General features: G+C 36.8%; 2 protein-coding genes and 1 long non-coding RNA gene across 5 annotated transcripts in view; 2 read left to right on the top strand and 1 right to left on the bottom strand.

The window, feature by feature from the left end:
• Positions 1-8,132: 8,132 nt before the first annotated feature.
• Positions 8,133-113,106, bottom strand: camk1b (calcium/calmodulin-dependent protein kinase Ib). Of its 2 annotated transcripts, XM_087273125.1 has the most exons (13): positions 113,048-113,106; positions 96,650-96,662; positions 82,733-82,843; positions 50,739-50,870; positions 35,238-35,312; positions 27,881-28,019; positions 24,944-25,070; positions 22,356-22,431; positions 22,139-22,251; positions 19,338-19,416; positions 15,718-15,805; positions 14,437-14,578; positions 8,133-12,183 (listed from the first exon to the last, which is right to left on the bottom strand). In XM_087273125.1, the coding sequence occupies exons 2-13, from the start codon at positions 96,658-96,660 to the stop codon at positions 12,092-12,094; spliced, it is 1,185 nt and encodes a 394-aa protein (XP_087129251.1). In that variant the 5' UTR covers positions 96,661-96,662; positions 113,048-113,106; the 3' UTR covers positions 8,133-12,091. The 2 variants fall into 2 exon arrangements, with proteins under 2 accessions (XP_087129251.1, XP_087129252.1); XM_087273126.1 differs by lacking the exon at positions 96,650-96,662.
• Positions 35,841-39,809, top strand: LOC147841634 (uncharacterized). Its single transcript, XR_015502283.1, has 3 exons — positions 35,841-37,082; positions 37,255-38,349; positions 38,527-39,809. It is a non-coding gene; the product is annotated as an uncharacterized LOC147841634 (long non-coding RNA).
• A 2,226-nt stretch (positions 113,107-115,332) lies between the features above and the next one.
• nek4 (NIMA-related kinase 4) overlaps positions 115,333-118,239 on the top strand; it is a 29,258-nt gene continuing 26,351 nt past the window's right edge. The window contains exons 1-2 of one of the 2 annotated variants that reach the window (XM_087271953.1): positions 115,333-115,594; positions 117,979-118,239. The exon at positions 117,979-118,239 is cut by the window's right edge and continues 6 nt beyond it. In XM_087271953.1, coding sequence (XP_087128079.1) covers positions 115,508-115,594; positions 117,979-118,239 — 348 coding nt within the window. In that variant the 5' untranslated portion in view covers positions 115,333-115,507. 2 annotated transcript variants of the gene reach the window in all.

The raw sequence follows: 118,239 nt of genomic DNA, 5'->3' as shown, positions 1-118,239 counted from the left end.
CCAACTGTGTTGTCTGCTTGCATTGGTTCCCGTCTAACCCTAGATAGCCAAACTGGTGCTGACCAACAACCCAGAGATGCCCAATGACTGACAGTGGGCTTGGTGTGTCCCAGCCCTAACATACTGTATAGACAGCCACCCAAGCCATAGACTTTTCTCTCTGCAGACGGTTCCGCAGCATCTAGTCACGCACCAGCCAACCAAAGGAAAGCTTCTTCCCTCTGATTATCAGGCTCATGAACACTTAACACACCCCTCACTGCACTCTATCAATATGTAGCATGCACTGCACTTTAACCAATCCATACTTGAAACAATACCGCCTACTGTACAACTATGTTGACACCTATCCCTGTCAATTTTACATTATCGTTGTATTTGCACTGTCGGTATTTTGCACTGTCTGTTTTTGTACTGTCTGGAGCCAGCACCTAAGCTTTTCACTCATTATAGCACACGTGCTGCTGCTGATGTGACAGTAAAACTGATTTGATTTGATTTGACACTTACACCTAAAAAACTTTGATTTCACAAGGACTTTAAAGAGACAACAAAATCACGTATTCTTGATTTTATTGCATTTTATAAAAACATCCCAGCTTCCAGCTATGAGTTTCTGCGTGTCTTAGCATTGAAAGAAGTTTTGTATCTAAGTAAGGCTGAACAGCTATGCAGAGCAAGACATTTAAATTCATCAGGGTAATTAAAGCTATCTGGAGGATTGGTGGGACGAGGCAGGAAAAAAAGTGGGCTATGAATAAACATAGCCGTGCAACCTTTGGACGCTTTTTCCTCGATCCAACAGACAACAAAACAACAAGACTGCCAAGAAAAGCAGTGGAATAGGACGCGTTTTAAACACCAAGCCACAGGCATAACAAAGGCTAACAAAGCACTCATATAATTAAAGAGTAAATGAAAGGGTGGACCAGTGCCAGGACATTCTACTGAGCTGCGAATGAGAGAAGAGATGGATTAGCCTGTTGCGCATGTGATTAGCTGATGTTTTGTGGGTGTCTCTGTGTGTGTGTGTGCGTGCAAAAGCTTGTGCCTTCCAAGCATGTTTTATGGCCCACAGCATCTCAGACAGACATGAATGCTGGCAATAATACAGTATCTGAGAGCTGATGTGTTTAGCAGGTTTACTGCATGCGATTCTGTAGGATTCACACCCAGAGTTTCACATCTTCTGATTCAGTTGGTGTAGGTTTCTCACCACACAATTTCTGCTAATCACTAATAATTCCAACACCGGAGAAGATAGTACTTTGAAGGCATATAGTTAAAGGAATAGTTCACCCAGAAAATGAAATTTGGTCATCATTTACTCATATATAGCAATATATGGGTTGCTCATATATATATATATATATATATATATATATATATATATATATATATATATATATATATATATATATATATATATATATTAAGGGTGTCACGATCCTCCAAATCCTCGATTAGATTACATTTTCGATTCTGAAGGCACGATTCGATTTTCGATTATGAATAATTAATTAATTAATGACCAATTAATTATTTGTAGCCTACCGTTTAAACTACCTGACCTGGATGGTCTTTGTTTTACCCATAAACAAATCATACAGTAAATGAATAAAGGCAAGATACACACATAATTACCACCTGTCAATCACTTTTTTCTGCGAGACTCGTGAATAGGCAGTGATCTGTGTCCATATAATGGCGTCAGTAAAAAAGACGCACAACCAACAGGAACCAGAAAACAGTATCTGAGGTGTTCGCTAAAATGCCTAAATACAAGTGAGTGAAAGATTGAAGCAGTCCTCTGACTGCCTGGACCTGCTGTCTCGAGCGCATGGCTGTGTGTGCGTCTGTGTCTGTGTGGTCACGTGATGTGCATTTTCAGAGGTAGAGAGGAAGGAGGGCTGCTCAGAAATGCTACACGCCACTGTGGATGTCAAATCGTTGTTGTTCTAAAATGCCATTTAAAAACAAAGACAGTGTAAACAGGGCCTGAGTGTGTACTTTTCGCGAGCGGATTTGCAACGGGGGCGGGCGGAGGATCAAGATGCCGGTGTTGTCTATCGGACGAACCGTATGTAATACGTACATAGCAGAGCTTGCAAAACTGTGTTTTTTTTTTGTCGACAACACAAACATTGTCAATATAACTAACTGGAAATCCAAAATGCTTAAACACCGGCGACTTCATTGAAAGAGGAGAGGGTTTAAGTTCTGTCGACGGGTCTCCTGCTTTTGCAGTTTAACAAGCACTTCAACAAGCCTGTTTTTTCCCCGCTTGGCAAGCCAAGCTGACGTGACATGGGGGCGTGGCAGCATCGACGATTCTATTTTTTGATTCGATAATCGAAATTGAGCATAAATTTCGATCGATTTCGATTAAAAATCGAAATCGTGACACCCCTAATATATATATATATATATATATATATATATATATATATATATATATATATATATATATATATATATATATATATATATATAGCAATATATGGTGACCAACTAAACTGCCAACTAAACTCTGACCACATTTCTAGAACTGCTCGATCTTGCAGATTTGCACTCTATAACATCAGAAACGTCCGACCCTTCCTATCTGAACATGCAGCTCAACTCCTTGTTCAAGCTCTTGTTCTCTCCAGACTGGACTATTGCAACTCTCTACTAGCCGGGCTTCCAGCTAACTCTATCAAACCTCTTCAGCTGCTTCAGAACGCAGCAGCACGATTGGTCTTTAATGAACCTAAAAGAGCCCATGTCACTCCGCTACTCATCCGTTTGCACTGGCTGCCTGTTTCTGCTCGCATCAAATTCAAAGCTCTGATGTTTGTTACAAGTTGTTTCTTGCTTAAGTGAAGCAAAAATCCACAGACGATAATCATTGGAGAGGAGACTTTCCACACAGGTCATCATTTGGTTGGAGTGTTGAACTAGTGTTTCCAGTCTTCACAGTTTGGCTGCTTGAATATGGAAATAAATTAGTGGTCAAGTCTGACAGGAAACTGAGAAACATGAAAAACAAATGTGAGAAAACAAAAACAAATCATTTTGAAAAATGTATCGGCTTACTAATGATGAGAAAAATGAAATGGAATAGGGGAAGATCTCATAATTTAACACAGCATATAAAGAGAAGACTGATACCAAAAAGCATGAGATGAGATAAAGATGATGGCAGTCTGTATCAGCATTTTGGAGAACGCTTGTAACATAATACGCACATTACAAGGTGGTCTGCATTCAGACAATATGGGTCTCTGTTGTCTTTGTAGGAACGGAGATAAGCCTTTATGCAGAGGTCTGACAACACTGGTTCCTGTCTCCTGGGGTCGACACCAAACAGGAAAAGTATAGACTGGAAGAAATGAGGCGGAAAAGTTTTCAACACCCTCCAGCAGAAGGTGTTGACTGATGCAAAGATGAACACAATCACTGCTGAGACCCTCAGTTCACTGCGTCTGCACTACTATTTCGCCAGTATATGTTTGTTTGTAGCTGACTTGAACTTTATATGAATCAAGGACCACAGCTAAGTGAAGTTTATTTATAAACAAATTTGGAGAGGATCACGTGCTTATGATTGTTCACAGCTGTTCCAACTTTAGCTAACGACTGATTATCCTATCAGACGATCCTTAACTCACTATAAATAACCAGACTTTTCTCATCTCAATATCTTCTTCTTAAAGAAACCCCCCCACCCAACCCTACTTTCCCTCCTTTCAATCGGGCGTCACGGTGGCCAGTGATTAGCGCTGTTGCCTCACAGCAAGAATGCTCCTGGTTTAATTCCTTTCCAAACCAGACGGCATTTCTGTGCGGAGTTTGCCCGTTCTCCCCGTGGTCGCGTGGGTTTTCCCCGGGTCCTCCGGTTTCCTCCCACAGTTCAAAAACAAGCACTCTAAACAATTAATCCAAATACATTAGCTAAACTCTGAGTACACCTTTCAGCATCCACATCTGACACTTAGCTACAACAAGCAAGAGGGGGAGTCATCGAGATCTACCTGAGCTCAAACTCCCCTCTCGCCTTGCAATGGGAGGGAGCCCAGGGCTCGAGGATCTTATAAGCTCAGGGCTCTCTCCCAGAACAGCACGCCAAACTAGCTTTATTTTCAATCATCAGCTAAGTGTGAACTCTTGAAAAAGATTTTTAAAAATATATCTAATATTCATTCATTCATTTTCTTGTCGGCTTAGACCTTTTATTAATCCGGGGTCTCCACAGCTGAATGAACCGCCAACTTATCCAGCAAATTTTTACGCAGCGGATGCCCTTCCAGCCACAACCCATCTCTGGGAAACATACACACACTCATTCACACACACACTCATACACTAAGGACAATTTAGCCTACCCAATTCACCTGTACCACATGTCTTTGGACTGTGGGGGAAACCGGAGCACCCGGAGGAAATCCACGTGAATGCAGGGAGAACTTGCAAACTCCACACAGAAACGCCAACTGAGCCGAGCCAAGCCATGGTTTGACCCAGCGACCCTCTTGCTGTGAGGCGACAGCTCTACGTACTGCGCCACTGCGTCTTCCCAATATCTAACCTTACTGACGAAATAAGTCGATTTCATCTTGGATGGCCAGAAGGTATAATTAAATTAACTGCAATGTTTGATTTTGGGTGAACTATCCCTTTACATAATACAAGTCTTACATTCTGCACTTGCCAAGAATACCAAAGAATTTCCACTGGGGCACAAAAAAATCCCTTTTACAGAACATGTTTGAGTGGGCCATTACTATAACCCGCCATTATTCACTGCTACCACATCCTTCCACTCATCTCTCATATACTTTTTCAACACTGGCACACAAAAACAGTGCATAGACAAGGAACGTTTAATCCACTTTACAGTTACAAAGGTTTTAAAAGTCATTGGCGTCAATATCAAGCAATTACGAATATTACAGTAAATCCATACAAGTAATGGCTCAAAACAGCTTTAAATTAAATTTAATAATGTTCAACTTAATTAGTTTGTTTAAATTCAGCCCAAATAAATTGTTTACAACCACTTAACGTAAAACAAAATGGAGTAAATCCAAGGAATCATCTTTGAATGAACCGCCAACTTATCTAGCAAGTTTTTACGCAGCGGATGCCCTTCCAACCGCAACCCATCTCTGGGAAACATCCACACACACTCATACACTATGGCTAACGACTAATTTCCTCTTAGATGAGCACAAACAGTTAAAGTATGCTTTCGTTATATATCAGTGCGTTCTTGAAGTGACACCTCTGTTATCAAACAAAACAAAACGAGAGAGTCATTTGCTGCTTTTCACTTGCTTGATAACAGAGGAGTTAGATAACAAAACCCAATTTTGGTGTTCATCCCGATAAAATCCCTAGGAGGAGTTCGTTAAAATACAACGGCAAAAATTTGAACAAACTGGCAAAAGTTACACTTTTTCAGAGCAGGAGGTTAAAAATATCTGACTTCCTGTTTGGTTTGAGATTTCGCTTCAAGAGACTCTTTTTGTAGGTCTTGGCATGTTTGCATACCTGTCAACATTGGTATGTGAAAATAAGGGACATGCCCACCATAATAAGGAATCCCCCGACCCCCTTTAAAAAATCCCCAAATTACTAAATATGCTCATTCGGAGCTGTTCCATTGTAAATAAACAGTTAAATGGTCAGTAATATGTTTTATTATTATCATTATTTACAAAAACAAAATAGTATACATCAGCAGCAAATAAATTAGCAAACAGTTCAGCTTAAAATGAATAGCTATTATAGTGAAATAGAATCAAATCGCATTAGCCGTTTCTTCACTATAACTTACACATTCTGATTAACGAGCAACGAATGAATGAATGATTCAATTTTTTCGTTTGATTTCATTAAATAACAAATGTCACTTTAAAAATGCACACATCTAACATTGAAATGAAAACATTCGACTGCTTTTCTGTTTATGCTCATTTAGGACGAAATTAGTTGTGTTCAAAAAAAAAAAAAAACTCACTAAGATCAACATCTTTAGATATTATTATTAATAATTGGGTGTGTATGTCTGTTTAAACATGCACTCAAAACCCACTTTTGCTCCGCTTCAAATCACAAGTACAGAATCCGTTTGGGAAACAGCGTGTGTTTATTAATATGGAGGGCGTCAGCTGACAGTCATGCACCATTATATGACTGTTTAAAGGATTGCATAAGAACAGGAGACTACACTTGTAAAGAAAAGGAAGAGAAACGCGCCGTTTTTATGTTTATTTCAACGTGTTTTCATGCCTAAACAAAGCGAAAGCACAGAACAGACTCACATTTAAGAGGTGGTCCCTTGCGGTTTGTCGGTATGGGTTGTGTTTAGGGAGGCTCGACTCTTTAATGTTTATTGCTACCCTTCAGAGAAAGACTGAAAATACAGGAGAAATACGAGAGAAATACCCTTACGGGATCATAGCAGGATAGAACTGTAAAATACGGGAGTATCCCGGGAAAAACAGGAGGGTTGACAGGTATGATGTTTGATGTGTGTGCCAATTTTCGTTTGTGTACATGATTCGTAGCTCGGGTGCTAGATAAGTCATTTTGCCACGCGTACTTCCGAAATCGTTACCAGAGATGGGTTGCGGCTGGAAGGGCATCCGCTGCGTAAAAAGGTGCTGGATAAGTTGGTGGTTCATTCCGCTGTGGCGACCACGGATTTATAAAAGGACTAAGCCGACAAGAAAATCAATGAATGACTTCCGAAATCTATAACAAGTGTAAATTTTCGCCACTTCTGGGGCGTGTGCGAAGTTTTGTGAGTTTTCAGACATGTTTAGACCCTCAAAATTGCAATTCATTCCGGAAAAGAAGAAGTTTATTCGGTGCTTGGTCCCTAAATACTGGAGTAAATTAAATGCTCATTTTAAATACATGTCATGAGAATTAATTAATTAATATATTTAATTAACTGATTAATTAATTAATTTAATGCAGTGCTACTTGTACAATCTGAGACCCACTTTATATTGAATATCAATCAGACAGTGGAGATTGTTCATTTAAAAGAAAACAGAGCTTAAACATGCTGATTTTGTAACTGCATACAGTTCGCCAGAAGCGCTTGACCCAGGTTACTGCAAAATTAAAAGTCCTTCAGCATACTTCCGCATACACCCTATTGGAGCACCCAGAGGAATCCCACGTGAACATTAGGAAATCCAAATATATCGTTTTTGTTTCATTTTTGTTTTGTTTTGAGAATTTAACTCGATGCAATGTTCATTTAAAGCAGGGTTTTTCAAAGTCTAAGACAGTGGGCCTCCCTTTTGACACAACTTATCCATTGGCGCCTCCCTCCTCCCAAACACGAACGCACACACGCATGCACACGCACACACACAAAATTCTGGAGGTTTTCCTGCTACCTCATCATGCTTGGTTTCAAGGTGTCGCCGAAGTTTAACAGGTCTCATGCTGTCATTAGCCAAAATATCTTGACAAACCACACATAAAGGTCGTGGTTCATCAGCTGGTCCTGTCCACGTAAATCCTAAACTCAAATACTGATCATCATATTGTCGTCTTTTGGGTTTAAGCCCTGAACTTGAAGGCTTTGAATTGGGGGGTCTCAGAAACTGATCCATTGTATTAGCAGCATAGACTGTAAATTAGCAGGCATATACTTGTAATGGCGGGCTTGCCAAACAGAAGCGAATTCACAGCTATGGCCTTCTGGGTAAAAAAGTTTTTCTTATATTTGATGTATTTTTTTTTTTTTAGCTTTGTTTAATTAAAATGTTTAAAAATAATAAAAAAGTACATATAATAATTAAACTTAATAATTATATTTTTATTATATAATATTTTTTCCCGCGCCTCCCCTAACATGCTCTGGCGCCCCCCAGGAGAGGCGCGCCTCACACTTTGAAAACCCCTGATTTAAAGCAATTACCAGCAGATTTGTGATTGTTTACTCAAAGCAAAACAAAAGTCTTCCAGCGCATTCCAGAAAGCCTTTCCAACAGGCCTTTCTCCGCAAACATCTGGAGGTTTTTATTATGCTTAACTTTTGTCTTTCCATCAAACATTTTCCCTTTTTTTTTTGTAACTTCTGGACGGCGGTGTATGGAAACAAACAAAACCATAAACAACTGGAGTCAAGTCACACATTCATGTCATTTAATGGAGGTTACTTTCATACAGGTTCCAACATTGAAAAGAAGAAACAAAATAAAAGTTATAGAGTTTGGAGCACAGCCTCATAGTGACATGTATTAAAGGGGACCTATTATGCCCCTTTTTTACAAGAAAGAAAAATACATCTCTGATGTCCCTATGTAAAGTTTCAGCTCAAAATACCACACAAATAATGCTTTACAATTGCCCCTTTTAGGCCATGATATAAATTGTGCCGTTTGGTGACTGTCCCTTTAAATTCAAATCAGATTGTGCTCTTTTTAAAAGAGGGCGGAGCTATGAGTGCCTATATGTCAGCATAGTGGCAGATTCAAAACTCTAATGCCCTGCGACTGCTTCTCACTCAGGGCTGTTTATGCTAATGAGGGAGAAATCGTCAGTAATGGGCGTGGCTTTCCTCCTTTGATGACATGCATAAAGGAGAATTTTATCAAGTGTGATTATAAAAAATACAATTAATAAATGTTGACCATTAGAGTCTGGCTTTATTCACACACTGCTGTGTTTAAACCCCTTATAAAAGTGTATTTTGCATAATAGGTCCCCTTTAAGCATACTTTATATATATATTTACTTGTAAAACGATCATTAAATATATCAAAATCTGATTTCTATTCCTCCCCTGAGTGTTTTTATGCTATAATAGAAAGGGGTTTACCAAAAAATAAAATAAATAAATAAAAGTTTAGCAGTATTTACAGAATGGCAGCATTAAACATTAGACATTTCCAAAAGCGTCCACCGACATTGCATAGCTGTTCATGCCATGTACTGTAGGTGAATGTGCCGGTAAACAGCAATGTGTTAACGAGAAATACAGCGTCCGACATTCCCAAACCTAAATATATCTGAACACAAAATGAAGTAAAACGTTGATACTGAATGCATGAAGGCACCACAGAAGACATCTGAAGCGAGAAAGACGCTCTTGGACATACTGACAATGAACTCGTGACCTGTCGAGCAGACTTAGTGCACAAAAAAAACAACAACATTAAATGTTTAAAAGCATTTTAAATGTTTTAAAATGTAATGTACACTCCATCAGTGCGTCTTATGAGGATCTGGCAACATGACTAATATGTAGAATCTGATGGATGTGAAGTCTGCTAGTTGAAAAAGAAGGAATAGTTGATGTTTGAGATGTGCATTCTAGCATAACCTAATGTCAGAAATCATCTCATTAAATGTTAACATTACAATTTAGTTTTAAAAGAAGGCTATTCTGCTCACCAAGGCTGCATTTATTTGTTAAAACACACCGTGAAAGCTGTTAAACGGTGAAATATTATACAAGTTTGTTGAAAACAGTGAGTGTTTTCTTATCCAGTGTAGTTTCAAATGTAATTTACTTAAGCAATTCAAAGCTGAATTTTCTTCAGCTTTCTTTACTTCAGTCTCAGAAATCATTACAGTATGATGATTTGCTCATGTTATAATCAGTTGTTATTCATGCAAAATCACTACACTAAGCTTGTCTTGTTTCTAGTCCAAATAACTAAAATGGATTAAATCAATTAGCTTTTGCTAGACAAGCAAACAATGTTGACTTGTTTTTAGATATAATGTGTTGAAAATAAGTGAGTTTTTGAGTAAAACAAGCAAAATAATCTGCCATTGGGAATATTGTTTATGCGCTTTGAAGTTAAATTATTTTACTTACCCTATTGGCAGATTATTTAGTCTGTTTTGAGGTAAACTTTAGATTTTTTTCTTTGCTAAAAAAGGACAATATTTTTTTAGTTACTATTACTTTTAAAAAATTACATTTTATGTTTTAAACAAGAAAATGCTTCTTGATTTAAGAATTGTTTGATACTTGAACTAGAAAAAAGCTTCTGCTTTTATACTTCATTTCAAAATGAAGCGAGTTTTTCCTTAAAACAAGCTGAATAAACTTAAGTGAAAGCAAAAAACAAGATTATTTTGACTTATTTATTATTATTTGACTTATTATTGAGTTGATTTAAGAACTTTTAGATGTTTGAACTTGATACGAGACAAACTTTAAGAAAGTAAAGCATTTTTTGTGCAGTATAATAATGATTCCACAAGTATCAGCACTGATTTTATTTTAATTTTTTGTCTTGTTTTATATAAGATGGAAACTGTGAAACATTTTATGTTTAGGCTTTTTTGATTAAAAAAAGAAAGAAAGTTCAAAATAACAGCTTTTATTTGTTATCGTTTTTTAAACAAAAAGATCTATTTTTGCTCTTGAACAATTTATTGTGAGGCATATGGTAAACAAATGTTTATTTAATTTTTATTATGGTAATTTTGAATGATATTATTTTCCAAACCAACAACAACAACAAATAATAATCATCATAATAATAATAATCATAATAATAATGTTTGTTTTTGAGCAGAACATGACACTAGAATATTTGAAGGATTACGTAAAAGCTTGAAATTCAGCTTTCAACCACAAGAATTAAAAATAATTAAATGTAATTAAAAACATTTTAAACTTCACCTCAAAAAATGCTTTTCTTATTAAAAAAAAAATGTTGTCTTGTTTTTAGACCAAATGCCAAAAAAAAACAAGCAAACATAATTTGCACATGGGGTAATAATCTTGTCAAAGCAAAAACAAGATCATTTTGCTTATTTTAAGGGAAAACTCACTTAATTTTGACGTATTATTTCTGAAATCAACACAATATATTTTACTTGTCTATAAAATACTTCTTGATTTAAGAATTTTTAGATATTTAGACTAGAAACAAGACAAAAACTTTTTAAAATAATAATACTTAAAATGATCGGAAAATTATCAAAATAATGCAGACTTTTTTTTTGTCAAGATGGAAACTGTGATACGTTTGAAAAAAGAAAGTAAAAAACAACAGCTTTTATTCGCTATCTTTTTTTTTTTACATTATAAAGATCTATTTTTGCTCTTGAACAATTTATTGTAATGAATAAAGGTATATAAATGTTTATTTAATTTTTATTTTGGCATTTTTTAAAACGTTTTTTTAAAACAAACGTTTTAGTTTGCTTTCCAAACCGACAACAATTACATTAACAACAATCTTCGAGAGCAGAATATTCATGAAACTAGAATATTTGAAGCATTATGTAACTAACCAAGCTTAAAATTCTGCATTAAATCACCTAAAATTAATAATAATTACATTTTATTGATTACATTTTAATATTAATATATTATTATTTATTATTTTAAATATTATTAATTATTAATAATTATATAGTCTTGCTTTAAAAATAATGCATCAAAATAAAGTGTTTTTTTCCCCTAAAAAAGCTAAATAATCTGTCAATGGGGTAAGCAAATGATTTCTGGATCTTTTGCAGTGTACATTCAATAAAATATCAGTTATTTACAGTAACACTGCAATAACATTTCACAAACTATTTAATTTAATCAAATAAATGCAGCATTTGTGAGCAAAATAAGCTGATTATAAAACATTGAGACAAATTATACTGATTCCAAACTTGTATCTCTAATAAACTAAGCCACATCTCAACAACAACAACTGTGGCAACAACTTTAAGAATTAAAACAGAAGCAGGCCCGTGCACATCTTTTAGTTCTGAAAAAGAAAAAGAAAACCAGACAGAGTAGTTGTTCTTAAAATAAAGAGTTAAAACACTGTCCAATCTTTATCCGGCTCCCACAATAGCATATATATACCCCCACGAAGCTCCAATAGCAATCTTCCGGTCTCTTTTCGTTCCCGACCTCTCACTAAACAGACTCTCTCTCCATTGGAATAGTAGTGACCCCGTTTCCCCCACCTGGTTTCTTAACACTGCAGCGCCTCCAAGTGGCAGGATGCTGGAGCAACGCAGTGTTTCCTGGCCAGACCTGAGGGGTGTGGCAGGACTCCGGTGGGAAAAATAAAACAGGACAGTCAGTCATTGGTTGTTTCAGGATGATTGACACTCAGACCCGGCTAGTAGGGTGGAGGTGGTAGCTGCAGTTCTGGATGTCGTTCCCGTCACTGACACCCTCAGAACAGCCGCTGTTTTCCCTCACTAGGGAACACAAATAAACAGTGTTGGGTATGTTGCTGTAAAAAGTAATTAGTTACTACTTTATTTATATAAAGTTAGGATGCCCTAAATGATTTACATTCGGTAAATGCCACAATAATGAGATTATTTTTCAATAATAAAGATTTTTTTATTAATTTCTAGACAGTCAAAAGTTTACACACATTTCCTTGGTATTTTTTTTAGCTTTGCTTTTAAACTGTATATCTTTGGTCAAATGTTTTGGGTATCCTTCCACAAGCTTCTCACAATAGTTTGCAGGAATTTTGGCCCATTCCTCCTGACAGAATTGGAGTAACTGAGTCAGATTTGTTGGCTGTCTTGCTCACACAAGCTTTTTCAACTCTGCCAACAAATTTTCTATAGACCTTATTCTAAAATGCGGAAGTGCGCCTGTTTTCGCGATTGTCTTAGAACTTCCGATTCAGTCGCCTATGGGAGAAATGACTAGGAATAATAAACGGCAGAAAATGGTCAAACTACTTGCTCTACAAACAAATGTTTGCATGACTACACAGACCAAGTAGAATAATATAATAAGAAAATATCAAATTGCAACATCAAGCAGCGTAAAGCGCAGTTTTTAACATCAAAAAATGAATGGAAGTGAATGTGACCGGAGGTCGTGAGACAAAAAGATTCAAATGGCAGCGCCCACTCGTCGGCGGAGAATAAGGCGAATAGGCTTGAGATCAGGGCTTTGTGATGGCCACTCCAAAACATTCACTCTGTGGTCCTTAAAGCACATTTTTCCTAATTTGGCAGAATGCTTAGGGGCTTGGTCTGTTTGGAAGACCCATTTGTGGCCAAGTTGTAATTTCCTGGCTGACGTCTTGAGATGTTGCTTCAGTATTTCTCCATAATGTTCTTTCTTTATGATGCCCTCTATGCTGAAGTAGACCAGTCCCTCCTGCAGCAAAACAGCCCCACAACATGATGCTGCCACCCCCATACTTCACAGTTGGTGTTCCTAGGCTTGTAAGCTTTCCCCTTTGCAGTGCTTCTTGTACAATCTGAGACCCACTTTATATCGCATATCACCCAGTTAGTGGAGATCGCTGATTTTTTATAGAAAACAGACCTTAAACGCGCCAATATTTGCATTGGCATACAGTTCGCCGGAAGCGCTTAACCCAGGTTACTGGCAAATTAAAAGTCCCATTAGCATGCAATTGTAAATGTATTTTCAAAAATTATATTTCTATGTTTTGGTCTAAACCAGTGGTTCTCAAACTGTGGTACGTGTACCACTAGTGGTACGCGGGCTTACTTCTAGTGGTACGCGGAGGAATCACTGAGTAACAAAAAAATAAATAAATACAATTTTGATCATTTGATGCAAACGATAACACCAATGTGATCAGTATTGGTTGTTTTCTAAAGCCTATGATCAAAGCATTGTGCTTAGAATGTTTAATTTAGTGCATGGCGTCATCAGCTGCTTAAAGTCAATTTAATTGGCACAGATCTAGAGAAAGAGGTGTGTGGTGCTTGCAGAACTGATACTGTACGAGCAGTGGTCCCCAACCCTTGGGCCACAGACCGGCACCGGTTTATAGATCAGCTGATAACGACCGCACAAAAAAATCATTAATTATTTCAGTTTTATTTATAATCTGAGTCTGAATAATCATTTATTTTTAAAAAATCTTTTATTTTGAAAAATGACCATATTCTGTTGTTACATCTTGGTCACCTGACTGCCAAGATTTGACCCATAGGCTAGCAAAATTAGTGAGAACTGCAGCACAAAGCGCTTGCGTATTCCAGGCGTCCCCAAATGAAAACATCTTAACTTTTCAGAATGCCACACCGCGAGTCATGCGATAAGAACCGACAGATCAGCTTCATATTATTTATGGAATATAACTTCATTGAATGAAAATGACTTAATTCATTCATGCTTCGTTTTCGAACTGTGCTGTGCTGTAGCTGCTTACTTTGACTAACTACGCTACTTTATTTCAATACTGGTCATTATGGTGGTACTTGGAGAGACAACTTTTTCTGAAGTGGTACTTGGTGAAAAAAGTTCTGGTCTAAACTATTGTTCTTAACTATAATATACAGTATGTGCAGACAGCTATATGATAGCCATCGAGGATTCAATTTCATGCAGTATAAATATCTGGGTTTACTTCAGAATGCCTGTCAGTTAACGGCAGTGTATGTTTGCGGTGAAACCTTTGCAAAAACCCAATGGTGTCTGTAAAAATGCCAGGTTTCTCCACTGACCGCTGTCGTCCTCGTCCCCCTCGGGCAGCAGCAGGTGACCATGGCATGGGCTGGGCAGTGTGTTCTGCGGCGGACCCTCCTGACTGGTGCCCAACTGCAGCCTGCGCATGTGCCGGACCACTGCTGTGGCATTAAACGCTTGCTGTGGGGCGAGAACAACAACACAAAGACAACATGACAAACCTTTTTTTTTTTCAGCTGTGTAACACCAACATTTAATTTAATTGAATGATGTGCTGTGTAATAACATCAGGCTTCTTTCAGGTTTAGAGTGTCTTATCTTTCTTTTCTCTGCAGATGATCTCAAACAGCCTGAATAATATTCAGGTCTGGACACTGTGGATGCCATTTCATGACTGTCTCTGTTTCATCAGCTCTTTTTTAATCTCCAAATAGGATTTCACCACACTTAACGGATCATTATCAAGCTGAAAATGAAAACTAGTACCACTGAATTTCTTTCCAGACGAAATGGACTAATGTATAAAACCTGTCTGTACATTTCAACATTCACAATTCCATTAATGCCGACAATATTGTAATCAACACTGGTAGAAATGCAGCTCAAACAGCCTCAATCCATCATTGTCTTTCACATGTTTTAAACAGCTAGACCAAAATAATCAAAGCTCCAACCGAATCTAACTCAAATCTTAACAAACCATACATCAACTGAAAGATTATTTATTGATACTGCCTTTATGAATATACATTTTAAAACAATGACAAAAATCGCTACTTATGTATCTTATGTATGTACACTCACCGGCCACTTTATTAGGTACACCTGTACAACTGTTCATTAACGCTAATTTCTAATCAGCCAATCACCTGGCAGCAACTGAATGCATCTAGGCATGTTTACTAGGTCAAGGCGATCTGCTGCAGTTCAAACCAAGCATCGGAACATTCTTGAACATGACAATGAGTTCACTGTACATAAATGGCCTCCACAGTCACCAGATCTCAATCCAATAGAGCACCTTTGGGATGTGCAGCCGACAAATCTGCAGCAACTGTGTGATGCTAATATGTCAATATGGAGCAAAATCTCTGAGGAATGTTTCCAGTATCTTTTTGAATCTGTGCCACAAAGGATTAAGGCAGTTTTGAAGGCAAAAGGGGGTCCAACCTGGTACTAGTAAGGTGTACCTAATAAAGTGGCCGGTGAGTGTATTTTATTTTACCATAAAGTAAAACAACATAACTGGGGCCTAAAAATCTCAGTAACTTCTATAGTCCGCGCTAACTTTAAAACCTCCACTTGCTCCTAGGATTTACCTTCCACTTGCTTTTGGCAAAGTTCTTCTTAATTTGGGCACTGACAGATTCATGGATGTTCTTATCCAGGGCCGTGTCTCCAGCAATCCTGAAATACAAAACGCATTCATGTTTGCTTTGTTGAGTTTCCAACATGTCATCTGGTCATGTATGCGCCAATAAAAGCAAAATTCCTTGAATAGGCAATCTGCTTTTTATAAGGAAAAGTTCATTCATATCAAACACAACGCTCTGTCATCATCTATTCTCATATGTTGTTTTAAGTCAGTAATATGACTGACTTTATCTAGACAACTTAAATGTTGTTACTAATATCATTGCGTCAAGAATTAGCCAAGATTCGGGTGTAATTCACCGAAAATGGTTCATTTAGCTACAGCATACAGTATATATGAAAAATGCATGACTGGTTAGCAGGGTTGGATATTATTATATTTTACAATCATATATTATAATCTTAAAGTGACCCGAATTGTACATTTACTCAAGTGGTTCCAAACTTCTTATGACTTTCTTTCTTCTTTTAAACACAAAAGAAGATATTTTATAGAAAGCAAATAACCTGTAACCAATAACTTCCATAGGGGATGAAACAAATACTATGGAAGTCAATGGTTACAGGTTTTCAGCTTTCTTAAAAATATTTTCTTTTGTATTTAGCCGAAGCTCATGACAAAATTTTCACTTTTGGGTAAACTAATCCCTTTAAAATTAGTTAACTAAAAAAAAAAAAAAAAAAAAAAAAAATATATATATATATATATATATATATATATATATATATATATATATATATATATATATATATATATATATATATATATATATATTGTATTTATTATTATTTTTTTTAATAATAAAATACAAAATAAAGTAACACATTTATTTACATAAAAAAGTCAAGATTGCAATAATCTACTTTTAAAAGTAACTTTACCCAACACTGCTGGTTACAACACACGTGAAAAATAGTAGTTTAGATTATAGTAGCTTTATTTTATTACTAAAAATCTTAGTTCATTTAAATTATTTCTAGTTTTCATTTAGTTCAGTGTGATGTGTTTTAATAAAAAAATGCAAATATTGACAAACCACACAACAAATATACTGAAAACAATAAATACTTAGCACAAAATATTATCATAAACATTTGCATACAGTACTAAAGATGGTGAATCCAATTTTAGAGTAAATACATGTTAAAGTCTATTTTTTTTAAAAAATTGTATATGTAATTTTGGAATTTTGTTACTATAAATTATTTAGTAAACAAAAATAAATGATTAATAAAATGTTCCAGGGTTTATTATACATGATTTATGCATATTCGTAATGTATATGCATATACATAATATATCTATAAAAGTATACCCTCTTCGTCTTAATAATAAATCTCGCTTTAATAACATCTCACTTATTTTGTATAGTAACTTTTAGTCATTTCTAAAAAAAAAAAAACATCAATTTTACTACCTACTTCACTTAAAGGTGCAGTGTGCAAGTTTGACACCCAGTGGATGAACTAAGTATTGCATTCCTGGTTCAAAACACATGCGAATGCAGGTTCCAGATTGACGACACCAACAGGAGCGAGCCTGACTATTGAGCCTAAAGGCTGATTTAACCTTGTCTGAATAAAAGCAACAGCATGTGATAGAAGAAACATTCTCCATATTAAAAAGAGTTTTTGTCCAAACCAACACCTGAAATGTATACTTTAGAATTGGCTTCTATTTCTTGCAGCTCATCAACAGAAAACAAACAATGATCACCTCAGGGGCACCTCATGTGCTTTATTCAGTGTTAATTGCTAATAATGTGAGTTTGAATGCCATTTTACATGACGTTTATTGCCGTACTACTGAAAGCAGCAGCAGATAGTTCATCTCAGATATTTGAAAATTGAACTTTAGACCTGTGACAGTGCAAACCAACACATATCAGTGATTCAGCATCTACATTTAAATAACGTTAAAGAGGTTTAATATGTATTAATTAGATTATAAACATGACCATTTTCGTTGGAGTGCAGTGAGTGCAGTATTCTGTGCTTCTGAATGGCTGTATTTAAATCTCTGCCCTTTTTCGTTTAGTGCAGGGGTTTTCAAAGTGTGAGGCGCGCCTCCCCTGGGGGGCGCCAGAGCATGTCAGGGGAGGCGCGGGAAAAATATTATATAATAAAAATATAATTATTAAGTTTAATTATTATATGTATTTTTTATTATATTTAAACGTTTTAATTAAACAAAGCTAAAAAAAATAATACATCAAATATAAGAAAACCTTTTTTTTACCCAGAAGGCCATAGCTGTGAATTCGCTTCTGTTTGGCAAGCCCGCCAATACAGGTATATGCCTGCTAATACAATGGATCGGTTTCTGAGACCCCCCGATTCAAAGCCTTCAAGTTCAGGGCTTAAACCCAAAAGACGACGATATGATGATCAGTATTTGAGTTTAGGATTTACGTGGACAGGACCAGCTGATGAACCACGACCTTTATGTGTGGTTTGTCAAGATATTTTGACTAATGACAGCATGAGACCCGCTAAACTTCGACTGTTTTGACTGGGATGAACAGTTCTTGGATCTGTTCTATTCATATTGAACCATCATCCTAGTTTTAAAAACGTTATATTAAAATACTTGTTATTACTCTGTAAATAATTGCACTTTCATGCAAATGATGATAAAAGTGAGTTAACAGTCTGACATCTGTCTGTGTCTTTATATATATATATAATTATATATATATATTGCTTTTCACTGCAAATCTCATCATGTAGCGTGTTGCTAGAACACGGAGTTACCATGTAAACGGCTCAAGTTCGTTTACATTCGTAACGTTTATATTATTTCTAATTAATAATCACTTTATGTGGATCACTGAATCTGCTTCTCATTTCGGGGTCTGATACTGTCCACCGGAGGTCACATTTCAGTCCCGGACTCATACTTTAAGAGCCTTCATGACTGAATCAAATATGCTGTTTTCCACAAAGGCAACCCGGGGTGCTGAAATATAATTGGCTAAACTGGCAGTGGGCGGGTTAAATGAAGCAAAACAAAGGCTGCTGTTTCAGCACATACTGTAACACACATTTTCAAAGCATTATAACTGATTTCAGCATTGTTTTTAAGATAAACAAGAATGTTCAGCATGTTTCTTAAATATCTGCAAACATATGATGGTGTTTTATGCAGAGTTAAACAGAGTTAAAAACTCAAACAGCACCTTTGAAAATAGAAAGAATCTTCAAAATGTCCCTTTTTCTCTTTCATAAAAGAAAGTTTTATGGCTTTGGAGCCGCATGAGGGGGAATAAATGATGTTGTTGGAAGGAATTCCACAAGCTCTAGATCATCCGCATCTGGCAAAAGCTCCTCATTGTGTTCTTGGATTTTACCGAAAGGTTGAAAGTTGATGGTTCATGACACAACGCCTGATTGCTTTTGCAAGCATCAAATCCACAACATCTGGTAACTGCAGTGCTTTACGGCAACAAATATCTGTATGTGAGCCGTCATTTATGTGTTTTTTTATTGATGAATATGTAAAATGCAATCAATGAAAGTACCACACTGGAGATTTAGACTATAATTATTCGGTCTGAAGTCTTACCATGGGTGCTGAAGGGCTTGTTCACACGTGTAACGCTGATTGGGATCTTTTTCCATTAAATGGACAATAAAATCTTTGGCTGAGGACAAAAAGAGCACATTGTTAAAAGTTCAGATCATGACGTGACGCTTTCCATAATCTCATTCAGAAACTGTCAGAGGAAGAGAGATCGAAAGAAAGAAAACAACTCGGCTCCTGTGACATAAATGCAGTGTTTTCATGGACTTACTAAATACAGTGCCTAACATATACCAGTACAACCATCACAAATCTCTCATTTAAAGGTGCAGTAGGTGATCTGTCTAAATTCTAACCGGTTAGCATAAAATCTTTGAAATACAATCCCTACCCTGCCATCCAAAACCATGCCTCCTGATTTCACGAACGTGCATATTTAAGATGACTGAGACCCACTAGATCTTGTCATTTGCCAGTTAGAAAACTTTATAGTACTTTATAATATTCTAAACGAAAAACTGTATTATATCTAGCACGTTTTCTGTTGTGTAGCAAGCAAAACTTGTCATATTGTACAATATTTCCTGCATCAGGGTACTTACACCTTTTCCAACTACAAATTCCAGCACTTTTCCAGCACTTTCAAGGTGCATTTGGATGCTTTTCCAGCACCTAATAACCACGGTTAATTCTGTTTATATATGCTGTATGTACTTTGCCACATTTAAATCCATTGTGCTATTTTAAAGGTTCAGGACACCCCGGAGAACTTTTTTTTTTATATTAACAGATGTGTGTGTGTTGAGCATCAGTTAAGACAATGTTAGCACCTGTCAGCTTTAATTGTGGGGAAAACTGGATCATTTTGAGCTTTTGTCTGCTAATTTCAGCTTACGGGTTTGAAATGATTTTTGGGGCGGGATCAAAATCGGCGACGTAGCGCAGAACTGCAAGTGCAATGATGATGCGTCGGTTTCTCATTATTATTCATAGCAGAGTTTTCTTATCCTATGAGAAGAGCCGGCTGCTTAATTATTCATGAGACCTGCCAGACCTGCCAGAGTCAAGCCCGAGCTGAGAGACACGGAAACCACGGCACAGTATTTAGCCGTTCATGAAGGCTCATATGCGTTTGTTTCCATGATCCACGGGGTTTGTTGCATGTTTTCCCCCGCAATCTTGTCAGGGCCGATCATACAGCAAAGCTGTGTGTGTGCTGCTAGCTTTTTTGTCGGGAGAGCAGCACGACGGAGAATGGCGGATGCTGTCTTTTATCAGGAGTTCGTTCACATTCAGACACATCGCCGTGCTGCTGTGTTTGCCTAAATCCTCCAGATTACCAGCAGGGTTAATGGTTAAAATAGACAGGTCAGGAGACCTGCTGCACTGAGTCTGCTGGATACGGGGATTGAGGGAGAAGTCCTCATTTATAGGGTTTACATGAACACACTTATCTTTATAATAATATAAATTGTGGTTATCTGTATATGAAGTTACAAATAACAAATGTAGCTGGGCATTAAATCACTGTTCATTTCTTTGCATTTTAACTTTGTAAACTATAAACTCATGCGTCTCCTCACGGTTTGTCTCATTTTGTGAGCTAACTGTCAACAACAGTTGTTCGCTCACGTTCTGCCCTGCTGGCTACGCCCACTCCTGCCTGATGCTCGCGGAGCTCCGCCCATTAATCATGCATCTTTTGAAAAAATTCTGCAGTAGACTTTAACCAAAAGTGGGGGGTGTCATGGCCCTTTAAAAAACACAATATGACATTTCAACTTAAATCGTTGAGTACTTCAGAGCATAGATTTATTGGGATAGTTCACCCAAAAATGATTAAAAACTAAAATAAAAAAAAAAAGTTCAGTTAGTGGTAGGGATGTAACAATATTGTAAATACTGTCATACCGCAATAGTATTTTTTTCAATATTACCGTAGGCGCATGACTCAATAAAACTATATTTCTGAGAAAAGTTTGCTTAGGCGAATGAAGCGAACGGGAGGTAACAGGAACTACAATTCCCATCATCCTTTGCGGTCTGTTGTCACTACAGATCCAGTAATGCGGAAATGGAGTGTGCTGCTAGTAGCGGGGAAGAAAAAGCTGGAGATGATCGAACCTAAAGCGGGTTTTAAATTGGATGTGTGGAAGCATTTCGGTTTCTTTCTAAAAAGATATGAAAAAGGAGAAAAGGTGACAGACAAAGAAAAAAACAGTATGCAGGCACTGCCAGACTGTGGTGAAATATAAGTCGGGGAATACGACTAAAAACAGTCATGTGGACTGCAGAACACAGCACACTTGTTAGATTAATGCAGACATCGTACCGCAAAGAGACCGCTATCTCACTCATGGCTTGTCCTCTCAAGTGGTGGAAAGACAATGCAAAACGTTACCCACTGCTGTCAACCTTGGCTAAATCATATCTCTCTGTCCCAGAAACTTCAGTCCCAAATGAGAGGGTTTTTTTTTCTGTTGCAGGGTCATGCCCAGAGATCCCAGCTTTTACCAGATTATAGTTATATGATAATTTTCCTTAAAAAACCCATCTCTATCTAAGTGAGTAAGTGATTAATCTTGCACCTAACAAATATCCTCATTTAGAAAAAAAACCTAATAATAAAACTAATAAAAACTAAACTAAAACTAAATAATTTCAAAATATAGAAACTAATAAAAACTAATAAATCTGCCTCTAAAACTAATTAAAAAAAAAAAACAGAATTTGAAAACAAAAAGTCAAAACGAAATAAAAAGTAAAACTAATTAAAAATTCAAAACCATTATAACCTTGCAATAAACCTTATGAAATCAACTTAAGGAATCTTTATATCATACCCGAATCAGATATATCATCCCAATAAGGTGAATCAAACTCGTATTCGGCCCTCAGGATCTGCTCAAAGAGCTTGGCATCATTCTCATCGTAAAAGGGGGGATAGCCACATAATCTGAGAAAAGACAGACAGACGGTGTGATGGACACAATTCAGCTCAGCTATGGTGTAATTATCCATAGAGAAATGAGAGAATGAAAATGTAAAAGCAGCACTTACAGGATGTAAGCGATGACCCCGATTGACCAGCAGTCCACCGCTTTACTGTACGGCTTCTGCGCCAAGACCTCAGGAGCTGAAGAACAGAACAAACTTGATCAATCATCAATTTACACATTTATAACTTCAGCCTTTTCTAGAAAGTATTTGCCTTAGTCTTTAATGTGGAAGAGCGTTTTTTTTTTTTTTTGTGATTGATTTAGAACTTCCGATTGAATTGCCTATGGGAGAAATGACTAGAAATGACAAATGGGGGGAAAACAATCAACTATATTTACGATAATACATAAAAAGAAGAATAAGAAAATAATAAAACAAGCTACTTTTAACTTCTAGAAACCAATGGACGTGAATGAGAGCAGAAGTGTCGAGCCAAAAAGATTCCAATGCGACAGCTTTTATGTGAAGAATAAGGTATAGTTAATAGTACAGTTGGATTACTGCTCCAGTATGTTAGTTGTGCTCATATTTATGATTATGTTTATATATCTATGAGACAGGACATTGCATTTCACTGTATATCCAAAACATGTAGCGGAATAAAAATAAAGCTGAACTTGACTTGAAAATCATCAAAACAGGTCTCATAATGGGACAAGTCAATATAAGAAAACTGGTTGTAGATGCGCTTCTAAAAATCTTACTGCATGCTCTTCTGCAACCAGTCATCTCTGTATAGCAAGCGAAAATACTTCAACCTAAGTTTCACTTTCCTTTTCTGTATAAATAGCCTACACCTCTTTAACACACATACAAGATATTCTGTAGAACTGAGTGCCCACAGAACCAGCTGAAACCAGCCATTACTAAAGATAAAGATGCACACATGAACACATTTAAGAGATAAGGAGAGGGCAAGGGTGCATGGGTAAACAGCTTCTTAAAACAGAGTTCATCTGAAATAGACATGTCAAGATATTCAACAGTATTATTGTAGTATAGTATAATAGTATATTCAATATCCAACAGTAACATATGCTGCGACAGAGAACATGCGTGAAATTGTTATCATAGATATTTCTAAATATATTCAATAATTATTTAATATTTGAAGATTTAGGGCTCTATTTTGAAGATCCATGAGGAAAGTCCAAAGCGCAGGGCGCAAAAGCATTAAGAGACATGTCAGAATCTACTTTTGCTATTTTAAGGACGGAAAATCCGCTTTGAGCCATGGCGCATGGTGTAACAGGGTTGAGCTTATTCTTTTAATGAGTTATAGGTGTGTTTTGAGAATGAACCAATCAGAGTCTCATCTCCCATTCCCTTTAAGAGTCAGTTGAGTCGCACCATAGCGCATCTGCTATTTACATAGCGGACTTTGTAAGTATAAAAACTGAGCGTTTCACTAATAAGAAAACAATTAACCAGAGCATCTGCAGGCGAGAATGAGAGAATGAGCCTCCTCATACTTTACTTTCACTTTCACTCTCGTGGACAGCCTATACATAATTAATTTTGTTTGTTAAGCACAAAGATTTGTGTCAAAACTATTTCTAAATTCAGTTCTAATTTCCAGGATACGAATAAATGAACAATAATAACGAAATGTGGTCAAAAAACTGAGTTATATCCACATGCTGTGCCCCATATGGTCTTAAACCTGACAGGTGGACAAATCTAAGCTTGTTTTTAATAAAACAAATATAAATATGCATATAATAAATCATACTACTACTAACATTATACAAAAGCAAATTGTCATGAATAAACTGAAGAAAGCCCCCTGAGATGAAGAAGGCATCTAGATATAATCCATATTTATTATTTTATGTTAATTACATATTTATAAACCATTTATTTTCTAACATAAACATTTTCACAAGGTTTTAATTGTTATTAATAAAACTAAACTGACCTTTTATTTTGCATAAATAATGGTGTGAAAAAGTGTTTCCCCCTTACTGATTTCCTATTTTTTTGCATCAAACTAATTTAAATATTAGCCAAATATTACAAGCACATCATGCCGTTTTTAAATGAATGTTTTATTATTAGGAAGGAGAAAAACACAAAACTACATAGCCCTGTGTGAAAAAGGTCAACGGGAAAAAGAAGCACAGCAAGACTTTGGAGTGGCCTAGTCAAAGCCCTGACCTGAATCCAATTGAGATGATGTGGAGTGACCATAAAAAAAAAAAAACAATGTGGCTGAAGCACAATAATTCTGCAAAGATGAGAGGGTCAAAATCCTCCACAGCACTGTAACACACTGATGGCAAGTTTTTAGGGGGCAAACACTTTTTTCTCACAGGGCTATGCAGTTTTGTATTTTGTTTTCCCTTAATAATAAAAGCCATCTTTTGAAAACTGCATGATGATACTTGTGTTATCTTTGACTAATATTTACATTTGTTTGATGATCTGATGCATTAAAGTATGACAAACATGCAGACAAAAATATTAAGGGGGGAGGAATACTTTTTCACACCACTGTATCGTATAACATTAATAAAAAAAACTATTTTTTTAATTATATTACATTGCAGATGCTGTGAAAAGAACTTGAAAAACAGTCACATCAACCTTGTAGTCACAGAACATTGTATATATTCAGAAGAAAATCAGGTCGGATCCTCATGCCTTACCTACATATCCTGGAGTGCCACACGCCGTGCTCATCACACTGCCCGAACCCTCAATCTTTGACAGGCCAAAATCACTGATCATGATCTTGGATTCTTCATCCATACTGTAATACAGCAGGTTCTCCGGCTGCATCAGAAACAACACATGACTGCAACTACTTGAACATTTACAAACTTGTTAACAAAGAGGTTGCTGTCAATTTGGAAGGAGATTTGCCATCAAAACCAAAGTACTTCAGACGACCAGCACAATCGCATGAGGCAGTATTCAGAAGATGATAATGTGTAACACGCAAGTTACTGAGTCTTACAGTAGTTATGTCAATTTGACGCCAGAATGGATGAATGTTGTGAATTAATCTTTAACCACTATAGAGACATACAGCAGAGTAGATTCCAGAAGAAATGTCAGAGGTAATGCCATTAAAGAAGTTTTTGTTGTGATCTCATTGCTTTCAAGAGCGCATTAGCTCGGGCAATCCAAAAAATGAAGATTTGGGGCGATTCAACTGTTTAGAAACTAAACTAAAGAGATAGTTGTTGTTGAATTTGATTAGTGACTCCAAAAATGAAAACATTTTTGAACATGAATTTGATGTTTCCCGCATTCAAACAGAATGCATAACACCAAAGCCTATTGAAGGCAAGACTCAAATGATTAGCCTAAAAAGCTTAATGGCTACTGCTAATGTGGCCTTTATGGCAGTACGCAATGATGGAGACTAAAAGCCGACATTTGATTGGCTAAGACATGCTTCACATGGGCGACGCAGTAGCGCAGTAGGTAGTGCTGTCGCCTCACAGGAAGAAGGTCGCTGGTTCGATCCTCGGCTCAGTTGGCGTTTCTGGGTGGAGTTTGCATGTTCTCCCTGCGTTCGCGTGGGTTTCCTCCGGGTGCTCCGGTTTCCCCCACAGTCCAAAGACATGCGGTACAGGTGAATTGGGTAGGCTAAATTGTCCGTAGTGTATGAGTGTGTGTGTGAATGTGTGTGTGGCTGGAAGGGCATCCACTGCGTAAAAATGTGCTGGATATGTTGGCGGTTCATTCCGCTGTGGCGACCCCGGATTATTGAAGGGACTAAGCTGACAAGAAAATGAATGAATGAATGAATGCTTCACATGACCAAGCTAGCATTACGGGTTTTTCAACCGTAAGAAATACAGGCAATTCCATCTCCACCATACCAAGAAAACCTCTGATAATTCTGCCCGAGAGCTGTTTCAAAGATGGCCGCCGAGTGAAATGACTTGCGTTAAAGGGACTTTGATGGTAATTAGGGATAGTTATCTACTCTCATGTTCTATTTGAGGACCAGGATCCAATGTGAATGAGCGAATCACTAGGCCACAACACTGACCCAGATATGAACTGCAGTAAAACTCTTCACCTTGACTTTGAATGTTTAAAAGTGGAACTGGAGCCATCGATTGATCCATTTACCTAGAACTACTTTCCTGGTCTTCAGGGACTACAAACCCAACTATTAATATCAAAAGCACAAAATCAAGGACTTCTAAATGAAATGATTCAAGCTCTGTGGATATGAAGAGAAGATTCTTGACTTTCAGAGCTGTTTCTTTGGTTGCAAATAACTTCTTTAACCCTTTGAGTGTCCTTATTGAAATCTTTTTTACAGTGATCATTTTGGCTGTACATTTGAACTCTTTTCAGCTCCAGCTGTCTGACTGATGTTTTTTCAACACAAGTTATATCATGTTAGTTTTAATAACTAATTTATACTAAAGAGTTACATTGTGTTTGCTCTGACGGCAGTACATAATATTGTATTACTTATTTTTCAAGAGACTAGTATTCAGCCTGAAGTGCCATTTAAATTTTTATCTGCCCATGGGGTCAGGGTGACCCGATGGATGTTTCCTATTTTTTATACAAGTGACCTTGATTTCTTTTCGGTTGTATCGAGTGGTTATTTAAGTTACTGTTGCTTTTCTATCAGCTGAAACCAGTCTGGCCATTCTCCTCTGACCTCTGCCATCAACAAGGCATTTGCGCCCAGAGAACTGCCGCTCACTGGATGTTTCCACCTCTTCAGACTTTTCTCTGTAAACCCTAGAGATGGTTGTGCGTGAAAATCCCAGCAGATCAGCAATTTCTGAAATACTCAGACCAGCCTGTCTGGCATCCCTGCTGAAAAATCCAGCCTAAACAAGCCTAGGCTGCTTGGCTGGTTTTAGCTGGTTGACCTGGATGGTTTTAGAGGGGTTTTGGCCACTTCCAGGCTGGTTTCCAGCCATTTCCAGCCTGGTCTTAGCTGGTCAGGCTGGGAGATGACCAGCTAAAACCAGCTTGACCAGCCTAGCCAAGCTGGGAGTCCAGCCAAAACCAGCTATATCCAGCTTAAACCAAGCTGGTCAAGCTGGTTTTAGCTGGATTTGGCTGGTCATTTTCCAGCCTGACCAGCTAAGACCAGGCTGGAAATAGCTGGAAACTAGCCTGGAATTGGCCAAAACCCCTCCAAAACCAGGCTGGTCAACCAGCTAAAACCAGCCAACCACCCTAGAGCTGGATTTTTCAGCAGGGATCAACAACCATGCCACGTTCAAAGTCACTTAAATCCCTTCTTCCCCATTCTGATGCTCGGTTTGACCTGCAGCAGATCATCTTGACCATGTCTACATGCCTAAATGCATTGAGTTGCTGCCATGTGATTGGCTGATTAGAAATTTGTGTTAACGAGCAGTTGGACAGCTGTACCTAATAAAGTGGCCGGTGAGTGTATATATAAAATTAAACACTGCTTCTTCTTTTTTTCCAGCCAAGCTAAAATAATTACGAGTAAATCCAGAAGAAAAAACATATATAATAAGAAAATACTGTGAAAATGTCCTTCATATCACAATATCTGAAAAAGAATGAGCTCGTCATTTTGCGTTCAACTGTACGTGTACGTTTTTTTAGAATAACCCGGGTCTCACCTTCAGGTCTCTGTGCACAATGCCCATGTCATGCAGGTATTTGACGGCGTCCAGGATCTGCTGGATGAGCTTACTGGCATCTTTCTCAGTGTAAAATCCTTTTTCCACAATCCTGTCGAAGAGTTCGCCGCCAGACACTCTGCCAATGGAAAAACAAAAACAGAGAGAGATGCTGGAAAAAGCTGTTCATGCTTTATGTGTCTTTCACACACACCAACGCACAGGCTTCAATCTCTCTTGTTTTCTTACTGTCGACAGACCGGCACACAGCAGGATCACAGCACAAGCACATGGTGATGCAGTACCACATCACCACCACCAAGCAGAGCTCTAACACGAGTTATTACTGGAAAGACTCGCTCTCTCACAATTTATGATCTGGTTGTGGTTTGGTACGCCTCAAAATAACTGGCTTCAGTTCTGTAGTAGGGAGATGATTTCATTCCACGGAAGCTTAAATGTTTATGATTGCTGTCACACATTAAAAAAGAAAATACCATGGTGGTGATATCAGATCCTGGCAAGATCCTGTTATCGTGTTTGAAGTACTGTGGAATTCCATGTACATTTTTATAGTCGGCCTATATGATTGTCATAATTAGAGTCATACAGGTATGAAGCAATGCTATGAGATACAATCACCATGAAGTTTTATAGAGGGGACTTTTGTATTGTATTTGATTTTATTTTTTTAAGAGCGATGTGAGCCCGAGTGCGAGGTCCCTATCATCGCTTCTTGCAGCTTTAATTGTATTTGTTTTGGTTTGTTCTTGTTTTTACTTTCGTGAATGGAGATTTGGGTTTTTAAAAATGTTATTAGAAATAATTAATCAAACACACTAAATTAAAGGAACAGCTCTTCTAACAACTCTTCCTAAAACAACTCATTTTTATCTGTACTGCATTTTTTCTTGTTTTTATTTTCTTGAAGGGAGATTTTTTTTTTTAGAAAGGTTTTAGAAATAATTAATGAAATAAAATAAATGAATTGAAATTAAAAACAAATATTTGAAGGAACAGCTCTTCTAACATTCCTAAAACAGCTCTTTTTTTTGTACTCTATTTGGGTTTGTTTGTTTGTTTGTTTGTTTGTTTGTTTGTTTGTTTGTTTGTTTTTGGTTTTTTTTTTTTTTTTTGGTTTGTTTGTTTGTTTGTTTGTTTGGTTTTTTGTTGTTTTTTTGTTACTTTTTTGTAAAGGGTTATTTGGGTTTTTAGAAATGTTATTAGGAATAATTTATAGAATAAAATCAATTAATTGAATTAAAGGAAATTTCAAACAAATATTAAAATGAATAACTCTTCTACCATTCACCTCTAAAACACCACTTTTTCTGTCTTTTTGGTATTGTATTTGTTTTTATTTTTGTGTAGGGAGATTAGTTTTTTTTTAGAAATGTTATTAAAATGATTGATAAAATAAAATTAATTCATTGAATAGAATTGCGAAGCAGTAGCGCAGTAGGTTGTGCTGTTGCCTCACAGCAAGAAGGTGGCTGTGTCGCTGGTTCAAGTCTCGGCTCAGTTGGCGTTTTATGTGTGGAGTTTGCATGTTCTCCCTGCGTTCGCGTGGGTTTCCTCCGGGTGCTCCGGTTTCCCCCACAGTCCAAAGACATGCGGTACAGGTGAATTGGGTAGGCTAAATTGTCCGTAGTGTGTGTGTGTGTGTGTGTGGTGGATGTTTCCCAGAAATGGGTTGCGGCTGGAAGGGCATCCGCTGCATACAAACTTGCTGGATAAGTTGGCGGTTCATTCCGCTGTGGCGACCCCGGATTAATAAAGGGACTAAGCCGACAAGAAAATGAATTATAAGAATTATATGAATTTTAAGAATTTAAAACAAAAATTAAAAGAGCTCTTAGGAAAAGATTTTCATTTTGTGAAGGGTGATTTGTTGTGTTTTTTTTTAGAAATGTTTGGAAATAATTAATGATATAAAATAAATGTATTGAGTAAAATTTTAAACAAATATTTAAAGGAAGAACTATTCTACACTGGATTATGTTAAACCAGCTCAAAATATTTGAGCTCATTCAATATGAATTATACATGAAGTTCAACAAGAACATTAATTCAAGTTAAACAGAAATAATTAGATCATGTTCCATCAACATCACCCGTTCATCATGTACACAAATACTTTACGCTTTTCCAACACCATCCAGTGTTGTTAAGATAATGTGGTGTAATCACAGGGAATCACACTTGATTAAGCAGTCAGCAGAAACCCTCTGATTGACATTCTCCTTTGTACGTGCCATCAAAGGGGGAAAGCTCCGCCCATTAGTGACAATCTCTCCCTCATTAGCATAAAAAGCCCTGAGTGAGAAGCAGCCATCGGCTATTAGAGTTTTAAATCTGTCACTATGCTGACACATAGGCATTGATAGCTCCGCCCTCTTTTGAAAAGAGCACAATCTCATTTGAATTTAAAGCAACAGTCACCAAAACGGTACATTTTGGATCAAAACTTAAAAACAGCAGTTGTAGAAAGTTATAAAACACTATTTGTGTGGTATTTTGAGCTGAAACTTCACGCACACACTCTAGGGGCATCAGAGACTTATTTAACATCTTGTAAAAAGGAGCGTAATAGGACCCCTTTAAACTTCATACTGTGCTTACAGTCAAGCAGCGACTCTGTTTTGTCTGTTCATGTCTGTGTAGGATGAAGGGAACGCTGAGGGTGGGGTTTCATAGTCTGTGGTATTTCAAGCATCAAGACTGTGGGTGCTAAAACACGCACACACATACACGCACGCACACACCGATTTAATCTCTGGCTGAGTTGAAAGCCTTGGCAAGCCTGGTGTCCTGCTGTCTACATGCAGAGCTGCCATCACCAGGAAAATACCACAATGAACATCTCTGTCGCTTCCTCTTCTGTCATTCTGTCGCTCTTGATCTCTCTGTTAACACAGCTGCTGTGGAAAAGAGCCTGCGCTGGCTTTCTCTGCCCATCGTGTGTCGTGTGTGATTAGGGCTGAATGACTTTAGAAAATGATCTAACTGCAATATTTCTGACCAATATTGCAATGGTGATTTAAAGAGACAATCAAAATCTGGATATAAAGTTGAAGTCAGAAATATTAGACTCCTGAGTTATTCGTAGGCCCACACAGAATCTGAGCAGATTCCTGCAGATTTTTAGCCCATTATTGAGTCTATGTATTTACTTGTGTAAGTGTGTGTACATTTATATTTATTCAGTTTTTTAATTTCACTCATTTTATTGTCATATATTAATCATAATAATAAAAAGGGTGACGCGGTGGCGCAGTAGATAGTGCTGTCATCTCACTGTATCAACTCCAGATTAATAAAGTGACTAAGCTGAAAAGAAAATGAATGAATTTTAATAATATATATTTTTACCAAAATTCTCAGCAGAAATAGCAAAAAAATGTCTACAGATTCAGTCTGACCCTATTTATTAGCCCATTAGAATTTAAAATAACACAATTTGACACGCGAATTAAGCTAACTTGATGCACAAATGAAGCGAGTAAACTCCAAATGTTCATCTCAAATTAATAATAATAATAATATTAAAATGTGGCGACGCCGTGGCGCAGTAGGTAGTGCTGTCGCCTTACAACAAAAAGGTTGCTGGTTCGAGCCTCGGCTCAGTTGGCGTTTCTGTGTGGAGTTTGCATATACTCCCTGCGTTCGCGTGGGTTTCCTCCGGGTGCTTTTTTTTCTTCTTTTTAAAATATTTTCAGAGCAACAGAGCAAGGAAATTTTCACAGTATGTCTGATAATATTTTTTCTTCTGAAGAAAGTCTTATTTGTTTTATTTCGGCTAGAATAAAAGCAGTTTTTAATTTTTTAAACTTTAATTTTAGGACAAAATTATTAATTATTAATTAATAATTATTATTAATTATTAAAATTATTAGCCCCTTGAAGCTATATTTGTTCTCGATAATCTACAGAACAAACCATTGTTATACAATAACTTGCCTAATTACCCTAACCTGCCTAGGTAGCCTAATTAACCTAGTTAAGCCTTTAAATGTGACTTTAAGCTGTATAGAAGTGTCTTGAAAAATATCTAGTCAAATATTATTTACTGTCATCATGGCAAAGATAAAATAAATCAGTTATTAGAAATGAGTTATTAAAATTATTATGTTTAGAAATGTGTTGAAAAAATCTGCTCTCCATTAAACAGAAATTGGGTAAAAAATATACAAGCGGTCTAAAAATTCCGGGGGGCTAATAATTCTGACTTCAACTGTATACACACACACACACACACACACACACACACACACACACACACACACACACACACACACACACACACACACACACACACACACACACACACACACACACACACACATACAGTAATACATAAAAACTTTCTGTGTGCCGTTACTCACCTAGTCTATAAAGAGCTAAATCTCTCTCTGCTGACATTTCAGATGGCAGGTGTAAAAACGCAGGTGTGAGCACATTTTCCCAGATCTGCTCGGTGGGCTAATGTGCATGTGTGTGTGTGCGTTTGTTTAGCCTCTCCCTTGATTTCTCAGTGGAAAAGAGCACGGCGAGGCTCTCCGGCACATGAGTAATTAAAGAGGTTGACACTATGAGGGGGCGACCCACCAAGCCAAGCCATGCACTGTAGCTCTGTGGGACTTGTTAGATGGAAAGACACATGATAGCTCCTAGCATTGTGTGCTGCGTGCCTCCCGTGGCTTCGTTTGGTCTGAAGATATATGCCGTTTTTTATTTATTTTTAATGTACCAACCAGGAAGTTACTTATAAGGGTAATATTATATTGTAATCTTGTTTTAATTTCTTAATCTTAAAAAAAGTGTCACTTTTAAAAATAATTGTGCTATTTAGTGACTTTTTAGGCATTCATTAGGTTACTTTTAGATTACTTTATATCTAGGCTGGACTTGCTTGTTTGTAACAATATAAAAATATTATTATAAAATATTATTATTTCCCTCTTCAGATGTAATAACCAGTGTTGCAGGAATTTACTTCTTTTAAAAAGTAACTAATTGTGCGACTTTGTTACTTTTTAAGTAAAGTAATTCATCGGGTTACTTTTGGATTACTTTTTATCTAGGCTGGACTTGCTTGTTTGTAATATAAAAACACTTCTATGTTTAGATTTACCAACCACAGGAAGTCACTTTTAAAAGTAATATATCGCAATCTTGCGATACTTCTTAAGAAGTAACTCAGTAATTGTGCTACTTAATTAATTTTTAAGTAAAGTAATTCATTATATTACTTTTGGATTACTTTTTTATTTGGGCTGAGCTTGCTTGTTTTAATATTATAAAATCACTTCCATGTTCAGATGTACCAGCCAGTGTTATGGAAATTACTTTTAAAATGAACATATTGTAATCTTGCGTTAATTCTTTCTTTTTTAAGTAACTAATTGTTCTACTAAGTTACTTTTTAAGTAAAGTAATTCATTAGGTTACTTTTAGATTATTTTATATCTAGGCTGGACTTGCTTGTTTGTAACAATATAAAAATATTATTATAAAAATATTATTATTTCCCTCTTCAGATGTAATAACCAGTGTTGCAGGAAGTTACTTTTTAGGGTGCTTTCACATCTACACTTTTGTTTCGGAACCTGTCTCGTTCGCCCAGTTAGCGCGGTTCGTTTGGCATATGTGAACCCACTAATCGCTCTCGGATTCGCACCAAATCAATCGCTCCGAGATCGCCTGAACGAGGTGGTCTCGGCTCGATTGAAACGAACTCTGGAGCGGATCGATTGCGGTGAGAAAGCAAAAAGTGACTTGTTTTAGCTCTTTTGGTCCGATTAGAATCTTTGCAGTGTGAAAGCGAACCGCTTCAAGAGCAAAGAGCAGCAATGTAACAATTATAATCTCTGTTTCGGAACAACTGAATCGATTCCCAGGTGTGTAAGCACCCTAAGACTAATATACTGCACTCTTGCATTACTTCTTTAAAAAACTAATTGTGCTACTTTGTAAGTTTTTGAGTAATTAGTAATTCATTAGTTTACATTTAGATGACTTTTTTATCTGGGTTGGACATTCATTCATTCATTCATTCATCCATTTTCTTGTCGGCTTAGTCCCTTTATTAATCCGGGTTCGCCACAGGGCAATGAACCGCCAACTTATCCAACACGTTTTACGCGCCCTTCCAGCCCTTCCGCCCTTCCATCTCTGGGAAACATCCACACACACATTCATACACTACGGACAATTTAGCCTACCCAATTCACCTGTACCGCATGTCTTTGGACTGTGGGGGAAACCGGAGCAGCCGGAGGAAACCCACGCGAAGGCAGGGAGAACATGCAAACTCCACACAGAAACGCCAACTGAGCCGAGGTTCGAACCAGCAACCTTCTTGCTGTGAGGCGACAGCACTACCTACTGCGCCACTGCCTTGCCTGGGTTGGACATGTTTGTTTGTAATATAAAAACACTTATATGTTCAGATTTACCAACCATGGGAAAGTTACTTTTAAAAGTAATACATCACAATCTTGCGTTACTTCCTAAAAAGTAACTTATTGTGTTATTTAGTTACTTTTTAAGTAATATATGAACTTACTTTATCAACCGACCCACTGTTCGTTATTATTGTTCAGTTATTCGTTTGCTGGAAACTAGAATTGAATTTAGAAATAGTTTTGAAACAAATCTTTGCGCTTAACAAACAAAATTATTTATAGGCTAATTGATGTCTGCGCATACAAGGTGTCCCTATCCACGAGAGCTAAAGTGAAAGTAGATAATGAGAGGCCTTATCTGTCATTCTCGCGCTGTGGATGCTCTGTTTAACTGTTTTCTAACTAGCGAAACGCTCAGTTTTTCCACTTACAAAGTCGTCATGTAAATAGCAAATGCGCTATGGCGCAACGCAACTGGCTCTTAAAGGAAATACGAGATAAGACTCTGATTGGTTTATTCTCAAAACACACCTATAAATCAATAAGAAAATAAGCTCAACCCTTTTAGACCATTTCACAGCGCAAAGCAAATTTTTCCGTCCCTAAATTAGCTATTGTGGATTCTGACACACCTTGAATGCGTTTGCGCCCTGCGCTTTGTACTTTGCGCATGGACCGTCAAAATAGAGCCCAAAGCCTCTAAAATAGCTCTTTTACCCTGCACTGGTCTGCACTGAGGCTCATTCACCATAAACGCTGCACAATATCTAAAACTCTGCGAGCCTTTAAGTCACGGAAATGAATGAGTTTGAGATAAGGAGCTAAAAATGGCAAGCGGCGCATGGCAGCTGCGCTAGATAATGGCTGAATTGTTTGGAGGTCGCTCGCGGGTGAAAGCAGGAAAATATGGGACGATGGTGAAGTTATAGAAGGAGATCAGTCAAACTCACAGTTGCATGACAAGGTAGAGGTGTGATTTACTCTCAAAGATGTCCTCCAGGGATACTATGTTGGCATGTTTAATCCTGAGAAAGAGAGAGAGAGAGAAAAAGAGCACATTTCAATCAAGGAATAAGGCAAAATATCTACGCATTAAACTAAAGATTATGGGCAACGCTTTACACAACACGTCCCATTTATTAACTTCATTAGTCTATATAATTAACAATGTAAAATTTTCAATAGCAGTCATATTACTGATGTGCTGTTAAAATAAAAGCATGCTCTGATTTCTGAAATGCAGAAAATCTATGTGGAATGACAGAATCCAGCAAAAAAATAATACCAACTATATAATACAACTGTAAAAAAAAATGTAGATAATAAATCAAAATCAGTGCAGTACTGGTAATGTACTTCTAATAACATTAATACTAATAATAAATAGTATTATCATTATTAATAGTATTATTATAAACAATAAAACTGGGCTAGTTTTGATTGAACATTAGGCTAGTTTTAAAAGGCATCGGGCTGGTTTTGGACTAGATTTGCTTGGCCGTTGGGTTAGTTTTGGGCTAGTTTTGATTGAGCATTGGGTTAGTTTTAATTAGCCATTAGACTAGTTTCAAAAGGGCATTGGACTAGTTTTGGGCTAAATTTGATTGGACATTGAGTTTTTGGCTAGTTTTGCTTGAACTTTGGGCTAGTTTTAATTAGCCATTGGGCAAGTTTTGATTGAACATTGAGCTAGTTTTAAATGGGCATTGTGCTAGTTTTGGGCTAGATTTGATTGGCTATTAATGTCACGGTTGCAGGTTTGTGCGCTCTTCCAGAGTGTCTGTTTGATCATGTGGGTTTGTTTTGTTTTTGTGGCCCACGTGTATTTGTTTTGGTCACATGTCATGACGGCACTCAGTTGGACTGATTGTTCGCCAGCTGATACTCATTATCGTGCCTATGTATGTGCTACGTGTTCATTGTTCATTGTCAGTTCGTTACGTCTGCTTATGGTGCTATCTTGTCTGTGCTCAGGACCTGAGGAGCTTTTTACTGGACCCTGTTTCCTGCCTGATTCCTGCCCTGTTTCTCCTAGTTCTAGCACCGCACTCATTCCTTGCTTTTGTTTTTACTGTGTCAATAAATATTATTTGGTTCACTCGTACTTGGATTCACCTGAACATTATTTACTTGTGACAAGTGGGTTCGTTTTGGTCTAGTTTTGATTGAGCATTGGGCTAGTTTTGATTAGCCATTGGGCTAATTTTTAACAAACATTTGGCTAGTTTTAAATGCTATGGGCTAGATTTGATTGGCCATTGAGTTTTTAGCTAGCTTGGATTGAACTTTGTGCTAGTTTTGATTAGCCATTGGGCTAGTTTTGTTTAAACATTGGGCTAGTTTTAAATGGGAATTGAGCTAGTTTTAGATGGGAATTTTGGGCTAGTTTCGGGCTAGTTTTAAATAGGAGTTGGGCTAGTTTTAGGCTAGTTTTGATTGGCCATTGGGTAAGTTTTGGGCTAGTTTTGATTGAACTTTGGGCTAGTTTTGATTAGCCTTTGGGCTAGCTTTGATTAGCCATTGGGCTAGTTTTTATTGAACATTCGGCTAGTTTTAAATGGGCATTGAGCTTTAAATGGGTATTTTGGGCTAGTTTTGGGCTAGTTTTGATTGGCCATTGGGTTAGTTTTGGGCTAATTTTGATTAAACGTTGTGCTAGTTTTAAAAGGGAGTCGGGCTAGTTTAAGGCTAGTTTTGAATGGCCATTGAGTTAGTTTTGGGCTAGTTCTGATTGAACATTGTGCTAGTTTTGATTAGCCATTGGGCTAGTTTTGATTAAACATTGGGCTAGTTTTGTGCCAGTTTGGATTGAACATTGGGCTAGTTTTGATTAGCCATTGGGCTAGTTTTGATTAAACATTGGGCTAGTTTTGATTAAACATTGGGCTAGTTTTGTGCCAGTTTGGATTGAACATTGGGCTAGTTTTGATTAGCCATTGGGCTAGTTTTGATTAAACATTGGGCTAGTTTTGTGCCAGTTTGGATTGAACATTGGGCTAATTTTGATTGAACATTGGGCTAGTTTTATGCCAGTTTGGATTGAACATTGGGCTAGTTTTGGACTAGTTTTATATGGCCATTGGGGTAGTTATGGGCTAGTTTTGATTGAACTTTGGGCTAGTTTTGTTTGAACATTGGGCTAGATTTGGGTTAGTTTTAAACGGTCATTAGGCTGGTTTGAGCTAGATTTTATTGACCATTTGCTTAGTTTTGGGCTAGTTTTGATTGAAAATTTGACCAGTTTGTGGGTAGTTTTGGTTGAGCTAGTATTGGGCTAGATTTGATTGGCCATTGGGTTAGTTTTGTGGTGAAACTCTGGCAACTCTGCCTGTTTCTGAACAGCATGCATTTCTGTGGAAATTACCATAAAGTTTCAAGCAAGGTTGACTATATTTGTGTTACACCTGAAATACTCCTCAAAGGCACAGAACCAAGAGTGTTATATGCAAATTGGTTTGCGATGAGCCAAAAGTGTGAACGAGTGTTATAATTAGTGTTTGCGTGACTGCAGCTTCACAGCTGAAACTAACAGCTTTAATCAGTCTGTCTCTGAGAGCTGATCTGAAACCAGATCTCTCCTCGTTCAGACCAATCTCTACGACCGCTAAACTGACCCACAAATGCTTCATCAATATTAACCACTGCATCTGGAATCAGGTTTCCTATTGACCATTTACTTTTTCTTACATGTCTAAATGCATTTAAAATTATGGTTTGCTACAAATAAGGCTGCTCTACCAATAATTTATATACACAGTAAAAACTGAGTGAGATGTGCACATTGTTTTATTTGTCATGAAAATTAGAGATGCACCAAAATGAAAATTCTGGGCCGAAACTCAAAATCCTGGCCAAAAAGCAAACCTGAAAACTTTGAGCTAATTTTGATTGCCCATTGGGCTAGATGTATTTATCCAATTGGCTGATTTTGGGCTAGATTTGATTGTCCATTGGGCTAGTTTTGGGCTAAATTTGATTGGCCATTGAGTTAGGCTAGATTTGATTGAACATTGAGCTAGATTTGACTGGCCATTTGGCTAGTTTTGATTGAACATTGGGCTAGTTTTGGGCTAAATGTGATTGTCCATTGAGTTAGTTTTAGGCTAGATTTGATTGAACACTGAGCTAGATTTGACTGGCCATTTGGCTAGTTTTGATTGAACATTGGGCTAGTTTTGAGTTAAATTTGATTGGCCATTGGGTTACTTTTAGGCTAGATTTGATTGAACATTGGGCTAGTTTTGAGTTAAATTTGATTGGCCATTGGGTTACTTTTAGGCTAGATTTGATTGAACATTGGGCTAGTTTTAATTGAACATTGGGCTAGTTTTGGGCTAAATTTTATTGGCCATTGGGTTAGTTTTGGGCTAGAGTTACCTAATAAAGGTTAAAAAATAACCCAACAAAGCACCAAATATGTTTAACTCAACCATTGGGTTAATTAAAGAACTCACCGTTTTTTATACTGTGTTCACACCAGATGCGGTATGCGCTGATAAATCGCGATATTCACGCATAAATTGCCACGTGAACATTTGAGTTTACTCGCTTCATTCACGCGCCGAACCCCGCTTCATTCGCACATCAAATCCGATTCATTCGCGCATCAAATTCACTTCAGAACAGACGCGGATTCGCAGGATGGGCAGGGCTTCTGTCTGCCCGGTGACCAGCTTCGTTACTAAATGGCTAACATGGATTTTATGAAGAAAATAACAGTATTTATGTGTGTTATAAAAGCTAAAAACAGCGTAGATACGTTTAAGACCGTGTCTGAGTCCACTAGACCCTTTCAGAGGTGCATCCAGCTCTGTGAATTCATAAACTCTTCCAGAAACTGAACTTGGATGATGGAGGCTTTCAGCGGTGCTTCTGACTGAGCAGAGCCCAGTTTGATGAACCTTTTGTCGGTGTCGGCTGGAGGATTTCACCCGGGACACTGACAACAGGTGATACGACACAATCACGCCCCCACAAGAGCAAGCTCCTGATTGGTTAACTTGGCGTGAATGTCCGCTGAAGTTCAGACTTTCGAACTCGAGACTTTTCAAAACTTTCGAAACGTGCATTAGCATGTAAAACGCGCATTTACGCATATCGCGCCATTCGCGTTGCGCCATTTGAGCGTATCGCTTCGCAAGATGTCTTTTCGCGCGTTTGCATTGACTTAACATGTGACACTCACGCTTGACGCGCGTTCCGTGTCTGGTGTGAAAGAAGCATTAGTGTATAATCTGCTGTTTTACTCCATAGAACTGCATATAAAAGCTATAAACTTTTTTTCTTTTTTGCACAGGCTTATCCAAAGGGTTAATGCTGCCAACTGATGATCAGCCTTAAAATATACACATCTGACCTCTTCCCAACAGGGAAAACCACCAACAATCAAGAACGCATAATTATATACTGCCAAGACTTCAAAAATGTGGTCATAATGGAAGTCAATGGGGCAAAAACAGACCCAAACATAATGAAAGGGTAGTCCACTTGAACAAAACACAGGGGTTAAACACTTCACTGATTGTTTACAGTGTAACAGAAGTTACTCCCATAATTCACAGCTAACATCACATCTACGTGCAATAATGAGAGTGGGAGGAAAATCAGACTCGTTTGGTGTCATCAAGTGTCTCACTCCTTTAACAAATACACAGTAAGACATGTTACCCACAACAACAACATAATGTGGCATTAGCAGAGCAGCTGGCACAGAGACACACTCGTAGCAACGGGTAGAAACACCTCGCAAAACTGTGGAGTAAAGCGGTACAGCTTTAATTTATTCAGCGGCCTTCAGCTCTTCCAGAAGTGTGTTGTTTTTACTCATTTTCTGCTCCTTGGAGATAAAATATCCTTTAATTGAGAGAGGTGAAAGACTTTATCATTATATTACATGTTTGTGCATCACGTATTTAAATACAATTAAAAATGAAAATGCAGTCTCATGAAATGTACAGCTAAATAAGTAAATAATTTTACATTTAAATATATATAGCTTAAATTTATTAATTAACAGTTTTAATGATCAATTATTTATTGATAACAGTTCTGGAGGTAGATTGAGACTGAAATGAGTATTTTTGAGTTTTTATTTCTTTATAAATTCAAATATAATCAACAGTTAATTTAAAGGTGCAGTAGGTGATCTTCCATAATGCTAACAGCTTAGCATCAATCCCTAGATCACAGTCCCTCCCCTGCCGTCTAGAGCCACGCCTCCTTAAACACAAGCACAGCAAAAGAACCCTCTCTCATGTGTTAAAAGCAACTAGTGCTTGTCCGGCGGCGTGCAAGCCAAACTTGCATGCTATTTCAGAGTGAATATTTAGAGTTGCATGGTAAACAATATAGGGAGAGACTAGGTGGAACGTTTGTTTACGTTTTCTTTTACTTTACGTTTTGTTGTTAAACTAATTAAAATCTACATTATCGATGCTGTAAAGGGTCCCTTATGAAACTGAAACTAGTCTTATCAATATGTCATCGGAAGATTTTAGTGGCTGAACAACACTTCTGTGAAGATATAACCCATTTGTAACAACATCATCTAACGTTACATCAGCTTTGCGTGGAGCTAAAACAGTTTTAAAGCAGAACATTACCCGTCTAAGAGAAATCCTTTAGCCATTGTGTCATTCTTTCTCCTGCTTGCAAAGGTAACTCCAATATTGATTCAGGTTTTTAGAAATTGATTCAGCAAGTTTTTACCGATCGCGCACTCTCGCCCCCTCTCTCGTAAACGCGGCGGTCGCAGAGCTGCGTACAAATGGCTGTGCAGTTGTTCAAATCTGCATTTGGTGACAGACAGTTTGGCCTACTTATCGGAATTACAAGAGATGTCGGCCCGACTCTATTTAATTGGATAAACATTTTTTAGTTTTATGCCTTACCCAAAATATAAAAATACATAAACACATTTAGATCATTTACTTTAGTCATTACTATTAGACTGAGAAGAGACCAGCACAACAACACATGCTTCAGAACACAATCACCTACTGCACCTTTAACCATCAATGAATCCAACTAAACACATTTATTGCAATTAACTGGTAAACATCAGCACCTTTAAACATTACACCTTTAAATATAAAGCTCTTGAAAGGAAAGATAAGTCAGTTGAAGGTTTCGTGTCATTGCTGATATTTCGAAACAAATTTATTTAATTGCAGGACATGATAATATACCGTAAAATGAAATAAAATGAAATTAAATAATGGATAATATACATTTACCTACATGTACCTAACATTTTATTGGATTTGATTTTAGCATTTCATTTCTTTTTAGCATTTCATATTATTTCACTTGGTTATATCTTATTTAACTTTATTTCATTTGATTATTTCATTTTAGCTTGTTATTTCATTTTTATAATTTCATTTTATTTTATTTTATTATTTCATTTCATTTCATTTCATTTCATTATTTCATTTCATTTCATTATTTTATTTCATTTCATTTCATTTTTAATTTAATTTAATTTAATTTATCATTTGATTACATTTTATTTTATGTTATTTTAAATTTAAATTTCATTTTAACGTCATTACATTTTTCATATTATGTTATTTAATTTTTTCATATTTTTACTTTATTTCAATTCAATTCACTTCATCGTTTTATTTTATCATTTAATTTCATTTTATAATTTAATTTCATTTTATCATTTAATTTAATTTTATTTCATTTCAGAATTTAATTTAATTTTATTTCATTTCATTTTATCGATTCATTACAATTAAACATTTTATTTTATCATTTAAATTAATTATTGATTTGATTTAATTTAATTAATTTTTTTTTCATTTAATCATTTAATTTCACAGTATTTTATCATTTCATTACATTTCATTTCATTTTAATCATTTAATTTAATTTTATCATTTAATTTCATTACATTTTATTATTTTATTTCATTTTTTTGCCTTTTTTTATTTTATCATTTAGTTCTTTATATTATATTTTATTTCATTTAATTATTTCATTTTGTTTATTTCATTTAATTTCATTTATACAGTTCCATAGGAACAACTTTCCTTTCTATCCAATGACGTCAGAGCGAACTCCGTACGAACCGTACGATGTCATGTGAAGTATAAACTTTTACAAATGGCCTGATCAGTGCAGTGAACGCTGCGTAGGAGAATGAGGACGCAGCTCGTGACACACTGAACACACTGTACTCCCCTCCCACACGGCCTCCAGTTCATTCAGATTAAACTGCAGGATTTTCTATTAATTGGTGCTTAATAAAGAAGACCACATACAATATATACTGTCACACCTATTCCTCATGACCCCTTGGCCTCCATGCACTGCCCCCTCCTGCTGAAATTCATTGGCTTACAGTGAATGTGTATGGGGGGGAGGGTGGATTTAATTGAGCCAAACGGTGGAATCCCACACACGCACCTCCCTGTTTTCAACGCGACACGACACCTGAATGAGTCACCGTCTTTCTTTCTCTCAGTCAGCATCATAAACGCTCACCCACTACCCTACACCTCCTCTCTTTCAGGCTCACCGCTGGCCTTGGCTTACAAACTACACACAAACACACCACAGCTCCACCCGCACACAGCTGTGGGCAGTCAGAGATGGCAGAACTCCAAAACAAGGTTACCAGCGTTCATTACAGGTACACAACATGTATGATTTCTGTTCATTCAAACCTCCAAAAAGCACTAGATATACAGTTGAATTCAGAATTATTAGCCGCCCTGTTTATTTTTGTCCCCAATTTCTGTTTAACGAAGAGCAGATTTTTTCAACACATTTCTAAAGATAATGGGCTCTATTTTGACGGTCCATGCGCAAAGCGCAAAACGCAGGGCGCAAACACTTTCAGGGTGAGTCAGGACGCGTTTTTGCTAATTTAAGGACCGGAAATCTGCCTTGCGCCGTGGCGCATGGTCTAAAAGGGTTGAGTTTATTTTCTTAATGAATTTTAGGTGTGTTTTGAGAATAAACCAATTAGAGTCTCATCTCCCATTCCCTTTAAGAGCCAGCTGCATCGCGCCAAGAGCGCATTCGCTATTTACAGGACGCAAAGTAAGTCTAAGTGGAAAAAATGAGCATTTCACAAGCAAACAGTTAAGAGTTTTTTTTAACAGAAAACAGTTAAACAGAGCATCTACCACGTGAGAATGAGAGATAATGGATCACTTTCACTTTCGCTTTTGGATAGGGAAACCTTTACGCACAGACATCAATTAGTCTATAAATAAATAATTTTGTTTGTTAAGCGCAAATATTCATTTCAAAAATATTTCTAAATTCAGTTCTAATTTCCAGCAAACGAATAAATGAACAAAAATAACGAAGTGTGTTCAAAAACCTGAGTTATATCCTAAAACACATGCTGTGCCCCATATGGTCTAAAACCTGACAGATGGACAAATCTGAGCTTGTTTTTAATAAAACAAATATAAATATGGATATAATAAATAATACTGCTAATAATAATAACATTATACAAAAGCTAATTGTTATGAATGAACTGAAAAAGCCTCCCGAGATGAAGAAGACATAAAAGCAGTGATTTTTCATATTTTTGTAGGCTAGAAAATAATATGTTTTGTAATATTTTAATCCTTTATATTTATATCCTATATCTATTCTCATTATATCCTATATATATATCCTTAATATTAAATTTTTTCATATGTAAAGATGTTTGCCTATTGCTCTCTTGTGCGTATTAAGCAGTGTGTAAGCGAGGCGCAACTCTGCGCCGGAGTTTAGACCGTGTTTGTTTTGGTCTAATGAAAAATCTGTTATAGTTTCTCAAAATAGCAACACGCCAGCGGTCCGCCTCAGAACGCCTTCCTTTTTAGATCAGAACGCCTATGGGCGCACAAATGAGCGCTAATGCATTTGCTATTTAAACAGCGTAGCGCAACGCCTCAAAACCACTCTAGCGCCAAGCTGAAACTACCAAAAGGTTATTGCGCCGCGCCGCGCCTTGCGCCACACTGCGCCGGGTGTATGATAGGGCCCAATAGTTTTAATAACTGATTTATTTTATCTTTGCCATGATGACAGTAAATAATATTTGACTAGATATTTTTCAAGACACTTCTATACAGTTTGTTTTTTTTAATAAAAACTGCTTTTATTCTAGCTGAAATAAAACAAATAAGACCTTCCTTAGAAGAAATAACATTATAGGAAAGACTTTGAAAAATTCCTTGCTCTCATTTGGGAAATATTTGAAAAACAAGAAAAAAATTCAAAGAAAGACTAACAATTTTAGCATCAATTAAATTTAAACTAAAGTGCTACCGTATTAATAAATAAGACATACTGTCTATCGAGTTCAGCTTCGATTTGTAAAACCAAACAGACACCAGACGAAGAGGAAACACAATTTACTGAATTGTTTTAAACTAAATCATAAATGCAGAATCAACACTTTAAATTATTATTACATTAACACTTTAAATTATTTCAATAGTATTACTTTCAATTTGGTGATACATAAAACCAGAACTACATTAGTCCTGCTTCAAAGAGCTTTTGCTGACGGCAGATATGAACTTGACCCTGAGGTCGTCCCAGAATGCCTTGCGCTCTGGTGTGTGCAGTAAGGTCATGTCTTTCCTTGAGGAGGCCTGTCAGAATTATAGCAACATAATCTGGCCGCCTTACACAACGCTGACATCAGAATCCTGCTGTACTGTATCAGCTCTGCGGGTGGCAGAGACCAGGGGACCGTCCTGCACGACGAGACTGGAAAACTGCTTTGAATGCAGGGAAAAAGCCTATATTTTGAGCTAGGCCAGCACAATATATTATATAAAGTCATGCTGAGATTATAATTCACCAGAAATCACAGTTCAGTACACATAATTTGTGGAGTCATTGTGAATTTGAGCCATAATCTATAATAGTGTTCTTGATTTTTTACTTGTGTTTTTTAAAGCCTGCGGCTAAGATTAAAGCAAATTTAAACAAAAATTGGGCACAATAAATTATAATGTTTGCTACTTTTACAAAAGATTAATTGTGTTTATAAAATGAGGACTATATCGTCCTCAATATAGATATTTGTACCTCAATATTGTTAGAGTCCACCAAAAACCCATGACAGGGAAACACTCATACACTCTCGTTCACACTCATACACTACGGACAATTTAGCCTACCCAATTCACCTGTACCGCATGTCTTTGGACTGTGGGGGAAACCCGAGCACCCGGAGGAAACCCACGCAAACGCATGGAGAACATGCAAACTCCACACAGAAACGCCAACTGAGCCGAGTTTCGAACCAGCGACCTTCTTGCTGTGAGGCGACAGCACTACCTACTGCGCCACTGCTTCGCCCCCATATCAGAAATGCAAAATATTGCTATGTCAGCCCTATTTAGGGCTATATGCTTGTGCCACAAGAACATCTGAGAAAGAGTAGAGATTGTAGGTCTGTTCCAAAACTAATTACTGGCATACTAAGTACACTCCCTGACAAAAGTCTTTTCGCCTATCCAAGTTTTAGGAACAGCAAATAATAACCTGACTTGTAGTTGATCAATTGGTATCAGAAGGGGCTTATATGAAAGGCAAAGGCCTCTAGATTACACTTATTTGACCAAAATAAAATATGATCATGCCTTGATTTATTATTATTGTTTAATTAGGACAATAAAGTCTGACTTTCCTTAGACGAAAGTCTTGACACTTAACAGAAAAAATGTTTATAAACTCAAATTTGAAAGTGCACCTTTTAGGTTCTGTGTGGTTTAGGGTGCTGTAATAAATTTTGGTGGTTCCTGCACATGTCTGTAATCATAGGAAATAAGAAAAATGTCTCCACCATAATCTATGCAAACGTTATTGTATTCCAACTGATGAGAGGTGCTGTAGAAGCCACAGGGATCGATCATTGTTTTCAGATTTCACTATTCTTTTGTTTGATCAAACATAATTCACTGTGTTTGGACCACGTCAGACATATAAAAGGATTACTTATGCACATCACCTCAAAAACAGAGGAGAAATGGCCCTGAAGCACACAGCATAAGGTAAGAGATGACGGCTGTCTGTGCTATCTGGGGCTGCTTATTGATCATAAATGTATTGTTTTCACTTCTGCGCCATGGAAACACCCCGATTCATTCAGCAACTGTTTGATATGTGAATATAATTCAGTAAAAAGAATGATAGAGCCGTATGAACACCGGCATGAGCTTTCATTTGAGCTATAACTTGTACATGTGTCATATAAAAAATATGAAAATGAACCAAAGTAAAATACCCAGCTCGGGTATCCAAAATACTGTGTATTTAAGTGTAAATAACTGTTGTATAGTAGAATAAAAACCAAAGTGATGCATATGAGCATAAAATATAGATTCTACACTTTCAAAATAAACCACTTAAGCGGGTCTGGTGCAATGCTAGCCCTTTAAATCTTAAAGCAAAAGTTGATGATGTCATGGACCCGGTACCGGGTCTGCGGAGTTTAACTGGTTAATAAAGTCATCTGGAATGGCAAAGAAAGCTTTATAGAAGTGTCTTGAAAAATATCTAGTCAAATATTATTAACTGTCATCATGGCAAAGATAAAATAAATCAGTTATTAGAAACTGTTATTAAAACTATTTTATTTAGAAATGTGTTGAAAAAAATCTGCTCTCCGTTAAACAGAAATTGGGAGAAAAATAAACAAGAGGGCTTATAATTCTGACATCAACTGTATATGGTTCTCCATAAAGAATAGATGTGATTTTCCACCTTAGAAGGCAACATCATGTTACTGCATACCCTAGAACACTGAAACCTGTGTAAGTAGGGCAGATCATTAGGAGCTGATTTAAATGCATAAATGAGGGTGCGGTAAATGTTTTAAAACCCCTAGTTGAAGTCAAAGGCAGTTTCCCTGGCTCCAGCAGCATTTGTTGAGTTTGCAGCAGTTCTCCCTCATTCACACGTCGCCTCAAAATCTCTCTGTGAACGAACGCTGTGCCTCTTTGCCTGTGGTAACCCGGGCAACCCAGACACTAAAAATAGAGTCGGCCGCTCCGGCTTCAGTCATTCCCACAGAGCTTCATGATTCCAGCGGTTTAAGGCAAACACGCTACGCCGGTTGTGTTTGGTTTGGTTTTTACACCTGTCAATTTGTACATTTTGGGTTTTTTTTCAAAGTGAACTGATAGGAAAACAACCAAAACATACTTGTTTAACGGCACTTTTTGTTCTTTAGATTTTGATTACTATACAATTTAAAAGTATTTCTCTCTTTTTTTTTATATATAGTCATAAATTTAGTCACAAATTTTCTATGATGCAGTCTATACAGATTAAACAGTTTAGGTAAACAGTTTGTGGTAATACTGAAAAATCTGACACTACTTGGCAACCCTTTCTCTCACATTTTAAAAATGAAAAAAAAAAATCTATAAATAATAATAATAATAATAATAAAATCTACACTTACTGACAAAAGTCTTGTCACCTATCCAAGTTTTAGATTTCTAGATGATCATTTGCTATCAGAAGTGATATATATTTAATGCAAAGGCCCCTAGATTACACTTATTTGACCAAAATAAAATATGATCATGCCTTGACTTTTAATTATTTCATTAGGACAGTAAAGTCTGAGTTTGCTCAGACTAAAGTCTCATCACTGAACAGAAATAATGTCCAGTATAGAATATAAAGTCCTGCTGCAGTGGAGACAGAATGAATATTGTGTCTGACTCCATCCTGAGCTTGGAGGACTGCATCCATACATCTCTGCACTGACTCAAATCACTGATTAATAAAGTCATCTGCTCGACGGCAGTGAAAATCGATTGGGTTTGAATACAAAAAAAGTCTCGTAAAACGCTGACGATAAACGCAAACGAAAGTGTCCCGGTGTGTACGAGCCTTTATAGTGTAAAATATCTGTAAAATTTAAGGAAACATACCAGAAGCTGTGGTTGCCAGAATTTTTTGATAAAAAATACAGAAGAACTGTTTTATAGAACTGTTTAAATAAACGGAATATAACCGTATTTCATGAACTGATACAATGTTCAGTTCACAAAATCGTAGCTTAGTGCACAAAAATGTCAAGTCATTAGATGCATTAATGTGCTCATGTTGTCACGTTCAGGTGAGGGGAAAAGGAGCGAGGACTCAAATGCAAAGAAATAATGGGTATTTATTAATAATAAAATAAAAAATAAAAGGCAAAACAAAACTACCCCGAGGGGGAAAACATTAACAAAACACACAAACTTGGCTGGGCTGGCAAGACAAGGCAAGACTGGAGCAGGAACACAGGGGGAGTGTAGACAACGAACTGGCACAGGACTGAAAACATGAGGGGATTTTAAAGCAAAAGTAAATTGACAAACAGGTGAACATGACAAACTAATAATGAGTTAACAAGGAGGGTGGGACTAGACAATAGACGGGAGAGCGCATGACAGAGACAACACAAGCCATGCGCTCACATAAAACAGGACAAGAACACGCAGCCAATGAGAGAACTCATTAACCGGATGTTCAAGACAAGACAAGCACAAGACTGAAGCACACGACAAAAGCACGTGACCACAATGTAAACATGTAGCCACGTGCTTTGACAACAGACGCAAGACACGTGCACAGGATGACTGAAAACTCACCGTGCGCTCACACACGCAGCGTGCATGCTTCATCCCAGCGCCAGCCAAAACCAAAACCAACTAGATTCAGGCCCCGTTTACACTAGTGCGTTTTAGTTTGAAAACGCATAAGTTTTGCTACGGTTACGCCATCCGTCCACACTACGCCGGAGTTCTCGAGCGCCGAAAACGGAGCTTTTTGAAAACGCTGGAGAGGCCGTTTTCATTCTGAAACGCTGCTGCTCCGTCTCAGTGTGGATGGGGAAAGACGGAGACATCTGAAAACGGAGGCGGGGCTGCCGACGTTCGCCTCTCTGATTGGAGCTTTTCCTCAATATTAAGTAGCCCACACACAGTTCAGTCTCGCATCCTCTTCTTGTAAGTTAAGACTTCTCAAGTTTGATCAAGGCTGCAGTCTCCCCCTTCTCAGTTTGATATGGAAAACATACCGAGGACACGGGTAAATCTTCAAAGGGAACAGTGTACTTTATAACTTCATTCACATCACTCTGGCTACGTTGTTTCACTTTCTCAACAATAAAATGTAAACATGATTTAAGGAACTGCCTATTTTCATTTTAATATTAGCAACTTAGACAGCAGAAATGTTGAAGCGTCGTGCTGCATATATGAGCGTCATCTTCACTGTGTGGATATTTATAACAAAACGGAGCCGATAACAACACTGCCTCCTTTCAATTTCAGTGAAAATACGAAACGCACCCTCTCTTTTGCTGAATATCAGTTTTTAATAATCGATAATTTTAAAAGTATAACATACAATAAGTTTTAAACATTGTAGGAAATAAAGGCAAGCGATCAGTCAATGTACCTGGATTAATCATTAACTTATCTTTGCGCTTAACCAAAACATTTTACCCGTGAACAAGTAACTTAATAGATTCCAATGACCAAAGTCAGGGAATTGGCCTATGTCGTTAGATAAAGACCACAACATGAATGAAATATCACGTTCAGCAAATATAGTGAGATTAGATCCAGCGGGAGATGCTTGATGAGCAGTCCGACAAGCAGAGCTCTCATCTGGGTAGAAATGCTGGAGCGCTTGCCCGAGAGAGTGTGTGTGTGGTCACGTGATGTGCGTTTTCAGCGTTTCGGTGTGGACGGAGAGCTGTTCAGAAACACTGGGTAAAACGCGAGTGTGGACGCGGATCGTTTTCATTCTACAACGCCGTTTTAAAACTAAAACGCACTAGTGTAAACGGGGCCTCAGATGCTGGGAATGAAACACCATGATGCAGACAGACAAAAACACAAACACGAGTACAAGAGCGCGCGCGTCTGAGCCCACGCGGCCGCATCAAGCAGGAGCGCGCACACTCTGCATACTCACGACGGCGCGCGCACACAAAGACAGAAAAAGGACCAGACACAGCTAGTGTCAGAGCTCTGCCACCAAAACAAGAATTTCCAAGACCAGAGTGGCAGAATCCTGACACATGTGTGATTGCAATTAGCAAACAGATTTTTACTGCGTTAGTAACTACACAGTTAACTTAAAGCAAAAGAAGATGCAGCATAACATTAAATACTCTTAGTCCATCCTGGACTTGAACACAGATGCTAATATCCACCACAATGGTGACACACAAAAAACGCTTTGCTGTTTTTTTTCCTTTCTTGATTTTACTGAAAAATACCGGCAGCTGTGGTTGCCAGTAATCTACTGTTTTTAACATTTTTCAAATCAAAAATTTTATCTACAGAATATTTCTGTTAAAAATACATTCCACAGTCTGTATTTTACATCGAACAGTGTGTGTGTGTGTGTGTGTTTGTCATCTGTATATCCGTAAGTGAAGTGGAACAGCTGTATGAATGACTCACTTGTGGAGGACGGCGATCTCATTTTCAATGCTGTTCTCCTTTCCCTCCAGAGCTTTTTTGGCTATGCACTTTACGGCCACCAGTTTCCTCGTCCTCTTCTCCTCAGCGAGCATCACCTCAGAAAAAGCCCCTCTGAAACAAATGATAAAGCACAATCAGACATAAACCAGCAAAAGGCAATAATTTCAGAACATATTGAAGTATTTAACCTTCCTGTCGTGTTCGGGTCAAATCTGACCGATTTACAGCTTAAATCACTCATAAATATTGTGTTTTACATCTGGTTGCGTCATATTCTTCACACTGTGCGCTTAAACATATAAAAGTAATGATCACCTCCTTCATTGAATTTTGAGTATTTTAATCAACCTTGTTACACCTGTGGTGTTTCCGGTCAAAAGTCATCACTATAGGAAATGAAAGGCTATCCAGACTATTTTCAACCATTAGACAGAAAACATCCCCATACACACCACCCCAACTCACTCACTCACTTACTCATTTCAGATAGAACAATGTCTTTTACAGGTATACATCTCATATCCATGCTTATGTGGGAAGCGTAACTATTTTACGTTATACATATATATATATATATATATATATATATATATATATATATATATATATATATATATATATATATACATACATACATACATACATACATACATACATATACAGTATGTATACATATATATATATATATATATATATATATATATATATATATATAGGGTTGGGATGGTTTACAAAATTGCCGATTCAGTTAGTTTGTATCTTGTTTTATTAGTAGCAGTTTTTAGTTTGATTGGTTGTATATATGTAATCCAGGCTCATTCTGAAAACGTAGTCCTGTGGATGTTTCTGGAAACCGCGAAATACGTCACAGAAGGTAGGTATTTTTGCAGTTTTTGCAGTTTTCTGTGTGCATTTTTCGCATCTTAAATGTCTCTTGCGAGTGCCGTTCGTGCCCATGCTGGTCTCGCGTAAACCCACCAGAGACCGCTGTCAAACAACTGTCTGTCTGACTGGCTGAATGATTGACTGGGCGACCGGCCAATCGCATGACCCACCCTTTTCCTTCCCTAAACCCGACCAATTTTACCGATTGACCCGCCCACCTGCTTACTTCCCTAAACCCAACCAACAATTTGCAAAAGCCGTCCAGAAAAATAAAAGCGCTCGTCTGGTTTTTACCATGTTTTCGGTTTTTACCACATTCTCACCCTGTTATGAACTTGTTCACTTTATTTTTTGGATTCTGTTTTTGTCTTACCTGATTTCTGGAGCTGCTCTTCCCCGGACTCTAACCCGGTCATCGTGGTCGTCGACGAGCTAACTGGACAAACTGGTTGCGGCGGGAAAGCCTTCCACACAGAGGTAAGTGGTCAGCCGGTAAGAGCAAAAAGGAACAGCGTCATACTGCCTCCGTAGCGTTTGCTTAAAAAAAATGAAATGCAGCCATACGTACCTCCGGCTACATAATTTTAATTAATGTAATTAATTAAATTAAAATAATAATTAATGTCTCCAGAAACGTCCGCGGGACAACATTTTCAGAACGAGCCTGGGTTGCAAATATTTGTGTGCAAACTGCGTATATAAATTACCCCTGAAGTACTTTAACCCATGTAGTTACATAATATAACTGAAAAAGTATAAGTAAACAAGTGTGTTTGGTTGTGTGTGTGTGTGTGTGTGTGTGTGTGTGTGTGTGTGTGTGTGTGTGTGTGTGTGTGTGTGTGTGTGTGTGTGTGTGTGTGTTTGTGTGTGTGTGTGTGTGTGTGTGTGTGGGTGTTTGTGTGTGTGTGTGTGTGTGTGTGTGTGTGTGTGTGTGTGTGTGGGTGTGTGTGGGTGTTTGTGTGTGTGTGTAACAAAAAAAGTGTAAAAAACATAAAATTACCAAATCTTAACTTCCAAATATGCAAATTTTAAATATCCATAAATACTACAGTACAACAGTATAGAAATTGTACAAAAAAAGTAGTTCGCCACTCTGTTATGGTCTAGCGGCTGCAGATCGCTGGTAGACACACAGTTCACTAAAGAACTACAAATTCGCCAGTATTTGGACAACAAGTCCCAGTCATGCACCGCTCACACGCACCTGTTCCTCATTCCGTTGACTTCACACACTCGCGGCTGGGAGGTGCTCTGATTACATGGACTAGAACACACGCACACCTCTTGGCTAAGTCTTGCTAGCCTGTTATTGAACTTTACGACGTTGCGAATGTCTTGCCAGTTTTGACCCTTGTCTTGTTTTGTTTGTTCTATGTTGTCTACTGCCTGCCTGTTCTGACCATTCGTCTGTTATTTGACTATGACTCTGGATTTTCTGTATACATCTGTTCGCCCCTGTGTCGACTGTTGCTTGCCTGACCATTCTCTGCATAATGAACCCTGCATTTGGATCCGCACTTCCTTGTTAGTGTCCCACTTCACATTACACACTAGGAGTTGGCAACCATTATATACTTAACATCAAATACCTTTCACACAATGACTAAAACTGTTGGCATGCATAACCTTCTGCTTGGAAAGCTCTGCTTTTATATTACCACTGATTTAAGTGACAAATCCTTCCAGTGAAAGTCACAGACGGGTTTAATGTTGACATGTTCACACGCAAGCCTGTCTCAACAAGACCTAAGCGGACAACATCATACAACAACAATAACAGCTCTTGCATGAAGTGTTGAGTTCTAAGCAACGAAGAGAATCCATTCATTCAGTCGTTCGTTCATTCATTCATTTTCCTTTGGCTTAGTCTCTATTTCAGAGGTTGGCACAGCTGAATGAACCGCCAACTATTCCAGCATATGTTTTACACAGCAGATACCCTTCCAGCTGCAATCCAGTACTGGGAAACACCCAAACACTCTCACATTTACACACACACACACACACACTGTTTTTTGCTCTGTTTTTAGAAACCAAAGATAACTTTTGAGTAAAGTTCCTCAGGGTTTACAAGGAATTTGCTGTTAGCTAGTGTAGTCATTAGAGGTCTGTTTGTGTTTAGCATTAGCGTCTGCAGGCTAAGCTCTGGGCTGGACCGTTGGTCAGGTGTGAGGTCGCAGCTCCTGATTTGGAAACAGAAATAACCCGAGGGATCAATCAGTGCTGCTGTTTGTTTGTGACCCTGATCGACCACACTCTTAGTGCTCATCCACTGTGGGCCTTCTCTGAATCGCACGTCTAATGGACCCTTTCACATCGTCTGTGTGCCACAAACATACAGCAACACTAGCGCAATGACCTTAGGGAAGAGGATAGATGTATATGGGTAGTTGATAAACTAGCAGTATGTTTTTTTTATAATTTTTTTTAGAAAAAGGTCAATGTTTGAGAAAATGTAAGTAGTCACTAACTTTATAAATTCTTTTACTGTTTTTTTTAAACATTTTACTGAACTGTACCTTAAACATCCTATAGAGTGACTAGGATTGTCAAAAGTATCAAGTTCGCAACCAATCGGTACTGGAATGTTTGAGCATGCGTGTTCAACAGAAATGCGGTAATTGGCTGTGAATGTCATCAGTTCACCATTCTTCATCGAGCGCAAGCACAGATACACAGGCACTGGAGAAACTAAACTAAACTAAACTAAACTAAACTAAACTAAACATAACATAACATAACATAACATAACATAACATAACATAACATAACATAACATAACATAACATAACATAACATAACATAACCTACGCTAACGAAACCTAGCATAGCCTAAACTAACTTTATTAACTTAACTTAAATTAACGTAAATTAAAAATAAAAATATATTTTTAAAAAATTTAATAAAATTAAATTACATTTTTAAAAAAAGGTAAAACGTGAAATGTAAAACGTAAAATTAAAATAAAATTATAAAAATTATTAAATTAAATCAAAATAAATTAAATTAAATAAAAAAAAATTAAATTAAAACTAATCTAAATTATTAAATTAAATTAAATTAAATTAAATTAAATTAAATTAAATTAAATTAAATTAAATTAAATTAAATTAAATTAAATTAAATTAAATTAAATTATAGATAACTGCCCACTGTTTTTATGTGCTCAACAGAAATAGCTGTGATTCTGTGATTCTGTGAATTTTTATATGATATGATTCTTCATCGAGCGCAAACACAGATACACAGGCACTGGGTAAACTAAACTAAACTTAACCTAACTTAACCTAACTAAACTAAACTTAACTTAAATAAAAAATAAAATATGATAACAGTACATAATATTTTACTAGTTGTTTTGCAAGATACTAGTATTCTTAAATTCTTGAAATGATATTTAAAGGCTTAACTAGACTACTATGTTAACTACTAGGCAAGTTAAAATAATTAGGCAAGTTATTGGATAACAGTGTTTATTGTTGTAGTCAATTTAAAAAGAAAAATTGTAAAGGCAGCTATTAATATTGGCCTTAAAACATTTTTTAAAAAATAAAAATATATATCTCTTGCAGCCAAACTAAAAAAAAATAAGACTTTACCCAGAAGAACAAAATATTATAGAAACTACTGTGAAAATGTCACTTGCTCTGTTAAACATAATTTTTAAAATATTTTAAAAGAATCAAAATTTCATGGGAGTCAATTTTGCCTCTGACTATATATATATATTTGGAATAAATATAATTTGAGTGCTATAACTGGCTGTTCATTTGTTGATTATATTGACCGCTTTCTCTTTAGGTATTGAATCAGGCATTTAAATATATCTATTGATCTCAGGTTCATGAGTAAACGTAGTTAGGAATCAATCTGTGTCACAGGCAAACCACTGCCGAGTGTCTGTTTATGCAGGAAATCCCTACTTGAAGCATACTGTAAATAATTTATTCACCCGAAAACACAGCACGGAACCATTTCACCACTATGAAATGTCCTGGATCAGTCTTCCTCCTTCCAATTGCATAACGTTCCACTGTCAAATACACAATTCTGTTCTCAGATCAGCTGATTTAAGGACTCGGGAGATTAATAATGCAGCTACACTGAGATTTATGGCATCCGTGCAGAGATGCTGGGCCGTTTGACTTGATTCACACCGTTGGGTCTGAGTTTGGCCTCCAGCACATAAGCTGCACCTGCTTTTTGTTTATTTTAGGGAACGTTACATAAGGCAATCAGCAGAAACGGCGCTTCTGTGTCGAGCGTGTGGGACAGAATTTAGGCTGAGCGCTGCCTCGGGAAGCAAGATGTCACGCGGTGTCGCTCTCTTGAGAGATGAATTATTAAATTGTTTGCGGTATCTAATTAGATTGGATTAATAGTTTTATAAAGAATGTCACACCCCTGTGTAGTTTGTTTGCCTCTGTGCTCTTGTTTGAAATGGCTTTGGTGCACCTAAAAATGAACTCGGATGAAGAATTCTTTTAACAATGTGCTGCAAATCAAATAAAAAAGACTCCAGTGTGCTTTAGGCCAAAATGAAGAACCGCCAGATGTTATTTTAAACAAAGGCTATGAGATACTTGCATGCATATGCTTGTAAACTGCATTACTACACTAGCTTTTTCAAAAACATTGTCATCCACGCTAAGTATCCTATCATACGCCCTGCGCAATAAGCCCTGCGCAATAGGCGTGTTTGGCGCGATTTGTTGCTATTTTCAGACCAGCGCAGCCCTAATTTTCACGTTTTGCACCACGTTGTTTAAATAGCAAATCCATTTGCACAACTCTGTGGACTCATGGGTGTGCTGGTCTAAAAAGGAGGTGTGTTAAGGCGCATTGTTGCTATTTTAAAAAAACTGATATGGACCGCGACATTGACCAACTACAGAGAGCGTTAGTTATGCGCCTATGTTGGTCCAAACGCTTACGCATTGCTTAATACACACAGGATGTACAGCAATACACAAATATCGTAACATATAAAAAACATTAAAGATTATAATGTTACAAAATGATTATTTTCTACAAAAATATAAAAACCACTGCCTACATGCTTTCTTCATGACAGGGGCTTTTTTAGTTTATTCATGACCATCTGCATTTGTATAATGTAATTATTATTAGCATTATTATATGCATTTTTATATTTGTTTTATTAAAAACTAGTTTGGATTTGTACACTTGTCGGGTTTTGGAGATGTCTACATCACCATATGAGGCATAAGAGTAGAACGCATATTTGGATATAACTCAGTTTTTTGACCACACTTCATTATTATTGTTCATTTATTCGTTTGCTGGAAATTAGAACTGAATTTAGAAATAGTTTTGAAACAAATCTTTGCGCTTAACAAACTAAATTAAATATGTAGGCTAATGGATGTTCAGTGGAGTGCATACAACACCGTTTCCTTGCTCCACAAAAGTAAAGGAGTAAAGTAAAGAGTAGAGAAAAGAGAGAGAAGCTGAATGGAGGAGGCTCGTTCTTTATCCTCGCGCTGCAGATGCTCTGTTTAACTGTTTTCTCGCTGGTGAAGTGTTCAGTTTTTCCACTTACGCCATGTAAATCGCAAATGCGACACAGCGGACGTAAATATTCCTTTAAAGTCTGCATGAACTGGAAGCTATGACCATTTTTTTTCGTATTATTACGCAGTTCCTAGAGAAAAATAACATTAAATGAGAAAACAGTGGGTGTGGCTTGTTTTTTTTTCTACTGTTAGCTGATTGGATGTAATAAAGTAGGCATTTCATTCTGAAAATTGGGGGAAAGGGTTAAGAGAGAGTTATTACAACCTAACAGACTCCTCCAGCTCACCATTTCTGCTTGTTGTCAAAACTGACAGCTGAAGGGGAGTGGTTAAGTGTGTTAGCCCCGCCCAATACCTCAGACAGACGCAATCTGAGAATTGAACCGAAAACAAACAGACAGTGCATTTTCAGATTTCAATTAAAGATTACAAGGGCAAACATATTTTTTTTGACACGCACCGATGAATTGTTCACCACAAAACTATCAACGTGAGCTAACAAAATCAACATGGTTAGTTTTGATTTACTTGTACTTCAACGGTTTTTCAAACTCTTTCCGAGAAGACGTTTCTGGAAGTGAGATCTGAGAGTCATGACTGGAAGTTTCTCTCCCCCTGTGGTGCTCCTGACCTCTGTCCTCTCAGGGAAACCACAGTTTCTCCAGCAGAAGCCACAACAAAAAGCCAACAAGAGTTTTGAAGGGAGCATGAGAAATAGACATACAGCGAAATAGAAAATGTTAATGGGAAAGGTTTTAATGGAGGGAGAGTAAACATAAATGATAGAGAATATGACCGCTTTAAACATCCTCCTGATGATTTTGATGACTGTTGCTAATAGCAAATGGAAACATTATTCAATTCAAACATGCATTGTGACAGGACTGGATATTAATGAAATAAGATTAACAATAAACATGCACATTTTTCTAATACTGAAAAAAAAGTTCATTTGAGTTAAAGGTTAAAAGCATATATGACATTTCCGCCTGATGATTAGTGCTAGTCAGGCATTACAATGAGCCTCACACAGGTGAGTGGGCTGAACAAACCACCTGTAGAAAACACACTCTTTCATCTCTCTGTGCACCAGACACTTTCTTACAATCACTCTATATCCCTAGGAAAAAACATTTTGCCTTTCTGACTGTGCCTCACACAGGTGAGTGGGCTTGACAAACCACCTGTAGAAAACACACTCATTCATCTCTGTGCACCAGACACTTTCTTACAATCACTCCATATCTCTAGGAAAAAACATTGTGCATTTCTGACTGTGCCTCACACAGGTGAGTGGGCTTGACAAACCACCTGTAGAAAACACACTCTTTCATCTCTCTGTGCACCAGACACTTTCTTACAATCACTCCATATCCCTAGGAAAAAACATTTTGCCTTTCTGACTGTGCCTCACACAGGTGAGTGGGCTTGACAAACCACCTGTAGAAAACACACTCTTTCATCTCTCTGTGAACCAGACACTTTCTTACAATCACTCCATATCTCTAGGAAAAAACATTGTGCCTTTCTGACTGTGCCTCACACAGGTGAGTGGGCTTGACAAACCACCTGTAGAAAACACACTCTTTCATCTCTCTGTGCACCAGACACTTTCTTACAATCACTCCATATCCCTAGGAAAAAACATTTTGCCTTTCTGACTGTGCCTCACACAGGTGAGTGGGCTTGACAAACCACCTGTAGAAAACACACTCTTTCATCTCTCTGTGAACCAGACACTTTCTTACAATCACTCCATATCTCTAGGAAAAAACATTGTGCCTTTCTGACTGTGCCTCACACAGGTGAGTGGGCTTGACAAACCACCTGTAGAAAACACACTCTTTCATCTCTCTGTGCACCAGACACTTTCTTACAATCACTCCATATCTCTAGGAAAAAACATTGTGCCTTTCTGACTGTGCCTCACACAGGTGAGTGGGCTTGACAAACCACCTGTAGAAAACACACTCTTTCATCTCTCTGTGCACCAGACACTTTCTTACAATCACTCCATATCTCTCGAAAAAAAACATTGTGCCTTTCTGACAGTGCCTCACACAGGTGAGTGGGCTTGACAAACCACCTGTAGAAAACACACTCTTTCATCTCTCTGTGCACCAGACACTTTCTTACAATCACTCCATATCTCTAGGAAAAAAACATTGTGCCTTTCTGACTGTGCCTCACACAGGTGAGTGGGCTTGACAAACCACCTGTAGAAAACACACTCTTTCATCTCTCGGTGCACCAGACACTTTCTTACAATCACTCCATATCTCTAGGAAAAAACATTGTGCATTTCTGACTGTGCCTCACACAGGTGAGTGGGCTTGACAAACCACCTGTAGAAACAACTTCCTCTCATTTTGCACCGGACACTTTACTTGAACTCCATCTTAATAGATTTCAATGAGGTAAACAATGTTTACTTGTGAATGAACCACACAATCATGTTGCCCTGCTTATTTTTTTCAATCTAAAATACTTCTTGTGTACAATATTGTTTCTATTTTATGTACAGTGGTTGTATAGTTTGGCTTAGGTTACGTGTATAGTTCAACTATTTACACTACATGACCAAAGTCTTGTCGCCTATTCAAATTTTAAGTACAACAAATAATAACTTGACTTGTAGTTGATCATTTGGTATCAGAAGTTGCTATGAAAGGCAAAGCCTTATTTTAAAAAATAAAATAGGATCATGCCTTGATTTTTAATGATTTAATTTGGACAGTAAGGTCTGACTTTGCCTAGAAAAAGAATGAATATTGTGTCTGACTCCATCATGAGCTTGGAGGACTGCATCCATACATCTCTACAATGACTCAAATCACTGATTAATAAAGTCATCTGGAATGGCAAAGAAAGCGTTCTTGCAGGACTCCCAGAGTTCATCAAGATTCTTTGGATTCATCTTCAATGCCTCCTTCATCTTACCCCAGACATGCTCAACAATGTTCATGTCTGGTGACGGGGCTGGCCAACCCTGGAGCACCTTGACCTTCTTTGCTTTCAGGAGCTTTGATGTGGAGGCTGAAGTATGAGAAGGAGCGCTATCCTGCTGGAGAATTTGCCGTCTCCTGTCGTTTGTAATGTAATGGGCAGCACAAATGTCTTGATAACTCAGGCTGTTGATGTTGCCATCCACTCTACAAGACTTTTTTAAGGTAGTTTACAGTATATGCATAGTCAGAAAACTGTTCCAGTATATTAGTTATGTATGCAAGTGCTCTTACATCCAGCATTGTGTTTATATTTATGATTACATCTATTAATTTAGCACCGTGGTTTTTCAAGACATGAGAAAAGACACATTTCGTTCCACTTCATGTCCACACATGTAGCGGAATGACAGTTAAGCTCAACTTGAGAGTTGCACAACAGTGTTTTGGAGTCCATGTCTTCCCCTATTGACCCCCAGTCTGTCTGCTGTGTCATTAGGGAATGAGGAAGTCAGGCTTGCGTTTCTGTAATCTCGTCCACCAGATGGCCATCCTCCTGTGCCTCTGACCGGACAGGAATGTGCTGCTTTGCTATCTAGCATCCCACAATCCCCAGCACTGAACTTTTGCTCGTATAATCATATTTCTTAGGCTCATTAACCAATACAACCACCCAACAACACCCCAGCAACTGCATAGCAACACATTATTAGTGTAAAGAAAAGGGGTGTGTTCATATTGTGGACTTGAAGACACAACCTGACTATGTCCATCCCATTATGACCACAGTGTATGCATCTTTTGATGGCTACTTCCAGCAGGATAACGCGTTACTTCACAAAGCGTGAATCATGTCAGAATGGCTTCTTGAACATGACAATGGGTTCTCTGTACTCAAATGGCCTCCACAGTCACCAGGAGACCGTTTCAGAGAGGAGGTTAAGTGAAAACTCAGAGTGTGTTAACCCTGAAATGAGAGAAACTCTGTGTTTTCTGTTTCAAAATGGCAGGTTTGTCAAACTCGAGGAAGCAGGGTAAGTCAAGTCTGTTTCTGAAAGAGAGCTAACTTTAAGGCCCAATCCCAATTCAACCCCCTTAGCCCTTCCCCTTAGCCCTAACCATAAGGTTAAGTGGAAAGGGTAAAAAGCCCTTCGAATGAAGATTTTTCAGTAACACACCCGAAACCAAGGGGTAAGAAAATTTCCCAGAATACACCAGCCATAGCTACACCTAGAAGTCAGGAGATTCACAAATTAGCATTTTTTGTTATTGTTACGAATTTTTACAACAAACAAGCACTAGCACTACCTACTGCGCCACTGCGTCGCCTCTACTCAAAGCTGATTGACCCAACTCAGATCAGCTATTCTGAAATCGAAAACTCTAGAGTTTTTAATCTCTCAGTAAGTTCAAGTTTGGGTGACGCGGTGGCGCAGTTGGTAGTGCTGTCGCCTCACAGCAAGAAGGATGCTAGTTCGTGCCTTGGCTGGGTCATTTGGTGTTTCTGTGTGAAGTTTGCATGTAGTCCCCGTGTTCGCTAGGTTTCCTCTGGGTGCTCCAGTTTCCCCCTTAGTCCAAAGACATGCAGTACAGATGAATTGGGTAGACTAAATTGTCTGTAGTGTATGAGTGTGAATGAGTGTGTATGGATGTTTCCCAGAGATGGGTTGCAGCTGGAAGGGCATCCGCTGCTTAAAACATATGCTGGATAAGTTGGCGGTTCATTTCGAGTAATAAAGGGACAAAGCCGAAAAGAAAATGAATGAATGAATGAAGTTTCAAGAGTTCACACTGAGCTGATGATTGATAGTAAAGCTAGTTTGGCGTGCTGTCCCGGGAGAGAGCCCTGAGCTTATAAGATCCTCGAGCCCTGGGCTCCCTCCCATTGCAAGGCGAGAGGGGAGTTTGAGCTCAGGTAGATCTCGATGTCTCCCCCTCTTGCTTGTTGTAGCTAAGTGTCAGATATGGATGCTGAAAGGTGTACTCAGAGTTTAGCTAAAGTATTTGGATTAATTGTTTAGAGTGCTTGTTTTTGAACTGTGGGAGGAAACCGGAGGACCCGGGGAAAACCCACGCGACCACGGGGAGAACGGGCAAACTCTGCACAGAAATGCGCCTGGTTTGTAAAGGAATTAAACCAGCGGCATTCTTGCTGTGAGGCAACAGCGCTAATCACTGACCACCGTGACGCCCGTTTGAAAGGAGGGAAAGTAGGGTTGGGTGGGAGGGTTTCTTCAAGACGAAGATATTGAGATGAGAGAGGTCTGGTTATTTATAGTGAGTTAAGGATCGTCTGATAGGATAATCAGTCGTTAGCTAAAGTTGGAGCAGCTGTGAACAATCATAAGCACGTGATCCTCTCCAAATTTGTTCATAAATAAACTTCACTTAAACTCAGAGTTGGTTGAACCTCCTTAGTGAAACAGGTCCCAGATCTCAATCCAATAGAGCACCTTAGGATGTGGTGGAACGGGAGATTGGCATCATGGATGTGCAGCTTACAAATCTGCATCTCTGAGGAACATTTCCAGTACCTTGTTGAATCTAAGAATTCAGGCAGATTTGAAGGCAAAAGGGGGTCCAACCTGATACTAGTAAGGTGTACCTAATAAAGTGGCCGCCAAGTGTACATCTACTGTGTCTACACTAAAAGAAAACATACCACAGGTTCCACTTAGACAATTTCACCCATGCCATCTTCAGCACTTTAAATATTTAATATTATCGTTGGGTTATCTATAGTGCATATTATTTGCATTTCATCAGTCAGATGTTCCAATCCTTTAATTTAAATTCTACTCCTTATCATATGGAAACACTGAAGCTGCATTTGAGGCAATTATAAACGTTAATACTACTGAAGTAAGTGCGTTTATGCAAATATACTGTAGGCAGTTAACACATTTTTGTGTTCTCACTTCACTGCTGCTTCCTGTTGCAGTTTTGCATGTGCAAGATCAGTCTGAGCGTGTGATTAGCAACTGGTTGTCCAGCTGTATTAAATCTGAAGTCATCTCCAACGTTTGCGTATTACTCTGCTGTTTTATGCTTGTCATATCAATATTTGTACACTGTCGTGTTCAGCTGTGTGTGCTGTACTGTACATGAGCTAGAGCTTTGGCTGAAGGGATACATTACGTCCTGCATGCAGATAGTTTAGCACACAGTTTCTCGTCCTCTGGTCATGTGTTGAGGCTTAACTGTGTAGCGTGTCTGTGTTTGTCCTCCATGACTGTGCTGAGCGCTCTGGGATGAGTGTGCCTGGCCGGATCTGTGCCGCCGAGGAGCCATAATCACATCCTGTTTAATAATGAGTTTACTCTTAATCTTCATTCCATTCTCAAATATTGAACCGGCCGGGCGGGTGGCAGATCATATCGAAGCTTTTAGGCCTCATCACGGATCTTCTGTTCACATTATGTCGTGTGATTGGATTTCTGTGTGTGATGGTAGAAAGCCAAACAAACGAAGCGGCTAAAGTTGAGTTAATGCTCTGTGAATAATAATTCGGGGATAATCAGATAAAGTTATTGAAAATCGTTAATACTAATACCAGATTATTAAAAACCAGAGTGTGGGAATTAGTTGACTTCACATATAAAAAAAAAAATAAAAATAAACATAAAAACTAATCTTTAATTCTGTCACCTTAAAGCAGTGGTCACCAAACTTGTTCCTGGAGGGCCGGTGTCCTGCAGATTTTAGCTCCAACCCTGATCAAACACACCTGAACAAGCTAATCAAGGTCTTACGAGGTATACTTGAAACAACCAGGCAGGTGTGTTGAGGCAAGTTGGAGTTAAACCCTGCAGGGACAGCGGCCCTCCAGGACCGAGATTGGTGACCCCTGCCTTAAAGGGTCACAAAACATCAAAACACATGTTTTGAGCTGTTGACAGTCGTATATGTGTCCCACGCTGCTAAAAACACTATTAGGACACCTATATTTCACTAAAAAGAGTAAATTGGTTGTTTTTGCGTTATTTCGAGCAAATTCGTACTTCCGGTTTGAAACGAATTTTTGAAGCTGCGTCACGGCCTCGTGATCTTAGTGTGTATTCCAGCGTGCAGACTGGACGTCTGTACCTGGGAGTACCTTTTGTTGTCTCTGAGTGTGTTGCCTTAATTCCTGAGTAAGACTTAGTTCAAACCAATCAGCGCGCTCTATTGTGTATGCGGTGCAACTTCATTAATATGCATTAGGCTTGGGCGGTATCCAAATTTTGATACCGTCAAACCTCCTCCCTATTTTCCCTATATTTAACCTCGGTATCCGGTATTACCGTGCATAATTAAAAAAATTATGACGTAAGGCTCAGACAGCGTCACCAAACTGTTGGCTTGTGCCTAAACCATTCAGAAACTGAATACCGTATATATGCGACCTTAGGTTTGCGGTCACTTGTTTGTCTTGTTCGTATTAGAGATCTGCGCAGAACACTCTCTCTCTCTCTCATTCTCACACACACACACACACACACACACACACACACACTTTTGAATGTAGTTCAAAAATGGATTCCAAATCTTTTTAAATACTTCATCCTTTCCTCTCAAGGAATATGTGATCTTCTCCAATGGTATACAGTAGCAAACTTCTGAGATCCACAGTCCAATTGGTACATCAATGTCTGTTTTCCATTTTAAACAATGCATTTTTTAGCTATTGTCAGCAACATTTCGGTAAGTTTAATAGCATAGTTATGCTGGAGGTTAGAATTTGTGTAATTACCCAATAAACATATCTCTGGATCCAATGGAAAATCAATTCCATGAATCTGTGATATAATATTACATACTTGTACCCAAAACACTTTCACTTTAGGGCACAGCCACGTAGAATGCAAAAATGTACCTTCTTCTATACCACATCTGAAGCAGAGGGGAGAAATACTGCTTTTAAATGTGTGTAATCTGGATGGAGTATAATAAAGCTGGTGTAAGAAATTCAACTGGATTAGTCTAAATCTGGAATTCAAAGTTGAGGTTACCCCATCTCTACATAGCTGACCCCACAGGTCATTTTCTAGTGTTATCCCCAAATCCTGTTCCCATCTAGTTTTAGACTTATCTGGGTCAGTCAAAGGTTGTCTAAGCATCAAAGCATCATATATTCTAGAAATTGTTTTATGTAATGGTTTATCAGAGAAAACAAGTTCCTCCATAGCAGTTAAATTAGTTAATTTGACCCTTAAGCAATCCCTTAATTGCAAATAACTAAAGAATTCTTTATTGGATATGTTATATTTGTTTTTTAATTGCTCAAATGACGTTAAAACACCATCATCAAAGCAATGCTCTAAATGTGTAATTCCTTTATCTGCCCAAATTTTAAAACATTTTGTTTTTATAGCACATTGGAAGCAATCTGTTCCCACATAAAGGTGTTTTGGGAGAGACAAATGCCTCTTATCCCAACATCAACTGAAGTTTGTTCCAGATCTGTACTGAGTGGATAATCATAGGCTTATTGGTTCTAGTTTTTATCAATTTTTCATCCCATGCATATATTATATTAGTGGGACAGTCCTCTTTCATATATCGAACATTTTCAATCTTCCTTAGTGTCCAACAGAACTCAAAAAGTTTTTTAATAAGTGAAATGTGAGTAAATTATCTTATTTTTGGGTGAACTGTCCCTTTAAAACAGGACAAAATGAAGAACAATTACTATTTAATGCAAGCCATCACTAGCGGTTAGGAAAACAAGACACGAAACATCCTCCCTGTGAAAGTCTGACTTCATCAACAGCTTCTCACCTTCAGGAATTGAGGTGATGTGCGAGACGGGCACACCTGACGGAGAAACAGAGCGAGAGTCACTGTTGCTGAGACGAGTGACAGCATTCAGCAGATTAACCTTTCACTCCTGACATAATCTCTGCACAGAGCACTCCTCTGTTCCACTTGTGAACGCGTGGAAAACTGTGGCAATGCCAGCGAGAGTGTGTTTGTGCGCTTGTGGGTACACATGCGTGCAAATGTGTGTGTGCACAAGAGCTGGTGATTGAATAATAAATGCACAGGGACCTCATGGTGTTTACCAGCCTGGTAGAAACACCTGCTCTCCCACAAACACACACACACTCCTTTAGTTACCATTCACACCTACACTAGTGCATAACAAACAATTAAAACCAAGACAGTGCAACCTGTTTCTGAAAAAAAAAGTTAAGAAGAAAGATGAATATATTTATACCAAAAATAATATGTAAGACTATCATTTTTTTAAAGGTATAGTTCATCACTCAATTTGCACATTTGCACACACTAAAGTGGTTCTGAACTTTTATGAGTTATAAACGTTCTGATGTTGAACACAAAAGAAGATATTTTGAAGAATGTTGGGGGAAAAGCTACCATTTACATTTACAGAAGAAACAAAATGCAATGGAAGTCAATGGCTTTTTTTCTCCCAAGTATTCTTCAGAGTATGTTCCTTTGTGCTCAGAGGAATAAATGAACTCAAACACAAGTTTGGCGCAAGTGGTGGGTGAGAAAAAGATGACAGAATTTGTATTTTTCATCCCTTTAAGACGGGTCTACACTGTACTATTTTTGTTTTTTTGTTTTTAACAACTGTTGCTTGTCACAAATCTGCCTTGCCTCATCTTGGTTAAGATTTAATGTCACAAATAAGCTCTGGTCCTTTGGTTCATTAGGTCACAAGTAGACGAAAAAGACTTTAGACCACTTTTTTGGTGGTCTATGGATGGGTGTATGTTTAGGTGCTGTTTACATTTTCATTTTAAAATGGATATGGATGATTTTAAAAGTGATAAAGACCTTTTATATTGGAATTGATGGTTTCAATGTTTGGTTTCAATATAGACCAAGTGGCAACCTCTCGCTTTCCCTCATGAAACTAATATGGAAGTGACTGAAACTGCAATTCAGTGACTGACCACTGGGGGCTGGCTTCGAAACCGAACAAATTTCTATTGACTCCAATGTTAAAATGTCCAACTTCACAGCAGAAAAAAATGGTGTTTAGAGCTTGGTATGAGAATTCTTTTGTTGTATCTAGCTAATATTACCCTTACTGGCAAATGTGAGAAGGTTTAATTGTTTTTATAACTCATGCTTTTAATTTCTATTAAGCGTTAAAATTGTCCTTGTTAACCAAAAATAAGTACACACGCATAAATGAATGTCAGCATTTAGTCTACTTTATTAAAAATGTAGAATTAGTGTTTTTACAAATAATTAATTACATTTAAGGAGTCATTTTTACCAATACCAACACTCATTTTTGTAACTGAAATCACGTCCTTGTAATGTATGTTATTTTGCAAATAATCAAAATATTCACTGAACATATCATATAAACATTATTCAATAAACATTCACAGATCTGCGAGAGAATATATAAATAAATATACTAATATATATTTACAAAGTCCTGGCTGCGGAGGAAGAGGATACGGGTACTTAACTGGCCTGTCTGCAGTCCCGACCTGTCTCCAATAGAGAATGTGTGGTGCATTTTGAAGTGCAAAATGCGACAATGAAGACCCCGTACTGTTGCCCACCTTAGGACTTGTTTGCATTGGGACAAAATTACACCTGAAGCACTTCATCGATTGATGTCTTCGGTCCCTAAATGTCTTTTAAGTGTTGTGAAAAAGAACGGCAACATTACAAAGTGGTAAATGCTTTACTGCTTGAGCTTAACCACTCTCACTGACAGAGCTGTGATAAAACGAAACACTATTGGCTGGTAAAATGGGAGGTGCTACTATATACCCCACCCTCTCATCATGTTTCAGTTGAGATTATGTCAAACATCGAATAAAAAATTGCACTTCACGAGACATTTATATCATAAATCCCATTGCTTTCACTTAAAATACTTGCAATGTCACCCAAAGCTGCTCCAACAACACACGAATGACACACAGTGCTCATCTCGCCGTGGGTTAAACAACGGGCCGTGACTGCATCCGCTAACAAGCAGAAAATGGAAATTCAACACAGCCCAGTGTGTGCTTCACATCAGTGACAGAGAAAGCATTAAATCGCCATGGCACGGTTCAGCTCAGCGCCTGTTCTGAAGGATTACAGCTTCTTCTTCATAATCAAATCAACTACCTGGAGGAAATCTGGATATATCTCATAACCCAAACATTCTGCTGGGAAACAGGATGGCGTTACATAAACAAATGGAAAACTAGCAGTGTTAGCATATTAACAGTGCAAAATCATGAGTTATTTTAAGATTTAAATACGTTTATTTTGATACTGTTTTATATTTGCTGAACATTTCAGTTTGGACTTGATAAGCTTAACTTAATATTTTTATTCAGTCTGATTGTTGTAAGTTGAGATGACTAGAAGAGTTCATTTGATTCAACTCAAAAATTGACAATTTTGTTTACAAAGTAGTTTTTTTAGTTGAAGAAACTCTTCTACACTGTAAACAAAATTCTTGCCCTTTTAAATTTTTGAGTTGAATCAAAAGAACTTTTCTGTAACACTTTATAATAACTACACACTATAAATCATTTATTAAGCATTAGCCAATAGTGAATTCATTATCTGTTAAGCATTAACTCTACATTAATAAGCGTTAGTAAGCAGTTTATAACTGCAGCTACAAATGCTCTATTCTTGACTTATAAGCACTTTCATAATGTGTTTAATAATTGTATTTTCATACTTAGTTAATGATTTATTTTTCATGAATAAATTAAGTACTGCATTATTTACAAAACATTTGTGTTTAAGAGTAGTTGAGGGTTTTTAGGATCATTCAGAATGAGTTAGTAAATGATTAATAAACTATTGAAATCAACCTTTTTATAGCTTATTATTCAGGCATATATTAATGGTTACTATATATGTTAATAAATGCTTTATTAACTCAACTTCATCTAGTTTTGTGACCTAATCTAAAGTGAGGACTATTTATGCTTTATAAATCCTTTATATGATAAATAAAGGCTCAGTTAATGACATTATTCATTCCTATTTATTTAAAGATACGCAACCTTATCTAAAATAAAATTACTGTAGATTAAAAATTGCATCTTATTAAATTATAATATTGTTGTTGTTGTTTTATCCAGCTTTATGTCATATTTTGACTCCTGTTATTCAGCAATGTTTAAACTTTACAGTAATTTGACTTTTTAGAAAAGATTGCAAAGATTTGATTCTGAGCCTTTATTTGTCATTTATAAGGCATTTATAAAGCATGAATAGTTCTCACTTTAGATTAGGTCACAAAACTGCATCAAGTTGAGTTATTAAAGCATTTATTAACATATTAGTTAACTATTACTATATGCCTGAATAATAAACTATATAAATGTTGATTTCAATAGTTAAATAATCATTTACTAACTCATTCTGAATTATCCTAAAAACCCTCAACTACTCTTAAACACAACTGTTTTGTAAATAATGCAATACTTAATTTAGTTATGAAATATAAATCATTAACTAAGTATTTAAAATACAATTATTAAACATTATATAGGTGCTTATAAGTCAAGAATAGAGAATTTGTAGCTGCAGTTATAAACTGCTTACTAACGCTTATTAATGTAGAATTAATGCTTAACAGAAAATGAATTCACTATTAGCTAATGCTTAGTAAATTATTTATAGTGTTTAGTTATTATAAAGAGTTACCAACTTTTCTTGTCATCTCAAATTACACCAATCACAACAAACTTTTCATGACTTAAAGAAATGAGTTGTAAACTGATTCACTTATTAAAACAAGTTAAAGCAACATATAAACATTTGCTGTCATGTGTTTCTGACTTATCATTTTTTACAGTTGTGTCGGCTCCGCTCAGCTTTATGCTGTTCTGGGTGAGCACACTATAAAATAGACAAGACAAGTATTTTTAGGTTGCTTTTATCAAGTTTATCAAGCTTTAACTATATTTTTAAAAAGTTATTTGGTAAACATGAATTTTTACGTCAAGTTTTTAGTCAGTTTGGTTGATGTAAGTTGAGATATACTTCATATAGTGTGCTCATTCAGGAGCATAAAGCTGGGCGAGACCCATCAAACTGTGCTCTCTCTGTCCATCAATCGCTGCACTGAAAGTCTGCGAGAGCACAGGGTCAGCAGAGATCCATACAGCGCATTGATTTTAGATTATTCCAGCCCTCCCAAACCACCCACACAACAACAACAGCCCTGCAAAGCATGCTGGGAAATGTCATAGCTCTCGCGGTGGCACCGAATGAGGTTGGGAGCGTGAGCTGTCGTGGAACACAATTACAGGCTATAACTAACCAAGTCAAACACATTAGGAGAACCAATTAAATGCCGAGCATTTGGATAGAAAAATCAGTTGGCATTTCTGTGTGGAGTTTGCATGCTCTCCTCGTGTTGGCGTGGGTTTCCATACACAGTTCTGTTCAACATAAATTTAAAAAACCTCCTTAAAAACAAAACGTTTGCACACGAGACTACAGTTATAATATTAGTTATGAGTAGTTTTGCGAAAAGTTTTATTGAGACGTGTTGTTGATGACTGGATGTGTTTTGAATCGATTTTGTAGCTTTATATAAACAAAGGAAAATTAAGACCTGTTTAAAATGATTTAAGACCTACAACACAACAATATTTCAGTGAATTTAAAAGTTTTTAAATAGTTTTTTAAATTTAAGACATTTTAAGACTTTTTAAGACCCCGCAGATCTTGAAAAGTACAACGAATAATTTTGGCTCATATAGCTAATATATCCAACCCAAGCTCATTCTAAAAACGTAGCCCCGCAGACGTTTCTGGAGACTGCGATTTACGTGGCGGAGGTATGTATGGCTGCATTTCGTTTTTTTAAGCCAACGCTACGAAGCAGTGTGATGCCACTCCTCTTCGCGCTCGCCGACTGGGCTGATGGCTTACCTCCGTGTGGAGGACTTTCTCGCCGCAACCAGTTTATCCGGTTAGCTTGTCATGTTACGTCAGCGTAGCGGAGGCCCGAAGGAGGAGGAGGAGCCAGCCGGGTTCGACGACCGGGTTTGAGTCCGGGAAAGAGCGGTTAAAGAAATCAGGTAAGATGAAAGAAAGAAACCAAAAAATAAAGTGAATGAGTTCGTAACAGGGCGAGAATGCGGTGAAATCCGAAAACGAGGTCAAAATCGGACGAGGGCTTTTCTTTTTCTGCACGGCTTTCGCAAATCGTCGCTTGGATTTAGGGAAGAAGGAGGAGGGTGGCCGGGTCCAGTCAATCGTTCAGTCATTCAGCCAGTCGGTTAGTCGGACAGGTGGTCGCTCGACAGCGGCCTCCGGCGGCTTTTTACGCAGGAACAGTGGGAATCCGCGAGAGGCCGATGTGCGCGCTTTTTAGTGTCTCGAACGCCTCTCACGGATTCGCGAAAACAAAAACTGCACAAATACAGGACGTATTTCGCGGTCTCCCGAAACTTCAACGGGGCTACCTTTCCAGAATGAGCCTGGGTTGAATAGAACCCTTCATGACAACAGTGAGAGGGGTGAATTTTTTTAGAACTCATTGGATTTGTTTATATTAGGCTTTATTAAGTCTGAATAATTAAGGCCATGCTTATTTGAGTCACCCCGCGGATACCCTGGTAGCGTATGAGCATGATGTGAATGATTGTGTATGGGTGTTTCCCAGTACTGGGTTGCAGCTGGAAGGGAATCCACAGTGTAAACCATATGCTGGAATAGTTGGCGGTTCATTCCGCAGTGGTGACCTCTGTAATAGAGATTAAGCCGAAGGAAAATGAATGAATGAATTGTAATTTGCTCCCTCCACCAACCCTATTTTAGACTGTATTATAAATATGACACAGTTTTACACACGAATGCTGTACATCTAAATATTTTGATAGTCCAGACAAAACCTGCCAACAGCACTCTACCCTATTAACCAAGAATAGCTCTGGCTACAGGCCAGCGGCTCTCTCCTAGTTAACAGAAAGCTGCTTCAATCACAGTTTCCCCCATTTTCAATTCTATTTTGGGACATTGGTGTTTTTTTTTTTCGGTTTTTCAGGTTATTGGAAGGCTTTCAGGCCAACTGTGACACAAAAACATGCTGTAAACACCAGGCAAAAATCAATCTGTGCTGCTACGCTTGTCCATAAACGTTTGTCACAGTCGAAATTAAAGAGAGAGATGCTAGTTCATTAGTTAAAACTTTGCTTTTTCTCATTAAAATCTAAAACTAATTTTGTGTAATGACTTACTTTCTATTGGCCAAAATTCATTCATTCATTCATTTTCATTTCGGCCTTTATTATCCAGGGGTCGCCATAGCTGGATGAACCGCCAACTTATCCAGCATATGTTTTACGCAGCGGATGACCTTCCAGCCGCAACCCAGTAATGGGAAACACCCATGCACATACACACTCATACACTACAGCCAATTTATTCAATTCACCTATAGCGCATGTGTTTGAACTGTGGGAGAAACCAGAGCACCCGGAGGAAACCTACGGCAACACGAGGAGAACATGCAAACTCTATACAGAAATACCAGTTGACCCAGCGCTATTTCACTAACATCTGCACTTAAATTATGGGTATATGGGCCATTATTTAAAGGTGCTGTATGTATGTTTTTGACTCTTTTAACCCTCCTGTTACCCCAAAATCTGCTAACACCCTTTTCCCGTTGGGGTCAATTTGACCCCAGCAATTAAAAACCTCCAGAATATTATTTTTTATGGCCAAAGGTTAATTGTTAGGTAACTGATGTCTTTGTTGACTACTTAACAACACTCTGAAATATACACCCCCCCCCCCACTTCCTGCCTCTTATAAACTGTAAAAAAAAAGTTGAGCCAATTATTTTTTTTTAAGTTGACTGAAAAGCAACCCAGGCTCATTCTGAAAACGTGGACGTTTCTGGAGACCGCAAAATACGTGGCCAGAGGTGCGTATGGCCGCATTTCATTTTTTGAAGCGCACGCTGTGGCGATCGCCAGCCGGCCACTCGTCTCCATGTGGAGGGCTTTTTACCACCGCAACCAGTTTGTCCGGACTGGAGGTGCAGAGAGAGAGAAGCTGAGCGACGACTACGACCGGGTTTGAGTCCGGGGAAGAGCAGATCCAGGAATTAGGAAAGAAAACAAAAGCAAAATTAAAAAAATAAAGCGAATGAGTTCATAACAGGGTGAGAATGTGGTCTAAATCCGAAAACGTGGTCAAAATCTGACGAGGGCTTTTATTTTTCTGGACGGCTTTTTGTGAATCGTCGTTAGTCGGGTTCAGGGAAGGAGGAGGAAGGGTGGGTCGGCCGATTGGCTGGTCGCACGGTCAATTATTCTGTCATTCAGACAGACAGACAGACGGGAGGTCGTTCGACAGCGGCCTCTGGCGGGTTCGGCGAACGGCACTCAAAACAGACGTTTGAGGCAAAAAAGCGTGCACAGCGGCCTCTCGCAGATTCGCAAAAACAAAAACTGCACGAATACGTACCTCCCGGGACGTATTTTGCGGTCTCCAGAAACATCCATGGGACTACGTTTTTAGAATGAGCCTGGGTTGGTTTTAAGTCATACTTTTTGAAATAATTGGCACAACTTTAACCACTGAAGCTTAATAAACTCAAAATTTCTTTCAGCCGGTTGCTATAAAATTTTAAGTTAACCAGCTTTTTATTTTTTACAGTGGTAAACTCTCAAATGAAGAAATCAAAATTCAAAGTCTCCTCAACTGATTTTTTTACTTTCATTGAATAAACAGTTCCAAACATACAGTTAAATCGTTTTTATGAGCAAATTTCATTCTGAGCTCAAAAATATTTCCATCTAACTTACAATTTTAAACTGAGTAAACAATCTGTAAGTTTTTACAGGGTACATACAGATTACCTATTGCATTACTATAATTTACAAATCAGCATGAAAACTCCCCGTTTCAACTAAAATTGGACGAGTATTTATATTTTTGTTGTTTTATTAGTTTTGCACTTGTTATTAGTATATATTTTTGTTATTTATAACAAATGAAAAGAAAAACAATTTATTTTAGCAAAGGAACACAGTTTTGTATGGGGTCAATTTGACACCAAGAAAAACAAACATGGTTTGCTGGGCAAGTGTTGTCTAAAGCAGTGGTTCTCAAACTGTGGTACGTGGGCTTCCTTCTAGTGGTACACAGAGATATCAAATGTGTCATTTGTACATGCTACATATATTTCAAAATGCATTAAAAATGATTTGTATATGAATATGACATATTTTTTATTTAAATGTTGACGTTTTCAGTTTTTTTTTTTTTTTAAATATAAACACAGAACAGTGTTAACGTTCAGACTATTTATAATGTTTAAAATGGCTGACAATAATAAATATTCGTAATAGTAGAAATGAATCTGCCACGTTTTAGAACTGTAGCTGCTTTACTGGGCTTACTACACTACTGTATTTCAATGCTGCTCATTATGGTGATACTTGGAGAGACAATTTTTTTCTGAGGTGGTACTTGATGAAAAAAGTTTGAGAACCACTGGTCTAAAGGGACAGCGGCCACAAAATGGAACCAGACATTCAACCTTCTGCCCTTCGTTAGTGTAAATGAATATCAGCTGCTTCAGTCCAACATCTACATTAGCAGGAGGATGAAGATGAAACCAGGGTGGACATTTCAGCAAGACAATGATCCAAAACACAGCCAAGGAGACTCACAAATGCTTTCAGAGAAAGAAAATCAAGCTGTAGAATGGCCTACCCAATCACCTGAACTGAATCCAATAGAGAATACAAATTAAAGATCAGATTTGATAGTCACACCTAAGAAATACTCACATCTAAGTAATGTATGTGACTTTATTCTCCATATAAGAGGCATCTTTAAGCTGCCATCACCAAAAAAGCCTTTTATATAAAGTGTTAAATACGCTTCAGTAGATCAGTACTTTCTCCTTGTGTCATTCCCTTGTTATAACTCATTGTATCGTATTGTTTGGGTTTTTACCAAAATCTGGTTCAATTCCATGTCAACAGCTCCTTCAGAAATATTATTCCCAGGAAAAAAACATCTTCAATATTTTCCGCGCTTTATATGATAATATAGTATGAAGGCTTCATTTAGTGACCTCCTTCAATCCACACAGAGACATCAAGCCCTAAATCTCAAGCCGCAGAAGAAACTGTGTCCATAAACTCTGAATAACACGCTCGCTGACACCGCCATCCCAAGAATTTAAGTCTAATGTACATTTGCTGAGCGTTTCAATTATGTGTACTTAGCGAAGATTACACAACCCTCTTAACGACGTCCTCAAAAAAAAAAAACAGTCTGTTTAATCTGAAAGAGCGTCCACGGGAGTCGCTTAGTCAAACATTTACTCAAGGAAGTCATTATGGTGTTGATAAACCGAGTTTGCAGGAGATCTACATGCGAGCAGGGCACGAGGGACTGGGTGGGGGGCTGAAAAGCATGACAGTTTTCAGCGTCAAGTACATCAACAACTGTTCAAACCCAATGAAACAAACAGCCTCCGCCCCAAAGCTAAATACAGTCTGTTTCCCTTGGATACAGGTCGAGCAAACAATACTTCATGAGAATCTCAATACACCAAGAATACAAGACACTCCATTAGGTAGTAGTGGGTTGAACCCTCTTCCCTTCGGCCACCACACGACATGACAAGTTTAAAACGTTATGCAATTCTGAGTGTGTCTCACACAAGGTGAGTGGGCTTGACAAACCACCTGTAGAAAGCACACTTTTTTTTAATCTCTGTCATTTTTGGTTAGAAAGTTACCAAAGTTCAACATCAAGCCAGCATCTTAAATCAACATCATATTGACGTCAAATACTGAAATGTATTCATCAGGTATGACAACCGAATTCAACATCTAATAGACGTCATAGTGCTAACGTCCACACAATGTCAAGCTGTAACATCATTAGACGTTAATATTTGGTTGATTTTAGGTTGGATGTCGAACATTGACATCATCCTGAAGTTCTGACGTCAACCCAATTTTAATTTTTAAACAAAATGCAACGTCCCCACGAGGTTGAGGTGCAACGTCAATCTGACGTCATGTTGACGTCTTGTGCCCGCTGGGTGTTTAAGGCCATTTCGGTCATCATACAGTAAACATCCGTCATCAGTAAACAAGTGACATGCATCTAAACAGTCTCTGGGTCAATGCGTGTAAAGATTTTGGACATCTTGTTGGACACTTTTAAAACTTCCAAACAGTTTGCTGCAATTATAAATCGCCCATGTCTTGAGGTAGTTCAGTACAGGGGCTTCGCTAGACCCCACACATGCGCACATGCCCCAGTAAAAATCGCCAGTGCCCCAGTAAATACTTTGAGATTTATTTATTTAGAGTGGTAATCCCACAATAAAGACGTTATTCTCTGTGCAACCAAACCAACGCTGATGGAAGCAATGTATGCATGCAATACTGTTTTACTTGGATTTATTTGTATTTATTTATTTGCATTTTGTATATTAATTTAGTTGTTAAAATAAAATATGTATAATCATTATAATTACTTGAATAATTACTATTAGAATTACTAGAAATATTTTTGATGCAAAAAAGCTAAACAAATTAAAACTAACTAAAATAAAAAATCATTTGAACCTAACTCAAGCAGACTAAAATAAAATAAAAACAGCAAGATAGATTAAAATAAGAAAATCATAGATCATTGAAAATGTATGTGTATATATATATATATATATATATATATATATATATATATATATATATATATATATATATATATATATATATATATATATATATATTTGTATGTATGTATGTGTGTGTGTGTATTCATTCATTTTCCTTCGGCTTAGTCCTTTATATACCAGGGGTCACTACAGCAGAATGAATCGCCAACTATTTTGGCGCATATATATATCTAACAATTCTGACTTTAACTATATATATATATATATATATATATATATATATATATATATATATATATATATATATATATATATAGATAGATATATACATACACACACACACACACACACACACACACACACACACACACACACACACACACACACACACATATATATATATATATATATATATATATATATATATATATATATATATATATATATATGTATTTTATTATAATTTTTTTTTATTAATTTATTAATTTATTTATTTATGTTTTGTGAAGGCGGTGCTGTGCCCCAGTAGAGCTTTATGTCTAGCAACGCCCCTGGTTTAGTTAGATCCGATTTACCTTCTATGTGCGATGTCATTGGACAGGACTGATGTTTTTAATCCTCATAGACAAGAAAAGTAAAGTAGTGACTGTATGTTGAAGGAAAGTAGAGTAGTAAAAGTACTGATACTGCAGTAAAAATGTACTCAAAGGAAAGTAAAAGTACACACTTTTAAAACTACTTAATAAATGACAATTTCTAAGAGAAACTACTCAATGACAGTAGTTTGAGTAATTTGTAATTTGTTATTTTACACCACTGCTGCAGGCTTATATGAATCCACGCCAAAGGAAATGGTTTAGGATTTTCTAACGTACATTTCCTGAGTTTCTCTCTCACTCGATGAATCAATAGCAGTTTAAGTGAAGCATATAACAGCTTGACATTATACTGATACAGTCTCCAGTTTAAGAGCTCGATTTAATGAGACTGGCTGAGTGTGTTTAAAGGGTTTGTATAGTCCCAGAGTTGATGAGGAGCTGTGTAAAATCCACCGCAAGAGAGTCAAACAGTGAAATGGAGCAGAGCATTACAGACTGGACGAAATCCCTCCACCACCCCCCAAAAAAACCCAACAAAAACATTTCCATGAGACAGAACATTGAGGCTCTCGATGCTTACACATTTACCCGCCGGATTATTAATAGAAAATAAAAACTTTGTTTCCATAGCAACAGTTATAGTCCATATGGAAAGTGTCTCCTCTTGTTGCCAAGACAACCAACCCACGATGAACTCGCAGTTGAACGACGCAGAGCTGTTGATCTGTCCCCGAACAAGCCTGGACAACATACAAAACTGACCTTAGCGAATGCTGACATTCTGACTAAGCGAATGATCAGCAACCATTAAAACGAAACAGGCTCATTTGAATAAAGTTAATATGTTTATTCTGTAACACGTCTTTCCGCATTCTCATTAATCAAACCTTATTGAAGCGGTGGAAATAAACGAAAGCGCAGTTCCCCCCTTCTCTCCTGTCTGAAACTCTCACAGCAGACATGATGTCAGTGTAGACACCGAATGCAGGCCTGAAATGCTGCCTCTGAGTTTTCCCACTCCTGTCACTGTTTGAGGAGAGCAAGGGTCATCCACAGACCCGATATCCGAGCATGCCAAAGCGGAAAAAATAGAAAGCTCAGCCCTAACAATGGCCCCCAGTCTTTAAACTGGCTCCGAGTGCAGCATGTGGAAGTGTTTAATGAGAGACCGCAGGGTTTGAATCTGAAAATACAGTTATATAATTCTTCTGCTTCTGTATTTTATTTTATCTGAACTGAACGCGAGGAGAAAGGATGAATTGTGAGTATCTCAAAGTACAAATGAAATCAAAACTAGCCATGCTGATTTTGTTAGCTCATAAAGCTAATTCTGTGGTGAACAATTCATCTGTGCATTTCATTAAGAAAATGGTTTGCTCTGGTAATCTGAAATTGAAATATGAAAATGCACTTGCTGTTTGTTTTCTGTCAAATTTTCAGATTAGGTCTGTCTGAGGTATTGGGCGTGGCTAACATACTTAACCACGCCCCTCCAGCTGTCAGTCAACACACCTAAATGTTGAGCAGGAGGAGTCTGTTAGGTTGTAGTAACTCTCTCCAAACCCTTTTCTAGATCTCTCTGAATGAAATGCCTACTTTACTACATCCAATCAGCTTGCAGTAGAAAAAACAAGCCACGCCCACTGTTTTCTCATTAAATATTCTGTTTCTCTAGGAGTACAGAAAACAAACGGGCGCAGCTTCCGGTTCATGTGGACTTTAAACAGTTGAGTTCAAACTCTTTTGTAATTTTTGAGTGAGATGCTAATGGTCTAATCTGATTCAATGAATTATGCTAAGCTAGGCTAAAAGTGCTCCCGCCATTCCTAGAGATCGGCTGATTGGATTCAAAATTGGTACACTGTTTAACTCTAAGGGAGTTGTGAAATGAATTTATTCGAAAACGAGACCTTGGTTGTTTCGTTACGTTACTGACACAAATTGAAACTCGGGATTGAACCAAAAGTTCTCCGTCGCACTTCAACAAATGAGTAGTTTCTTTGAAACAGACCAGATATTCTCATTTCTGACTGCATTGAGACTGTTCCCACTACTGCTCACATGCGGCTGTCGTTTTGGTGTGAAACAATCCAGGCGGTTTTATGAAGAGTCCATGCTTCTGATAATTTGTTAATTTGTTAAACGGTTAATTTTTTAATTTGTTATGGTTTAACCCTACTGAAAAATCTAGCTCAAACCAGCCTAGGCTGGTTGGCTGGTTTTTGCTGGTTGACCAGCCTGGTTTTAGAGGGGTTTCCAGCCATTTCCAGCCTGGTCTTAGCTGGTCAGGCTGGAAAATGACCAGCTAAAACCAGCTTGACCAGCCTGGTTTAAGCTGGACATAGCTGGTTTTGGCTGGACTCCCAGCTTAGCTAGGCTGGTCAAGCTGGTTTTAGCTGGTCATCTCCCAGCCTGACCAGCTAAGACCAGGCTGGAAATGGCTGGAAACCAGCCTGGAAGTGGCCAAAACCCCTCTAAAACCAGGCTGGTCGACCAGCTAAAACCAGCCAACCAGCCTAGGCTGGTTTAAGCTGGATTTTTCAGCAGGGAAATGTGTGAACACAAGGTATATGAAATATTACAGTTAGATATTTTTGAAAACTTGTATCGAGTAGATTGTATCGACGTTCTATTTTACAAACGATATACAATTACTAGCCCTCTGTGAAATCTGAAGTCCCTCAACACTATTTTTATTTTTAGTTGTTTAAAGGAGAGTAGATTTTAATCCAACTAGTTAATAAACATAATAGTTTTAATCACTTGTTTCTAATGACTAAATTCTTTTGTATTTTGACATTGTAATGGAGGCAAACTAGTGAAGTGCCATGTAGGTAAACCTCACTCCTCTGACCTCTAAAGGTGCTCTAGAGACAGACGCTAGCGGTCATGGTCTCAAGCCTCCTTGGAGCAACGGACTCCCATACAAAGAATAACTGGTTTGATCCCAGCTCAGAGCAAGTTGGGTGCAGTAGGACCGGTTGACTCCCATACAAATAATAAGTGGTTTGATCCCAGCTCAGACCGGGTTGGGTGCAGTAGGACTGGTGGGTTGCACTTGGGGGTTCGTCCAGGATGCGAGTGAGGTTTAGGGAGGTGAGAGTAACAGAGGCCAGCTAGCAAAGTGCTATGCAGGTAAACTTGACTCCTATGACCTCTAAAGGTGCTCTAGCAACAGCCGCAAGAGGTCATGGTCTTTAGCCTCCTTGTTAGAGTAACCGACTCACATACAAAGAATAGCCGGTTCAATTCCAGCCCAGACCAGGTTGGGCACAGTAGGACCCGTGGGTTACACCATGATAATATTTTTCAAGAAACGTATTTTGCAAGATACTACTATTCAGCTTAAAGTGCCATTTAAAGGCTTCACTAGGTTATGTTAATTAGGTAATTTAGTATAATTAGGCAATAGCCCCTTTCACACAGTGATACCGGTAAATATCTGGAAAATTTCCGGAACGACTTTACCGGTAAAATCAAAAAATCGCTGTTCACACAGGCGAGGACGTTACGGAATTTTTCCGGAAAAGAGCATTCACACATCCATTCCAAAATACCGGTAAATTCTGACATCATTAACCAGAAATGAGCTCTAAACGGCTGCGCTTGTGTTTGTTAACATTTGACTACATCACAAACTCTGTGGATGGATCAGTGTTGTGAACTACTTCGATGAAAACATATAGAGAAACACTTTCGCATGTCGAGATGTACATGATATGTGTGTGTGCCCATGGGCTGTTTCATGGGCACACGCAAAGCTCGAAGGTAAACAAACAACGGTTTATCAGAAGCATCTTATCGATAATTATTTACACGGTTGGCATTAAGATGAACATATAATCGTTATCTGACTAATTTCTAGCAGCTAAATGTGTCTGGAAAAATATACTCATAAACCGCGCGGACGTGAATGCGTCTGACTGTTCTGATTGGATAAAGAAGACCCCTGTGGCCACCCCAATATGATAGTTGCTAATATTATTAATTTAAATGTATTTACTTAAATTCACAATACTTCAATAAATAAATGAATAAATAAAATGCAGCCACTAAATTATTGTGGATTGATCAGCGCCACTGACGAAGCTGATTCACTGAGATTGCACACTCTTTATTAAGAAATTATTATTTTTGAAGTGAGAAAGTTGTGTTTCATCTGATTGAAAACCACAAATCCAAAATAAATCACTAGATGCATTTTGAAATCTGCTTTTCAAAATTTTTTGGGGTTTTGTTTGGTTTATTAATTCATTCCTTAATCATATTCATTATTCATAATTCATTAATGTTAGACATGGCATATGTTGTATGTTGTACAAGAAATAACTTACCTGATAGAGGTTTTAGACTAAATATTGATTTTTATTTGGTTTGCACTTGTACTTGCGGAATAAATTACAATATTTCAAGAGTAATTATTGGAATTCATTAAAACGTCATTATTTATTTTACCAAAAACAAAAATATAACATTACTCTTTATTCACAATATATACACAATTCATAATTTTTTTGTGTGCCACCACAAGATTTGTTGTGGCCTTACTTGGCCACCCCTAAGAAAATTTTCTGGGGGCGCCACTGCCCACATCAGCACGTTCTAGACATGCACGCGCTCTTTCCGGCAATCTTCCTTCTGCGTTCACACAGCGCAGCATTCCGGCAAACTACCGGTAATGTTACAACTTCTCTTTCCGCAAAATAGCCAGACCGAATTTACCGGTATTTTCAAAAAGGACCTGTTCACACATACAACTTTCCGGAAAATTGCCGATAATTTTCCGGAAAGGTCTGTATGTGTGAAAGTGGCTATTGTCTTGTATAAAAGTGTTTTTTTTTCTGTAGGCAATATAATATTGAACTTAAAATAAATATTGACCAAAACATTTTTTAAATTATTCCAGTCAAACCAAACACAAAATAAGACTTTCTCCAGACGGAAATATGACATATAACAACTGTATATCATCCTATTGCACATCCCTATTCATAGCACAGTGTTTCTCTGTAAAGAATGTCAGGCTTCCCCATCCATTGAGTTCAACAGCCTGCTTACATTACTGTACCTTTAACACTTCTACTTGTAAATGAGGCACAATTCATAATTTCCACATTACACATAATGAACCATCAGGATGAGCCTAAATACTAAACGTTCCCTATTAAAAGTCCATTAAAATCCTGCTTCACCAAGCAAGCGTCGTGACCGTGCAGGAAAGTGCCACATCTGCAAAAGGTCAACACAAAAAGTTCCTCAGCACAAAACTCTAACCTAATTCAATAAAGTCAAGTATGATTAATGTCAAGAACAAACGCCTGCCGTCAGCTGAAAACACACACAGCAGCGGTCGCTTTTGTAGAGCTTCTGAGTTGGAAGTGAAAGATTTTATTAACTTACGTGCCCAAAACCTCTTTGAAGTCATAGATATCCTTGATGTTCGCTGTTTTCTTTTTCCAAGAGGGTCCATCCTCTCCCAGGGGCATTTTGCTACGGTCGATGATGGAGAAACTGAGAGAGGAAGAGGAAATTGGTGAATTACTATACATTATAAAGAAAAACCTACAGATAATTAGAGCCAAGGCTAACATTTTCTGACATGACATGATCGTGAAACTACAAGAGCTTCAGCTGAAATCTTTAAGGAACATTCAATATAATTTTTAAGTTGAGTTTAACAATTGAGAGTTAAACAATTAAATAAAGTCTAAACAGAGATAAACAGTTGTGTTTTTAAATCCATTCAGCCGATCTCCAGTGTCCTGACATTTTATCCTACACTTCAGATTATGCTACTAACACTGTAATTGAATGGTTCTGAGGTTGGGGTTAGGCATCAGGTATGTTGGGGCGATATAATAGCTTCATATCACACTACTCCACGTTAAAACTTACAGTGGTAGGCAAGTCTGATGAGTAGCATATTGCGCCATCAAAATGTGCTACTTACTTTTTGAATCGGAGGTAGGACATTGCGGGAGCACTATTAGCTTAGCTTGGCATAGATCATTGAATCGGATTAGACCGTTAGCATCTCACTTAAAAATTGCAAAAAACATAATTTTACTATTTAAAGCCTGACCCTTCTGTAATTACATTGTGTACTAAGACTGACGCAAAATGAAATACTGCCATTTTCTAGGTCAATATGAATAGGAACCATAGCTAGATGGCATCTATAGGAACTATAGCTATAAACTAGCAACTTTTCATTTTCTGTCGGTCAAGGTACACATTGTAATTACAGAAGATTCCAGCTTTATATAAGAAAAATTTTGTTTTTACCTTTTTTTTCGGTTTGTTTTAAAGCGAGATGCTAATGGTCTAATCTTATTTAATGATCTATGCTAAGCTAAGCCAAATATGCTCCCGCCAGACCTGCAAAAAAGATCCTTTTCCTATTTAAAGCCCGACCCTTCTGTATTTACATTGTTACTAAGACCGGTGGAAAATGAAAAGTTGCTTCTAGGTCAATACGACTAGGAACTACAGATAGAAAAGTGTAACTATAGCAAGATAGCGACTATAGGAACTATAGCAAGAAAATAGCTTCTTTTGATTTTCCGTCAGCCTTAGTCCACATTTTAACTACAGACGATTCCAGATTTAAATGGGAAAACTGCTGTTTTGTTTTTTTTATAATCGTTTTAATTTTTGCATCAGATGCTAATGGTCTAATTCGATTCAATGATCTATGCTAAGGTAAGCTAAAAGTGCTCCCACAAAACCCAGAGATTGGCTGAATTTATTAAAAAATGGTGAAAGTCAACTTTTTAACTCCACATTTACACAAGCTTAAGCTAAATGCTTAAGAGAACATTTCAGTTTAAGAGTTATAGATTTTGGTTAAAGAGTTAAACAATTGGAAAGTTAAAATAGTGTAAATAGTTGAGTTTTGCCATTTTTGAATCCACCCTCCTGATCTCCGTAGGAGCACTTTTAGCTTAGCTTAGCATATATCACTGACTTGGATTAGACCATTAGCATCTTGCTAAAAATTGGAAAAAATATATAATTATACTATTTAAATCCTGACCCTCTGTAATTACTTTGTGTACTAAGAGTGACGGAAAATGAAACACTGTTGTTTTCTTGGTCAATATGGCTAGGAACTATAGCTAAAATAGCACATATAGCTAGATAGCGTCTATAGGCATTATAGCAAGAAAATAGCAACTTTTCATTTTCCATCAGTCTTAGTACACAATGTATTTACAGAAGGGTCAGGCCTTAAATAGTAAAACAGTTTTATTTATTTAAAATAGTTTTTTTTTTTTTTTTTTACAATTTTTGAGAGAGATGCTAATGGTCTAATCAGATTCAATGATCTATGCTAAGCTAAGCTAAAAGTGCTCCTGCCAAACCCAGAGATCAGCTGAATGGATTCACAAACTGTACTAAGACCGACTGACAACAAATTAAAAGTTTGTAGTTTCTAGTTCAATATGGCTAGGAACTACAGCTAGAAAATGGCAAGTTTAGGTATAGCATCTATAGGAAGGAAATAGCAATTCTTCATTTTCCGTCGGTCTAAGTACACAATGTTATGACAGGAAATTTTCAGCTTTAAACAGGAAAACTGTTTGTATTTACTTTAATAATTTTTTGAAACTTTTGAGAGAGATGCTAATGGTCTAATCCGATTCCATCATCTGTGCTAAGCTAAGCTAAAATAGCTTCAGCCAGATAAAATGAGCCTATTTTTAGAGTCTTCCTTTAAAACCTTTGTCCTATAAGACAATTCACTTGGATTTTGACCCGAGCATGTGGATATCCTCACGTTTACAAGGCTGTGGTGTAATTTACAAGTGTCACACATGATGACATATGATGAGCCTTGAAGCGTTAAGGCCTTTTACAATGTGTAAACTGCGATTACTATTAAGACGCCGTCGTGTCACAGCAAGTGCTCTCCATCTGTCTGTTTTTCTTTGAGCGAGAGACGTCTGACGGCTACACACACATACTCTAGCCAAAAAAACCCTCTTCAGACAGTGTAAACGAAGCAGTAACAGGTTCAAAAGATAAATAAAAGTCCTGTAACACCCGTGTTTGTTTCCACATTTTCTTGAGAGAGTTTTTTGTAACCAAAGATACATTTTAAAAAATCTATTTCTTGTAAAACTAACTAATTATTAAGTCTAAAAAATTCACACCACATGCCTTTACTTTAGACTTTTTCTCTTATTATGAAAAGCTCATTTACTTCCCACTTCCCTGTTCTAAACCTGCTTAAAGTTTTTAAGAAGATCAAAAAAAGGCTTTTTATGCATTTGAGTATATATATATATATATATATATATATATATATATATATATATATATATATATATATATATATATATATATATATATATATATATATATATATTTTTTTTTTTTTTTTTTATACACACACACACACACACACACACACACAGTTAAAGTCAGAATTATTAGCCCACTTTTTTCCTCTTTTTTAAATATTTCCCTAACAATGTTTAACAGAGCAAGGAAATTTTCACAGTATGTCTGATAATATTTTTTTTTCTTCATTTTTTTTTTATTTAATCAGAAATACAATGCAAATTGTAAAATTCATTCCTTCATTCATTTTCTTTTCGGCTTTAGTCCCTTTATTAATCTGGGGTTTTACGCAGCGGATGTTTTACGCAGCGGATGTTTTACACAGCGAATGTCCTTCCAGCTGCAACCCATCACTGGAAAACACCCATACATTCTCATTCACACACATACACTACGGACAATTAAGCTTATCCAATTCACCTATACCACATGTCTTGTGGAGGAAACCGGAGCTCCCGGAGGAAACCCACACCAACACGGGGAGAACATGCAAACTCCACACAGAAATGCCAACGGACCCAGCCGAGACTCGAACCAGCGACCTTCTTGCTGTGAGGCGAGATCGCTACCCACTGTGCCACCGCGTCGCCATTTGTAAAATTGTGAAATGTTATTGCACTATAAAATAACTGTTCAAAATTAGTTTATAATTTAATTTAATTATTTATTCCAGTGATTTTAAAGATGAATTTAAAGCTTCAGAGTCACATGATCCTTCAAAAATTACTCTAATATTAATTATTATTATTATTATTATTATTATTATTATTATTATTATTATTATTATTATTAATGGTAATAGTAATAAAAGCAATAATGACTGAAGTACTAATTTCATTTGAAACTACATACAATAAGAAAGCAGTTATTTTAAATTGTAATAAATATTTAACAATTAAACTTTTTTTTACATCTAATAAATGCTGCATTGAGAAACAAATCATTTTCTTTAACAAAAAAAAAAATGAAAGAAAAAAAACTGACCCCAAACTCTTGTCCGGCAGTGTATGTATTTTTTAATATGTATTTATCATACAGTACAATTTAATACTGGCTTACTGCACGGCCAGGCTTTATTATTTTCAGCACATGCTTAAAATATGCATGGAATATTCACCTGAAATATTACACTGAAAAATAACAGCTCCAGAATAACGCAGGTAGATTTCTCACATGGCTTTCTCAACAAAAACAAAACGTGTGACTGGAAATCTTTAAATAGAGCTCTGATTTGATTTTCAACAGCACGATTCACAAGTCCCCAAACAGCTCTGAATAAAGGCTGTGAACGTTACTTTGGCTCCACACAGACCGCCGTATAGGGATATCCTGAGATCTATACACCCAAATACCTTTTATGTATTCGCTAGAGTGGCATGATATTGGAATAAACTGACATTATAACAATAATTTTATGCTTTTTTATTTAATTTATTTTATTAAATATTTTATGATAATTATTTTTTATACGATATATACGTCATTGAACAAAATGACTTAAATTTACTGGGATTCTTGGTAGAGAAACTATGATAAACAAAGTAGGGAAAAATATACAGGGTGGCTAATAACTCTTCTTCATCTGTATATCTTCATCATATCGATGTAGAAGTGATACATTTTGCAGCCCTAGCGTTCGCCCTGTAAGTCTGGTATCTTCAGCAATCATTTCAGCTCAGACTCACGACTTGTCCTCTGTTGTGTGGGCCGGGGGTATGTTGTGTCTATTTTGGACAGTGCTAAACCATTTCCTAAGAGCTGTCACTGTCTGTCCGCCCCTCCTAGACAACAACTGATGAGCTTCAAGGTCCAAAATAACCCGTTTAGTATTGTCCTGCATCAAATGAATTCAAGGAGATGGTTCATTCATGCCAAACTTTGTCACCTCGTGTCAACCAAAAAAAAGTTTGGCTCTATATTCTAACTTAAAAAGATAGTCCAGCCAAAAATACATCACTTGTTTAAAACCTATTAGAATTGTTTTCTATTGTTCAACACAAATGAAGATATTCTGAAAAATGTTGTCTATAGTTTTTTTCTATTATCAACAGGGTTTCCACTCTTTTAAGGACTTTTAAAAGCACCCTTACTTGTAAATAAAGCACCTTACTTAGTAATTCATACAATGACGTATGCAGCAGCATGAAATTTCTTAACGTACTTAACATTTCACTCAGACTTAAATTAAAATGAATTAAAATAAAATTTGTTTAGATGTTAGTAACAGTATTATTAATTTTTAGGATATCTATAAGCTTGTGTGCTCCAAAACAGTGACAAAACTCAGATTTAGAGGGATATAAAATTGAAATAAACATGTCAAGCTTGTAAATTGTCACTTCCGCCTAAATGGATTAACGTTTTTATTCACGTCACTTCATACTACAGATCACATCATAACCAATCAAATGCTCTCTAGAATCTGACATGCCCGCCCCCTTCTAAACGCTTCTCATTTGCTTTTCATTTAATGCTCTCTCACTGGCAAAGCGGTGATAAAACAAAACGCTATTGGCTGTTTTTTTTAAAGGGGAGGAGCTAATCTATGTCCCACCCTCTCGTCGTGTTTCGGTTGAGGTTAAGTCAAACATTGAATTAAAATTGCATATTTCGAAGCACTTCACTGGACCTTTGATATTTACAATAAAAATGTCAGAGCAATTTTCTAAACGTTTGACCGTTTTAGGGGTTGATCACACCGAACGCGCTTCTTGCGATGAGAGGCGCATTATTTAAATGGGTTACTAACGGCCATGAGTGTTTCTCGCACTACTTATGCGCCTTGCGCAACTCGCATTTTAATTGCGTTTTTTCCATTGCACGATGTGCGCTCGCAGTTAAAAAAAGTAACCTCTGAGTTGAAAAAGTGTTACTTCAGTCGCATCTTTACATTTTCGTTTCCATTGAGGTGACAGCAGGGTTTACAGGGCTCAACACTGCGACCGTTTTGGTCGCATATGCGCACTGAATTTTATCGTTGCGACCTCAAAATATATTTGGGAGCATTTGTAGGAGTGCACAAAATTACTGTCATGCATGCAACCAGTTTTCAGAGCAAAACGTTCACCACATGCACCGATTTAGGAGGCATTCATGCATTTTTGCAACAAATAACACCAGACGCAGAGCTCAGGAATGGTTTAAATCAGTTGACATGTCAACTTGCTGCTGTAAACAAAGCCTACAATGCTTGTCCCGCCTTCAAGCTCTTCTTATTGGCCCACTGCGCTAGCACAGAATGCAAATTAATTGGTTAATATCAGCTGTCAATCACTCAGTTCTGATGACAGGGAGCTACAGCTGCGAAAACGTAAAGGTCTGGATAAGTGAGAATGAAAACAACATTGGCAGATTTAGTTTTAGAAACCACCTAAAGTTACAAATAATGGCAGATCTGATTAGCGATCATGTGCTGAATGTCAATCCAGCATTTACACTTTTCCAAGAGTGCATTAAAGACTTCCAGAGGTTAAAGTCCGCTATGAAAATGAATAAAGCATTCACCGTAAAGCCGTAGCGACGAAGTTTTCGGGTAACATTTACACATTTTAAGCACGAGATGTTCTAACGTTATTTAATCCTTCATTTGATCATCACGATGCTGTCAGTCGTGCGACTGACACCGTGTTCACCATCGCTAAAAAGCATGCCTTCACATAGACATTGCAGCTCATGAAAAGACAGGTATTGCTATTAAAATGGCGCATGCAAATAATAAGTTATATGTCAATTTCATCTTTGCAATATCAGACAGCAGCACCCGTGAGAACAGCACAGTTATTATTGTTAATTCAGTTCATCTTATTCACATCAAGCAGTGCATGCAGGGCCGGTGAGCACATGCAGATTTTTGTTTACTTGTTAGTTGTGATTAGAGAGTTTATTAATAGAATCTGTTAATATAAAACGTGTAGTAACGGTGCTCATAGTTTTTAGTGGGTACTACTAAATTTTGTCTGGTGCACCTACATTTTTTAAGTTAGGCGCACCAGTGCTACCAAGAAAAAAGGTTAATTTCGAGCCCTGGTTTGTGTTGTCAAAATGACTATAGAGACTTTAATAGATGGAGAAAAGACTAGTGGTTTCTGTTATCCAGAGCTGTATGGCTTCAAAAATCTTGAATATCACAATACTATTAAATATTACAATTATAACACTATCAACAGCAACACTCGTGCACAATACCCAACTGGTTCAGTCGTTGATTAGTGGCATAAAAAAGCACACGCACTTCTTTTTTTTCTTGTCGACAGTCATGTTCAAAGAACTTTTATGAAATTTGTTTAAAAACTAACAAATTTCAAACTCAGCTTCTGAAACATTGATAAAATCTGCATTATTTGTCATTGCTATTGTACAAGGTATTACACTTCTGATTCTTAAATTAAGAGTTTCTCTACATTTAAAGGCTTAACTAGGTTAATTAGGGTAACTGGGCAGGTTAGGGTAATTAGGCAAGTTATTGTATAACCATGGTTTGTTCTGTAGAGTATTGGAAAGAAATATAGCTTAAAGGGGCTAATAATTTGGTCCCTAAAATGGTGTTTAAAAAATTAAAAACTGCTTTTATGCTAGCCAAAATAAAACAAATAAGCCTTTCTCCAGAAGAAAAAATATTATCAGACATACTGTGAAAATTTCTGTGCTCTGTTAAACATAATTTGGGAAATATGTAAAAAAGAGGAAAAAAATGTAAAGGGGGCAAATAATTCTGACTTCAACTGTATATGAAGTCCAATAACTTTCAAGAAGTGTGAAAACCCTGAATAAAAGTCGATGGGTGCCAACATTCTACAAAATATCTTCTTTTGTGTGGTGAAGAAGGCATGGGAGAGGTAGCATTCTTTTATTTATATAGACTATAATAATATTTAAGCATTTAAATCCTTTAATTTTTCCTATTTTATTATATTTGTGTATTGCTGCACATCTCTGTGTGTAATAAGCAATGTGTATGCACATTTTGGACACGCATAGGTGCATATAACTCTTTAAATAACAAATAAAAACTCCATTGACCATTGACTTTAAAACAACTTTTAGTTGGTCAACAGTGCGGTATATTCCAGTTGCCTCAAAATAGCAAAGCGCTAATAATATGAAAATGAAACCTACTTCAGTTCAAAATAGCAAAAAAAAAAAAAAACACACACACTTGTGCCGGGTATATGATAGGGCCCTTTGTCTAATTTTGTTTTTAAGTACGAGACAGTACATTTCCTCTTTCCTAAAGCAGAAGTTGTACAAAATGCGGTAGTAGTGTTGAGCAATGTCGTAGCCGTGTTACATGGATCAGACATCTGAGCGTTTAAACTTGGCTGTCATCATATTCAGAACTGAACCTGGCCTACATAAAATCATGTTCCTGGTTCAGTAAGTTAAACTCTATCGACAGCAACTGTGAAGCGCGCTGCAGTCAGTTAGCACAGAAAAAAGAGCAGCCAGTTCATATGCGGGATAAAGATATCAAGTAATTTCAATCTCTGTAACATAGCTCTTGGTGCATTATTTGTAGTTTTAAAAACATACATTTAAATATGTTTTACCCATTTGTTAGCAAATTTAGCATGAGCAAAAAATATTTCATATATTTAATAAATCCAGGTCAGATAAATATATATGTTGGGTTATTTATTTAATTTTTTTTGTTTATTTATTTATTTTACAAAAATCTATGACACTGAATTATGGTGCAAAAATTTTATTTTATTATGGTATAAAATTATTATTTTATAGTGTAATAATAATTATTTATTATCAATTATTAATAATAATAATAATGTATTATTATTATTAATTTTATTAATGCATAGGCTCAAATATGTGTCAGTAATACTATACTTATTTGTTTATTTATTTATTTATACTATTTCACTCATATTTTGACATTTTATTTGAACCACATACAATGTCTTAAATAGAAACAGGTGTCATTTATTTATTTACTTATTTATTTTTATTTATTTATTTAAATTATTTTTTACATTTATTTTAACTGCAGTTTATTTTATTATATTTTTTATTTTATTTCATTGACGCAAAAACTCAAATAAGTGTCAGAGATACTATCTTGACATAAAAAAACAAATAAAAGCCCTATTAAAATATCAATTTGTAAAAATAAAACATTTGACAGATTTTATTTTTAGAAAAACATTTGCTGTGAGATCACCTTGACATTTATACGATAATAGATTCCTAAAAACACATATTGTGTGCCTGTATTGCGTGTTTATTTTGACTACATTGTCGTCTGCGAAGCTTCTTTTACTGTTATTGTCCTATAAATGTTTACTTAAAGAGTCTGTAAAATCGAAATTATCTTCAAAAAAGGTTCAATCGATTTGTACAGTACCTAACATTAAGTCAACTTCAGTTATAGATTGTCTTTATCTTGCATGATTTCCTTCAAGAAACCACATTAAGCTTCCTTCAGCTGCAGTTTATTTGTTATCTTATGACTTTACAAACCACATAAAACCATCTTCAGTTACAAATGTACAGTATCGTAAGCCTTTGTTTTCCTCTGGAGAACTCTGACTGTATAACAATCAGAAATACATTTTAAAATGGCCTAATCAAGTGTATGTTGCACCATTGTAGTCTTACTGGGCTAATTCTAGATTCACTAAGTGTCTGTAAAATTGCACAAATCGAATGTGTTTTTTATGGGTATCATCAGACTTCACTAAACCACAGGATGTGGTGTATTAACACACGCACTTAATGTCACTGCATAACAAAAATGAACTCGATAAATATTGACTGCTCAAAGTAACATGCTGCATTACTATAAAAAACTCATCTGAATTGGACCATAAACACTACAACCACACAAGAGCTTTACCATTACACAAATGGAGCCTTTTATTTTGAAAGACGTTGGTTTTCATTGAAAATAAAACAATTAAATTATGTACAAACATTGAAATGGCCTGCATTAAACTGACAGGGTTCAAAAAATGTGTATATATCCAAAAATTTCCAATTGTGGACCCATCATACACCCGGCACAATAAGGTGCAAGATGTGCATGGCGTGATTTGTTGCTATTTTCAGACCAGCGCAACTGTAATTTTCCCCTGTTGCTTCACGTTGTTTTAATAGCAAATTCATTTGTGCAACTTTGAGGACTCTTGGGTGTGCTGGTCTAAAAAGGAGGTGTGTTAAGGCACATTGTGGGCGTGTTGCTATTTTAAGGAACTGTAAAATTGCAGTGCCATTGACCAAATAAAACCTGGTCTAAAGTCCAGCGCAGAGCGCGTTAGTTATGCACCTATACAGGTCCAAACGCTTGCATATTGCCCAATACACACAGTATGTACAGCAACACACAAATATCTTTACATATGAAAATTATTAAAGGATTAAAATGTTACAAAAATGATTATTCAAACTAAGTTTGGCTATAACTACAAAGTTTTTTGACCACAATTCGTTATTATTGTTCATTTATTAGTTTGCTGGAAATTAGAACTGAACCTAGAAATAGTTTTTAAACAAATCTTTGTGCTTAACAAACTAAATTAGATATGCAGGCTAAAGGGTGTCTTCAGTAGCGTGCGTACAACAGCGTTTCCTCACTCCACGAAAGTAAAGGAGTAAAGAGTAAAAGTAAAGAGAAAGTAAGGAGGCCGAATGGAGAAGGCTTGTTCTTTATCCTCGCGCTGCAGATGCTCTGTTTAACTGTTTTCCCGCTAGTGAAGCGTTCAGTTTTTACACGTACAAAGTCTGCCATGTATTGTAAAGAGCAAATGCACCATGGCATGACACAAATGACTCTTAAAGGGAATGGGAGATGAGACTCTGATTGGTTTAATGCATGCTATGCTCAAAACACACCCAGAACTCATTAGGAGAATAAGCACAACCCTGTTGGACCATGCACCCCGCACAGTGTATTTTTCCGAAGTTGATTCGGACACTTAATGCTTTTGCGCCATACGCTTTAGACTTTGCACCTAGATCTTTAAAACAGAGCCCTTTGATTTAAGGGTGTATATTAATAGCAAGCTGGAATATAATTTAAAGATTCAATAGGTGATTGCCTTGAGTAGAGCTGCACAATATAACGCAAACGTATCATTAACATGATAATAGTATATGCAATAAAATACGTATCACAAACGTGTGATAAATCAAATTTATTTAATGCAGTGGTTGTTTATCTAAATTTGACCAATCAGATTGGATCTTACTGTTTTAGCCCCGCCTCTTGAGCAGTTGTTTTCTGCTATTGGTTGAATTGGTTGGGCCAAAGGTGACGCATAGCTGAAATTAAACACTACTGGCGGGAAAATGACAACAGTCAGAGTCAGAATATCTGCTGAGGTTTTCACTTATTCGAAGTGTTTTAGGGTGCTTTCACACTTGGTTCATTTTCCTCGACCGTACCCAGTAGGGGTGTCAAAATTAATAGTTTTTTCGGTGCACCGCGATGCAGATGTGGACAATTCGGTATAGGTTTAGTAATAATCATAACCGGTTATTATGTACTGACATCATTTATCTCATATGCGCTCTGTTGCAAGGGAGGTGAGCGCTGGGTATTTACAACACTCAGGAGCCAACTCAGGGACGCCCATGGCATTGGCAGTATAGTCAAATGCTAAGGTCGCTGTACATCCAGGGGGGCGCCAGAAATGAGCGCAGTTAAGTTGGTTTTGTTTTCGATATTCCTGACACACATTCAGTTATAGACGGCAATAACTCAAAAACCTCGGACCCTAAAAAGATCTAAAGTGTGTTTCCTACAAAAAGACAAAGCTGGTTACGTTTCACAGCTGTCTTTGTGTTTCTGTTTTTGTTTTTTTTCGCTCGACGTTATGACCACTGCTTCTTAAGCCCTCGCAATATGCGTTTAGCCGGGAGAGCTCGCACGGAACGAAGCTCTCAGTAAGGGATCGTCTGAAAAGTGCTTCTTTTTTCGTTTTTTTTTTTCGTTCAGCGCAAGCTCTCCCGGCTAAACGCATATTTTCATTAGACCAAAACTAACCCAGTCTAAACTCCGGCGCAGAGTTGCACCTCGCTTACGCACTGCTTAATACGCACAAGAGAGCAATAGGCAAATATCTTTACATATGAAAAAATTTAAATATTAAGGATATATATAGGATATAATAAGAATAGATATAGAATATAAATATAAAGGATTAAAATATTACAAAACATATTATTTTCTAGCCTACATAAAGATGAAAAATCACTGCTTTTATGTCTTCTTCATCTCGGGAGGCTTTTTCAGTTCATTCATAACAATTAGCTTTTGTATAATGTTATTATTATTAGCAGTATTATTTATTATATCCATATTTATATTTGTTTTATTAAAAACAAGCTTAGATTTGCCCATCTGTCAGGTTTTAGATCATATGGGGCACAGCATGTGTTTTAGGATATAACTCAGGTTTTTGAGCACATTTTGTTATTATTGTTCATTTATTCGTTTGCTGAAAATTAGAACTGAATTTAGAAATAGTTTTGAAACGAATATTTGCGCTTAACAAACAAAATTATTTATTTATAGACTAATTGATGTCTGTGCGTAAAGGTTTCCCTATCCAAGAGCGAAAGTGAAAGTGATCCATTATCTCTCATTCTCATGCAGTAGATGCTCTGTTTAACAGTTTTCTGTTAAAAAAACTGGCAACTGTTTGTTAGTGAAATGCTAATTTTTTCCACTTAGACTTTGCGTCCTGTAAATAGCGAATGCGCTTATGACGCGACACAGCTGGCTCTTAAAGGGAATGGGAGATGAGACTCTAATTGGTTTATTCTCAAAACACACCTATAACTCATTAAGAAAATAAACTCAACCCTTTTAGACCATGCGCCACGGCGCAAAGCACGTTTTCCCATCCGTAAATTAGCAAAAACACGTCCTGACACGCCCTAAAAGCGTTTGCGCCCTGCGTTTTGCGCTCTGCGTATGGACTGTCAAAATAGAGCCCTAAGTGTGTTTGTGTGTGTGTGTGTGTTTGTTTGTTTGTTTGTTTGTTTGGTGCTGTCTGTTTGTGTATGTGTGTGAATGAGAGACAGTGTTGTGCTGTGTGTCTGTGTGTTTATACAGACAGCTTGTTATAGCCTCCCCCCAAAATATAACACTATATATGGAAAGCATCGTCAATGCACCGTGATATCGAATTGAACCGAAACCATGGCATGATAATCGTAACCGAACCGAACCGTGAGATCAGTATAGGTTCGCACCTCTAGTACCCAAGTGCGATTGTTCCCTCTTCCCACCTTCTCAGTTGGTTTTTGTCTTTTTTTCCTTCTGAACCACGGCATGCTTGCATCATCAAGAAATTACTTCTGGTTTCAACTGCATATTATCCATCACATATTCATTCAATCAAAAATATTAATCTTAAAACTAGTGTACTTCCGTCAAACCTCTGCATAACAGACAATTTTCAAGCTCAAATCGGCAAGAGACGGCGAAGAATGAGTGCAAAAATATTCAACGTGATGCCTAGACTAATATCAGCAACATGGAAACATGCAAAAGAGATGGAAGACATTATATTCCCTTTACTGGCAAACCCATTTTCATCGGAAGCATCCAGATTCATCCTTGGGTTAGACTTAAATTCATCCGGTTTCTCTCCAGGCAGACAAACAGACACCAAAGATTCAAAGGCATCCCATAACTCAGGCAAGACATTTCAAGAGTCATATACATAAGCAGCTCAATCTCATAACAAAGACCCAGTAGGTATTTGCATACTATTCATGCAGGTCCAATTGAAAGGGTTTCAATTCATCAGCTGTTAGTGAGGAACCACGTAGAGGTCAGGAAACAGGTAGTAGTATTTGCTATATAGTCTAACCCAACATATAAAAGGAGAATCAAAAGGCAAGCTTGAAGGATCGGAAAACAGACACATCCATAGACACTAGCATCTAGATCGTCATGCAGCATTCAGAATGTTTGCAGTTCGTCAGACAAGACGAGATGGAGATACTCACTGGTTTCCCATGGCTGCTCGGAAGAGGACAGAAGAGATAGAGAGTGACACCTAAACCTTCGAAACAAGTGTCACATTCACACGCAAAACCATTCGCCAATCACGCTGGGGCGTTTACGACCACATACTGCACTTCCCCTTTTAAGGTGAGCTATCTAACCACAACATAACTCAAACCCAGGAAGTATAAGCTTATATATACACACATACGCACACACATGCATCAGGGTAACCTTAGCGAGTTTTCGCTCACCCTGAAATGGCCTCCAGTACACAGCATGTGCAAAAACAGACTACAGGAATGACTCAGAATGATCATTACTAGACAGTAAAAACAATGCTGGTTTACACACAATTCCTTCATGTTGTTCCAAAACACACCCATTTTGTTAACTTAAAATTCTTAAGGGGATTAAACATAAAACAATTAAGTTGTCCCACAAAAATCTCAAGAATTGTGTTGTTCCAGCTCATTTTAACTAAGTAGTTTGAACAAGCTGCAATAACTGGAGTGTGGATTGAACATAAAATAATTAAGTTGTCCCCAAAGCTTGACATTAACACCAGGCCCGTGCAGAGACCGTCCAAAGGACATGTGCAGGATACATTTTTTTAAGAGGGGGGGGTGATGGGTGTTGTTGTCGCGCGCGTACTGTAAAGCGGGGGAGGGGGGGTTGAGCGCGCATACTCAAGAGCAGTGTTGTCGTGCGCCTACTGAAGGGCGGGACGGAGGGTGTGTCGCGTCGCGGGGGCACTTTTGATCATTTTGGAAGGGCACTTTCTATCCAAGACTAAAAAGGACATGTGCACTGCACAGGTTGAGCCCTATGTGTGCACGTGCCTGATTAACACCCAGCACCCAAGTCATGTGAAATAAAAATAAATTGCAATGAAACCATAAACCGTTTACTCATGCTCATTGGGCAAGATTATACATAACACACAAATTAAGTGAAATGATTGAGGAGGCATGTGGACATAACAAAATATAATCATTTTAGCATGCCAAAGTCAAATTTATGCAATTAAAGTAAACAAAATCGTGGCTAGTGAAAATGGCGAGTGGCTAGTAATGTTGAAAAGCTATTAGCCGCAGTGGCTGGTGATCAAAAAAGCTAATGTCAACCCCTGGTTGAAAATGAACGGTTAAACTCATTTATGTTGTCCTAACATAAACCCATTAAGTTACCTTAACAAATTTAAGTGGATTGAACATAAAACAATTAAGTTGTCCCCAGGGCTTGATATTAACACCTGGTTTTATGAAAAGTCATGAGAAAATGAACAAGGAGGCATGTGGACATAACAAAATACAATCATTTTAGCATGCCAAAGTCAAATTTATGCAATTAAAATAAACAAAATTGTGGCTAGTGAAAATGGCGAGTGGCTAGTAATGTTGGAAAACTATTAACCACAGTCGCTGGAGATCAAAAAACTTAATGTCAAGCCCTGGTTAAAAATGTATGTTAAACACAATTCAATTATGTTGTCCCAACACACATACATTAGGTTAACTTAAGTTTAAGTGGACTGAACATAAAACAAATAAATTGTCCCCCAAAATCTCAATAATTGTGTTGTTTCAGCTCATTTTAAATAAGTAGTTTGGACAAGCTGCAAAAATTGGAGTGTGGACTGAACATAAAACAATAAAGTTGTCCCCAGGGTTTGACATTAAGACCCGCCACCCTGAAAAGCCATCAAATGAATTGCAATGCGACACTCTAAAACCAACCCGTTTGCTCATGTTCATTGGGCAAGATTATACACAACACACAAATAAAGTGAAATGTTTGAGGAGGCATGTGGACATAACAAAATATAATCATTTTAGCATGCCAAAGTCAAATTTATGCAATTAAAGTAAACAAAATCGTGGCTAGTGAAAATATCGAGTGGCTAGTAATGCTGAAAAACTATTAGCCGCAGTGGCTGGAGATCAAAAAAGCTAATGTCAACCCCTGGTTGAAAATGAACGGTTAAACTCATTTATGTTGTCCTAACACAAACCTATTAAGTTACCTTAACAAATTTAAGTGGATTGAACATAAAACAATTAAGTTGTCCAACAAAAATCTCAAGAGTTGTGTTGTTTCAGCTCATTTTAAATCAGTAGTTTAAACAAGCAGCTAACATTTGGAGTGTGGATTGAACATAAAACAATTAAGTTGTCCCCAGGGCTTGATATTAATACCTGGTTCCATGAAAAGTCATGAGAGAATGAACAAGGAGGCATGTGGACATAACAAAATATATTCATTTCAGCATGCCAAAGTCAAATTTATGCAATTAAAATAAACAAAATTGTGGCTAGTGGAAATGGCGAGTGGCTAGTAATGTTGGAAAACTATTAACCACAGTCGCTGGAGATCAAAAAACTTAATATCAAGCCCTGGTTAAAAATGTTAAAACACAATTCATTCATGTTGTCTCAACACAAATCCATTAGGTTAACTTAAGTTTAAGTAAACTGAACATAAAACAATTAAATTGTCCCCCAAAAACCTCAAGAATTCTGTTGTTTCAGCCCATTTTAAATAAGTAGTTTGAACAAGCAGCAAAAATTGGAGTGTGGACTGAACATAAAACAATAAAGTTGTCCCCAGGGTTTGACATTAAGACCCGCCACCCTGAAAAGCCATCAAATGAATTGCAATGCCACACTCTAAAACCAACCCGTTTGCTCATGTTCATTGGGCAAGATTATACACAACACACAAATAAAGTGAAATGTTTGAGGAGGCATGTGGACATAATAAAATATAATTAATTTAACATTTCAAAGTCAAATTTATGCAATTAAAATAAACAAAATTGTGGCTAGTGAAGATGGCGAGTGGCTAGTAATGTTGGAAAACTATTAGCCAAAGTCGCTGGAGATCAAAAAACTTAATGTCAAGCCCTGGTTAAAAACGTACGGTTAAACACAATTCATTCATGTTGTCCCAACACAAATCCATTAGGTTAATTTAAGTTTAAGTGGACTGAACATAAAACAATTAAATTGTCTCTCAAAAATCTCAAGAATTGTGTTGTTTCAGCCCATTTTAAATAAGTAGTTTGAACAAGCAGCAAAAAATGTCTAGTGAAAATGGCGAGGGTTAGAAGTAATGTTGGAAAACTATTAGCCACAGTGGCGGGTAATCAAAAAACTTAATGTAATGTCAACGTCATGTTCTGGTAATTCATTCAAAATCTGTGGTTTGAGATTACTCTGGAAACAGGGAGGTTAATGTAACGAAGAACCAGGTAATTTATAAGGCCTGTCATTCACATTTCGCATCTAAAAGAGTGTGTAAAGCGCGAGACGCGTCGCTTGCTTTAGCATTTTTAACACACTCGCGCTCCTTTGTCGTGGAAAGTTAACCATCAACCGTTTTCAACTGGGCGCGACTGTAGTACGTGCGCACGTCGCTCCCAATATGTACGGGCAAGCCACGTGTCTCCATTGGAAACAACGAACTTGTGCGCGCTAAAGACGCAATATGTGAACAGCGCAGCATTTCACGGCAGTGTCAAGAAGAGCTCTATATTCTACGCATAAAAAAATCTGTGGACACGTAGAAAAGTACACGCAACTACTTCTGATATGTGGTCAAACAGAACATCAGAGACTTGAGTTTGACAACGTGCACACAGTAGCATATTTATTTGTCTGTCCATAATATGATAAACCTTTACTATGTGATTTTGTTTTGCCTTATGTCTGTTTTAGAGACATGTTACAGGTCTTTAATAAAGATCTAATTGTTTTCCTTTGGGAAATATGTTACAGATTTCTACTGTAAAACTTCCGCGAGTGTCAAAACGGTGATTAAAATTGAAATTGCAATATTGTTCAAGAAAATCGTGATAGGTTACTTTTGCCCGTATTGCACAGCCCATCTCATTCGTACAATTTAGAACAATTTGCTCATCGCCCAATGATAGTTGGGTTATGGGGTGTGGTTTGGCGCCACGCCTCCTTTTAAAAATCCTATGAAATTTCTATGAATTAGCCACTAAACTGACGAAACGTACAATAGTTACAATTCCTCGTGAGATCAGACTGGGGTTTCTTCTTTGTGGTTGTTTGAAGTTTCCTTGCAAAAGAGCGCCCTCTGGCTTCCATAGGAGATTTACTACTGATCACAGAACGGACTAACCCATCTTAAGGTCACGAAGGGCATAAACAACCTCGCTCTAATACTAAGACATACTGTAATCCTCTTAATCTGTGAGAACAGTCTGTGTTTGACAGTCTGCAAAGTGCATTACTATCATTAGTACAAGTTTTCTGCAGCATTACGCACATACACGCATGATATTGCAGGTTGATGTATTGGTTTGCTGATTAATCAGCACCTGCAGTTGACTCCTAGTTGATTGACTGTTCCTAGAATCTGACCTTATAGCTGGCATTATCTGCTATACTTATTCCCAAGAGCTCAGGATGTGCTGCTGATGGGGAAATGTGTTTAAGAAAATCTCTCACACTATCCCTTGACCTCGGTGTGATGGTTTTGAGCTATATGCAGTGTGTATAAAAAGACTTTTTAGAGCATTGGTTCTCAACTGGTTCGGCCATGGGACCCACATTTTGACATGGTCATCAAGCCGCGACCCACATTTTTAGGAACTATAATACAGTTTTAGGAATTATAATTACTTTGTATTTATTTGTTAACATACACAAGTAGTGACAGATAAATCATAAGACATTCACCGAGACTTACAAATAAACAATATTTTATTGCTTTCATTTAAAAAAATGGATCAAATTATAGAAATATTACAAAGTAAAAACGACAAATACTGTAAACAGTGTTTAGGGTAAGGAAATGATTAGTTACCATGAACTAAACCTAACTGTTGTTAAAACATGGTGTCTGGTTTCTAAATGTCGTTTTAATTTAGAAGCTTTCATGCTCTCTAATGAGAGCACCTCACTATGACACTAAAGCTTTAAAGGGTCACGAAACACCAAAACACATTTTTTGAGCTGTTGACAGTCGTATATGTGTCCCACACTGCTAAAAACACTATTAGGACACCTATATTTCACAAAAAAGTGTAAATTGGTTGTTTTTGTGTTATTTCAAGCAAATTCGTACTTCCGGTTTGAAACTAATTTTTGAAGCTGCGTCACGGTCATGACATAATAGCGTGTATTCCAGACTGGACGTCTGTGCCAGAGTGTGTCTTATTATGTCTTACAGTGTGATGCATTAATGCATGAGTAAGGCTTGGTTCAAACCAATCACCGCGCTCTATTGTGCAACTTTATTAATATTCATTACTGTCACAGTGTTTAGACGACAGAGACAACACGTTGTATTGGCAAAACAAGCGTGAAGTGTTGCTTTTATAGTTTGCTGCAGTGAAGTTTTGTTTTCATTTTCTCTCTGTGAGAGCGCAGCTGGCGTCACGTGTGGATTAACAGTGTACGAGACGCGCGACAACAATAACTTACGTGTCTAAGGAGGATTATTGTTTACCTGAGAGCTGTTCTCATCTGCAAACGCAGAGATCCGGATTCGCTTGTAGTCTTCTCTTAATAAAGACGCGGCTCTAGTTGCTGGTGATTGTCCTGTCTCGACAGATTTGGTAAGTGAGCGACCAGTGCTCTTTATTTATTCAGTTCGTATTTTATTCGTATCAAACAAACTATTGCAACGAGTGTAAACAAGTTAGCACAAACAGTTACAACCAAACTATAACCTCGTGTTGGATTTTGTGACCGGAATAACACACGCGGCTTTCTGACACTACCTGCCGTGTGCATCTAAGTTTCCGGGAAATGCTGAGGGTTTTTTCTCTCATTCGCCGTGTGGTATCAAACATTGCATGAAAAATACACGCTTAGAGCAAATCCTCGAATCAAATATCTCTATTGTCGGGAGGGACATGAATGAATTCCCTGAATGAAAGAGCCAAACTGCAGTTAAAGTCCACCATTTAATAATTTGGCAAATAGTTCGACTACAGATGTCCATGTAAACACAGTCACATTGTCCGCTGTGGTTGTGTGTTTTGACTCTAAAGTCAGCGTGCCCAAATAGACACTCCCACACCAAGCCTCTTTTCTTCCTCCGACACTCCCCCCTAAACAGAGCCCACTTTTCTGACTTTTTTTCTGACCCCCAACGCCCACTTTTCTGACTTTTTCCAAAGTAGAGGTGTGAAAACACCCTGCTGAAACGAGGGGGTTTTATGGCCCTTTAAGTCTTTTTTGTCGTCAATATATGTAAATCCATAAATATAAATATATTACATATTCGGGACTGGTACAAGTGCAAGTTGTATTTGCGCTTCAACATACTTGTTGCAATAATTAAATGAAATTTCACATGTCAAACGGTAGGGTTGTCAGGCACGAATTTCAAAATAAACGTCCGGTATAAGCAAAATAAGTAAAAAATAATTAAAAAGTAAAAAGCACTCCGCGACCCACTGAAAATATTCCCGCGACCCACCAGTTGAGAAACACTGTTTTAGAGTACATAAAACACAAGTTAGTAGACAGTGTGCACACTACTTGATAGGTCTTAAAAATTATAAAAAAGGCAAACCAAATTTCAAGTGTGAACACACCCTTAAAAGACACACTTCAATTGCTTTGGATTAGGGCTGCACGATACTGGAAAATTTCGATATTTAGTTTTGCTGCTATTTATATTGCAACATGACTATAGTTTCACCTTTGAACCGCTTTATTTGGAAAGGCTTCATTAATTTAGATCGACCGGGATGATCATGTCTTTTTCCATGCAGTGCATCAGCATGAAATTAAATTACAAGCATATATAAATAAGACAGGGCAAAAATAAAAAGGGTATCCGAGGAGTAACCGTATTCAGGTACAGAAATTGAACAATCAAGCGTAAAATAACACGGTCGTCATCATTGTGTGAATAATTTTTTAATAATGAAAATATCTTTTAATCTTTATTAAACAATTTAATCCTGCGATGTGACTATTGTGAATACACACGTTGCAATATCGATGCTCAAACGATATTTTGTTCAGTCCTATTTTGAATCAGAAGGACTAAAATAATCAAGACAGAAAAAAAGAAAGTCATTTAGATTTGGACTGAGAGAGTGTTGCCAGAACTTTCATTTTTGGGTGCGCCGTCTCTTTAAGCACGGGTAAGATGCTTACAGATACACAAACGCCATATGGTGGCTTGCGACAATTAACCCATGGAGAGTGTGATTCACAAGCTATTTGCAGACAGGTTCAAAGTTCAGCTCTTAATTACCGGTGCAGTAATTAATCATGCTTTCCTGCTCAACAAAATGCTGCATTTTACATTTACTCATTAAGCAGACACTGTCATCTGAAGCAACTTAGAAGCAAGTGGGGATAAAATAAACACTTCAAACTGCATTTTGTTATACAGCCTAAATTAGTACATCCCATTTTGAAAATAAATAATAATTAATAACTAAATAAATAAATAAATAAATAATACATTTTTATCCATTTTTCAGTGAATATGGGTCATATATTTTGGTGCATTTGAACAAAATAGTTTTATTCAATGAGTATATTTATTAAAATAATATTTTGGGCCACCGAAGATCTTTGAAAATAGAAAGATAATACTTTTTAAAACATTATTTGTGGGGTATTTTGAGCAGAAAATTCACATACACACTATAGGGACATCAGATTTATTTTATATCTTGTAAAAAGGGGCATAACAGGGTCAACTTTAATGAATAGAACAGTTTAAAGGTGCAGTATGCATGTTTGACACCCAGTGGTAGAACTAGGTATTGCGCTCTTGGTTAAAAACACACAAATGTAGGTTGCCAGATTGAAGACACCAACAGGAGCGTGCCTGACTGTCGAGCCTAAATGCTGTTTTAAGGCTGATTTAAATAAATAAATAAAAGCTACGACACACAATAGAAGGAATATTTCATAACAACCTATGCTGTTTCCATAATAAAAGGAGGTTTTGTCCTAACCAACACCTGTAATTGATAATTTATAAACGGCTTCTATCTCTTGCAGCTGAACAACAGGATAAACGGTCAATGATCCCTTCAGGTACACCTCATATGCTTTATTCAGTGTTAAATGCTAATATTGTGAGTTTGAATGCCATTTTACTGAAAGCAGCAGCAGATAGTTCACCTCAGATCTTGAAAATAAAATAAACTGTTTGAAATTGAACTTCAGATCTGTGACTCGGTGCAAGCCAACACACATCAGTGATTTAGCATCTACATTTAATACAATTAAAGAGGTTTAAAATGTAATAATTAGATTATAAATCTTACCATTTAGTTGGAGTGCAGTGAGTGCACTATTCTGTGCTTCTGAAGGGCTGTATTTAAATTTCTGTCATGTTTCGTCCAACCCAAGTTCATTCTGGAAACGTAGCCCTGCGGACGTTTCTGGAGACCGTGATTTATGTGGCCGGAGGTACGTACGGCCGCATTAAGTTTTTTTCGAGCGAACGCTGCGGGGCGGTGTGGCGCCGCTCCGCTCCTCCTCTTCGCGCTCGCCAGCCGATGGCTCGCCTCCGTGTGGAGGGCTTTCCCGCTGCAACCAGTTTGCCCGCTTAGCTCACAGCGTTACGTTGGCGGAGCGAAGCCCCGGAGGAGGAGGAGCCGACCGCGGGGACGACCGGGATCGGGTCCAGGGAAGAGCAGTTCCAGAAATCAAGTAAGATGAAATACAGAATCCAAAAAATAAGGGCGAGAACGCGGCGGGATCTGAAAACGCGGTCGAAATCGAAGACGAGGGCTTTTGCTTTTTTTTTTTTCTGGACGGCTTTTGCAACCGTCGCTTGGGTTTAGGGAAGGAGGAGGAGGACGTCCGCGGGTCTACGTTTCCACAATGAGCCCGGGTTGGTTTCGTCTGGTGCAAACAGCCAAATTCACTGCAAATCTCCTCATGTAGTGTGTTGTTAGGCAACTGGGTTACAAAGTAACCTGCTCACCTAGTGTTTACATTCATAATATTTATATTATTTCCTAATTAAAAACCACCTAACTCTGAATCTGCTTCTCATTTTAGAGGCTGCTACTGTCCATTGAAGGTGGCATTTAGTTTGTGGACACACACTTTGAGAGCCTTCCTGACTGAATGAATGAATGAAATACGTTGTTTTCCACAAAGGCAACCAGGGTGCTGAAATATAATTGGCTAAAGTGGCAGTGGGCGGGTTTAATGACCAAAATAAAGACAGCCGTTCCGGCACGTAACAGACATTTTCAAAGCAGAGTATCTGACTTCAGCAATGTTTTTCAGATAAACAAGACTGTTCCCTTAGCATGTTTCTTAAATATCCGCAAACATATTATGGTATTTTATGCTTTAGAGGAGTCAAAAACTGACATACAGCACCTTTAATTAAACTGTTTAGTTTAATCGCACCTAAATAAACTGTTTATATTAACTGAGAAATGGATAAAATCTTTATTGTAAAAAGGGGTGTACTTATTTATGCTGAGCACTCTCTCTCTCTTTCGTTCTTTCTTTTAGTATTTACTTCCCAGTCACTTTCACTGAAGCACTGCAAACTCAAATGGGAAGTGAAGTGAACGCCACAGGAAAGCACAGGGAAGTTCAGCTTCAGCTTTGTCATTGTTTTACAACACTTAACATGCTTTTATTTCCTCCTGCAGACACGTACAGAACTTCACAAATAACTGCAAAAAAGAAAACAAACCAGCCCGCAACATTTACACGTCTCTCTGCACATCACGCTCACATTCAGACTGTCAGAGAAGCCCACTGATAAAGCCTTCATCTAATACTAGAATAGATCGAGCCTGTACGCAGGTCAGAGATTATAGACTGTTACTAACTACATCTGAGATTATTAAAGCTGTCTGATCCCTAAAAATCAAACAGCTTAAGTGTTTTAAACATGCGGTTCAGAGACGACACAGAGGAGGAAATAGCACAGGAATGCAGAAACCAAATGCTAATGGACTGATAGTGAACACAGGGCACGCATGTGGAAACACTTGATTGGCTGGTTAAAGGAGACAGATGTTGAGATAAAGGGAAATCTGATGAAACCAAATATCTGGCATTTTAAGACTATTTAAGGGAACGTTAGGTCAGATAGAGTGTTGTGTGGCTTTATGTATTGAATTTTTTATTATGCAAAATTAAACGGAATCAAAATCAAGTGGAAAACAGAGAAAAACAAATTAAAAAACACTTATTATTTATTATAAAAAATATTATTATAGGTCATGAATATAAAAAAAATATTAAACAAATATTATAAATATTAATTAAAGGTCACACTTTACAATAAGGTTTATTAGTTAATGTTAATTAATGCATTTACTAACATGAACAAACCATGAACAATACATTTAGTACGGTATTTGTTCATGTTAGTTAACGTTAATGTAAATACAGTTGTTTATAGTTAGTTCATGTTAACTCATGGTGCATTAACTAATGTTAACAAGCATGGACTTGGATGTTAATAATGCATTAGTAAATGTTTAATTATGATTAATAAATGGTGTACATGTGTTGTTCATGATTAGTTCATGTTAGTAAATGCATTAACTAATGAACCTTATTGTAATGTGTTACCTAATTAAACATGTAATAGGCAGATAAAATAAAGCCAAACAGTTGTGAAAAATGACAACAATAATATATCTGATATATTTGAAATATTGTTGTATAATACATATTCATTCATTTTCCTTCAGCTTAGTACCTTATTTATCTAATTCGCCACAGAGGAATTAACCGCCAACTATTCCGGCATATGGTTTACACAGTGGATGCCCTTCCAGCCGCAACCCAGTACTGGGAAACACCCATACGCACTCTCATTTACACACATACACTATGGCCAATTTAGTTTATCCCATTCATCTATAGCGCATATGTTTGGACTGTGTGGAAAACCAAAGCACCCAGAGGAAAACTGTGAGGCGACAATGCTAAGCACTGAGCCACCGTGCCGCCCTCATAATAAATTTACTATTTTTATTGTATTAGATAATTACAGAAATACGCAATTAATGTGTACTTTAATATATAATCTCTAATACATCGTTAAAGGGTAGTTCACCCAAAAATTAAAAAAAAAGATCATTATTTAAATATCCTCTGCTTTTTCCAAACCAATTGGTAATCCTTGACTTCCATAGTATTCTTTTACTATAGTATTCATATAGTAACATAATATTCAGTTTTTCCTAATTCCTACGGTGGGAGTCAATGGTTACAGGTTTCCAACATTCTTCAAAACATCTTCTTTTGCGTTCAACAGAACAAAACAAACTCAAACTGGTTTGCAACAGGTAAAGATTGAATAAATTATGACAAAGTTTTAATTTTAGGGTGAACTATCCCTTTAACTGTCAGATTTAAAAATTATATCGATATTCAACATAAAGTTTTAAAGTTGAGCAGATTAAGATATAGCTAAAGTATTTGATAAATTATTCTGAAAAGATTTTTTCTTGCAGATTTTCATTTTAGAGGTTTAAATTCAGCGGTATACTGTATTTGTGACACAATTATTAATTAATTTTGTACATAATGCTGAGGTTTTTATTTTTGTAATAAGTCTAACAAACACTTATATCAAAGATTTAGATTTATTAGCCATTATATTAGTTATATTTTTATCAAATAAGCTAATATGAATTTAAGTGTAGGGTGGATCAGTGGATAGCACTGTCGCCTCACAGCAAGAAAGTTCTTAGTTCGAGTCCCGGCTGGGTCAGTTGGTCTTTTTGTGTGGAGTTTGCATGTTTTCCCCATGTTGGCATGGGGTTCCCTTTGTGTGCTCCGGTTTCCCCCACAAGTCCAAACACATTCGCCATAGGTGATGAATTTAATGAACTAAATTAGCCGTAGTGTAGAAGTGTGTGAATAAGTGTGCATGAATGTTTCCCAGTACTGGGTTGCAGCTGAATAGGCATCCACTGTCTAAAACACATGCTGGATAAATTGGCGGTTCATTCCGCTGTGGCAACCCCTGATAAATAAGGCACTAAGCTGAAGGAAAAATTAACGATTCTCTGATATCTTTATAGCTAAACAAGCTATTGTTTGGTGGTTTTCCAGTGATGAGTTGAAGTTGGAAGGGCATCCGCTGCATAAAACATATGCTGGATAAGTTGGCGGTTCATTTCGCTGTAGCGACCCTTGATAAATAAAGGGACTAAGCTGAAAGAAAATGAACTAATGAATTGTTTGGTGGATAATCTTTAAGCCTTCTTTGTAAATATCCTAAGGTTAAATGAGATAAATCATTAGTTGCAGCTAAAGTATTTATTAGTGTAGTTTCATTTTTGACCAAAAAAAGCATGACAAAAGTGCATTAGTGTCAATCAAAATGATATAATCTGACTGAAATAATGAGGACACTTGTTAAACTAAAAAAACACTTCCTATACCTGTTGTGATAATTGAAGAAAATGTGCAAATTTAGACAGAGGAAAATAATTTAGCCCATTCCCAAACTCTTATTTTTGGTTTACCGATATTAGGAATGAAGGCATCATCATTCAATTTGACGCTGCATGTTGCCAATCTATCAGCAAGTTACTAGCACAGGCAGGTTTTTCCAGATCTAATTGTCATAATAATAATGGTTATGAACACTATAACCATCATACAATGACATGAAATGACGTCAAATCCGTTTATTTTTAATCCTACTAACAACAAATACTGACTGATAAACAAAGAGGATAATCTACACTCTTTAATTTCTCTAAATAATCCATTAGTTCATTTTTGTTTTTGCAATTTACTTTTAAATGTATTTGACTCAATGAGAAAATGTAATATCTGTAAAGAACTTGTTTTTTTAACACTTTACAATAAGGTGTTATTTACTTTAGTTAATACTGTACAAGAAATAAACATTAATTCTAGCCATTCTCAAATATTTGCCAACACCTGTAATGTACTGTGAACTAACAATGGCGAAACAATGAACAGTTCCACTTTGCCCGAGGATAAAAGGGATAGTTCACAGTAAAATGCAAATTTACACACCATTTACTCCACCTCAAGTGGTTGCAAACCTTTTTATCTGTTGACCACAAAAGAAGAGAGTTTGAAGATGGTTAGAAACCTGTAACCATTGACTTCAATAGAAGAAAAAACAATGAACGTCAGTGTTTACAGGTTTCCCAACATTTTACAAAATAACTTCTTTTGTGTTCAACAGGAAAAAAAAACACTCAAACTGGTTTGTGACAACAAGCAAAGATGTTAATGAGTAAACAGTGATAGTTTTATTGGGGTTAAGTTGGTTTTACATGCACACATTTGGCGCACACTTTATTCTTAATAATGTAAGTTCAGAAAATCATTCAAATAGTGAAATCATATTAGCAGACAATTATCAAAATACAACATTGTTCAGTCTATTAAATAGAGCTAATGTTGTTTTGATGTCATATTTACATGCGATTTCATTGCAAAGAAGCATAATAAACAACATAGAGACCGTGTAACAAGCTGTCACTGTTCAAAAATGAACGAATATGCTAACATAAAACCAACTTTACCTTAGTTTTGCGTGAACTACCCCTTTAAATGAACCGCTACACTTTTCACAGGTCACTTTAGCCAATACATCAACTTAAAATTAACAAAAGATTCATGATAAAACCATAATAAAAGCACGCTTTGTGTGACAGTATATGCCATCAAGCTATAATGAGGTAAAGTTGGTGTTATATTTGCACATTCGTTCATTTTTGAACACTAAAAACTTGTGACATGTTATCTATGATGTTTATTACACTTCTTTAATTATGGGAATATAAAACCAACTTTACCCCATTTATTTACTCATCTTTAAGTGGTTACAAACATTTATGAGTTTCATTTTTCTGTTGGACACAAAATAAGGTAGTTTGAAGAATGAATTATATGAAGAATGAAGAATAAAAACCTGTAACCATTGACTTCCATAGTAGAAAAAACAAATACTATAGATGTCAATGGTTACAGGTTATCCAACATTTTCCAAAAGGACCACTCAAACAGGTCTGTGACAACAAGCCAAGATGTAAGTGATAAGTAAATGGTGACAGAATTTTATTGGGGTAAAGTTGTTTACATATTCGCAAATTTGGACTTTATTCTTAATAATGTAAGTTCAGAAAATCATTCCTAAATAGTGAAATCATATTAGCAGACAATGACTATCAAAATACAATATTGTTCAGTCTATTAAATAGAGCTAATGTTGTTTTGATGTCATATTTACATGCGATTTCATAGCAAAGTAGCGTAATAAACAATATAGGGACCCTGTCACAAGTTATCACTGTTCAAAAATGAATGAATATGCTAATACAAAAACCAACTTTACCTTAGTTTTGCGTGAACTACCCCTTTAAATGAACCGCTACACTTTTTACAGGTCACGTTAGCCAATACAACTAAAATAAAAAAAGATTCACGATAAAACCACAATAAAAGCACGCCTTATGCTATCAAGCCATATTGAGGTAAAGTTGGTGTTTTATTTGCACATTCGTTCATTTTTGAACACTAAAAACTTATGACATGTTATCTATGATGTTTATTACACTTTTTTAATTATGGGAATGTAAAACCAATTTTACCCCATTTATTTACTCATCTTTAAGTGGTTACAAACATTTATGAGTTTCATTTTTCTGTTGAACACAAAATAAGGTAGTTTGAGGAATGTTAAAAACCTGTAACCATTGACTTCCATAGTAGAAAAAACAAATACTATAGATGTCAATGGTTACAGGTTATCCAACATTTTCCAAAAGGACCACTCAAACAGGTCTGTGACAACAAGCCAAGATGTAAGTGATAAGTAAATGGTGACAGAATTTTATTGGGGTAAAGTTGTTTACATATTCGCAAATTTGGACTTTATTCTTAATAATGTAAGTTCAGAAAATCATTCCTAAATAGTGAAATCATATTAGCAGACAATGACTATCAAAATACAATATTGTTCAGTCTATTAAATAGAGCTAATGTTGTTTTGATGTCATATTTACATGCGATTTCATAGCAAAGTAGCGTAATAAACAATATAGGGACCCTGTCACAAGTTATCACTGTTCAAAAATGAATGAATATGCTAATACAAAAACCAACTTTACCTTAGTTTTGCGTGAACTACCCCTTTAAATGAACCGCTACACTTTTTACAGGTCACGTTAGCCAATACAACTAAAATAAAAAAAGATTCACGATAAAACCACAATAAAAGCACGCCTTATGCTATCAAGCCATATTGAGGTAAAGTTGGTGTTTTATTTGCACATTCGTTCATTTTTGAACACTAAAAACTTATGACATGTTATCTATGATGTTTATTACACTTTTTTAATTATGGGAATGTAAAACCAATTTTACCCCATTTATTTACTCATCTTTAAGTGGTTACAAACATTTATGAGTTTCATTTTTCTGTTGAACACAAAATAAGGTAGTTTGAGGAATGTTAAAAACCTGTAACCATTGACTTCCATAGTAGAAAAAACAAATACTATAGATGTCAATGGTTACAGGTTATCCAACATTTTCCAAAAGGACCACTCAAACAGGTCTGTGACAACAAGCCAAGATGTAAGTGATAAGTAAATGGTGACAGAATTTTATTGGGGTAAAGTTGTTTACATATTCGCAAATTTGGACTTTATTCTTAATAATATAAGTTCAGAAAATCATTCCTAAATAGTGAAATCATATTAGCAGACAATGACTATCAAAATACAACATTGTTCAGTCAATTAAATAGAGCTAATGTTGTTTTGATGTCATATTTACATGCGATTTCATAGCGAAGTAGCGGAAAAAACAATATAGTGACCCTGTCACAAGCTGTCACTGTTCAAAAATTACGGACATCCTAATATAAAACCAACTAAACCTTAGTTTTGCGTGTACCACCCATTTAAATGAACCACTACACTTTTCAAAAATCACGTTAGTCAACTAAAAAAAAAACTTAATGGTAAAACCATAATAAAAGCACGCCTTGTGTGACAGTATATGCTATCAAGGCATCAGCTGTGAAAGTTTCAGTGCATTCAAAGACCTAACAAGAGCGGTAAACCACATCCACCCTCTCAATGAGTGACACAGCCAAACTAACCCATCTTAAAGTCACAACAACCCCGCTCTAATACTGACATACTGTAATCCTCTTAATCTGTGGGACCATTCCGCATTCGCGATGTGCGTTGTTGTTGTTATTATCATCATCACTGCAAGTTTTCTGCAGCATTTATATGCGCGTGCACCAATACATGCATGACATCAATTAATAAAAGCAACTACACGAGCCACTGAAAGCTTACAAACGGCTGATATGTTGAATAAACTGCAGCAGCACTGATCATACACGACAGTCATGAATATCTGGTGTTAAAATGTAATGTTAAATATCGGTACCTGTAAACCGGAGAGGTGCAGAACCACGTCTTGCACTGGTCTCGCAGCTCTGACTGCTGGTTCCTCTCACTGACCCAGTCTGTCAGCGCTGCCCCATGACGTCACTGCGCCTCTGCAGCTTTCCGCCAATCAGGTGACAGAGCTCGCTGACTCTCAGGTATTGTGGGCGGAGCTTTCCTAGTCGCGGTTCCAAGAATTTGATCTTATAGCTGGCATTATCTGACATGCTTATTCCTAAGAGCTCAGGATGTGCTGCTGATGGGGAAATGTGTTTAAGAAAATCTCTCACACGCTCCCTTGACCTCTTTCATGCGATGTAATAGTTTTGAGCTTTCTCTCTCTCTCTCTCTCTCTCTCTCTCTCTCTCTCTCTCTCTCTCCCTCTCTCTCTCTCTATACATTTATATATATGGGGAGTGTATATATAAACCTCTAGTTAGCAGGCAAGGTACCTTAGTTGCTTCTTTCATTGTATTTTCACCCACAGCAGGAATTTTAAATATCGTATAAACTGTGGCTGAGGCCAGTGGTTAATATATAAAAATGTAAAAAGTACGGCACCTACTGGTGGAAACCATTTTTGCTTTATATTGTACATAGTGCATAGACTTTGATTATACCTACATTTAATTTGGATATTACCAAAAAAGTTTTATGTTTAAAAAGGTAAAGGATACATAAAAACCGCTGCATAAAACATGTGCTGGATAAGTTGGCGGTTCAATCTGCTGTGGCGACGCCAGAATAAAAAAAGGGCTGAAACTGTGTTCATAACTGAAAAGAAAATGAATGAATGAATAATAATAATAATAATAATAATAATAATAATAATAATAATAAAATGATAATAATAGTAATTATTATTATTATTATTATTATTATTATTATGTACAGCATGTGTTATTTATAAATGTAATTTGCATTATTATTAATATATATATATATATATATATATATATATATATATATATATATATATATATATATATATATATATATATATATATATATATATATATATATATGTATAATGGTGGTAATAATAATAATTCATTCATTCATTTTCTTTTCAGCTTAGTCCCTTTATTAATCTGGGGTCACAACAATAAACCGCCAACTTATCCAGCATTTGTTTGCCCTTCCAGCTGCAACCCATCACTGGGAAACATCCATACACAGTCATTCACACACATACACTACGGACAATTTAGCCTACCCAATTCACCTGTACCACATGTCTTTGGACTGTGGGGAAAACTGGAGCACCTGGAGGAAACCCACGTGAACACAGGGAGAAAATGCAAACTCCACACAGAAACAGCAACTGACCCAGCCGAAACCAGTGACCTTTCCTGCTGTGAGGCGAGCGTGCTACCCACTGAGCCATTGTAAAGCCATTATTATGATACATTATTATTATTATTATTATTATTATTATTATTATTATTATTATCACCATTAATTATAATAATATATTTTATAATAATGCAAATTACATTTGTAAATTGTACATGCTGACCATCATAATAATAAAATAAAATTAATATTAATATTAGGAATATATGTAATAATGTGCAATAATATGTGTAAGAATATGTAATAACACTGTGCATTAGCAATGACAAAAAATGTATATTGTGTTTGTATATATCATATTATATGAATTATATAAAGATGCAGCAGCTAAATTTCTGAGAAACCGATAGTCAAATGTATTAATACTAAATACAATGATGACAAATGTTTATGATTTAGATGTGCACATTTGTTTAAATGTGTAATGTAAGTTGTTGTTAAATCATAATATATTATTAAAGAATCATGTACACGTTAAGAGTTATGAAGTACAAACTATTATCAGCAACTGAAAGTCTTAATATCGTCTATGAGAGAGGGGTGAAGTCTAGAAAGGATACAGGTGCTGATACTCACGTCAATATAGCATATTTTTGTGACAATTTACAACATCAATTAATATTTTGACATCACTGTGATGATTGGAGTAGTAGTAGACGTTAATAAAATACAATTTAATGGTTGATTTCATAAATAATACGAATAATATTCGGTATAATTACTGTTTTTACACTACTGCGATGGCTGGGTTTAGGGTTGGAGTAGGGATAAGACGCTAATAAAATACAATTAATAAATAAATTGATAAATATTATAAATAATTCTCGGTAATTTTCAGTCGCAGCTGTATCCCTTCTACCAGCAACCCTATAGAGGACGCTGTGTTCAAACCGAGCACACATTAGGCCGGAGCTTGTAGCGTTAAATCCTGTCAGTTGCCTGGTGACGCCGAAGCTCCTCTCGCCAGTTTCCTGTGCCTTGTATCACCCAAAACAAGTTTGAAAAACAAATCACCGTCGTTACATTGAGAAGAAGTCATTTAACCACTGCACACTGAAAAAACTTCTCGCTATGTGATACAGGCAGCATCTCTGGGAGGAGGATCATGGACGGATATTTATTCGTCAGAGTTGTGGGGAAGGGGAGCTACGGGGAAGTCAACCTGGTCCGACACAAATCCGACCGTAAACAGGTAAATTACAGTCATGCATGAGTAAGAGTCTGCGCAGAGCTGTGCTAATCAGTAACACACTGCTTTAGATGTATTATTAACGTCTGGGGGTTTGTTATTAAAAGAGTTTGTTGTTGTTTTTGCTGCTGAGAGACTCTTTTGACAAAATATCCAACTTAACGTAGTTTTGAATATGACCGTTTTAAGAAAAACAGTTGTATCGTGTTAATATTACATTAATATTGTGTTATATTTACATTCATTTTTTATTGTAGGTAATAGTTATATATTATGACTATAACAATTGCAATAACATCAAGTAATATGGTTTATTTTGTATTAATCTGTGTTAAAATGCATTTACCCCTGTAAAATACTAGTGTGAATTTGAATAATGTACAAGTAAATGTCAAATCATACATTAGGGGAATCCCAGCGTTATTGATGCGACATTTGCAGGAAAAACCTTCAGAGAATCAATATTTTAACATCACATTGAAACATATGTTTATATTTTATAAAACAGCTAACCACAGAGTTATAGGATCGGAAAAAATATCCATCTGTAAAAATATTTTATATTTTAAACATTTTACTGATGGATGTGACCATAAACGTTAGTGAGTTTACGCACTAAAAAATTACATGAATTAAAGTCTTGACTACAAATGCTTTTATGTTGCTTTAACTTATCTTATTAGGCACGTTTCAACTACATTTTTTAGGTTATGCAAAGTTTTATGTACCATTTTCAGTCAGTTTGATTGATGTTGAAGTTGAGATGACTAGAAAAGTTCATTTAATTCAAGTAAAAATATATATATTTTTTTATAGTGCAGCATACAACATACTTTAGAAATTCTGTGAATTAAACTGCACAACCCAAAATTAAGCATTTTAATCAAAATGCTAAGAGCTCACTATAGAACAAAAAATGTTTATTTTATTTGAATATTTTTGCATAGTATGGCGGGAAAAGTTTGGTTATGGACGTGACATCTCCTTTACGGGAGTGACAGATCAAATATAATCATTTAAAAACGTTGACAGACATTTTAAAATATTTTTACAGTACTGTAAAATATAAAGTCTACACAATTTTTTATTTTTTTGAAAGGTTTCGATATTTTGGTGAAAATCTTTTTTTCATGACAAGGTTGACATTTGCATGGAATTGTTCATTAATTAAAATTAATAGATTCTGTAGAAGTGTTTTATTGTTAGTTTATGTTACATAATGTAGTTAACCCATGGTAAAAATAAAAAAGACAAACTTAATTGTAAATTAAATTATAGTTGATGTATTCAATAATGCACTATATTTTTTATATATATATATATATATATATATATATATATATATATATATATATATATATATATATATGTATATATATATGTATATATATATATATATATATATATATATATATATGTGTGTGTGTGTGTGTGTGTGTGTGTGTGTGTGTGTGTGTGTGTGTGTGTGTACATATATACATGCAGTTGAAGTCAGAATTATTATTATTAGAAATCAGTTTTTAGAAATGAGTTATTAAAACTATTATGCTTAGAAATGTGTTAAAAAAAATCTGCTCTCCGTTAAACAGAAATTGGTGGAAAAAAATAAACGGGGGCTAATAATTCTGACTTCAACTATATATATTTAGTTATACATATTAGTCGTATATATATATATATATATATATATATATATATATATATATATATATATATATATATATATATATATATATATATATATATATATTATTATTATTATTATTATTATTAATTAATAAATTTTTATTATTCATGTAATAATAGGATAACTCTTCAGGCTCTTTGTGTAATTCTTTTTTTAAATGCTGTTATAATACCACGCAAAAGTATTCAGCTTATTCTCAAAATCTAAAGACAAAATTAGAAGATTCAAATTCTTTAAATTTAAAGAAATGTGTAATCAAAGACATATTGGTTCAAATCATTTTAAGGGGTCCTTGTTACAATGCAACTATTCATTTAATTACTGACCAATATTAATTAATTGCATGAACTTACCATATCGTTAGGGTTAGTTGCATGCAACCATGCCAAATGAATTGTAATTTCTATAATAAATACATGTAGCAAGTACTCTCTAAAATAAAACTAAATTTCTCTTTATTTAATTAACTATTGCAATTATGTTTTATGACTTAATAATCAAGATCATTTGATTAAATAAACATTAGTCCTTTGATTTCTTTATTCTTTTTATTTTGATATTTGTCACAAAGCAGGATCATGTAATTTTACTGCAAAATAAAATGTGAAAAATGTAGATTGTATAATGTTTTTGAGAATGAGAAAGACATTTTGTTCCAGAATTCAAGACTTGTGCGTAATATCTGCTGTGGTTTTTTCAGTATGTGATCAAGAAGCTGAACCTGAGGACGTCCTCCAGACGTGAACGGCGAGCAGCGGAGCAGGAGGCGCAGCTCCTTTCCCAGCTCAAACATCCCAACATCGTCATGTACCGGGAATCATGGGAAGGCGAGGACTGTCAGCTGTACATCGTGATGGGCTTCTGTGAGGGAGGAGATCTGTACCACAGACTTAAACAGCAGAAAGGAGAGCTGCTGCCTGAGAGACAGGTGGTGGAGTGGTTTGTTCAGATCGCCATGGCT

This window comes from Danio rerio, chromosome 11 (assembly GCF_052040795.2).
Source record: "Danio rerio strain M-AB ecotype USA chromosome 11, GRCz13ab, whole genome shotgun sequence".
NCBI classification, from domain to species: Eukaryota; Metazoa; Chordata; class Actinopteri; order Cypriniformes; family Danionidae; genus Danio; species Danio rerio.
This window is presented reverse-complemented; position numbering and strand designations above follow the sequence as displayed.

Excerpts from the sequence above, each read along its gene's own strand:
- camk1b (XM_087273125.1), bottom strand. Across the intron at positions 25,071-27,880 it reads TTGTGCACAGAGACCTGAAG|CCGGAGAACCTGCTGTATTA; the intron begins GTGAGACCCGGG and ends TTTCTGATGCAG. Across the intron at positions 22,252-22,355 it reads GGGGTCATCGCTTACATCCT|ATTATGTGGCTATCCCCCCT; the intron begins GTAAGTGCTGCT and ends GTCTTTTCTCAG.